Genomic DNA, 144179 nt, shown 5'->3' on the forward strand with positions numbered 1-144179 from the left:
AAAAAAGCCACAGGCCAAGAAATCGGATTTAAATCTGACAAAACCACCCTGTGGAGCTGAGGGAAATAAATCCATAATCTAAATCATATCCACTTATTGACATGAGAGATTTGCTCTATTAAAGAGACTAGTTCATCTAACTAGACTGCCAGACTGYTGTATTTTAAGCTTTTCTGAAATGATTCAGCTCTCCCTCACAGAAGCCTGATTTTGTTTCAAGCTTTCTGTAGAAGTGCCTGAGAAAAACACACTGAAGAAAATCAGCATTTGTAAATCAAATTCAAGAGGCTTCTCATGGCCAGAATCAGCTGGACTATTTGAGCATCTATTGCCAAATCAGCAGGCAACAACATCTTAGCTTGGCTCCTCTGAGTGACTGTAAGAGTTATGTCAAATGCTGTATGTAAAATAAAAGATATAGATAAATGGCACACAGTAGAAAAGCTTTCTAACTACCAATAACCATTTCCCTCACCTTCAAAATAAAAAATAAAAAAAAAAAAAAAAAAGGGAAAGGAAAACTTCTTTAATTTAGGTTTTAATTTACAAGGAAATAGTTTCTTGAAAGGAAGAGATCAAGCCTACACTATTTGAACACTGTGTTTTTTCCGTTTTAAAGAGGCACAATTTTCCTAGAGCTGTGCACAGTGGTATTTTAGAATCCTGCAGCCAAAACTGTTCTTCTTCCTGCTCACAAATGCCACCTTCTCTATTATTATCATTATTATTACATGGAGCATGACAGATATTTGACGAGAGATCTTGATCTCCAGATCATCCCCTAGCCAAAGACCAGAAGAAACAAATCTCACCAGCAGGGATTGATGTGACTCTAGGTTATGCTAAGACTATATGGTCTCTGGCTAAGTAGTATTTTATTAATAAAATTAATTTATATTCAATAGTGTGAAGCCCCATTTCTTTTGAAGTCTTAAGCAGCAAACTCACAGGAATGGGTCTGCTGCTGCCCAGGGAACGTGTAGGACACAGAGAACGCGGCTCTGCATCTCCTTGTAGCCTCAAAGGCAGATTGGCATTGGCAGAAAAATAGCAACGAAAGTTGAAAACCAGGCAGGATACAAATGCTAAAGACCCACATTTTTGCCTAAAGTGGCATAATATCTTCAGCTACTGCCTGAGACTCAGCTTGTCTCCATATGTGAAAAACATATGTCTTCAGCCCAACATCAGGGCTGGATTCTCCGTCTCTTCTTGGATCAAGAATGAACTTTGCACACGTGAGGGATCAGGCAAGAGGTTTGTGCTACTCCSTTCAGCTGTGAGCCTGCAAAATTGCCTTTATTTTGTTTTATCTTTTCTTATTTTATCTTATTTTTTTATGTGAAGCTAGAGACAAGCAGTTTTCTTCCATGCTGGCAAGCAGCATTTTGATCCGGCTTCCTGAGCCAGGGGAAAAGAAAATACTCCCAAATATATCTCTTACCTACAGAGCCTGATCCAAACTGTTGATGAAGATAGATTTCAAGTGCACCAGGAGTTATTTGGAAAAGCAAAGTGAGCCTGTAATTTACCAGCATAAATGCCAATGAGCACAAAAGCTGCTCCGGCTCCCTGAGTGATGGTTGACAAAGAACTGAGAAAGGATAATTGCTAACCACACATTGCCAGCCACACAGCTTTTGAGGAGAGATTATATTAGCATCCCCATTAAYGAAACAGCAAAGCAGCTTCTCCTAATGCTTGCATAATTCCGGAGCTTTGGGAACGATAACCGTTGGGCTCTTTGCGTTAATAGCCCTGCCTGGAGGAAGAGGGTGCTGCACTTGCCGGTCCAGCAGCCYGGGATCGCCGGCTCCCGTGTTTTATCCGGCTGCGGCACCGCCGCCAGGCTCTCAGCATCCACGCCCGCCGAGCAGAACGGTGACAAAAAGCCACGATAACCCCTATCAGAGCACAAGATGCTCCAACATTTCCTCAGCCGCAGCTCAGGCTGCGGATAAAAGCCCTGCCTGGGCAGAGCTYGGGGAAGGACTAACCCCCGTGCAGCAATTCATTGGGATGCAGGTAGCGCCTCGGTCCCGGAGCCCGCAGTGCATCATTAGAGTGCTGGCAAGACAAACACCACTCGTGCTGCATACCAAGTGGCCTTGCATTTAACTGAACCGCTTTATTACGAGCACAGCCAGGTCTGCCCCTGCGAGCCACTCGTGTAAAGGGTGRTGGAAACGGTTCCGCACTAATTACACTTCATGCATAATTCAGATTGAGGGCAATGAAGAGGAATTCTTTAATCCGGTTCATCTGCAGCTGGCAGCCGTATCCAGACTAGCTTTCCTCAGAGATACCCCTGGCACATCTCGCTGCAGAGCAGGTTAGTTCTATTGTAGGCGTTTCAGTGAAGCACAGATAAATGAAGATCCTGTATCTCTTTGTAACGGTGACCCTTAATCAGAAACTCGACCACTTTCAGGTATGAAAGGCTGAAAGGCTCCAGCTAGTTTCTCAGCTCAGCTGAACCGTGGGGGAAGCAGCTGACCCGTATTTCTCTCCAAAAAGTGTCACAAAGCACCACAATCTGCGTACATCCCTAGGAGAACACTCCCTTTCCACAGCAAAGGGCTCTTCCTTTTCATCCCTCATTTAACTTTCTGAAATGTCTCCTAGAGAGGCACACGTTCTTCATGGGGAAAAGGCGGAAAGGTTGCTGGGCTTTTTCCTTCACCTGCTTCAAGACTGAGTTGCAAACAATGATTTTCTTGGGTACTTGCAACCCTTTTACCAGTTTATTGCCCCATTTCCAGTGAGCTGCTTATTAAATGAGATAAAGGGGCATCTATGGAACCTATTTAAAATAGAAGGAATTTCGTACTCCTTGGGGAGACTGCTATGTTTTGGATGCACAGCTAATGCTGTGCCTAGATGCTAAACACCAAGGTGCAAAAATAAAAAAATCTCCATTTTTTTCTTCAAAATTAGTGACTTGCACAACACATGGTCTTCCTTGCTTAGTTTATCCTCACCCTCAACCATTCATTACATTTTTGTTCATTGTATTCTTTGCAGTCTTGTCAATTATCATTTTCTATTATTTATTTTATAACAATATTTGGGGTCCTGTATATTTGAAGAGTTGTATAATCAACTCGTACAAATACACAACATATTCCAGAGGATACATTAGGCGGGCAGCATTTTTGCTCTTTCTTCTTCTTGCAAGAAAAACTTGCACATTTTATTTTTTAGCTTTCACTTTTCTTTCCAAAACATTTCACGTTTGCCTTGTGGAGCTGCATAGAGCTTTGTGACTTACCAGTGTTGTGAGGCAGGGTAGTACGGGCGCTTTATATAGAGCAACTATTACACAAATGCCTGCAATTGCAAGGGAACCGGCTCGATAAACCAGTTAGCCCTTCTGGTCATCAATTCTTAAGACATAGTCCTTGTCTAGACAAGCTTAGGTACTGCGCATTTAAAAGGGGCAGAAAAAGCAAATAGGAGATTTATCCAAGGTCACATAGCAAATAAAAGGAACATTTTGTAACCAGACCTCTGTCTGATCTCAGTACAATGCAATGTCTCAACTAATGAATCCTGCTGATTTGCTTTTTCAGCCTGCGTCTCTCTCATTTGATATATCCGCACAGAAACTTATTAGTTTTATAATGAGGCAAATGAGAAGCACAACTTGGGTCTACGAGTTTCTTGCTCCCGCGCACAGCAAGCCACTGGACTCGCAGAGCCAAGCTGGAACATCACCCGGCAGCCCTCTGCCTTGCTCGGTCTCTAAAGACACAGAAATACTCAACACGAGCTCCGCAGCCAACGAGGCCGGCCAGGAGGCACTACCATAAAARTCTCTTGCGGAATCATACAAAGGCCGACACCAGAGTTAACAACCTAGCGATTTCTAAACCATCATTTGCTTGGTAGGTTGTAAAGGGCTTAAAATCTACAGCTCTAACAGCTACAGGTAATATGAAATTACCCATTCTGCCAGGGAAGAAAAGGGGGCCATTCTTTTTAGCATTCTTGAAAACAAAGCTGCCTATCCCAGTAACTAAATGCAGAAGAAATCCATGTGCAAGCTGCTTTAAACACAGGTCACTGCGCGTTTTCCTCGGGCCCCTTTCTGCAAGAGGCCACCCATGAGGAGCAGAGACTGAGAGAGCTGCCAAAACAGCAGAAGAGCCACCAGAAATTCAAGCTGATGGGCCACGTAGGTCCTGAACCCATCGCATTTCTTTCAAAGGCAGGTTCTCCAGCACTGCCCTAAATTCTTGGTGCCTCCACCCTGGGGCCTGGCAAATCTTCAATACCTGTAAATATACAGAYGGTGGGTTCTGCAGCACAGAGGTGTGATTAGAGCAGCAAAAAGGAAATAAATAAGTAAACCAGTGTGTGAGGATGTGGACAACCAGTGCTAACGCCCACAGTCAGTCCCACGACTGTAAATACCAGCGGAGTCTTGAGCCCTGAACCTTTTCTGCAGCGCAGAGSTCTTCTCCACAGCTGATATCCCCGGAGGTATTTGTGTTCCTGTCTCCTGCTTAGGCTTGATTTGAAGTAAACRACAGGGGCCTTGATCCACTTTTGACAGTCGGTGTTCGTGTATTTAGCGGTTTACATAAGCAGTAAATTCAGCCGAGTGTTACAAACACACAACCTGTCACCAAGTCAAGACGAGCACTTTCTGTCCCCAAGTTTTACCTAGAAGAAAGCAYCAGTGATGCCCCTCATTTCTTTCAGGCCATCGAAGTCATGCTGGTCTAAAAGGTGAACTTTGTTGCGTGAAAGAAAGGCAAACGATGGTGTGCAGAAGACATTAGCTGTGTATTTTTTCCCCTGGCAGAAGCTCGTACGGTTTTACTGACAACAAAGGATTTATTGTGAAGACATAGACCTAGTTTCATCAACTGGGTTTATATTAACGTCAAAAAGTCAGCCTGAACCTGCTCTGTAATACTGCAATTTAGCCAAGTAAGATGTGTTAGCTCTTCTATACTGAAAACCAAACAGTAGTCTTTAATATTAAATACTGCTCTAAATACTACATCCTCTATTTAATTGGAAGATGTTTTCATATCTCTACTTGGGATGCCTAGACTTGTAATGTAGGGAATTTCCCTTTAAGTCCCATCTTCAAATACCTGAAACTTTTTCAAATTTTCTATCAAAGCTGAACGTCCTTAAATGAAGTCRATTTGCCTTTCAAAAATCAGTCATCATTATAACTGATAAGGTTATGCATATTATGCAGGTAATATGCATACAGGTACTAAAAAACGTATATTGGCACCACACATGATCCCAGTCATCAAAATAAATCGTGGCATCTTAGTAAAAAGAATTAACTTACAGGTTTTTAACATACCAATTAAGCTGAGTGAAGGTAGAAATCAAAACCATAAGCTCCATGGGCATTAGTGAAACACAGGTGTACCTGAGACTACTCCTCCTCTCTATACCAGCACTAGTGCAACAACACTGTTTGCACTGGAAAAAGATACATTGAAGAGTTATATTCAATTATTAAAAAATATGTACAAAAATAGACACAGAACCATGCACAAAATTAGAAAAATAAATGTTAAGCCTCAGCTACAAGCTGACCACCAAAGATGCTCCCCAAGTGGCAATGAACTGCATGGTGCTCAAGTAAGTCCCACAGAGCTGGACCTGCCAAGGTCATGGGCTTTCATGCTCTAATTCGAGGCTGCTCACATGCTTAAGTGTATTTCTGGAGAAAAGCCAGAGTTCTTAGCACCTCTTAGTGTGGCTCCATAGGTAACGAGCAGCTGTACTTGATCACGTATTAGATTATATGCATTTAATCCTATGAGCTATTCAGTGGCAATAACTCTCATGGACTTGTGAAAATTATAGGATATCCACTGTTTTGCAAAGAACCAACAAGGGATTCRCTACGGTAGAATAAATCACACTGCCACGTAACATATACAGCTTTCATAGTTAAGAGATCTTTGTGAAAGGAATGAAAGCTGGTTAATGACTGCATTTATTCGATGATCCCTTGTGAACCAGCACTTGTAAATCATCACTCCTGCCGCATAACGGAGCTCCAAGGTGATTTTGCATCATTGACCTCACAATTTTGTCTCCACTTCTAGGCATATTTTTTTCTTTCATCCAGCAGAACAACACTGATATCAAATATTTACAACACACAGTAATTATATCCCTAAAAAAGAGTGATTAAGCTACAGTACAATTACAATGAAATCAAAATGTATAACTACCTGAGAAATTGTTATTTTTCTTCAYGGATAAAGTTCAAATCTGCTTTTAATTTTTGGTGTTCAGTCTGCCTAGAAAGACAAATTAGGAAGTTTAAAAGCATCAAAATGTTGCTCCAAGACTTGAATTCATAGGTTATAAGTGGCATTTCTGAGAAGCTGTGTTTTACAAGTTTGGTAATTTGAGTTTGTTACAAAGACATAACTTCATTTCTGACTAAATTATATCATAAGTCATGCTCCTCAGAGAACGCCTGACTAAAAGGTGATGCTAAAGTAATTTCCCTAACATCAAACTGTGTAACATATTAAAATGTTCAGCYATACAGAGGAAAATCAGGGTAGACTGAGATGGAATAAATTTCTTTATCATAACATTCACACATCAATTATGGACAGGAAAGCCCAAAATACTGCTACGAAAAAAGCAATGCTAAGTCTGATTTTAAAAGCATAGCATTTGGTTTTCAAATGGTTGWCAATGACTTTCGTCTTTGTTAGAAATTGCTTATCAGAAGTGCCCAAATATTCACCAAAACATTCTTCAAGGAGGAGACTCCTAGCTGGCACAAATCACTTCAGCTTCACTGATTTGTGAAGTTCATCACACAGAGATCTGGACCCTAAAGTCATCCTACAATAAGATGAAAAAACAATTTCTCACCCCTAAAAACATTTCTCAATACTAAAGACTTCTTCCTCCTGTTTGAAATAATCAGTCTAACAATTTGCACAAATCTGTGCTCTGTAGCAAACTGTACCAAAACAAGGCTGTATTCTGTACTAACTCCAAGTAAATCAATGTATAAAGCTTCTTATAAATCCTGTCTTTCTAAAGGCACTGTTTTAGCAAACTTCAACTTTTCAAATTTCAAGACTGGTCACCAGCAAGATTTTCTCACTGCATGTCCACAAGCAGCTCTMTCAATTCTTTTCCTTTACATCTCCTCCTGACTGATATTCAGGTTCATACAGCAACACGAGTCATTTTGAGGATCAAAATGTTAAAATTCAGCCTGAGAAAGAAATCCCCTCAGAAGTTCCACTTCAAGGATTTTCTATTAACCAAAACACAAAATGGAATACAACGAAATAAAACTCTAAAATTGAAGATCTTCATTTAGAAATCCTGACTAATTTTCAGCCATTTGAAACTGTACTTTTTTTTGCCTGAACTGAAACTGGACAATAACATGCTAATCAACAAAAAAGTGAAATTCAACCTCATTCAGTGGCCTAAGATACAACAAATGCAGCCTTTACATCACTAAAGTAGGATTTGATAGACTGAACTATTAAACCATGTAAAGAGGGATCTGATTCCAAGATCTTTCCAAGTTTATAGGACCTTTCCTCCTGAGTCTCAGGACCTGCACAGTTTTCCAAGCAAAACTAGCACTTGCCTGACCCTGTTTTTGTGAGGAATGTGATGCGTTAACCTTCTGCAGTGTCGGTGAGGTCCAGAGACCAGCTCCAGCCTGTTGCTTCTTCAGCTTCAGAAGAACAAGGTGGTCATTCAGGAAATTAGAGTAGTAGCAAAAGGAGAAACTCGTACTTGCAAAAGAAAGCTCTTACTAAAGGAAAAAGAGATCAAAAAGTGTTTTGCCAATCTTTCAATGTCAGATAAACACAGCTACCAGGGTAGTTGCACCAAGCACTGCTTGGAGCTTCGATCTTATTAACTGGCAGCAAATCTTCACATTTTAGTATCTTTGCTATGGTTATTTTCTTTAATGAGACAGGAGAGCTCTTTAAATAAAGTAAAAATGAGAAAAGACTTAAGTCCATCCTTGCATAAGCAGGGCATGGGGCAAACAAGGGGGTACCAATATTTGAGTCTCTGAAGGGAGTCAGTGTGACTCGAAGAAAGAAAAAAAAGTGTTCAGCGTGGCACACACATTATAAAAATGAGGAATGCGATGCAGCTGGGCCAAGGATAATTTATCCTGAATATTAGAAAAAGCTCTCCCACAGCGAGACTCAATTCATATTCTGTGCTGCCAAGGAAGAAGACTAAACGACAGGAGAGGTCTCTCCTCCTGTAATTTCCATCATCATATGAGTCCGTGATATATTTCCTTSCTACCTTGGCATTCCATTCAGGTCACACTGAGGTAGGGCAACAGCAGAAACCTCCCAGAAGCTCTGATGCTCCAGGAATACACCAGCCAACTCCTTCAGAAATGCAGCCCCCTCTCACAAAAACTGCACATCGTGTGGCTGCTCCTTGTTGTTTCATAGTTTTTTCTTGCAGTTTTCACTGGACAGCTGTACTAAAACCAGCCGCCTTAATGATTTATTCTGTTATTCTAGTTGCATGCCCAAATCATTCAAGGCAAATCTGTTCTCGTGCCAGTGTTGTCCTTTCATCTGAATAGTTTTTTCCCCACCCTGTTTTTCAGTCCCTCAACACACCTGCATACCATCACAGCTTCTCCTAGGCTCACATGAGGCCAGCGCTTCTCAGGAAAAAGAAAATTATCCCTTATTCCTTCTCCTAATAAAGATTATGAATTTAAGAATAGGGAGCCTGATTTCTCTTTTAACCTACGAGAATGTTTCCACTTTAAAGCTGAATAACTCATTATAGTATTTCCCCCCACAGAACGTAGCTACAACATAATAAAATTAAACTGGTAACTACAATTTTCACTTGAGAATAGGATCTACTCTATGTCTTTAGTCTTCCTTGTGCTATACCTGCCTGCCCAGAGATACCTGCTGGAAGGGCTTCCTTTCTAAGCTCCACATCAGGCTCATCCCKGCTCCCCTCAGTGCAGCCCATACTCAAGAAAGCCCTTGCTAGAATTCAGGTCACAGAAGCAAATCTTTTTGCTTGCARAAGTCACAGCTAGAGAATCACTATGGAGAGAGATTGCCACGCTAAACTACTCAAGGATCCTTAACCTGGGATGGGTTTGTCCACAGCTCTTGCTGCTACCAGTTGGTAGTGGCACATTTGCCAGCTGGAGGCGTTTGCTCTGTAAACTCGTTGGCTGTTTTCTCRGTTGATCCATGTCACTCTGGAGACTCTGAAAGGGGAAGGAAACAACTGCTCTAGGTTTTCTGCTGCCTACAGATATGAAGTTGTTGTATTTACCAAACGCAAAACAAAGACAGTCTTATTCAGACTTATCCATGTCACCAAATCTTAACGATGCTAATGTCTTGCTTGCCATCACATGCAAAAGGACCCATCTTAGTTTAGRTAGCAATGAAACACACTCCAGTAATAGTTGATGTCAGCTTCATTTTTAAACTGGAGAGCTCTCCCAAGCTCAAATAAAGGTGTTTAGACTCAGAAAAGCCCTGATCTCACCATAAATATTGAAAGGCAGTGCCAACATATAATAATTCTGAATTAAGGTCAATCTTAAAAAAGAAAAAAGAGAAAGAGAGCAGTATGTATGGGTATTCAGACTGATGGTCCTGGAGCCAGCCTTGACATTCAGAGACAAACTCAATTCCACTGTAAGGGATGAAACGCATAGCCCTGACTGGCTACAGCCCTACAGCCTTGAGGACAGGAGGGAATTTCACACATTCCTTCTCTGCCTCTCCAGGCCAGGAGGCAATTCCAATACATCACGATTCCCTGAGGAACGCAGCAGTATCTCCTCTTCTGCAGGCCAGGTAACCCCTGGACTGCCAACAGGGTAAATCAGTTCTAATTCTAAGGAGCTGTTCTGAGCTTTGGACACTGGAGACTAAAAACCTTTTTCAGATGACCTATTGAATAGCTGTCAGACGGTAACGATTTCTGGTGGCTGGGCTCAGCCTGATCCAGAAGCCTCTATCTTGCTCCTCATCTCCTAAGAAGCTATTTTACTGCCTACAGTAGAATTCTCTGGTTTCTTCAATTGTCCATTACCAATAAAAAAGGCTATACTTACATGGGGGGGTGCAGAAGGTGGAGAATTAAGTGATGAACATAGTCCCATCTCACTATGACAAATTCCTGTTTGAACTAGTAAATGCTGACACTTTCTGTTTTATGTTAAATAGAAGGGAAAAAAAAGAAATTCAGCTCAATAATTGTGTAGAAAAAGCATGACTAATTTTCATAATTCTATTAGTAGTTTGTTATTGTTAATCCTGTTAGCTATATATTAACATAATGGTTTTCTAGAATGCAAATGATAGCATATTTTAAAAGCAACATTGCTGATTTATAAAATGTAAATACAGCCCAATTTTCTAAGGTGATAACCAATCCACAGCAAGTGCGCTCTGTACAATAAGGATAAGACAAAGTGAGGCTTAAAAATTAAATTTGTAAACATAACATAATTTAAAATGAAACGCTTACATCTTGTGAAAAGAAACATTACAAAAATGTCCTTTGCAAATTGAAAATGCAAGTAGGGTTTTTTTGTTTTTCCTTTTGTGTTTTTTTTTTGTTTGTTTGTTTGTTTTTTAATATTCCTCCGTTTTTATTTTGCTAACATTAGCTAGCAAACTTGATCCACATTTCCAGGCAGTTTCAATCAGTCCAGAGCAACTCTTGTCATTCAAAAGAGTGAACTCTGAGAACGTTCACCTAGCATTACATGGGCTTTGGTACCGTCTCCCACATCCCATCACACGCTCAAGGTCAACAGGAGCCTTCCCAGCAACTTGCAGCCTACAGGACCCCTTCCGTGTGCTCAGGAGAGATACGCCAAGAGAACTGTAGTGGCAGCATTTATTTTGACTCCGACCCACACAAACTGAGGTTACGTTTTCCAGGTGCTCAGCACTCGAAGCCAGCAGGAGCTCCAGCACCACCTCTAGCTGCCTGCAGCCAAACGTGCATCATTAAACCATATCTCTTCGCCTCAAGCGACTCCTCTCTCTACTCATACATTTGGAGGGAATGAATAACAAGATTTACAATATCTCCTCTGACCTTGATTAGGTTTTAAACAAGACCAATTCTTAATCTCTCTTCACAAAACCGATTAATCAATTCCATTAATCTTCTTAAATGTACTTCTCTGGTTCTGTTTCTGTTTCAGGCAATCTTTTTTGAGCCAAGGTAGCCGGAAACACAGACGTGCTTTTCCCAGTCACCTTACCACTGCTCGTTACAACTACGAAACGCTTYCCCGACTCTCCTACAATGCTGGAGATGCTTCACACCTCCTCTGTTTCAAGGATAATCATGGGATCCTTTCTTATGGCTCCATATTCTGACATCCAACATTACTCAAGTATGAAGAATCTTAAAATATTTCTGCTTCTTCAACTAATGAGTCAACAATTTTTGCCTAAACCAGTATAGATTCTCCCTTTGATCAAAGCCGATCATGATTTATCCCACTTTGCTTTGCCTCCCTATCCTTATTTGCTTCCTAATCTTTCTAAAACTTTGCATAATACTAAAGTCAGATTAATAGGTCCTATAGTTCATCAATAAATCCCCTTCCACCCCATCCTTTTTTGCATACAAAGCACTATATTTGCTATTTCAGGCATACAGCATTATGCCACATTTACAGAACTAACTGCAGAATAGGAGCATTATATTCTGCAGCCCTGTCTGGAGAGGAGTGTGTTGCAGGGAATGACATTATTCCCTGCCTTGGTCTGTGCCAYTTCCATGGATGTACTTAGGGAGGACCATGCAGACAAGCTGTCAGATAGGAATGTGGTGCTGCCTTCCACACACATTTGTTGGCTAAAGTCTAAGCCTAAGCAAGACTAAAACTGATGACAGAAATGACTAACAGTTGAAGACGGTTCACTAGAAATTAGGATAAAATCCTTTTGGAAAGGCAGTTTTAGTCACAGTGGTATCAGGGAAAAGAGTGAGTGCCAGTAGCTCCCAAGCAAAGTGATCTGTATTACAATCCCAATCTTTTCATCTATAAAAATCTCTACCGTCACACGTTTACATACTAACACAAGACTAACTTCACATTTCACTGTTGTGCTGCTTTTCATCAATATATTACCACAGAAACTAGATTTACCCCCGAGATATTTTGCACATAAGCAGTCTGGTCTAGACTCACTGCGATATGAGTCTGCCTCTCAGCACGGATTCTCCACACACTTTCTTGTGGTCTACGGAGGGAGAGACTCCTCAGAAACATCTTTCCTGAGTACAAAAAAAATAATTGTTATTTACCACATGCATTCTGCATCAGCAAGGTATTAAGCCTCAATTAGGGAAAAACACCTAAGCAATCTGGCATATTGTAAGCACACATGACATTTAACCAGAAGGATAGTAAGTGCCAAAATATCTTCAGAATTGGGGCTTTCAGCCCAATAGCCTACTACGGTGATTAATGTAAAGCGTGTTCTTCCATCCTTGCTTACACAGCCATCTTTCTTTCCCCTCCGTTTATTCTATTATGCAACTGATTTGACATCAAAATGTAATTTTTAAATGAAAAACAGGAAAATCACGGTCTGCCTCTGTGCCTAGCTTCTGAAGCAAAAGATTAGACACACTGCGCTAGCACAGAGCGGAGAGTGTGCCCAGCCTAGGAACTCAGGCTGCTCCCCTTGTCACTTTACGTACATCAGGGATTATTTAAATGTGAAACTGCAAATTATATTACGTTTGCACAATTTTCTGTGACCTTCTGATCTTGCAGTCRTCTTCACTGAAATCAAGCAGGACTACAGAGACATGGTGGTCTGAAGAGACATGACATAAATCAGCAGTWAAGAGCAAAGTCTGGGAGAGCTAAGTTTATCTACATCACACCAGTGAACTTGGACAAAAAGCACTTTTTTTCCCCCAAACTGTGAATCATACTATTTTCAACTCCAAGCTCTTTMACTCCTAATTCGTCTTGTATATCTGGACTAGGGGAATCATAGCAGGACCCCAATCTCAACTGACAAGCTTCAGTATTACAACGCAGTAAGTGCTCCGTTTCTGCTATAAAATTGAAGTGCAGAAACCACCTAGGAATTTCCTCATTAATATTAAGAGTTCCTACTGCATTCCTAAAATAGAAAAGATGTTCGAGAAATAAGGAAGTGAAAGAAATCTTAAATCAAGACATTTTGTTCAAGAAGCTGTCAAACTTGAGAAAAACAGGAAGCTCGGAATTTCTAAGCACATCTGAAAGGGTTTTTTTATTATTTTTTTTTCTGTTTTAAACCATATAACGACCTCAGGTAGGCCTGCCTTTCCAGCTCCAGTTGCAACTCCTTGGACATGGGAGAGCAAGCACATTATAAAGCAGTTCCCCAAAGCCTGGCATCTACAGAAGGCCAAAGACGACACGCGGGCCGGTGGTACCTTCCAGGTACCATCAAAGCCCACAGAGCAGCAGAGTTGAAGAAGCTCAAGGCAGCTCCACGAGACACCCCTGCAGAAACTACAGTGAAAAATGAGCTATTTAAGATACCTTAGCAGTTTCCTTCTCCAACGGAAAACATATAGTAGGCATTTTAAGGACACAATAAATATTTCTACATTCCCTTCACCTATTTTCTGAAAGTTAGGGCCATTTTCCCTCAGTGTTTTTTTCCTCTGGTTTATTCCAACTACATAATCTGTGCAGTAGAYGAGTTGAGAATAAACACTTAATTATTCACGTCTGTAAGACAATTGGATGATGCYGTAGGTTTTTGAACCTTACCATGCTGTAAGGGATTTGCCTTTCATGACACCAAATATTTCTCATGCTAGAGTCTTTGGGCAGCACTCTGAAATTGTGCCAGCCTCATTGGCTTGCAAAGCCTGCTTTATACTTGGAAAGTTTTATTATTATTATTACAGTACTGTTCATACTCCCTGGCTGAGACCACGGTCCCACTGTGTATATGGTTCAAATAACAAGCAGGGAGTGGAGGCCCAGAGAAGTTTAGCAGGTTGATCGGGGTCACACASAGGTTTTTTAGAAAACTGGAACTGCAGCTACTGTTTAAAGCACGGCAATTCTCATCCTCCATCCATCACTTTTTTTTGCGTGCTGGAGTTACCAGAGGCAAAACTACCCATTCGCCCTCTTGTAAGAAAAACGAAGCACTGATGTTAACGGTACAGCAAAAAAATCAAAGAAGAATTCTAGTACAAAATACAAGTGTGCAACTGCCATGTTCATATGAATGAGAAAAAGGGACCGACATAAACCAGCTGCACACGGTGCCACTGTCCTGTTCTTCCAAGCTCTGTCCTGTCCATGCCATRACATTCCTGGTCATCCTTGTCATCAAGAGGGGCCAGGAACGGGGACTAGACATTCAGCAGGTGACTACATAAAATAATATAAAAATCCTTTAGTATTTCAAGTGCCACACAGATGGCAATTCTGACTTGAGCATGGAATACTGTAGCATAAAAGAGGGATTTTTCCACAGTGGGCAAATTCCTACCATCTAAAAAGCAGTGAGCTCTGAGCAAAGGAACCCGAGTTGTATTTGAACCTGCAACTGATAGTAGGATTGGATTTGCTTTTTCAATTCTGAGTTATTTATGGAAAGCTGTTCTACACATTGTAGAATAATCAATATCTGAAATATGTAACTTGTAGGATAACTTGCAGAATTCCTTTTCTCCATATGAAGGGACATCATTGCAACAAAGTGACCATACTTCATTACCAATCCTAAAAAAACTCCGCAAACACCTGAATTCCCCCATATTAGGCTATACTATAATGGTACAGTAAAAGGAATTAACGGTGGCTTAATCACCTGGTAGGAAGAACTAGGCAACATTAATTGTAGGGAGCACTGCTGTGCATCCCAACCAATAAATATAGAGTGTCCATAACTAAAAAGCTGATCCACTTGCATTGGSATGAATCCACACATCCATGAGCTTTGACGGAAGCTTCCTTAAGTATTTTGTAATTGCAAAGCAAAACAAAGCAAGACTAACTGCGCTTTGGATAATTTTCAGAGCTCAAAACACACAAATGGTAATGCCAAATTCTTCATTCACTTTTACCATATTTTTTCCTCCAAGTACTTTTTGTAAATACAGAATTGATCGGACACTCTGCGTTTGCAGCATTTCAGCAGCAGAGCCTACGGGTTCAGAATCAGCCATTAAGTCAGGAAACCCCCCAAAGCTATGAACTCCTAAAGTTTAATTCCAGGAACTATCTAGATACGAACAATTTATCTGGATATGTACAGAAGGAACAGCTTTCAGCAAGACCATTTCCCTAATAAAATCCCTCTGTCTTAGGCTATTCAGACGATGCACTTTTCTACTTGTTCCTACAGTCAGGCTCAGAGGACAGTGACTAACAGTCTGAAGAAGGCCAGAAATTAGGAGTTTGCAGACGGAACACAAAAGGAAGCTGAAAAAAAAAAAAAAAAAAAGATATTTCCTGGCATGGAGCATTCAAGCTGGGGTAAAGGAAAGCGGCATCAGCCCCGGGCTCRCGCGGGGCCGCATCACGCCCGACATCTCCATAAATGGCCAAAGAGCAGTTTTGATCCCTAATTATTCCAGCAGGTCAGCCTTGCAGTTTAATTTATTCTGATGGACATGATTACAGCAGGGTTTTTTTCTGCACCTCAGCTCTATTTTCCTTACACGCTGCTTTGTTACTGCAAGTAGCTTCCCTATATTGGCAGGGAATTACAGCAGCATTATTGCACGTTCATGAGAAAAACCTCCAGATAGAAACAGGTCGACAGGTTAAAGTTTACTTACGTTGGCATCATTAGGAGATGATGGTATTGCTTGTAGTTCACAATAAAAAGCAGCCCTGTTGTGCCGCAATGAAAAAAACATACTTTGCTTTTGTGTTTTCATGTGGATAATATGTATTTCTTTTCTGAAGAGACAAGTTCAGCTGTCACATTTAGATATTGCTATGATAGAAAACAACTACTTGCAAAAGCCTTGGGAGTTCAAGTTTTGACTTAATTTTTGGTATTTAAAACAATACAAAAATAAAAGGAAGTAAAATTCAGTTTCATTTATACTTTCATTTCTTCCGCAAGCCACATCAACACTTATTTAATAAGACAGCTCCCCATCTCTCCCTACCGTTTGCAGCAACTGAACTAAATTTGAGTAACTTTCATCCAGGTTTCTTAAGTTTAGGCAAAACTTTGGACAAGAAGCCTGCCAAGTAGTTCAGGGCAGAAACTGATCTCCTCTATCACATAGATAATGTGAATAAAYATATTCACACGCTTTTGGCCTCCTGATAGTATTTTGGAGTGACCTGAATTACGAGGCATGAACCGCAGAGCACATCTCCTACTAGGAAAGCTCCACAAACACCCACATTGGTAGCTGTTACCCACCAAAGCAGCGTAACTCCCTCAATATCAGGCACAAGAAGCTTTCTCCTATATCCAAATGTTGTTGCTCAACCTTTCCAGACAGTATGTTTTATCCTCACCGCATTAAACCCTCAATAGGAACATCCGATCTCACACTCCAAACCACTTAAGGAAGTTCTGTTAGTCACTTTCATTAAGCAGATGCAGAAAAGCAAGCAAAATTATTAATACCACACGGCTATGCAAACACCAGTGAAAAATGGTTAGCACATTTTCTTGATAAGCTATGCAAAATTCTCCCAATTAACATTTTAATTAGAAAATTCACTTACCATGAAAGTGTCCTGCATTTTCTTAAATGTTATATTCTGCCTGCTTTCAAGTTCCTTCACAGTGTTTTTACTGTGGCTTCTGAGATTAGATATCCAGCAGCAGGAAGTTTAAGTGAACTTACATTTGATAATTGGTCCTTTATTTTAAGACTTACAGCACTCATACTTGTATTTCACCCATCATTTGTCCTTGAAGATGAATTCACATTTGCAAAAAGAGGAATCACCTACTGTACAAAAATTTAATAATTAAAATTACGAAATAAAATGCATCAGACAAAGGTTTATTTAGATAATAAGTTTTTTAGGGTTAGTGAAATACTCCCAAATGATTATATCCATTTGGTACAATGACCCCTCAAACTGTGATACAGAAAAAAAAGTTTAAACGCTTCTGTTGTGTAGCTGAAGCTTTCTCAGAAATCAGTAATGGTAAATTCATTTTGTTCAGGTTGTCATCAATGAGGTGTTCAGTGCTGTGATTATAACCCCATTTCTTTCCTGAATGCACTCTGTAAGCAATAACATCCCTGCCTCTAGAGACACTTGCAGGAATGCTCAGTTTTTCCTCATTTTCAAAGTAACTCCCTTCTCTGGCTTCCTTTGCTTATTGGTCAAAAGAGAAGTGCATAGCAAAGATTTTTAATAGTTAGAAGCAAAAATTCAATACAAACAGCAATGTCAAAGAGAAGTTTTTTCCAAAAAAAAAAATCCAGTTTGAAATTTATCTTTACATAAAAAGCATTTTCTGGAATGGCAGTTTCAAATTGCAAATTCTCATGCATACAACTGCCAAGTACATCCCTCCTGATCCTAAAACAACTCAAAAATTTTAGGTACTTATATTGCAGCAGTGACCAAGCMCTTCATAGCTGTGCACTCTGGTAGGATCCAGGTGCTGTTGTCACTGTCTTATGACAAATATGATACAGGCACAAAAAAAATGCATGCACCTGAAACAGAGGCAAATTGCACCCCTTGTCCCCACTACAGAGTGTTAAGAGCCATGTCCTTGCACAGATTTTGCACAGACAATTGGGAAGACATGTGGCATATGCTGAATTAAAGAAAATAATCACAAATGAACAAACATGTAAGAATCAATCCTTTTGTAAATCCCTAGCAGGRCGCAGTCTTGCAAATGCAACTATCATTTTGCCTTTGGTTTACATTGAGAGAATGGAAAAGAATTCTTTGCTACATGCCATGTGGCCTTTCTAATTTTACAGCTGTTTCTATGCAAGATAAAAAAGGAATTTATTATAGGAGAAATGTCAGCAAGTTGCATTAGAAAAACAATTATGACTTAGAAAAAAAAAGCAACCGATGGAGCATCTCAAAGACCGAGACCTATCTTATTATCAACAAATCATCCATAGCAAGAGCAGTAATTAAGTCTGCTGATGATAACAGCAGGAAGCATCAGAATATCAAATATCAGAGCATGAGATGATAGAGCACAATACAAGCAGGGTGGAATTTAAAGGAATAAAAATGCAAGATTAATATGAGCTGTTAGAAGATTAATATGAGCTGAAGATTAATATGAGCTGATAGAAGTTCCAGTTTTAAGTTAGGAGAATGGAGAAATAGCAGAGGAAATAGCAGAGGGAGAGAAAATTCAGGTGGTCTGGACCACGCACAGGGCAGCAGAATGGAAAACACAGCAAAGCCTCATGTTCCAAAGTCTGGAACGAGGCTTCGGCATTAGGTGAATGAGAAGGTGCAAAATAAAGAGATAATGGAGAAGACTCTTACGCCCTTTGGCTATAAATCCATCTTAACAGTGTGGCACCTGGGTCAGGACCACTTTACACTGTCGCGCTTTAAATGGTGCCTTGTTAAGATCGCACGAGATCAACCAGGGAGCAGGAAGGATTAAGAAGCAGAGAAGGAGCCTCCCCACCAGGAACATCTCTGAAACAGCCAAGCCCAGCCCTGCTCCTCCACCTGGTAGACAGCAGCTCCTCCGCAGCACAATTCAACTTGGTGCTGCAAACATAGGGATAAAACTGCTTTGCCTCAGCCTTGAAGGAACAGGTTTGGCAACGCCTTTGCTATTTATATACCTTGCTATTTTTAAGAAAGACTAAGAACTTGGGAGTGTTTATCTTTAAAAAGTGAAGCCAAGGACAGGATGCAGTGAAGTTTCCCATAATACCTTTGAAATCTAAACTGAGGGGACATAAAGAGAGTAAATTCTGATAAATTTATATTTTATATTAAGACTTCCATATTTGAAAAGATTCCTTCCTTTCCCTTGATTGTTTTAAAATTACTTCTAAGAAAAGGATTCAGTACAAAAAAAGCTGGTCTTAAAATAAAACTTGACAAATTATGACTGTTGTGTTATATTATTACCATCTGTAACAAAAGCCAGACTTAATCTTGGAGCATTTTTCTTTTTATGCATAAAGGTTGCAGCGACTAAGTGCTTCTGTTCCGAAGAACCTTTCCAACCTGCCTCTTTTGAGAGCAACATCTGCCCAATAGATTGAAAGAGGAAAACATGAGTGCTGAAATAAAATAGGAAGGTTAAATAATGTGCTGTAGCCTTATTCAAAGCCAGAGCAGTTCCTATGCAGTCTGCGTGTAGAAACCCTCTGCAAAACCCTTTTCAGACAGATCAGAAGAGGCCGGCAGGAACAGGAAGCCAGACAGTAATACAGTGTATTGGGCAATTCCAAAAGATTTCTATACAAAGCAATATTCCCAAACAGAATAGTTAGTATCTGCTCCAAACGTAAGTGATCATCCCTGCAGTACCAGCTACGCCTGTTGGCATCACACATTTCCAGAGTTACATTCGTTTCATCTTCCTTTTCTTCTTTTCATAATGAAATAATCAAATACTGATTATGACAAGATCTTCTAGATAACCTTCCTTCCATTCCCCATTCAATTCATAATATTTATTTTATATATATGGCTATAAATGGRTATATTATACATGTGGCATCTTTGTAAAATCCAAGCATGTTTATTCTGCAGTTCTCAAGATACCTTTCTTCTCTGACACAGTTAAAGAACTGAAAAAGAGCAATAAAAAGACAAGATCCAATTCTACACTAACCTAGACAGAAAGTTTAACCTCAACCTTTTACCTTATCGCCATCATCTTCTTGTCTGGGTAAATCACAGTTCAGACACCAAGTCCCAACAAGAAATTTCACACCTGTAACACTCRAGATAAGGCTTATACTGAGCAAGCACCATGAAGATTTTAAGAACTTCATTTTATAAATACTGAAACAGAAGTCTGTTACCCATAACATGGTCAAAGTTGTTCGTTCCTTCTGTGCTGAAAAAGAACCATCAAAACAGATCAAGTAATTACAAGCCATGTTTCTTTACTTCATAAAGATACCAAATACGCAAAGCTTTAATTTTATTAGATTCATTTTTGTCTGTTAACATTGCATCAGTTATAGCCTACATTCACAGCAGAATTTTTATAATAGCAATTAGTAGCAGTTTAGCTGCCATATTAGAAATCTCTTTACACAGAAACTTATCACTAGCCACTCAGATAACTTTAACATAAAGTGCAAAATCACAGTAAAATTCAGACAGATCTACGTCCCAGCTCTCACTCAACAGAAGACAAAGCCTGGAAAACCAGTAGATACGGATTCACTGTACACCACGAGTGTGACCTGAATGTACCAGTTTTCCCATATCAGACAAAAATTATTTTTCCAATTTTTAATGGTAACAAAAATAATTTAAAAAATAAAGTTACAAACATAGAACAAAATGCATTGGTCAGACTACCTGAGGCTTATTGCTATACTAGGTACCTTCACCTGATAAAGATGCTTGGAAGAATTGAGMAACAGTTCATTTCTTGATAGCCTTTGCTCAATTCCAAGTTCAAGGAATCGACTACCAGGGCATAACGTATCGCTCTGCTGGGGACACCAGTTATTAAAAAAAAATATGTAGGCRTGTGTGATTTTATTTATTAACATATATACATACACACACTTGGTTTTGAACAACCTGCAGAGCAGGTGTGTGAACACACCAKCATCATTCAAGTAGTGAGAAAGGTGGCCAGCACTAGCTCTTGTTCCTATTACTACTGCTCCTCTCTTGATTCGAGCAGTGAAAATCCCAAGTTTTGTTAAAACAGGCCCAGCACAACCCAAGCTTCACATGTCACTTGCCCTGAGCACTTGTCTTCAGCAAACACCCTTTCAATGCAAATTAACTATTAAAAATTATGTCTTTCCTTCCATYCACCTGCGTAGTTAGTTTTAGTTAAGCCATTGGTAGTAGGGTTAACTAGTAACTCAGCATCACCCACAAGGAAGACTAGTGAACCGTTTTGCCCTCAGGATTCAAAGATGCAAATGGATTCCTGGGCTAATTGCCTCCTTCCCAATTGCTAGCATCCCGTTCACCGCTTCCCCCAAAACAGCAGTTCAGCAGGTCAAGCTTCAATAGCTACCACACAGTTTTCAGTATAATGAACGTAACCTTTGCAACATGACTAAGCTCAATTTGCAGGCAAATACCACTGCCAAATCCCCCCTGCCACAACAGAAAACAACAGAATAGCAAAGCTTTCAGCACTCTCTCCTGTCCACAGTTTTAGGTAAGCATCAAACTCACAACTTATGTTCCCCCAAAGTCATTCACACCCCAAACCCTCCTTCACATCTTGGTTACATTTCAGCACTGCTGGTACATTTACCAAGGAAATTTTACTACGTACAGAGATACAATAAAAGATCCAGAGTATTTTAGAGGGGTGCAGGTATCATTCTTCCACTTCTGCACTTTTTCCATTTAGGCTATTCAAGCAGATAACCAAAGTTTAAGACCCAGCTGCTGTGCTTCAAGTAAGGGACCTTCCCCAGACGAGCTGGAGTGCACAAGGCCATGGTATGCAAAGAAATTCCGGCCATACCTTTTCACCAGCATTAACACCTAAACAAAGAACAGTCCTGTAGCAAATGGGCTCCTCCAGCCTGAAGGGATCTTCCCACAGACAGCTTCCACAGGGTTATAAACTGCTTCAGATTCTTCCCTAAATTTAACAGTAGCTATTTCAATGCCAAGACTAAGTAAGATCTTTAGAAATCAATTTTACAAATATTCTCGGTATTTCAAAATACACTCAACTTGTGTTTTGAAGGGGCATGCATGACACCGAGTAGAGCATGTGGGAGATTGCCACGCAACCAGAGCAACAAGATTTGAGTCTTTGTCCAGCAGTTCTTCATCATTTGATTAACAATGAAATTTCACAATCCAGGTCTCGCGTAGCTTGAATAAATAAAAACAAGAGGCTCTACGGATGCACAGCAGAAACATCACTGGTTTCATCACCTAGAAGTTCCCCCACCACCTAAAGGGGTGGCAAGATAAAAAACAGTTGTCTTAAAACATTAAGTTTGACCATCTGCTGCACACTCAGATGCATATTTTTAAGAAGTCATTTTGTACTCAAAATCCTGGAATATACTAGAAATAAAGCCTGCTAATCCACCACCAAATAAATAAATAAATATAGTGGGGTTAATTTCTACCAAAAAACATCCCACCTAATTTCTGGTATCCTTTATATTTTTGCCAGTGATATTTTAATAGATATTTTTTTCTGGGATTCTCATCTAATATTGGATGACAGTTAAAAATCTCAGCTTTAAAAGAAAAAGTCCTCACTTTTATACAGATCTAAACGGCCAGTGGCCTTAAAAACCCAAGTATTCTGATTTTTTTCCATTTAATCAATGTTCTGCAATTATGGAAAGATGTTATGCATTTCTGTTCACATACAAAAGGACAATCTAACAGATGTAAACTATTTATTGAATATTTGCCACCGATATTGTTAAATACATAATCTTGCAGCTTTTCGCTTTCAAGTTAAAATGTCAGAAACAGAACACCAAATATTTACAATTCTTATAAGGAATGTTACATAATGACACATTAAGGCGTAAATTCTTTTGGCTTATAATTCTGAAAAGAATGATAATAGCAAAAAGTGATGCAAAGTCTTCATTGTGAGATTATGATTAAGCTACAATGTTTTACAAAAATATGGTGTAAGATGGCAATAATCCCATTCAAAATCCTGCATTAGGTCCCTTCAAGAGGGGCTGATAATTTATACAGTCAAAACTTTAAAATTTACATATAAAGGTACCCTATCCACCATTGAAAAGTACAACTCAACATATACAGTTTTCAGGCCACAGTTTTGAAGGTCTGGAGTATCAAGTTGGTTTGATGAATTAGTCGGTTGGCACTTATGAACACATTTATTGCCCTGTTAGGGAAAAAAAAAAGATATTATTTTAGACAATTCCATAATTGTGTCATCTCATTGAATAAGACATAGCATTAAATCTTGGTAATTAAATGTATTAGCATCTAGGTTTTGCAAGAGAAACATCTGGGTATGTTTCATGATATTCTCATCTACCTTAAGTTTACAGCCGCAAAAGCATTTCTAGACCTACCTATCGTCATCATTTATTGGCAGGAACTTCTTTAAGTTTTGACTCTCAATCATTTAGTTTTGAGATTCTAAGTAAAAAGCATTGAACAGATGGTCATTAAATGTCTTTTTTTTTTTTTTTTTTTGTCCCTGGAGCTGAACACAGCACTCTGATCACTTCAAGCAGCTCTTTCCTTAAATACTGAACAAGCACACATGCAGAATCAATATTCCATTTTGTTTCCTCAGATAAAGATAAGAACGGTGAGGTCACTACATCTTTAACTAAGTAATTGTATCTCTAAGTATGACTGTATCTTGTTAAGTGTTACCACCTTTTGGTGGGGCCACACCAACTTACAGGGCATGCAGCTCTTAAACGGTTAAATTATTTCTTATTCCCAAAGAATAAGGAATTCAAGTCTTATTACATATCTTGCAAGGAATCCCACCTATGAAAGGCATTTAAAAGCTCAGGCCCAACACATGGCACAGCACTGACTTCCCACAAGGCTTAAAGCTGGTCTCTAACTATGCTTGGGGTATGTGCCCCTACATGTGTCCTTTGAGGGGCAAGGTGGTATTCAYAGCTGGGTTCCCAGGACTCCTTTCCTTTAGGAACACACTATCACCTGGATGTTTTACGCCTTTGCTGAGTTCAGCAAGACCAGCAATGCAAGTCAGTTCTCATCTGTAAAACGGCATCATGTAGAACACACTTTGGTACTGTAAAAACCCGAGAGGTATAAGCTCAGCATCCCAAACCCCTGCTACAATGAAATACAAGAAAAACAACTTCAAAACCCAAGGCCTGGAAAAAAAKCCTTGCTTAATTGACTAAACCACTAGTGAGAATAAGAAAAAAAAAAAAAGAAAAAAAACAATGCGCCGAGTCATTTCATGTGTTACAACATACCAAGCTATGAAGAAAGGAAGATAAAAATTTAAGTCACCTTAAAATGCTGCATAAGGTGTTTTGCAAATGATATTTGGAAATAAGGAAGTTTTGCTTGTATATACATACACAAAACACCACAGAAGATGACAGAACTTAACCACATGTGTAAATTCAAAGCTAATGCTGTATGTRGGTGTTGTACAGTCTTACCAGTCCCTTCCCACAACTCAGAGGAGGAAAAAGGAATACTATTTTAAACTATTTTAAAGCAGCCACAATAGTCTGAACCTAGGTGGGAAAAAACAACATTACACCAGCCCTGGGGAAGGTGTTTGCGACCAAAATCTTATCTGACTTTTCTTATCATGCCAGTAAGTGAAATACAAGATTTTTTTCTTCCTCATTAACCACAGTTTGTGATAAGCATACTCACTTTCCATCTTTAAAATAGGTTTTCAGGGTATCACTGAAACTTTTGGAGTATTTTACAAACTCTTTCTTTTGGTGCTCAAGTGCCTAAGAAAACGAACAAACAAAACAATATCAGAAGTAGAATCTTCAAGCAACCATATGCCACAGTGAGAGCATATTTAGTTAAAAATAGAAAGAGGAAAATAGGTTAAAATATGCACATTCAGGAATTTAAATAATTTAGAAGACATACAGAGAAATTATCCTGTTCCCACTAAACTGAAACTTTTAATAATACAATTTTCTTGCTAAAGCAATATGTTTAAGTGAAGTTTTCCTGGGCTACACATTCTCATTTTATCATCCATTAGTTAAGCTCTCCTATTCATCCTTTGACCATCAGGATATGCTTCTTATATTATTAAAAGAGCCATATAAAGAAATTATTTCACATACCCTCCGGTTCTGGTATTGATATTTCTTGAAGACATTATTTACTGTGTCAAGAAGCTCCTTTATTGCACTTGCGATGTCCCTATTTGGCAATAAAAAGATAGTTGTGATATCCTTAAATAAATAWCCATAAAATATCCATACATTTTCTTAATTAAAGGCTGGAATGTAATGCCCTTACAGCAGACAAACTGCTCTACAAGCAGAGAAACTCTATTTCTTAAAACAGTCTCTACTTTACAGAATGAATGTCAGAAAGGATGTGAGAGACTTTAAGCAAAGAGCCTGTCAAGTTGCAAGTAATCCACTGGGTATCAACAAGTTCATTTCTGTCTAGGAGCACAGGGCTCTTTTCAAAAACTCTCTACCCTTTTTACTTTTTTACGCATGGATCTGGCTACATGCAAACAGGAGCAGAGTTGCTAGTATTTTCTACAACTGTTTAAGCATTCAGACCTAAACACAGTGTTGATTCTTCTTTTTTCCACATTAAGAGTCATTCTCTATGGTGAAGTGTTTTGTGATTAGCATCACAGAAGCAACAGAACAAAAAATGTCTTTGTGGAGACAGTGACAGTAAAGAGATCTCYTGTCCCTCCTCGAAGAGTGGAGATTGTATCCTGTGCAATTCAAACTGATCAGAAGGGCCCACCCTTAATAAGATATAGCATTCCCTGCTGCTGTGTTGAGTAGTAGTTACCAATACTTTGGATTAAAATTCTTCATTCCTTGGCCTAATACCATAAGGAGGTGTCAATAACATCAGGAGAGTCAGAATTGTAGCTTTGTGGGGGTATGATGCATTACCTTTGATAAATGTATTATTTTGATAACTTTTTGTATTTCAGAGAACTCAAGATAATTTACTACTCACTAGGCAGAGTGTACAGAGATGCAAAGTATTTTTCTACTACAGTTACCAAGTAATTTTTTTCTTCTGAGATCAATGACATTTTAAAAATACATCAATACCGTACAGTGAATGTGAAATTAATTGTGGGTTTTCCAATAAACCAAGACTCCACATGAATACAACTTTGTTTCATATTTAATATTTGTCATTCTCCAAGTGTTCTCTGCAATCTTAAGATACAAAAAATCTCTACTGACTTTATTATCTTAAGAAGGAWAATTAAATACTTCCAACTCCTTGCTGAAGCCACCAACTCCAAAGACAGAATGCCCTTTGGATTACAAAAGAACTTGCAAGCAAGGGTTGTGAGGGTAGACAAAAGATTMAAATGGGACAGGAGCAAAAATGGGTCAGTTTAACTAACTGGTTTGCCAAGTACTTTCACTAAATGAATGAGTCTGTCCTCAAGAACTCTCTGCAGGAGGCAGAACCCCTCCCACACTCTGCTGTCAGACTCGTTGCACAATCTGTTCATCTGATCCACAGCAAAAGGAATCTGTGTGTGTGCAAGTGACAACAGAATAAAGCCCATTCGGAGAGGAACTCAACTGCTGACAAGGTTTCCCAGTGTCAACGACACTCCACATCCTATTATCTTCCTTGCTCTTTGCCTGTACTCCAAGGAAAAAGGACTCCCTAGTCTCAAATGCTAGGAGGGGCACTATGTTTTTGGGGGAAGGATGGGAGAAGAGGGAAAGTGACTTCAAGGAAGCTCTTTATTGGATATGGATAAGAGGCAAAATTATMAAAGTCTTACATTATATAAAAATGTTGCATAATACTGCCTAACTCTCTTCTTGAAGAAGTCCTTTTGAGTCCTGCCACCCTAACAGTACATAAGCAGCTCTATGTGCACATCCATGTTACAATATGAAAGACAGCAAATGAATATAAACATGAAAGTAAAGGAAATTATATACTCGATATCCATTAAACAAATGCCGTTACATTCTCCTAGAGTAGCTCTATAGCTTCATGTTCATGTGGTTGTCATATCTTTAAAATAAGTTGCAGAAGTTTAATAGAATTTCAGTATTGCAATTAAGTTGCTGTCACTTTAAAGGTTCCATCTTTAATCCACAGATTTTTTCCTAAGACATCAACAAAATTGTTCCTACGCATATTTACTATTTTATATTTCAGAGTCATGAACTAGAGAATTGCACCCAGGGGTAGAGTGATATTCTAGGACTTCAAGGAAGGTATCACACTAGTAACATTGTAAGCTTAGGCAGCCATTTTAATTAATTCTTTAGCAGTGAAAGTGGCATAGTATAATTGGATTCAGAATCTTACGTGCTATGCAACTCTATATGAAGATCACCGCAAACTATTTCTTACATGAGCAAAAAATGAATTTAATTCAGCTTTTCATGATTGCTGGAACGGAAGTGTCATCTGGCAACAGAAGTTAAGCCCAAGAAAAATTAATGAAAAAAATCTAAATTTTTTCCTAATAATCCTGACTTGGCCTAGCCATACTCCCCAGGAAGCAATTACCTTAGCAAGTACCAGCACAAAATTGGTTTTTGTCATGTTGAAGGACAAAGTGTTTGGAATCTGATCTGCAAATAAATACATTATGTAGCACTTACTTGATTGTCTGAAGAAACCTCACTCTGTCATTTATCTCATCAGGAATCTTACTAAGAATCTGTTTAAGTGCTCGTGCCTTTTCATTCAGGTCTTGGAATTCTGGTTCTGGTCTTTCAATCATATATTCTAACAAGAACAACATTCAAATATTCCATTAGTTTCTCATGACAGCTAAAATTGCTACTTCACACAATGCAGCAGTATCCCCACGTCACATTTCAAGGTGGAAACAGCCCATAATAGTCACACTCACAAAATGGTAATGCATACACTTTGCATCGACAGAAATATAGCATAAATACCCTTCCAAATGGAAATATGACAGGAAAGAAGCCCATTTTGTTTTATCAGTGTGAGACGCTGAAAATATTACACTAAGTGTGGTCTAAAAATACTTCACAGCTCCTTTTTGCCCATATAGCTACTGTTAATAATTTGAAGCATGGAAACGAAAGACAAGTTTTATTCTCTTCCTCCATATTTGCTTTTTCCCTAGTTGTCTAAATTGCAAAGGCAAAAAATGCAATTCCCCAAATAAGCATAAACTCTACACACTCATTCTCTCCCTCTTTCTCTTATTAGCCCAGTATTCAGACAGCACTACTGCTCTACTATGCTGAATGAAAGGAAATCTACTACGAAAAACAACTTTTGTAAACAGGTACAGAGAAATGCAGATTCCTTGGTAACAACATAATTAATGATACTAATATTCAACGTAAGGGATGAGATTTTACCTTCTACATCATCAGCTGCCATACGCAGAAGAGACTCTGTGAAGTTCACATCCACACTCTTCTTCTCCAGAATTTTCATAATGATGTCCTGTGTGAGACCTGGATTTTCTTTTTCAGCCTGCATTGCAAAGGTTTTTATTTAGACATGCAAGACATGAACACTGCAAGCATAAAGGTTGACTTTCATGCAACACCCTTCACACACAGCAGGGGTTTGCTAGAAACTTTAAGAGTCTAATGGGCTTAAGCAAGCAGATTACATTGCACATCATTCCTCTGCTACAATATCCATTTTTCTTAGATAATATCAGGGGTTTTCCATAAGGAACTTTCCTAATACGCTCTTCTATTCATTTCAACTGGAATAAGAAATATTCCATATTAAAACACTATACATTCTGTTTTACTCCTATAAACAAATTCAGAGTGAATTGACATCGGAAGTATTTACACTGTGTTGCTATCAAAAAGACTGTACTGTATTGAACAAGAGAAGTTTAGAACTACCATTTTTCAGCATCACAGTTTTTTCACTACTGGCATTTCGCTTAGCAGTTTAGCGCCAGTTTTTAAAACATTTTTTTTTTTTTTTTAACATCTAAAAGCTCTAGTTGAGAATCAGGACTGTCTACACACTGTCAAATTTAAATGCAGAGACAGGGAAGTATTATTTACACTGCTCACAAACTAACAAGGTATATTACAATTATTCTTTGTCTAAAGAAAAAAAGAAAACACCATTACCGTTAAGAAAAGCACCAGGAAAAAAAACTATTTGTAAAGATTTAAAATACGCAAAATAAAAATTCTAAAAGGAAAAATCCTTTTTTTCTCTTCAATTTAGAGCTAGGAGCAAATACACAAAGCACTGAACCTCCTCTCAGCCAAATAACAAAATTCCATATACATTCATTTTTAAAAATAATTTTTAAAGTTTGCTACATTCCTATTTCCCCATAAACACCTACTCTAAGTATCCTGGTCATGGTATAGACCACAATTGTTACCTTTACCTCTTTTTAGCCATGGCTTTCAGATTCCTATTCATGACATGCACCGCCGCACTTCCCTAACTTACTGGTGGATATTACCAATCACTTATTTTTATAGAGACACACATATGTATTTAAGATTATGGATTAAGAATAAGGCTATCTTAAAACAAACAAGAAAAAAAAGGACAAAGCAATGAAAGAGCTGAGAGTTATTTCAAGCTTTATTACAGAGAGTTTACACTCCAGATAATCATTCCTCAATACAAGTTGCTGCTCACCTTAATAAAAGCTGCTCTCAGTGTCTGAGCTGCAGACAGATTTACTCTTTCTAGCTGCAATGAAAGCAGAATGATTAGCAATTCCAATGTTATAAGAACAAAGCAAGTAGTCAGGTCTTACCTTAGAGAGCAGAATGGAAAGGGAACAGACAAAAATCTGAATGAATGGTCTGATTTGAAGGACAGTTAAGTAGATGACTCCCAAAAGGAGAGGAAAAAAAAAGCATAAAAAAGGCCAAACACATCACTGGACATGTTTTTATTTTGTCCAGCCTGCAGCTGCAGTTCCAAAGAAGTCTTGAAAACATCCTGACTATCCCTAGAGTTTATGGACAGAGAATCTTACGAAATTAAAGCCACTAGCAACAAGGATACTATGCTGTCCACAGGTAACTGTAGGTTACTGGTCATTAAATGCAGAAATTACCAAAATTAGAGTATATCATCCACTATTAGAGTTGAAATATATGCAGAAAATGCCCAAAAACTTACAATAAAAAAAGGAAACACTAAAATAATGATCTGTAAAGGAAGGGCACATTCTGAAATACGTATAATTTTACCAGGATAGTTGGTAAACTTTAACTTCTATGTTGTGCATAGCACTGTCTATCAAATTTTTTGGTGAAAATCACATCTAGTGCAAAACTTACRGAAGAAAGATCACGGCCAAGATAACTAACAACCTTTTAGTGTTGCCTTAATGGAAAGGATTAAAAAAAGTCCATAGAAAGAAGATAGTGTTAGAGGCATGGCAGACAGCTTGCCATATCAAGATGAGCAACCCACTTTTGTGATCAAATTTCGCAATTAAATGGGTTTATTGCATTCTAAAGCAAAACCACACAGCTTACCTCATTGAAGACAGGGTACATAACTGCATAAAGTGGCATGGAAACCATAGAAGTGGTCTCTGCTTCATTCTTCATCTCTTCCATTGTCATCCTCATTCAAAGCCCCACTTTTCAGGAAAAATGCTATAGAAGCATAAAACTCCTCATTCACTGACGCGTTTCTTCTTTTTCTTCGTCGTGCAAGAATAAAGAACCTAAAAAGTATCCCGTCCTTAGGATGCGCAAGGGGAGGGGAGAAAAAAATAATAAAGAAAGAATGCTTATGACTGAAGTTTTCTAGAAAATAAAACAACCAAAACAACTTTAAGTTTACGACTGCCCAGAAAGTAGGAATTATTTTACAGATGGAGTTTAAGGGAATATGTTTCTACTTAATTAAATTTCAAAATCCTAGTTCAAAATTATTAAGTCATCACGTATCTTCGGAAGGTACAAAGCCGAAAAGCTTTGACTTAAGTTTTTGCATAACTCATTTGCCCCAAAAGTAGTGATTTTATTTAATATGAAATACATAAATCTTGCCACGACAAGTAAGTAACCATGTAAGATATCTGTCAACTCTCATACATGAAAAGCTTTTTTTAATAGCATTAAACGATGCAAACCCAAAATATCAGTACGTGTGTTAAGACAGAGTTGGCACTAAAACTAGATATCTATTCCAAAATATAGAGTATTTGTAGCAAGCTATAATTCTGCTGTAAAGCACACTAACAAATATTACCAAACATACCTCTCAGTATGCCTGCTTCCTATGTGTTTGAGTTCTGAATACTACATCTTTGTTTTCATACTAGCAGAAGTCTTGTTTCCATTGAGGGTGTGTCAATAGACATTAATGCAATAAAAACTGCTCCAGTAACTGAATCTAATTTTTGGAAGTTCTCCATCCAGTCCAGCTCATCCWTTCTAACATGGAATGATCACTGGTCAGACTCAGAAGCAATCTGGAAAAAAGGTCACCCTGTCGCTCATAAGAAGTCTCTATAAAAGTATGCTGTCTTGTCTCAACATTTTAGTGTAAAGCCAACTCAAAGGGAATTTAACAAATATCACAAGCTATAACTGTAATCAGTATCACTTCTCAGGAGTTTGAATAGTTAAGCCCAAACRTTTCTTCTTGCTATATTCTTCCTTATGCTCTGCAGCGGCTAAGAGTTTTCTGCATAAAACCATTTACATTGAAAAAGAAGTTCCTTTGGCCCAGGACAGTTACAAGTCCATATTCATATCATCACACTTTGCGGTGTATGTACCAAAATTCTTCCTAAGTTATAAAATCATGCAAACTCTCATACACTAGAAGGTAAATTCTAGTCTAAACAAGTTTTCATTCACAACTGCTGGTACAGCAAGCACTAGTCRTCCTATTTATTACAGGTGCATATTCCCTGTACTAAGTAACTCGGACACATCAGGGGTAGGGGGAGGCACAGAACTGTTTGTTTTACTGGTTAATTCTGTGTTTCTGCAAGTTCAAAGAAATAATCAAGGGATGTGCAACACAAAGGTAGACCTCTTAAAAGGGCATTTCCAGATTAATTTACTGCATTTTACCTAAATTATTATCATGAATAGATTTTTTCCTTAGTTCAAAACACCATATCAAATAATTGAACAATACTTTTGATTTTGGGAGGACAAAATCAAACATTAGATAAAATTAAACTGTTAACCAGTTAGCAGTATTCACATGAAAAAAATGCTAACTGAAAAGATGTGTTTTATGATAGTGAAAAATATTATACCATGGACTATAACGAACCCACATACTCCTGAGGAGCCATAAAGGATTATTAATCTATAGTACAGTTTAATCTGCCATATAGAAACAAATACACACAATCTATCACCTTTTTACCAGAAATCAAGACACACACACCAANGCAGAATTGGGATTTGTATTAATATAGAAGATATACACGTTGTGACCAAAGAGGTAGTTTTAAAGACACGCACATAAAAATCTAAGTGAGAAACATCAACCCTTTTGTTGCCAGCCTATGAAGACAAATATAGTCAAGGTATCATTAGCCCTTGTTCCCTGTTATTCTATAAACCCTTCCATTTTCCAGAAGATAAGCRCATGACACACAACTACCTAGTGTATTTGTCTGTTAATATTGCCACACTATACATCTTACATGCACGTGCAATGAGTTCTTTACATCTTACACATACATTTTAGGCGTGTCTTTAATAATAAAAAATAGCAGAAACAGTAGCTTTTCAAAAACAAAACCAACAAACAAAACATGCATTTGYTTGTGTTACAGAAAGATAGTTTCTCACAGCTCTACTAAAATATAACCCTGATTATGGACTGAATTGATATGGACAGCAAAATCACCTCTATTGCTTAAATAAACATTAGAAATTCAATGTGCCTTTGGGGAGGGGGGGCTGTCTACAGCCAAAATTTAAATGAAAATTATCATGCCCCCCCCCCCCTTTTTTTTTGTCTGTGATCAAGACTTGTCACATATCAAAACCTAGGGCATCACTGTCTTCTGAAAGCTTGACTCCAGTTCATTGGAAACTCAAAACCTTCTTTTAATTGAGATAAGTTTATACAAGTTTCACTAGCTACTTAACTGAAGTTTCACGTTCTCAAGAAGAGGGAACGAAACTGTGAAAACGTGATGTTAGAACAGCACAGTGCAGCTCTGTGCTAATTTAGCTCAGACAAATCCTGGCAAATTACTATCAAAAGACACACAAAGTTGTTTCTCACCTGGCATAAAACTTGTTAAATGGGGTATGAGAAGACAAGAAAACAGTGAGACTGAACAAACACAGACTGCCAGATACACACTGCATGTAAGCCTGACTGATTACAGTGATCCCACAGATTCCAGCACAGCCCGTTAGCCAGGAATTATAACTAAGTCAAGCTTCTTTACACGGCATCAGGTGAAATCAGACAGAGACAACGAACAGGAAGGATTCAAGGGAATTCAGGGATAATTTAGAGATTCTACTCTGATAGCAATGCTGAGGTACCTGGCTACAATCCTGTCTGCTTGGTCTCAAATCAAAACCATCAAACTCTATGAAGAAAGATGTGTTAGCATGGACTATATTTTCACTGTCAATACAACTCCACCCTTTAAAGTATGAGCACTTAAGTATTACTATTCCAGTTATTCACAGTAAGCACTGGGAGAATCTGAATTTTGTTCACTTGCTTTATGAATTTTACTACTGCCACTACTGTTAATAGTGACCAAGGTGAAAGTCTGCTTTCCCTAATCTACACCACTGACAGATTTTTGGTAAAGCACTAAATCCAGCAGCAGAAATACAGAGCTCTTAGTGCAAATATCAGTATGGTCTCCTGTAATCTTCCCCAAACTTGCATTTGCTTCTTGGCCAGCATGAACGCCAGTACAATATCTATAAWCATAAAAAAGGTGTTTGTTTAATCATAGCTTGTCAAATTGTGTGTATACAGAACGCAGCATCTCAGTTTCTCTGTTAGAATTCTAGAGAATTTTTTTTTTTTTAATAACAGAAACCTTACGTATCAACTGGCATAACCCAGGATTCAAATTCTACCACCAGTAGACCTACCCATGTTAGAACACTGCTGTCTCTACCCAAGTCTCCAGGCTATATACATCTTATGTAGGGGATCAGAATATACTATTTAAACTGCACACACACTGCCAGGCAGCTTGGTTGCTTTGTCATGTTTCCCTTAATAAGAGCCATTTAAAAACAGATTAAAGGAGACAGGAGGAAAAAAAAAAAAAAAAAAGCTTCTTCCTTTCCAGACACTAGCTTACCTGCTAACACTACACTTCCTTAGAGACTGTAATCTTATACCATTCTATAACTTAAAATATATGAGTATATAACTCATATAAGACATGAGTAAACGACATGGGTTATTTAAAGTATAAAGTATATAAAGTCATTTAAGCCTTTTCTTCCTTTAAAAATTGATGAGGCTTCGCGATGCATTTGCAAAAAGACTGCCAGAAAACGCTAAAGTAGCTGATCTTTCAGGCCCAGACCAGCAAGGCTTTGGCTAATTAAGAATACTAAGAAGGTAAGGCTGGCTTGAGACATTTGGAAGCTAATTCCTTGTCATACCCTTTCAGCAGGCTGCCTGCTCGAGTTTTCCGAAGGACAAGGACTGAAGAACCAAGCCTAATCAATATATATCTCCTCCAGTGTACCCCCTGAAAATGGTTAGTAACACATTTCAGGAAAACACATAAAAAAATCCTCAACAAAACAGTAGATACATTAGCTTTATTTTAAAAAACTCAGAAGAGACTTCAAAATTCAAGTTTTAACAGCTGCTTTCAGAGCATTCATGGGAACCAGTGCATAGCCCAGCTATGACAACTTCCGTTTCAATAAACAGTAAAGACAACCAGAAACAGTTAAAAAGGCCCTTTAACTAGTTCTACCTTCCTATTTGTACATCCAACAGCGTCACTGAAAAGACTGCAAAAAGAATATTCTTAGAAGACAGCATTGAAGTTTTAAAAGGATTTTAAAATATTGTGGCTAAAGAGATAAGCAGCTCCCAAACACCCATCCATGGGCGCTATAGCCACTCACACTTGGGTTCATCCTGACMAAGCCTGACTGCTCATGCATTATTTTACTGTGAGAGTGATTCCTGTGAGTAATTCAGCAGTCACACAAACCCAAGCAGTCCCCTTCGAGAATCAGGTCAAGCCCACAAAAATATACAACCTCGTTCTAAAATCACTCATAATTAATTCACACTCTCTTGTYATACTGAACTTGAAAATGAGGATAATTTAGTCCTTCCTAGTAACAATAATAATCTACATTTTGTGCTTGCTACATGCAGAACAAGAGCCTCCTTGACTGCACCTCAATTTCACCAGTTACCAAAATGAAAGTTATTTTAACCGAAACAGGTCGCTATTTTTAGCACACATAATGGCAACAACATATGCCAGCTTCTCTTCCAAGACGTTCCCAGCCCCTCCTTGGGGGATTTGGAAATAAAGCAAATATTCCTGCCTCCATTCGTCTATCAAGCACCCTGGGAAATGGGGCACTAACAAAACAATTTTCARGCAGCCAAACAGAGGCCTCCTCCCCACCGGGCTGAGGAGGCTCCTCGCAAACATGAGGACGAGCTAAAAATACACACTGGGCCTGGGCGGGCCGGGCCTGGCCGGGCACCCGCCTCTCTCTCCCGGCCCAGGCTGCGGCCCAAAGCCCTGAAGGGCCCCGAGCAGGGGGCGAGGAGGGGGGTAACGGGCGGCGGGAAGGACGAGGCCGCGCCACGCCTCGCTCCAAGGGGAACCCTGGGGCCCKGCCAGGCCGCCGAGGCGCCGGGGGGAAGGGGTGGACGAGGAGAGCGGCGGGAGCCCGTCGCTCCCCGCTGCCCTCGCCTCAGGGCGGCGTAGCCAGCGGCTCCCGCCCGAGCCCTCGGGCAGGCGCCGGTGCTCGAAGGCCGTTTAGGCTCTTAGCTCAGCGCAGCCCCGGGGGGAGAGCGAGGCCCGACGCAAAGGCACTAGCGAGCCCGGCGCCTCTCCTGCGCTCCCTGCCGCCAGGGCGGGCGCTCCCCGGGCACACGGAGCCTCTTACCGTGCGCCGCGGCCCGCCGAGCSCCCCGCTCCCCCGTGGGCTTCGCCGCCGCGCCGGAAGTGCCGGGAGAAGGAAGCGGCCGCCGCCGTTACCGCACAGCAGGCGTTGTCCGGAACTAGCCGGCGGCAGCGACGGCCGCGCGAGGGCTCCTGGGAAATGTAGTCCGGGAGCCGCACCGCCACACTCCCCACAATGCAACGCGGCGTAGAGGAGGGAGACCCTGGGGAGGAGCGGGCTGGAGAGAGCGCGGGGCGGGGCCAGGCGCGGGGCGGCCCGGGGGGCGGGGCCAGACGCGGGGCGGGGCCAGGCGCGGGGCGGAGCAGGCGCGGGGCGGGGCCGGGGATATGAAGGCGGCGGCAGCGGCACCGCCACCACTCCCCGTGGCGGTGGAGTGGGGAGTAGAGCGAGCTSTGTAGYGTYTGTATCGGCGGCTGGCGCTCGTGGACGGTGAGTGCGGTCGTGCTCTCCGTGCTGGAACTCACGGGGAAGGTTTCCCGGTRGGGTCCGGCTCCCTCGGTTCCGGGGAGCTCGTCCGTGCCGTTGTCGTAACGGTCGCGCGCAGCCGTTGGCCGCGCGCGAGCCCGACCGTTAGCGCTGAGGGGAGGCGGTGGTGGCCTGGGGCGGGGGGAGGTGTCTCCGCTACGAGCCCTTGGAGGGAGAGGGCGTTAGAAAACAACCGCCCCGGCTGGACCGGCGCTGTGCGCGGGGGCTCGTCCCGGCGAGGGAGCCCGTCCCGGCGAGGGAGCCGCGGGAGCGCCGTTCCCGAGAAAGCCGCGGCGAGGGCGGTCAGTGCTCGGAAAGCCCCGGCGCGGAGCGGCGCTCCGCAAGTGCCCTCCTCGGGGCTTTCCCCGCTGGAGCGGGGAGGAGGGCGCGTTTCTTCTGGGCGGGAGTGATAACCAGGAAGACTGAAAGATGTTTTAAAGAATTATCTGTCCCTTCCCTGGTGCCAGGGCATGGCCATTTATGCATCAAACTGTTGTGTGCAGTCCTGTATATAGATACAGCTCCCTCTGTATCCCATGGGTGGCCCATGCTGCCCGCTTGACCCACGGCTCTTGGCAAGTTTGTGACTATGAGTAATCCCCGGGTGTCCAAAAGGAGAAGTTCCACCTCTAAACTTGCAGTATCCTTCCTTTTACTGCTGTTAATGTTATAAACCATATCAGGGCTCAGAAAACGGTAGAAATACATGATTTTTCTTTTCTTGTCTCTTAGGAAATTTAAATGAACTAGCATGTTATTTGCTAGAGAGAGATTTGAGATTTCGGTAACTGTGTTACTGAAATGGTTTAGATTAAAAGCCTTGTCTGTGAGAAATGAAACACAGATCAAGTGTGACTCAGTTCTGGGTTTCTATCTGTGTTTGTGTATAGCGATATGAAAACTTTTTTAGTATTATTATGGTCTAATATTAAGACATTCTGATGCCAACAGATGAATGGATGTGGGACTGAAGGGGTTTGTGAAGCATTGGCTGTACCCTGTTCTTCGAGCAGCTTATTTCAATCAGATCAATATATGATCAATATAGCACACACTTCATATATCTGAGCTTTAAGTGGATAGTCAAAGCTTGCATAATGTGTGAATTGTTTCAAATCATCTATTAGCTTTGATTCCTTCAATCTCATCTTACTGCCTTGGATATAATCAGTATTTTTACTGTGCCTGCTTAGATGAGACTACCAACATGTAATCTTATAGACTGCAATGCACGTATATGGTATTTTATTCTTCTGGTGAACCCAGTGTTTCAAAATAAAACTGCMAAAATTCACACAGTTGAAGTGGTACTAGTTTTTAAACTAGAATATTCTGCACTATATATATCCCTCTAACAGATGTGTACTGCTGTGGTCTTGGTTACAGCTTTGTTATATGTTAGAAAAATCTGACTGGTTTACTTAAGGCACAGCTTTCCTCATTCTGCTCTATGAAAATGGAAAAACTGTGGTGCTAAATGGTTCTTGAAAATAAAGCCAACTTCAGTATCAGCTGTGTAATTAAACTTCAGAAAGGCATGTAGCTAACAAATATTTGCACAACACAAGATGGAAGTTAAAAATACCAAGTTGTTTTCTTCTCAAAAAAGGGAGTATGGAATTAGCAAAGTATAAAAGATGAATTGCGTGTTTTGAGGGCAAGCTGAAAGCAGGACTTGMCAGACTCAACAGGGAGAGAGCAAGCAAGGCTGGAACTTCTAAAAGGGTTGCTGCTTTTTCTGCCTCTCCTTGGTTTTGTTTCAATTTTATTAGATGGTGAGTGGGGGGGAAAAAGGGATTTGGAGTTATCAAAAAAAAAAAAGCAAGGAGCCTTCAAATTTTTAACTACTTAATAAGATATGTATAAGATATGTGAATGTTTGAGATCAACATCTCCACATCTCCTGTACCGGAGGGGGTACTTGTACTACCACCTGTATGGTGGAAAGATGCAGAGATGCAGTTCATTTTTTGAATCACTTTTTCTCTAAAATTTCCCAAATCTTTCCTTTGTTTAATTACTTTTGGTAAGCAAATCAGGATAGTAAATAAATGGACATCTAAAGTGATGAGTAGTTAGTTAGGTATTGCAGAATTAGAAAGTAAAAAGGCAACCCAGGCTTTCCTTTTGAGAGGAAAAATAGGAAGCCTTAAGGGTTATCTTACCTTTGCCGTAACATAAATTCTGTCCATGAATGGAAAGCTCTTCAGCACTATTTATGTGAGAGATTACCAAGAGTAAAATAGAATTTATGTTCTTGATTTTTTTCTACTGGCTTAATATCTGCAGAGGAGAAGGCCTACTTATGTAACTGGAGCAAAATAATCCAGTTCTGTTGAATTGGAGCAATCTCATATGGAAAGTGTATGTGCACACGTGGGCAAAGCTCTTCTGTGGCTCGCTTGGCTATAAAACAGCTTTGCCTCTCACTGCTTTTACCTTAAGACAGATGTAGTGCTTGGCTACAGAATTGCACAGTGTCTGAGAACAAGATGAGTGTTTGTGGCATTTGTTCCCATTCTCCTGCAGAATAGAGTCTATATTCATTTTCAGTTCTGGTAATATCTATTAGTGCAATTGAAAATGAAGAATATAGATTGTTCTATTTTGCTCTTGGTTATCATTCACACAGTGTAATTTAATAGTTCTAAATGGATTTCTATTCATGAATAGAACTTTGTTTGCCTAACAAATAATGTGCAGTCATGTGCAGGAGATGATGAGACCAGTAACTTCAAGACAGGAAAAAAATCCYATGGCTATGTAATAAGGCTTAGGATTTGGTCTTTTTTTTTTTTGTTTACACTTGGTATGTAACATTCAAACCAATGCAATAGGCAGATGTGTAAACAAACTATCAATCACATGAGGAATATCTTATTTCTTTTATTCCTTAGATAATTTAATATGGATATTGGATGCAAATGTTCACCATCTCCATCCAGTGAGAGCACAAATTGCTGCCTCTAAATGAGAGGTCTGAAATTTTTGGTCCTCACTGAAAGACTGATGGGATCTTTCTTTACTTTCCCTCCCCCAAATTCTGTTTTCAAGTTGATTGCATATTGTATGCATGTAGATACGAAGATATCTGGTGCATTTTTGCTAAAACTCAAGCTAACTAGATTGCCTTATTCTCTGTATTAGACCCTCGGACACATACAGGCACATTCATGCTTTTCCTCCACCCAAATAGAGCTTTTGACTTCACTGGTTCTTCAAGAAAAGACCTGTTGTCTTTTCCTGTATAACAATGTTCTCTTTTTGTCTGTTCTGAAGTTGAAAACTTCTAATATCTAATTTGGTGGCCTTAAAATATGTGATAATGTAAGTTCAGATCCTGTTTCATTTAATATGCTTCAAAGCTATTGATGGTGAAAACTGTGTACTGTGGCTAGTGTGATGAAAACTGAGTTGTCCACTTAGATTTTGGTATTTTAACATTATTTTAAAGCAACTGTAGCTGTGGAACAGGAAAAGAAAAACTGTAYTGATAAAAGCTAATGAGTTAGATGTGGCTGGCTTTTAGGTTAATAAGAGTTGACCTTTTGTGTTAAAGGATTTATGTCTTAGCCAAGTGCTTAAAAATTACAGTAACCCCTAAGAAACATTTTTCAGGTCTTAAGACTTTTTTCCATAAAGAAATWATGACAAATAATATTACTGTAAGAAGGAGAAAGCTAAATGCTGGTTGCATTTCGTTTTAGCTAAATAGCTGAGTTATTGGTCAGGAGGTGTCTTTGCCTTTGTGTATTTCAGCTGTGCAGTTGCTACAGTATCACCATTGCATCTAAACAAGGAGTTGTTTATTAGTGCAAAATGTTTCTAATCTGTTGCRTATGTCTGAGAAATCTCAAGTCACTGTGACCTTGATTGCACTAACGGATGATTAGCTGCTCCTAGAAAGATCCTGATGTCTGTCAGGACTGAAACCACAAGTCCAGGGGAATTTTTTTAAATAAACATAAGTACTTGACTAGGAAWGGTCTTTCCGAGACCTGGAACAATGTCTGTTATTTTACGTCTCTTTTTCAGTCCTTGTAGAGGGTTTGGGGAATTTCTATCTTTGAGTTCTCAGTTTCTTCCTACGTTCAACATCTTCAAGACTTGTTTTCTCTGATGAGGTTTGCTTAGTAGAGGAAAGTAAACACAAATTGCCTTTCCACTAATATAATTTGCCCAAACTTGCTCCCTAACTCCATTTTGGACCTCCTCCTTTGCAGAAATGATTCAGTTCCATCTCCTGCTTCTCCTGCGGATTTTGTGGAGTAAATCATAGGACTTGGCCTTACACTTTTGACGCTTTTTTAACTGACCTTGATATGTCAAGGTAATGCCAGGAGCAGTGGAGACAGCCTGTCTGGTTGCCTCACTGTCACTTATCTGCCGGAGACTACCTCCTGCCTTTGCAGTGTAGCAAAATCACATTTTTCCAGTAACTCGTGTTTCCAAGTCTAAGGCCATATTCTCTGGCCCAGCTCTTCCAGTTTACATCAGTTATATAAGTAGTAGTTAGAATAGGTTTAAAGATTTACGGTGCATCTCTTCACAAAGACAGTTTTAATGTACCAATTAGAATACTTATACGCATAAGCTAAAGCAGTTATTGGGGCATTTCATGGCTGTGTACTTCACATAACAATTTGAGATCACTGAAGCAACTCAAGCAACTCTTTTTATTAGATATCTTTTTTCATATAATATTTGCACTAGTTTCTAAACAATTTAAAAACCATCAAAAGTTAAGGCCATCTGAGCAACTGACTAATATCACATCTTCAACTATACATCCTGTTGTTGCAAATGATACCTAGGTCTCAACCTGAAGAAAAAGGAGGTAAAGAGTGTAGATCCATGATATCCTTTTCATCTGGCAAAGTAGGAGGAAGATGAGAAGGAAGCCAAGTTATTTTTACTGTAAATATGTCAATTTACTGAGTTGTTAATTTCAGATTATTCAAAAAGCAGGAGGAGGCAACACTGCTGTCTGCCAAAACCAAAGTAATTAGTGGGAGTCAAAAGATGTCTAGTGATTCCTACTAGAGTAATAAAGAGAAATAAACTACTCTTATTGAGCTCAATGTGTTAAAATGGTTACAGTTCTATTTTATTTCTAAAAGCATGTGTGCTTACATATGGTGAGCAAAAAACTCCTTAAAGTAGATTTCCTTATCCACAATAATTTCCAGACAGCAGGTGTTTGAAAAGAGAAAAACAAATGTCTTCATGTTTCTAAAATAAAGATTCTGTTACCACTTGTCAAAGCTGATATCTGAGCTCTCTGCCTTCTCTTTCCTAGGCTAAACAGGCCCAGCTCTCTCAGCCTGTCCTCATAAAGAGATGCTGTAATCCCTGGACCCTCTCCAGTAGCTCCACATCCTTTTTGTACTGGGAAGCTCAGAATTGAACACAGTCTTCTAGATGTGGCCTTGCTAGGTCTGAGTAGAGGAATGGAATCCTCTCTCTTGACTTGCTGGCAACTTTCCTTCTAATGTAGCCCAAGAGCCCATTGACTTTTGGGGCTACCAGGGCATGTGGCTGGCTCRTGGGTGACTTTTTTTTCTGTCAGGACTCCTGGGTCCTTCCATGCAGAGCTGTTCTCCAGAAGGTGATCCTCAGCCTTTACTAGTGCTGGGGTTATTCCTACCCTGGTGCAAGACCCTACAACATTTTGTGAACCTTGTGAGGTTCCTACCTGCCCATCCCTCCAGCCTGTCCAGGTCCCTCTGGTGTATCAGCTGCTCCTTCCAGTTTTGTATTGCCAGCTACCTCATTGATGCTGAGCTCTGTCCCTTCATCCAGGTCACTGATGAATAGCTCGAGCAGGATTGGGCCCACTTCTGTCTCCTGGGGGACACCACTAGATCCAGATCTCTGTGCAGCTCTTTAAGCTCTACCACCTGGCAAGTTTTCAATTCACCTTACAGCCCACACATCTAACMCACCATCCCTGGGGATGCTGTGGGAGATGGTGTTAAAGCTTTGCTGAGGTCAAGGCAGACAATATTGACTTCTCTTTCCTCATCTACAGAATCAGTCCTATCACAGAAGGCTGTCAGATTGGTTCAGCATTTCCCCTCTGTGAATCCATGCCAGCTACTCCTGGTCATCTTGTCCTTTATGTACACTGGGATTTACATCCAGGATGAGCTGTTCCTCACTTTTCTGGGGATAGAAGTGCCTGCCTGGCCTGCAGCACTCTTGGGTGCATCCTGTCAGGGCCTATGGAYTTATGGATGTCGGGTTCACGTATGTGATCTCTAACCTGAGCCAAGGGCAAATCTTCCTTTCTCTAGATTTCTTCTCTTGCCTCCACAGTCTGGGCTTCCAGAGGGTTGGCCTTAGTAAAGAATGAAGCAAAGAAAACCTTCAGTGACCTTGTTAAGGGAGGGTTACAAAAATGAGAGGCAGCTCAAATCCTTTTAATGTGGTATTAAGGTTCAGGTTTTGGTTAGGTTGCTTTTCTGTCCTGCAGTGATGTCGTGAAGGATGTGTGTATATATAGGTATCATAGGAACGAGAACATCTRCTGTCAATAGGTAGTTGACGTATGTCAAGGATGTTTTGACTCTGTKCTATGTCATTCCTGTGTTGGTTTGGCCCACCTTCTACAGGGGTTTGGGGGTGTTTTTGAGTTACTTTTTGAAATAAGCATGAGTGACTTTACTGTCTTCCCCCCACTACCTTCCTAATGCTGAATTAGACTACTTAGTGGTTACATTACTTAAGGAAAAAATAGCTGCCTTATAAGCCAGAGAGAAGTGCATGCTAATGAATGGCTTTTCTTCTCCTGCCCCTTATTTAACACTCCAGCTCAGCTGCATGAAGAGCTCTATATACATTTCTATTGGGGATTAAGGAAGGAATGTTCTTTAGATGAACAATATCTGACAGACCTAAACAGTCTGGAACAGTGTTTGTGGTGGCTCATAGCTGTAGGTGCTGCTGTTCTTCCATGTCAGGACAGGTTCCCAAGGCATGTCCCATGCTTGTCTGAGCACAGCTTCTGAATTCCCTATCATCTGTGTAGTCACTTCATACCCTACCCATGCTTGTTGCTTCCCCTAGGGAAGCATCTGAGGCACWGCAAATATCATGGTAGCACAAACATGAGGATTTGAGAGCTTTTTGGAGTCTCTACTTGCACAGAAGCTACGCCTTAGCATTATCTGTAGCTGCAAGTTTCCATCTGCTCTTCCCGCAATGCATACGTTGAAATAATAGGGGAAACCAAATACAGGACCTATGAGGTGATATTAAGAAAAAGAAGGGAGCGGGAATGTCTTAAGAGATATATGGAATAGCTGAGCTGATAGCAAATTTGCATGCAAGTGGAAAAAAGAAATTATTAAGTTAAAAATTAACTAGTAAGTAGATGTATTTTGTGAGGATGGATTCTATGAAGGGGGGGAAAAAAAGGCCATCAGCTAAGCTTTTATATAAGAGTAAGGAAAACCTACTTAACGTATCAAAATGTAGACAGCTTGTTAGCTTGAAATAACTGATGTCAGGTCTTCATCTACCAAGTGAAAGCAAAATACCAATTAGTTTCAAGAGGCAGAGCTTTCATTTACAGTGCAAATGAGTTTTGGGGGATCTGGAAACACATTTCTCCATGAGAACTCTGGCATGGCTGGTGTTAGTTGGAAGAAGGAGCCAGCAACACAGGGCCAAATCTGCATGTAGGAATTCTTACAAAGAGCTAGGTCAATCTGATGGTAGACAATATTGAAGAGGTATGTCTACAATAGCAAGTGTTACCACTACTTTTCATTTAGGGATTGGCAAAGGCTACTTGAACTGATATTTAACATCTCTTCCTAAATATTTTTCTAATTTATTTAAGATGGCTTGGAATAAATTTTATGTCACTCTCCAGTCTTTGAGTTTTTACTTAATTCCTTAAGAGCTATAGGGCTTGAACTCCTCAAAAATGTAACTGAGGTACTAAAAGAAGAACAAAATAGCTTTTTACATTCATGGATTATATTGGCATCTAGAAAAGGATTAGATTGGCCTATTTTTCTGGAAAATAATAATAAAAAAAGTAGCCCTAATGGRAAACTTCTTTTTAGAAAGGAAAAAAGCTCCCCCTCTATCTTTTGGGGGCAGGTTATTTAATCTCCTTAACTTGCATTTCTCCAGCATAAAAGGAAAATGATGGTGATTGTGAGGCATCTGGTTTGTTAAAAGGAAAAAGTCAATTTGAATCTCATAATACTTTTAACAGCTTTAATGTGTTGCATATAGTAACTGTGTGGCATAATATTCTTCAGGCATGATGATTTTTACTGTCCCAGAGCTGCTTGGTATAGATTTCTTAGAGATATCAGATCATTCATACTAGGTACTTTAAGGATAAATGGTACTAAAGATCTTGGAGGGAGGGTGCTCTGTAAATCTTTCTGTGCAATGGATGAGTAACACTTTGTCTGAATGACACAGCTGTAAATGCTGGATAGTGTGCGAGTTGCAGAGATGTTTTATACTGCCCTATGAAAGGGGTGCACTGTGTCATGTGTGTGTCTGATTTGCTACATACATCCAAAACACTACAGGAGATCATTAGATTTCTATATGCTCCGGTGGGGGGGAAATCAGCGTTAAGCGGGATTTCAGTCAAGACTGTGAAAATACTTGATACCCCTTTTGAAATGAGGGATTTTTTCCATCATTGAAGTCTTACAAATGTGTGGACGTAGGAGAAGGCAGCATGCTAACATGAAATTTGTTTTTTATGCTAATATGGAGTAGATCAGCATTGAAATCATTTTTTCAAAAAAAMCCCAAAACCTATTCCTTAAACAGTAATAGAACTACTTTAGATTACTTGAGGCAACATGCTTTTTCTATATAAGGCTAGTTTACCTCAAATCTGGATGAAGATCTTTTATCCTGAAATTGCTGCTAAACTCACATTCTCATATTTTACCTGGTTGACTACACTAATGTATTTTTGACTGTTTTAAGCTTGTACACAACATAGTTAATTAAGATATGCTGTACTTTTCCCTAGAGTCAAAGTATAATGTTCAGCTGACCAATTTGCATGAATAATCCATTGCAGTGAGTCATTAATTTAGAAGACAAGCTACGGTAATTGATGTCTCTATGCAAGCTATGGAAGTGCTCATGGAAATTCCTTATTTTTCCTGTYTGTACACTTTAAATGTATTTCAGAAGGTTTCATGCCATGAGTGGTGTTAGGCTGTAGTCTCCGAAATGGATCGTTCTGAGAGGATCCTGCTGTTTCTATGGGAGTAAGAGTTTGAAGTGGAGAATGTCAAATAAATGTTACTTGGAAAAGCTGAAAATCATGAGACTTGGTTCATCTAATGTACTGGCTGAACCACTGTATTAGTTTTTGAAGTTTCTAGTAACAGTGTGTCACTGCTGTAAAAGAACAGTTGCTTTATATAATGTCTTTCAAAAATCTTGGTGATATTGTATCTGACAATACAAATTGGTACTATAAATGCTAATACCTAGTATAAGAGTATATATTTAGATGTCCCTGTGTTCTAATATTATGCAAGTGATTAATGGATGAGCTGATAGCATGTTTCTGTTTCAAAGCTTGCATGTCAAACGCTGAATGCATTTTGTTGCTACTTGCACTTGAGAAGATAATTTGTCACGCAATTCATAAAACCCTTTAAAATTAATTTATACTGTAGCTATGATGTCTATATGGCAGGAAAAGTATTTTGCTTCCTTGGTAGGATTTTTTTCCCTTTTCACTCATAACTGAAATGCTAGTTGTCTAGTCTATACTTAATGCATGACAGTTTGTTCCCTTTATCTTGCCTTCCAACCAAGAAGGAATCGGCTAGGTCAGTGTTTGGAGGGAAGTCTACAGCTTGGTGGTATTTCAGTAGCACTTTACAAGTGAAACAGTAATCCAAAATAAAGGCATCAGATTGCTGAGTATTAAAGATCAAGTTGGTTTTGGTTGGGGGGAGTGTTTTTTTACTTCCTGTATTTTAAAAAACATACATTCTGTATCTGAATTCCTCTTTTAAGGAACCCAAGATGGTAGTCATTGCTTTTACTCTTTCAGCTTTTTACAGCGTTTTGCAGAATGATTATGTACCTTGAAATCTATTTTTGTAATAAAAATATAAAGTAGAATTTTATGTTTATGAAAGGTTTTTCATCCTTTTTTTATGCTTATGTATGTGAAGTATAGTGGAATTCAAGTCTTTCAATTGACTACAATGGATATGGTAAAATACAGTACTGAAATACAGTACTGAAATGGTTTTATTCTGTAAAGGAATTTTCTTATGTACTTATGTTTTTAATGAATGAGATGCACAGTTGCTTATCGGCATAGAGCCTTGGCATTAGTGTTTCTACATGTATTAAAGTTGCAAAGCCTACTTCACGTGGCAGTTATCAGCACTGGAGTTCTGCAGTAACAGGCACTTCAGAAACAGATCTTACAATAGACAAGAAATTAAATATGTAAATATGGATTTCATCTAGTCTAGTCCAACTCAGTTACACTGTGTTGTGTAACTGTGCTTGTGTGGTATGTCTGGTGTGCTTTTTTTAGCAGTACTAGAGACCTTTATCCTTTTCTGTTTCTCTAGAAAAGTCAATAAAATCTTGCTCTCCAAATAGAGGTAAATATTCAAGAATGTCAGAAAATAGCAAGTAAAATGTAAAGTGATGACTTAAAATGGCTGGTACGGGCATTAGTTTACATGGCTTAGGGACTCTTTGTCCATCATCTTGGTGGACAAGTTGTTGGTGCTTTCTTAGTCTTCTGTGCCTACTGCTAATGTAGTTACACAGATCATACAGGGACTTAACAATGTGACTTGCTCTGAAGAGCAAACTTGAGTGAGGCAGGGAATGTTTCAGACTGCTGTTCTCCATGTTCAGACTTTACCCTTCCAAATAGCCTTTGCTGTTGTGGATCTGAATTCAGTATTTTTATCTCTGTTTGAACTCTTGTGAGTTGATGGAAGACCTTTCAGAGCAAGGTGMTGTGTGGTGTACCTAGTGGTTAAAAAAAAAAAAAAAAATTAAACAAAAAAGGTATTTTCTACAGCATTTTGTCACAATACTTCTAGAAATAAACAGAAGTTAATTTTCACTGAGGTGGATGAAATCAATTCTTTTGTCCGATTCCTTTTTAAAGACTTCGGTGTATTTTTGACAACTTGTGTGAGCTGTTTAGTCCATCAACCATTATTTCAAAATCATCTTAGAAAATTGACTGGTCTAAAGTTCATCACATACTGTAACTGGCCAATGTCATTTGGTTATTTACTTATTTAAATCCCTTTATTTGTTCTTCTTCTTTGCTAGTAGCTATATGATATTCTTTTAAGTCTAATAGCATGTACTTTTTTCATCTGCTGAAGGTTTACCACACTTTTTCATTATAACGTAACTATTAAGAATGAGGCTTTTGAAGTATGGAATTGACCTAGTGGTTAAAACCTTTTGCTGGTCAGTGATTTTTTACAGATTTGAGAGGAAAAGGCAGGGGGGGAAAGGAGAAACAGATGTCTGAAGACATTAATGATAACTCTTGAGAGATTGTTACTGTTTTCACAGTATTAAAAAAAAAAAAATCCCAAAGACTTTTCCCATTTTTTTTCTTAAGATGTTGGTTGACTATAKCAAAGGGAAATACTTTTTTTGGCCTATCCTTGTTCATATGTGTAAGTTTCTTAAAGTCACTAATATTAACGTTATTTAGTGTACTTCATTGGCTAATTCAGTTATTCTAGAGTTCAGCTCTAACTGGCAAACAGTTTCCATCTACATGTGACACAGGTTTGTCTGGACAGGAGTTCTATAGAAATATGAAAAATACCTCAATCTGAATAGAAGTTATGGTAATTATGGTAAACTTTCAGTTTCTCCAGTTGGGCCTTTGCTCTTGGTTAATTAGGGACTGTGCCTTTGTATATAGAGTACTGAATTGAGCCCTTATTAAATCTATTGAAGAATAAACTAAATTTTTCAGCTGAAATATATTTCAAGTAAACAGTGACAACTTAATATAGCTCTGTCAGCTGATACCAAGTGAAAATCACTTGTATTATTAGAAACAGGGGTGTCAAAGGCTGCTTCTACAGAGCTGCTTAAAGGCTGATTAGCAAGAGTGTTTTCTGGAATATTCCATTTCACCTGGAATCTTCAGCCAGMGACTTGCTTTCTCATGTGCTTGCCTCTTCCCTCTTGTTCTCGGGTGAGCTGTGGGGTGCTTTGCCCTTGGAAATCTCACCCTGAATGCCCATGTTGCACATGGGAATAGAAAGAGGACATGGCCACAATGWACTGGTATTTGGCTTGCATTCAAATGGGCTTTACCCTTGTGTTTCAGTTTTGTGAAGTATGAGAAGTAATGTGTTGCTGACAACGTATAAATCTTGTTTGCTTCAGTTACCGGAAAATGGCTAGTGCTCTTTTCTTTAGATAAAGATAAAATGTTTATTGTTGTGCCTGCTTTGGCCATAGAGTGATTTGGTTCTGCGAAGTTAAATACACRGTTGGGTTATGCAGTCTACTCTTCCCTGTGGATTGGAAACCTAAGCAAAAAAATCAGCCAAATTATTAAATATTTTTGAGTTAGTTCAAACATTAAGGCAAACTTATTCTTTCAGGCTTTWTACTTAAAAGCAAAGATTCATCGTAAACAGAACTCAGTTCTATCAGGAGGTGTTATGTGCCATCCATAAAATTCTTAATGCAGTGACTGCTTCAGTGTTTTTATTCCTCACTTGGATTTCAACCTTACTTGCCTGTATTGCCAGCAGAATCCTGGAGGCACAGAACAAAGGTGTGCTGAGACCTTTTGATTTTTTCTGTACAATTTTTTAATTATGTGGAGAGCATAGGTCAGGAGCAGATTTAGGTAACCTTTCTCTTGCCATCCCTCTTATTCCCYTTTCATGTGATGTTATTACTAACTAGGCAGTAAAAGCCTATTCAGCCCTATTTTAAAATATTTAATTCAGGGATATACTTCAATGATCTTGAAACTGGTTCTATAGCATACATATAAGAACATGTATGAACAGAGAATGTATATGGGTGAGCATGTGCTTATACACATGTGTGTGCATATTTGTGTGTGTATACATAAAAGAATCATGCAGCATAGAGGGTATGGCAATATTTGTGCTCTAAAAGAGGTATTTGCTACTCATCTAGTTTGTCCACTTGGCCAATACACAGTCAACCTTACCTTGACTTGTGACACGTTGGTCTGATTCTTAAAGACCTTAGTGGTTTAGACTGCTCCAGGGAATCTATTTTGAGTTTGAATGTCTTTGTTAGTAAACTGCCACCACTAAAATCTAGCCTGCTGCTTTGGTACTTTAAGTCCTTTTTTTTTTTTTTTTTTTTTTGGCGTTTCCCTCCCCTATGGATATGAATAACAACCATAATGGCTTCAAACTGGTAAAATTGAGCTTTTTGAACCCACATCACTTTAATACTTGGTCACTTCAGTGGGCATCATTGTTAATGACATTACAGAAGTAAGCACCTGTGTTAAGAATTCTAGTTGGACTGGAATGGCTATCAAGCTTTAGAGAAAATCACCCTACTCTTGGCTGTTTGGAAGGCATTACTTGCCTTTCACATTCAGCTTTCATTCATCTTGCATTTCATAATAACCACCTGGATCTCATTTTTGACAATTCATCAGTAACACCATTGAACTAATTACCTGCAATGTTCACAGTTTGGTCTGAATATTAAAGGGGAAATAAATTCTTATTTCCTGGATAGTCTAAGTCCAACAATTTTTAGAGGGACTTGAGTGCTACGTGTTCAATAGTATGTGAAATGGTGGTAGTTCCCTTCCTCAAACACTTCAGCCAAAGATGATTTTGAAACTAAGGACTATGTGAACAACTGGAGGAATTTGAGGTGGTTAATGTGCTAACTTTGTCACATAATGGTCACCCTCTGTTACAGATTAGACTAGTACTTTTTTTAAAAAAGTACATGAAAATGTTTGTTTAATAAGGTCACAAGAACTGTTTCTTTTCTAATGCAGACGTGGTGAGTGGGAATGTGAGCAGTGCTTGAGGTTAGGGATCAGCTGTGACCATTCAGCCTTGTAATTGCAGCTGTGTAAGTGTTTTCAAGGTTTGCTGTACTCAGTTTTTCTTAATCTTTTKTTCTTACTAGGCTTTTGTTGCCCCTCCTAATATATAGTAGCAATTCCTGAAACGTGGTAAATGTCAGAAAAACAAATGCTAGGCTATTAATTTTTGTATTTATGGAGAGATATGCATTTAAATCTTAGCTCGGCAAAGCAAGTKCATGTTTGTCTGAATTCATATTGCGTTTAGTAACTACAGTAAATGCATGCAAATTTTATGACCTTTTCTGTGCAGTGAGATTTGTACTGTTTTAGGTCTAGCTTTTTTAATTAGCATCAGGGAAAAACATTTATTGACCTTTTAGCCCATTATTACTAATGGGAGAGGTTACTGAGGACTCAGGGGGCTAGAAAAGATGTCCCACTTATGGCTGGATGTTTGCTGGGATTGGCTGTTTTCACTTCACTATTTTTATAAAGACAAGCACCAAGCTGATGTCTCAGCTTATTACTGTTTGCTCTTTAAGCCATGCAGAAATCCATGCTACTGAATGTCAAACAGGATTAGGCACTTGATACAGATAAGTTGCTTCCACCTGTACACAGGCAGTTTTTTCCTTGAGCAGTGTTCTGCACTTGGTGTTTTTATATCCCCTGTTGAATCTTCTTGAGCAGAGAAGAAATAAATGGAGAGCTTAAATTAAGCAGATAATTCTGTATCACCCATAAGTAATGTTTCTCGATTTAAATCCACCATGACTGTTTTTGTCCCTCAGAGCTACCTGCAATTTTAATCCCAGTGTACAGTGTATCAGAGTGATAAAGGTTTCCTAATGGTGAGAGTGGGAGGTGGCTTTATGTTCCCCCTGGGAATTGCCACCAGGTTAGCTGCCCTCTGCCTGCCTTCCTTAACCTTAAACAGATGCTGTATAACCAGAGCTGAGGTCTTGTTGGGCTCTAAGTGGAACTGTGAAAATAACTGAAGTGAGTTACTCAAAAGTGCCAGAGTGCCTTTTTGGCACTCTGCTTCAGCAACTCTAGGAGGTCTGTAAAATGCAGGACACTCTGTCTACTGAGTCTGCTGCAGAGAAAATGATTTAAAATGTTTTCTGATGTGGCTGTAGGAATGGAACTGGCCAAYGCAGATGGGGTTAAAATTCCAGTTTTACAGGTTTGCTTGTTCTGAGGCTCTGCTGCCCACCTCACTTAAACTCCTCGATTTAGCATTAAAACTCAGATAACCCATGTAGAATTTGTATTCAAGTTAATCTATTTATTTTTCAAAGCCAAGCTCATTAAGATATTAGCCTAATGTTTTTAACAAAGGATATTTGTTAATTTGTTAAAGTTAAATACTGCATGCAGGTGAATCATAGCATATAATACCAAAAAAAAATGAAGTTAGTAGAGTAGTTCCTTAAAGGCTAGAGTTACTGGTGGCTTATTGCAGGAAGCTGTAGATGAAACATCAGAGTCTTGTTGGAAAAGCCTAGTGCTTTGGAAGTATGAGTGTGGCAGGGACAGCGAGGCTTCAGCATTTGTTTCTTGGTGTGTATTAGATATGGGTTGATTTTCTATAAGGTACTGGAGCTCTCAAAATATATTATTTTTCATAAAAATAAAGAATTCTCAGTGAAACAGTGAATGCATCCACAGAGTCATGGGGAGATGTGTAGATATGAGCCAGGGAAGAACAGCGGGGGATTATTGGTTCTTTCTGGGTGCTTCATGTTTGCTTGTGGCTGGCACTGCTTGAGTGCTTCCAGCCAGAGCTTGTGTGATGCAAACTTCTCTGTGTGGGAGAAGGAGATTAAAATGCTTTCGGCTCCATACACGTTGTTTAAAAGGCTTATCATAGAATGCTTGGAAAAATACCAATTTTTCTAAGCACAAATCCATGAGGCTTGAGCAGTGACTCACAGAAGTGCATTTGAAGGCCAGATTCTACCTTCTGGGCACAGTCCAGTTATAATAGTGGACTCTGCATTGAACTAGTGTGGCCACGGCTGGCCAAGAGGGAATTATGAACAGCCATAGGTCTCAGACCAGGACAATCAGAACAGCAATGTGAATATCTATTTCAGTCTGGATGTGTTTTTTAAAAGAAAAGCCTCCTTTTTATCTTTGCTTCTGAGGAAGTTGTTGTCTTCAGTTGTTGCGTCCTTTCTTGTAGGCGAGATAGTGGCAGAGCTGGGATTTTCATTTTCTTTCCTCTCCTGCTTTCCTGTTTTCCCATTTATCCCTTGAAGCTGCTGCTCTCCAAACCCAGGAAGGGGAAGAAGGGAGTTTTTAGAGGCAGTTCTGTCTACTTTGGTGTGAAATAGGTTTTTTCTTTTTTTCTTTGCATCCAGATATGTGGGTTGAATTTTGGCCTTTTTCTAGTGTCTGTAATCATGGCCTGTGTACTGCTGCATGGGTTGTTTCTCATTTTTCTATATTTGCAGAGTTGCTCCCAAGTGTAAGGCACATAAATTTGGAGTTGTGAAGTTGAAGAAATCTGAGATGAGAAAGGTAAATGAAAATATTTGAAGCTACTAGCAGAGAAGAAAGCTATGATGAGCCTAAGAGACAAGAATTAGAATTGACTTTAGGGCAGGAGAAAGAGGTTTAATTTCCTTCTGTGCGTACTGTCAGTGCTCCGCACTCCGCAGGGAAGATCAGCGATCAGCATCCTTCACATCAAAAGTTAAGTCTTTATGCCCTGTTTAGAATTTTCCACTTTGAAGTAGAGAAAATCCTGCCACTAGCTGAATTTTGCAGCCAGCTTATGTAGTTTTCAAGGGGGAGGAAGGAAAAAATCTTATTCTGTTTTAGAGAAATATTTGAAGGGGTGAAGCTTACAGATTAGTGTTACACTTTTATCTCAAAGGTACAGATTTTGATTAAATACATGTTGATTGACTTCCTTTTGCTAGTTAAGAAATAAATATTTCTCTTTCTCTTTGCACGACCACCTTTAGGGTTGCTCTGTTCTGACTTTTGCAGCCCACTTGCCAGAAGGGCTCTTGGAGCCGCCTTCTAGAGCGCCCTTCATGGGTCCCAYGTAGCTTCACATGCTCTGCCAGCACAGCTCTGTTGATGGAAATGGCTTGAGCACCTCTGCCAGTGCAGGAGCTGCTGTGACCCAATGTTCCTRCTGCTCTCTCAGTTGGCTAGTGACGGGGCTGTCATGACAGCCTGTCTGATGTGTGCGCTCGCACCTAGGAGCGGTTGTAGCTGGTCATCCATCCCATGTATAGAGGAGGACTAGAAAGCTCAAGCGGTGGACAAATAAGGACTGTCAGTTATAAATAGCAGTCTTTGTAATGATGACTTGCTGTTTGCTATTAATCTGAGTGTAGCATTTGCTTACTAATTCCCATCTTAAATAGTATTATTTTAAAGCAATGTGGGCATCTTATTTCTGTACTGCAATAACGCAATTCAGACCCAAGCAGTGGTAACATAATTGAGTAATAGGTCTCTTACCTGAATGTAAATGGGGTCCATTACTGACCTCAGACTTGTAATCAACACTGCTTTAGAGGAAAGCAGGCTGTTTTCTGCATCACACTTGCATTCACTTTATGTGGTTGTAGACTGTTTTTCTAAAATCTTGATATGCTTTAATATTTTTGACATGTATCTGTAGCTTTGTCGTTTTCTTCTGAAGTTCTGGTAAAGGCAACAAAACATATTAACCAATTATCTGCTTTGAACTTTGGAATCGTGCTGTTTCACAACCTTGTTCTCTGGAGTGATTAAAAGACCATCATTCTTCACTGAGTTTTATTGAAGACCTTTTAAAGACTCTGAGTCAGCTGGTAGGCTGTTGGAATTGAATTGGACAAAAATYGCACTCGAAGAGAAACAATTTTCAAGTAATTTCCATGCAGTATTCCCTAGTCCTGTAAGCCACTGAATAGTGAATGGCTCCCTGTTCTGTTTGTCTCCCTTTCAGTCCTATAATTAGTTGTCCTTCATTCTAGCAACATCTTAAGGTTTAAAATTCTGTGAGATCTTATATAATGCCTGACTAAATATGTCGTATAATGTGACACAAGTCACTTAGGCATAAATAGAGGTGTAAGGCACTTGAAATGTATTCCAACAGGCTATAAATGCCATCAGAAACTGTATTAATATTTTTAGGTTCTGCTGAAGCTATACTTTCATAATGCATTATAACAATGTCTGTGACATAAATGACAGCTTTCATCACTTGTAAAACTCTGCTCCAGTACTTGCAGTTATGTTGCCTTTAGACTTAAACTGTGATGATTGCATCTGGCAGCTGCATATGGTGAAACTTAGCGACTGCCCTCTTAATTAAATTACATTTGGGAGTGAGCTGCTGGGAGCTTGCTGGTCCAACCCATCCATAAGTAAATCTGAGGCAGCAGAAACTACTGCTACTGTCTCAGTTGGAGTTTGTGCCCTARGAAGTGGTTTTATTGCAGTTGGAGTAATTATTTCTATTTCTTCTTTGAGAAGAGAAATAGCTGGGAAGTCTAACTTGTCAGAATTGGTTTGTGAGAGTCTCTGATGAAGGGTTAAGGTCTCTGATGAAGGGTTAGTAAAATCAGTCTGAAGAGCAGGTTCCAGCAGCTGACCACTGTCTCAGCTCTCTGCTTCTGTACTGAAGCTGCTGAGCAGCTGCTGTGGCCTGAGCCTCAATCGGCTTTCGGGGCTCTTCTCACATTGAACTTGTCTGGCACACAGCCTATGTTATCACAAACATACCCAAGTAGTGCAGAGACCACATTGTTGGCGGAGTGGAGGTAGTAATGTAAACCTTTTAAGGGGAGGTGATTTTAAGACACTTATATGAACTTGTTCTTATTCTTTCTTTAAAAAGACTGGACTGCAAGTTAAATTCTTCTGAGTAATCTAGTTGTTTTATTTCTGAATAGGAGAAAACATTTGATATTAAACTGCTTACCAAATAAAAAAATGGAGATGACTTTTTCTGGTTTTCTCTTCTGATAGGTTTTATTTTGTTGTGCAAAATGCATATGTATAATACCAGTATAAGCCTAACTGCTCCTGCAATGACATGCAGTCATTCTCTTGGCCACTTTTATTCTTGTCGATACTGAGTTGCGGTCAGCATCTTTACCACAAGTCCAACACTCAAGCAAGTGATCTCATTCCTTGAGGTACACATGTATGTCCTGGGGCACCTGCTTWCGTTGCTGTGAAGTGCTTTATGGGTAGACCTATCTGACCTGCTGAAAATAGGTCCACAACAGGGTATCAGTTTGTAGCCTTCAAGCTCTCTCTCCACCCACAGCTGATGGTCGACTCTGAACCTTTGAGTCACCAAGTTCTCTAGTACCTAGGATGTTTCTTCATCCCAGAGTGTTTTTTTTTAATTTACAACTCCTTTGTAGAGGACATGGAAGTTGTCACAGATAAAAACACTTTGCCAAAGAATTGCTAAAGTTTTTCCTTCTTCTAGCCAGTAGAAACAAATATAGAATCAGTATATGAATAAGCATAATCTCAGTTCTGAAAGGCCACCTTTCCTTGGTTGTCTAGACTTGTGTTTAGATGCTTGCTTTAGGCTATTCAAATTTAAGTATTTTTGGATGTTGCTTCTCAGCATCTCTATTTTTTAATTGGAGCTAAGGGATTATGCTGGAGAAAACGCAATTAAGATATCTTGGCTTACATAATTGCATCAGTAGGTTAGTGACTCAGTGCCAAGTTCTCAGCAAGTTTAAAAACATTTGGAGTTTGATGTTAGAAATTGTCTATGTGCAAGTTTTCAGTACTGTTTTCCTTCCAGGTTTTCTAGAAGCTGCCCATGTTAGGAGGCCATAACATAACCTGAGAAGCATGACTTGCTATTTGTGTTTAGGTCCATGTTTCTAGTACATTCTGAATACTTCTTACTGAGTGATCCTTCATCTTGGATATTACAGATTAATCCTTAAATGCTCCTGCGCTTGGTGCTACACTGCTTTCTGGAACTGTCCTCCAAGTTTCCTGCTCCAGAAGGCACTGACTCCCTAACTGACAGATGGTGATAAAATCCAATAACTTTATTACTAATCTTCATGCAGATTGAAGTGTATGAATGTAATTGCATTTCTCTGAAATAAACAAAATCAAACAAGCTTGATGATGGAACATATGTCTGTGGAACCTCCATCTGACAAGGTCAGAGCTCACATAGGCACATTAAGCTGCCTTTGCTTATTTAGTATACACATTCTTGCAACACAGCAAACAAATATGCCCCAATATGAAGCAGTGGGTTTGCAGACAGAATGTAACGTACATGTCAGCATTTCAGCCTGATACTGAGACATGTTGAACTTCACATGGTTGTCTGTACTGCTCTAAAACTACTTCAAGTATCTTCAAGTACTACTTGAATTATCCATAAACTTGGATAGCTACTTGGGATATTCAAGTAAGGATTCACTCATGCTGCAGCACAAACTGGATTTGTAAAAACCTTGTGCTTTGCGATAGCAGCCCCAAAGCCCCGTTAGCACCAGGCACCGGCTGGAGGGCACCGGCTGGAGAGCACCAACAAGCAGCTCCGCTTGTTGCTGTGCACCTTGTACCTGTGCACAGCCTGTACAGTTGTCATGACAGCAAGTGCCTGGTCCTCAGTGAACAGCTAATGATGTCACCAAGTGCACAGTGCAGCTCCCTTGCTCAACTATTGTCTGCTTGTTGCTTTCTGTAGGGAGGGTCTGAATTTTGAAGKAAATGATGGTTCTTTTTATGTAGCCCTCCCTCTTGATGCAAATGCCAACAAGACAGCATCTGGAATAAGGGAATCTGCAGCAATTGTCATCTTTGCTAACTAGCAAAGAAATAGTTGTTGGCGCTTTCATCAAACGTGTCTATCTCTTCCTCATAAAAATCTACTGCAAACAATACATTTTTGATTGGATACTGGGGAAGTGAGGAGCACCCAACTCGCAAGATTTTTGGTATACTAATCTAGTTAGGTTTGTGTGATGTAGCCTTTCTTTTTCCCCTCTGACCAGGTGGACTTGTTCCCTAAGTTTAGTTTTCTTGAGAGGTGTTTTGCATCCTGCTTTGTTCCTTCAGGTCTCCCCGAGCCTTTTCTTCCACAGACAGGAGCAGCAGTTTTTCTCCTTTGCTTCCCATACCCTTGGTGTTTAGCTTGCCTGTAGCCAAGAGTGATATTTAGGGCCACTAATCTTAGTTTAGTTGCTGTGTGCAGAGGAACCAAAGGCAATGCATCACTGTTTTATTTTGCAAAGTCACTGGGTCTGAAAAGCCAGAAGGAGAGTTTCTTTCTAAAACTCACAGTCTGTGTAGGTGTAAAAGACAAGGAAACTGTAGTCTTTTTGTTTTTTAATGTCTGGCATGTACTTAGTGCTAGAATACGATCCTCAATTTTTCTAGCACCTTCCTACTTCAAGTCCAGTTTTTATTCCTTCAGAATTGATGGAATTTTATTTCTGTGAACCCAGTGTGAGTTTGAGGCCATAGAGCATCTCAAAATATCTTGCTGTGTAGAGGCTGCTTGGCCCTTTTGCGTTTTTCTCAAAGCATATGTGAGGAACCGACTAGTTCAGGGCTGTGGGTGTGAGGGGGCGATGTTGTTCTGCTTCCTTTCTTAGTCATTCCAGCCTTCTGCTTGGGGAGAGGCAAGAGCTTCATTTCCAGTCAGTCTTGTGTTCTAGCCCATGGACCTTCCTCTTTAAACATAATTTGTTTTTTTTCCTCTGTCATCATATATAGAGCTACTACTGGATCAGTGCTGAGAAAGAGCAGAAGGTTGTCTTTTCCCTGAGCTGATTGGGGTCYGCTGTGAAGTTGGGGGAGATGAAATATTTTCAAAATCTCAGAAAGCTTCTGTAAGAAATCTTCCCAGGAATTGCACTTGTAATGACTTCAGCAAACTATTGGCTAAAGCATTGTTGGAATCTCTCAGGATTACCTTAAGTAGTAAACAAGGGAAGTGATAAATGGCGCACAGATTAAATTTCAAGGTGAAAAATCGATCGGAAGAAAGGAGTTGTTCCAAATGGTCATGCTGTGTGTAGAAACAAATTAAAATGGGAAGCGGAGGGGAGAGCCTTTAGTTTAAGATTATTCCAAGAAATTCTTTACAGAACTGTGTCCAAAAGGCATAAAAACCCATGGCCCTAACAGGCATATCCCAATACCCTGAGGAAAGTGCCAAGAGAGCTATAAAACAGTGTCAAACTGAGGAGTTGTTCAAGGAGAGCAATATACGTATGTTAGAGAAACAGGTTTAAATTGAAGTTATGGCAAAATTAGTCAATTAACATGATGCATGTGGGTATCACTGAATTGCTGCAGCATTTGGTGCTCTGGTGCTGCCTTTTTGAGAAGATGGATTGCAGGCAAGAACAAAACCAATGCTCTGACAAAGCACTGTAGCAAAGGATCATTTATTGCACACTTTGGTTTTCTCAAGAAGAGGCTACGATGAGGAGAGTATGTATTTGCACTGATTCTTCCTGCCCCTGCTAGGAGAGTGTTTTTGATTTAAGATGAAATATAGTAGAGCTTGGTTTCTGTCACTGACCTTCAGGCAGGAAATTCACATGTGTGTGTTTTGGGTGTAAGCAATTAAAGCAGTTCCATTGATGTCTTTAATGTTTGTAGCAGCAAGTAAATGCAGAAGGCAATACAGGAACCGATTCTTGTTCAAAATCGTTAAATATGAACCACAACCCCCTGTTCAGCAATGCAGTATTTAACTAGATTTCACTGATGCAGAACAGCTAAGAGTCTGTATTGCTGATGACTGAAGAATGTTATCTAAAAAGTGATATTCATGGGAATTGTTTAATTTCCCAGGCATACACTACATAGGGTTCAACTTCATTTCTTTCATTTGAAGTGTATTTGTGAATAGGATATAGTGAGCTTTACAAAAATGGTCTCTGATTCCATACTGTTGCAATCCTGCAAAATGAGCAACATGGGTGAATCTTAATGAAGAAAAAGTTGCAAACCTGCTGCACTCTAAGTGTTCGTCTGCTTGTTGGATCAGGACTTGTGTGAAGAGACAGGAGAGAGCATAAAAACAGAAGGTAATAGAGCCTTAAGTAAGGTGGAATTAGGAAAGCTCTAATGACTAGAATACTAAYTTAGAACTAGATTTCCAATTGTCATTAGAAAAGTGTGTGCTTTTTCCACAGCACAAAATGAATAGAATTGAATTTACCCCTAACCTCTCAGCTTGCATGGATAAGAATAGAATGTAAAACCAAATTAGAAATATTTTAATTCAGTTACTTCACATGAGTTTTTCAGGAGCCTAATCAGGAAGATCTTCAGTCTGTATGATATGGGCTCCTTTAGCATGATCGGAGGCCAAATACTAACATTGAAATAACTGACTTGGGGAGCACCTCACTAAGATGAATTCCCTTTTGATCATTTGTTTAGATATGTAGCAATAGGGGGATGTGATGGTGTGCTGAGTGCCTTTGGAGCATCTTCCTCTTTTGAAATGGGAGTTTGGTGTCTGACCTTTTCCCACTTTAGGCAAGCTGGAGCAATTTTGTTCTGTGGCCTTGACACTGGGAAATTAATTGCTGTTTTTATAATTACATCCATGTTCATCAGCACAGGTTATTTGCTCACATTAAAATGTAAATTTTATGAATTTTTAGGGCAGTTGAAATGCTTGTAAGAAGAATAARCTTGGGCTCGTTTTGGAGTTCTGTTTATGGCACTGCCATAGACTTCCTGCAGAACTCTCTATATATTAGTCTGTTCATCATGTGTTAAATATATCTTATGAAGCTTCTTTCCTCAATTTTGAGTTCTCTTGGCTGGAGCTATAAGATCTTTATAAGCATTGTTCCATTTTGTGCAGCTGCAAGACGAATGCCTGGGCTCTGTGTGTCACAGCAATGGGCTGCAATGCCGTCTCATGTTTGTACTATTGGGGAAGATGCTTGATCCATTCCTTTTTAGTAAGGAAATCTCAACTTTCTAGACCTTGCAGAGGAAACGGGGAGATCAGTATTTATCATCACAGAAATCTTAGTGTCCTTAAGCCTGTCATTAAGTTGACAGGTTAAAAAACAATTAACCTTAATAGACATTAAGCAATGTGATGCACATGAGCTATTTTGAAGCATTAAAAGTTAACAGTCTGGGTCTCTATGAAATAAACAGTGATGAGATTGTGCCGTGYGGAACTGTGTGCCATGGGCAGACCGCTAGTTTTCTAACTGCGCTGAAGTATATAGCTGTTAAGTAAAAATCAAAATTCTCCTGGTGCGCTAGCTGTAGGTGATTTATTCTGTGTCACTCTTAAGGTGATAAGCAGAACAGGGGTTTCAGTGGAGACTTTGGCAATCTTGCTAAGGCTTATTTGCCAGTAGCCCAGGGAGATGATGTGATGGCACCGCAGGGGGCCCTTACCGGACCTGAGGAGCAGAGTGCATGTCCCACAACCAGACCCACAGGAGCCCTTACTGAGAGGAGAGGGGTGAAGACAGGCCCTGGCCAGCACCGCAACAAGGACCTGTCTTGTTCTTTGGAAGCTTCTGTGGTTCCTGCCTCCATTCATCTATTCTCACAGAAACAAGAACAGAAAGGTGATCTGTGGTTGAGAGACATCAAGAATCTTAATTGCGGACTCATTGAGGTTACTGCCAAAACACATAACATGCACCCTGTTGTTTTTAAAATTTCCTCAGCTATAAAATGTAATAATGCATAAATTATGTATCCTTCAGTGTTGTGCGAGTTCATTAGATAATGCTACGTAGTGCTTTGAAGATGAATGTTTTATAAAGCTCGCCAAGGGTCTCCATGTCAGGTATATAGGAATCTGGTATCTCTAGAAACAGGGAAGCTGAGGTACATAAGATTAGAGGCACTTGGGCTGGCTCAGGCTGATTGACAGCACAGGCACATGCACACAAATAAAGTCCATGTGCACAGCAATATGTAAATGTGTCTTCTGGACCAGAACTGTTTAATCACACATTCACTAGCCTGCAAATTCAGGAATCTTTGCTGCTTTTGTGTTAGAGATGCCCTAAGCCTCTGAGAGGAGGGATTGAAGTGAAAACTGTGACTTGGTACTGCTGACCCCCAAATACTTGGAAGTAATATGTGGGGTGCCAAGGCAAAGTGAGGTTTCAAGGAGAAATATGGGGATGGAGATAAATGCTTATTGCTCCAGGAACTGGAGTTTTTAATAGCATCAGCTATGTGGRTTAGGCAAGCAGGTAGCATGGGATCTGTTGTTTACTGAAACATTTTAGYCAAGCTGGGAGGTGGGTTAGTGAAAAGCATTAGTACTAACCCTCTGCTTCTCTATTTAGTCCACTCTGTTTTCTCTCTTGTGAAACTTTCTCCCTGGTATTATCTGTCCTCTAAAGATCTCACAGTAGGTGTTATCCCTTAGTTAAGTAACTGGCCAGCTGTTCACTGCTACTGACAGAAGCCTTTTCATTTGGTAAATGAGGTGTGTTTGACACTGACTTATTTTTCTTTCAGAGACTTTTTTTGAATGTTCGCCATGTTTTATGACTGAGCAACATCTTGRTTGGTAGAAGAGCTTGTTGGCACTCGGGACAGTATTTAATAGTCTTACCTGTTGGGAATTTTTGGTGACTTGGATGAATAAGCTGCATCCTACAGGAAGGTCAGATGAAAGAAATGTGTGTCTTTAAGCTCCYTTGGTGAAGAACTGCAGAAGCCAATACCAATTCCAGAAAAGTGTTGTTACCAAAAGAGACATTATTCCCTTTAAGACCTTTTCTGTCTAACTTGCATTTAGCTAAGGGATAAAGTCACACAATGAAATAGGCTGCTGCTTTGAAAACAGATCATTGCTTCGGTTTGATGGTACATTTTTCAGTGTCTCTTCCACATAAAGGAACTGAACTCCATAATTGAATTTTTGTCCACATATGGCTAAACACTTTGCTATTGTTTCTTTTTCCTTGAAGTGATTCTTATTTCTTAAACAAGCCTGACTTATTTTCTCTAAATTGTATCTTGCAGATCTTAAAATCCCAAGACATGTATTTCCTTGGACTGTTGTCTTTGCTTGTTTTGCAAAGCAAGGCCTTCAGCACCAACTTTCCTGATGAAACCATTGCAGAGCTTTCTGTGAATGTTTACAACCAGCTGCGAGCTACAAGAGAAGATGAGAATATTCTCTTCTCTCCTTTGGGTATTGTAATAGCCATGGGGATGGTAGAGCTTGGAGCCCATGGAACCACCTTGAAAGAAATTCGACATTCATTGGGTTTTGACAGCTTAAAAAATGGTAAGACCTTTTAATCATGTTTTACGGTGTATGCTTTTAATCTTACAGCAACTGATAACAGGGCCTGAACAATCTGGAAGTGACTCAGTGTTGTGTATGGGTTATTAATCATTAGGCTCCTTGGCATCCTGCTTGACCTGAGCATGCTGCAGCATGTCTCATGGATGCTACATAATCTGAAGTGCTGACATACAACCCTGGCTTGGGCACCAGAACTTTCACAATTAATATCAACTGTTAACTAATTAACAGTCAGTTTTGGCTTCCAAGTGTAAAATAAGCATGTCACTTGCCCCAAAGTCAATAGATTCCTTTTGGTAGTACTATTTATTGGGACTTATTAAGAAGCTTGAAAATGAAAGCAATGGTATTGAGCAGTGTTGCGTATTATACCATACATGTTATACACTATAACATTTCCAATTAAATTACTAAGATGGTATCTCTGACAATGTTTTTCTAAGATACTTCACATAATTTTGTCATTCCTTGTTAGAACTGACTGAAGTTTGAAGAGAGAAAATGAAAACTCAGGTGATAGATAAATGTTGAGTTTGATTAGTCTTTAATGTTTAAAAACTGTAGAAGATGGGTATATAATTCTTGTTGTGATAACCATTGTTAGGCAAAATATGAAAGTGAGATGTAAGAACAAGTATTCTTATGTCATCTTTTGCCTCTTGTTTTAATACTAAATACATTTTTTGTATTTCCAAAAAAAGATACCAAGTCAAATGTAAAATAATCATTTACAAGATGGACATCTGCCCTTCTCCCGTACTCTATGTGGCTTGGTAAATTTCTGGAGGAGAATATATTTTCTGAAATGTCTTCCTGAATCTCTTTTCCCTTTTCACAGGTGAGGAGTTGGCCTTCTTGAAGGACCTCTCTGATATGGCAACTACTGAAGAAAGTCATTATGTTCTGAATATTGCCAACTCCCTCTATGTGCAGAATGGATTTCATGTCAGTGACAAGTTTTTGCAACTGGTRAAAAAATACTTCAAAGCTGAAGTAGAGAACATAGATTTCAGTCAAAGTGTGGCTGTAGCCACCCACATCAATAAGTGGGTGGAGAATCATACAAACAGTAAGTCTACATGATTCTTTTGTGTATTTGGAAACAAAGCGAACACTTACTGCACAAAGTTGGATAATTTGGTAGAATTGCTGCATTGTCTGTTCATGTTGAGACTAATGTCTCTTCCCATAAAAAAGAATTCTAATATCAGTTCTTTGTGGAACTGTTTTTCCTGTACAGCAGAGATCTGACTTTAGATGGTATTTACTGTTACTAAACCCCGAGTGTCTGYCAAAATGTATCTTCCTCTGTGTTGCTATTGTGAAGTAGCTGTAACGTTTATTGAAGTTGAATGATGTTTCAACAGTATTCTAATACTGATCTAGATTTTATTAGAAATCAATAGATAAGTGTTGCTAACTGCAGAAAAACATTGTGAAGAGATTATGGGCCTGTGTTCTAGGTAGGTGGTGAATTCTAGGAWCTTTTTCTGATACTCATGAGTACAAGGTACTAAGAAATGGAGTACTAAGGAATAAAAATTGATGAGCACAAAAATCATATCCTGTAAGTCAATCTCTTCCAGCATGAGGAAACAACTCAAATGAGGTGGATAGCATGTAGGGAGAATATGAGATTTCAGGAAGATTAACAGCAGCAAGCACAAAACTACTTATGTAAAGGCCTTTACTCAGACCTGCATGGCTTGCTTCATGTGCATGTGGTGTTCTTTGACATGTAGAGCCCAGATATGGGAGTGAAGCCACTGTCCTGTGTGGGGATTAAATCATAACCTTATTCATCACCTGGCACCCTTGGTGGAGGTTGGTATTTTAAGTGTAATTCAAGAACAGAAGACCAGTTTCAGCATAACTTGTGCCACTGTTAATCTAAAGGTGAGATCAGATTCCCCTTTAAGGAACTGACACATCAGCATGTTGTCTGAACATTTAAGAAGCCCTAATGCTTTATAGAAATTTCCAGCACTGCAATAAAAAGCAGCTCATGTAGTGCTTTTATTCCATTTTTAAAATCATCTTGTTTTTGCAAGGAAATGAGAACTATTATCACCATAATAAATTTTGCCCTTTATCTCAGGCTACAGAAATGGAGAGAATGCAAGTCATGCAGCAAATTGCACAGTGTTTTCACATGAGAAATACAGTGTGTGTCTGAGGGAAACTTAAAATAATGTTTCTTCTTAAAAAGAATGAGTTTGGTTTTCCAGCTTGATACCTGTGGCATGTGCTGACCCACCTCCTTACCACCAYGTTGGCAAGGACTGTAGAGCCAGCAGAGGTAACTGTGATAGGAACTACCCCACAGCTTAGTTTCGTAGCACTGAAAGTGATTTTATCCTGTCTGCCAGCTTTCTTCTTTGGGAAAGGGATACAAGACCGACAGGCAACTATTTTCAGTGTGTTAATCATGATGGAAGACTCAAAGTTGCAAACATCACTGYCCAAGGTCTTTCTAGCCAGAAAAATTCTTCTTGTATCTTTATTAACAAGAAATGGTTGAGAAAAGTAAGAGGATGTCCTACTTTAAAAGGGAAAAGTGGAAGTGTATCYTTCCTTGGTTTCTTCCTTTTTATTGTCTTCCCCAAAAGGAAGCACGTATGCCAGCATGAGTGCCATTGAATTGTCAAGTGCAGTCATGCCCAAAACAAATACTACCCCATGATGCAAACTTTGCACATGACACCTTCCAGCTGGTGCTGCCTCAAGAAGCAGAATTAATTTGTTATTTAAACCATGGATTAAGTAATAATTAGAGTGAGGAATTGATTTATTTTGGCACCTTGCAGTGTCAGTTAAAAATAGAAATGAGCAAAAAAGCCAGCCACCTGAAGTAGGCTGTAATTCTTCAAGAATAGTGGCAAATCTGGGCAGAGGATTGAATTTAATAAACTCAAAATTAGTTTGTTGAAAAGCAAGCTGTTTAAGGTGAGCTGAAGCAGGTAATGTAGATTATGTTCTGATATATATTATTTACTTGGGAGTAGGAGCGAAGCAGCTGCTGTGATCTGCTGACAAAACTCATGTGAACAGAGGAACTGCCAGGGGAACAACTGCTGAGAACTTGCATTGTTCACAATTACTCCTTTCTTTGGAGAAACACACAATTTGGTTAAATTTACATTTCCAAATGGCCCAGGTGCTGTTTAAGTTCCAAAGGATTTCCTTACACACTTAAAACACCCAAAGTGCTGCTTCGATTTGGAACCAAAATTTGTTGGAGTTTTGACCTCTAGGGGATAAAGCTGGAGCACACTTAAGATTTCATCGTGGTGCATATTCAAGCAGTGATCAAGAAACAGTTGATTGACATATGCTTGATGGAAAGATTTACATGCCTACGCTGTGATTTGGGTTTGCAAAACACTGACAGTTTAATCTGGGATTTAAMGGAACATTTGAATTGGAAATTATATGTTAGTACGGCTTTTTATTTTCTTCCATTTTTTAAGCTCTCTTGGGTTTTGATTTAATGTTTAGTTTGATGTGCTGACTGACAGTATTTTTTTTTCTTCCTCCCCCCCAGATATGATCAAAGATTTTGTGTCGTCAAGCGATTTTGGAGCTCTAACCCATTTGGCTCTAATCAATGCAATCTACTTTAAGGGTAACTGGAAATCACAGTTCAGACCTGAAAACACAAGAACTTTTTCTTTCACTAAAGATGATGAAAGTGAAGTGCAGATTCCCATGATGTACCAGCAAGGAGAGTTTTACTATGGTGAGTAGGAGCAGTTTAAAGGTAGTAATACTTTCCTTTATAGCATTGTGGCAATAATACTCATTTGTGATGTTGATTATTCCACCTGCAATTAAGTGTGGTTGTCGACTGACCAATGAATGGATTCTGATATATTTTTTGTAATGTGTTTGTAAAATTGAGTAGTGACTCTTTTATGATTCATAATGACATCTTATTATTTAGATTTGTTTGCCACATGATGAATTTAGGATGTTTGACCATTGTTTTCAACATCTGCGTTTCTAGATGGCTCTCACTGGCATATTTTGTTGTGCTTTGCTGTATATTGAGTAGTGTTGCTAATGTCCCTGTCCTTGTTTTTTTTATAAAAACTTGAGGAGTAAAAGCGGTTCTAGGAAAAGCCAGCCAAGATGGTTGTTGTCTTTAAGTTGTGGTAGAAATATAAAATATGGGGCCTACAGTGTCTACCATTGACAGCATTTACATCAGTCTTATTGATAACCTGTCTATCCCTTGAATGAAAAAATTCTGATCATTTCCATGAAACTCTTGGGATTTTTATTATCTTTGAGGCTTGTCTAACGATGGAAATTAGCTAACAGMCTTGGAGGTATGGTAGCCTCCAGTCTGTGATTTCCTATAGCAGGCAAGCTAAAGTAAACAGAGGTTAAGGCTCAGCTCCTATGGGAAGAAAACAATATTGATTGATACTGAGGAGAGCAAAGAGGGTCACTTTTAGCTCCAGTATCCAAACTTCTTTTGGCTTGGCTACAGATAGAAGAAAATAGTTGTGATAGCTTTTTTTCCTCTTTTGTAGGAGAGTTCAGTGATGGCTCCAATGAAGCTGGTGGTATCTACCAGGTTCTGGAAATACCCTATGAAGGAGAYGAGATGGGTATGATGATCATTCTTTCCAGACAAGAAGTTCCCCTGGCCACACTGGAGCCACTGGTCAAAGCCTCGTTGATTGATGAATGGGCTAACTCTGTGAAAAAACAAAAAGTGGAAGTATATTTGCCAAGGTGAGTTCATCTTTCCCAATCAAAAGATGAGGAAAGATTGCATTTCAAATGATGGGAGTAGATCAAACTTGACCAGCTTGAGTAGATTTGTGGCTGTGTAGCAACCAAATGGAAGCTGCTTGGAGCARAAAGCCTGGGAGCGCCGTGATTCTGCAGTTACCGAGCAAGGGATGGATGTTGTATTTATCTTTCAGCTGCAAACCTCACAAAAGGAAAGTATTCACTCTGAAAGATGCCTGTGTCACTTTGCAGAGCTCATCAGGAGTAAATTCTGTTTAGGAAGGAGCCATTAAAATATTACAAGTCTGAGAATTAACAAAAGCTAAAATGCTTCATTTAAGTGCTAATTCAATTTTTATTTGTTGCTAATTTAAAAGTCCTAATGTTCTGCATCTATGTAAATACAAATGTTGAAATGTAGATCCAGTTTGCCTCTTTCTTCCTCAGAGCAATAGAATAACAGGATATGATTATCAGAAGGGATTAGGACTTCTGTCCATTCATTTGTGGATGTATAAACTGMATGTGTTCAAATATATCATTTATGTTTCATCATTTGTGTTTCATTCCAACTGAAGCCTGAATCCTGTTTCTCTTAGTTGTAATTTTTGGAGTCATAGCAATAAGGAAGGAAATAGAAATGTTTTGGCATCCCTATTTTTCTCTGCCCCATATAGTTGACAGTAAGGAGTATCAATTCAAGTAACTTCCTTTGGAGAAGCACTAAAAGCAAATAACTATGCCGCACCTTCTATAGAAACTACCTACTCGCTGTGTTTTTCCTTTTTTAAAAAAATGTTGTTTTTCTGTGGAGTTTTTAGGYGGAAGGAGTTGTGATGTTAACATTCCGCTAAAATGCAAGAGGTGTTCCTCCTCCTGAGGGTAATGTCTCCTCATATGTGCAGACAGGCTAGCTTCTAAATTTAGGAAACTTAGGTATATGAAGTTAAATACATGAATGCTGTTGTAAAYATATTATTGATACTGAGCTTGAGTTTTTTACAGGTAGGATTGGGTTCTGTTTTCTTTTTTAATCAAAATCAGGACTCGAGGATTGCTTCAAGACACCAGTTTGGACATGAGTTTAGAGGACCTAATTTTAATTTCTTTTGTGCCTGATACCTCCTGCCTCAGACTAGTCTTGTCTGCAGCTCTCATGTAAAAACCCCCAAGGACTTGGTAGGTGCTGGTGAACTAAAGCTGTAAGAAAAAGAGGTAGAACTTATCTACTGTATTTTCAGCTTATAAATGAAGAGCTAGTATGAGCTTGAAATTCCGTAAAGCTACTAACTTCCTTATGAAATTCCAGGGATTAATTGCATGTTTCCAAGGTGCTGGTTTTCCATTAGAATTCAGAGGTGGTCTGTGGGATATTATCAATGCTCTAAATAAATACTTCATAAATATTTTATGCTCTAGACATGTTATAAAATGTGGCCTGCAGGCACTGTCCACTGAGAAATTAAAAGCAGCGTTGGAATAAAATTAAATTTTTATACCCGGAAAGATGCTATCCAATTATAAAGTGAATGTTTTTTTTTAGACTTCTACATTTGTAATAGGGCATGAATGACTAGCCAAAGCAGAGTTAATCACAACTTTCCAATTTCTGTCTGTGCTATCTGTGTGCAAATGAAATTGTGCATTACTTCTCTAAATAGCTAAGGAGAGATTTGTACTGAATTGTTAAATTATACTTACTCATTTTCATTTTTCAAATCATTGTTTCCAGTTTATCCCAGCCTAAAATGATCAACATTTTAAACCACTTCTATGTAAAAAGGGAAACAGACCATGAATCTAATTTACAAAGCTGTCTCCCAAACATCATTTATTTCAAGAGMACAGAAGGAAAAGCTACCTAATAACTGTGCTAGTTTTCACAGTTCCTTTCAAGGATTGTTCCAGTGTGTCTGGATTTCTAAAATGAAACATCTTAATGTCTCAGACTGTACTAAAAAAAGATAAGTTGTTTTTGTTAGAAACTTTCTCTTCTCTCCAGAAGAGAGCAAACTTTAACACGCTGTTCTGAGTCTCCCTCTTATGAGGAACATTTTGATTGTTATTGAGTTATATGGATACATGTTATCGAACTGTGGAACAGGAAAAAATCTGGTTTTGCTAAAGTGTTCATTTAACAGCCAGCTACAGCAGCCTGTAATTAACCCTGAAGAGAAGGAACTTGCTGTAGAAAGAATGCTGAAAGACCAAATGGCCTTGGTCTTTAAAAGCAGCTGCCTGTCTCTGTCAGGCCATTAGATTCTGCACGTTAGTTGGTCTTAGCACTTCAGGAAAACCTGGTTAAAATTCCAGATAAAATGTTGGAGCCTTAAAATCCTCACAGAGATMCTGAGAAGGTGTCCTTCAAGCAGGAGTCTGGCCATATGGTTCTAAGAAGGATGGCTGTTGGTTGCTTGCTTTTTTGGAAGCATTTTTATAGAAATGTTAATGTGCTGCTTTGCTGCTGCTTTGTTATTTATCCCAGTATTTCACTTGTCATCATTATCTAGACATTTTAATCTTCTAATAATAGAAAACTGCTAAAAGCCAAGAACAGAAACGGTATTTACTATTATGTTCTCCAGGTTCACGGTGGAACAAGAAATTGATCTGAAAGATGTCATGAAGGGTCTTGGAATTACGGAATTATTCAGCAGCAATGCTGACCTTACTGCAATGTCTGGTAAGAGTCTTTTGAGCATTTTAGAATTGGAGCTTATTAGAAGTGTAGAGGAAATTAATATTAAGCAAGAGGCAAGTCCATATTGCAAAACACGTGACCCGAGTGTCTTGACAGCAAGTGGGATTTGCACCACAAATGGGTTGTCACCCATAAGATGGGTCTGTCTTATGTCTCCAGAGGCTGTTTGTTGACAGCATTAATGCAATAAGTTACAATTAGTTATCTCCCCAAATACCTTCTGTATAGATGMACCATGTGAATGAAATTCTGTGATAAAGGCCAATTGAATACATATGCTCTGTGTCTGTTTACATTTTTTGCTATTGCATTGTGGTCAGAGGTGAAAATATCCACATCTAGAAATGCAGGTAGGAGTAATAGATATTTATGCTGTTAATACTCTTGAAGGAGATCAAACTAAAATGTGATTGAGCCAACTTCGCTTGAGAACTTACTCTTTCCTTTTGAGTAAGAAGCTGCACAAGCTGTGGATTTAGTGCAGCCTGTTTAGATGATTCTGAAGAAAAATATTTCCTATTTCTCTATCTCCAGGAGAATAAGTTTTATAGTAACATTAGGTATATATTGTTGAAAAATATTTAAATGAGAAAAGTGTCCAAACCAACCAAAAACATACGTGGTGGGAATGAACCACAAAGGGAATGTTTGTTTCTTCATTCTGCATAAAACAGAGACCCAAACATCAGTGAGCAACTCTGAAATTAAGAGGTTCCATGAATCCATAAAGATTGGGACTAGTTTCAATCCGTGTGATTAATGATTTGTTTAAAGCTTGTTTTTATAGTTCTCACAGAAAATRAAAATACCATGTTATATAGCGAATTAACTCCTCTGCTATTAAAAGATTAATTTGTTTACAGAATAATGTAGAGCAGTGTGCAGAGAATTAATGTATTTCATTGTCATGTTCTCACCTTTGATTTAAAGAGCATGCGCCAGCAGTGATGAAAAGGTCATTCGTATAGAAAAGGTTGCTCATAATTTCTTCAGAACAGGAACATATTTTTGAAGGGATATATCTAATGAAAATCTGAGTGGTCATGCTATAGAGACAAGCTTTTAATTAAAATACAAAAGACTGCGTGCCATTTTAAAATTTTCACAATGTAAAATGGAGAGGGATAGAGAAGCAAAACTGAAGGCAAATGGTGAAAGCTGTCTTAGGAAATATATGCATGGAATGTCAGGTAATGGGGGAATTAAGCCAGAGTTTTGTGTTTCATTGCCAAATTTTTCAGAGGAGGTAATCCATGAAATGATTTTTTAAAAWATCAGATGAAAACACTTTTTCAAATATTGACATTTAATTTAAGAAGAGGCTAATTACAAAAGAAAATATAGGGAAATTTTTGAGGATTCTGTTTGAATTTTGAGAATATTTTAAAATATTTTCTTCCGCCTTTCCTGTGTTGCTGCCTTTGGACTATTGTCAAAGAAAACCTTCTGCAATTTCAACAGGTCCTGGCATGGATTGTTGACTTCAGTGAAACTCTATGGGGGTTTAGTGGGCATAAATCAAATTGCAGGAGTACAGATTTCTTCAGTATTCCAGTTTTTAGACTTTTGTTGGAAATGGAAGACTTAACTTCATCATCTGAAATATCTGGATTGAGAGCAATCAAAGAGAAAATACTAATGCAGCTACTATGTGGAAATAAAGTAGTCAGTTAATGTCGATGAGTAGGGAAGCTGGGAGGACACCTCTTAGCCTGGAGTGTTCTTTCTGGCAGGCTTGATTTGGGTAGCTCCAAGGTGTTCAAAATAATCAAACTTGAAACTTGAGGAGAAATGAATCTTGAAACAGCTTTTGGTATTTGGGATTTTAGAGTTCACATAGTGTGTAAACCTGTTGCTGAGTATTTTGATACTACTTGCAATTTGTCCTTGAGCAAGTTAGTCTACTAAAACTTCCCTTTTCTGACAAATAATTATAGTCTTGCCTACTGCTGTGTAATGCTTTAAATGGCAACTGTTTTTAATCTCAAGGTGACCTGCATTTCAGTGAGTAATTAAGTAATAATGACTGACTTTCACAATACAAAGTAATTGGAAGAGGACCATTCTAGTAAATAGTTCTTAGTCTTGAGTGAGGTAGGTATAATTTTTCTGGGACAACTCAAGCCAAAAAAGCCAATAAACCCGCAGTTTTCTTAAATGACTTGCCAAGCAACCAGTTGGCAGCTCAGAGTGGGAGTTTGCTAACATATGGAGTGTAGTGACAAATGAAACGTGATGCTAACAAAGTCATGTACATTAAAAGTAAACCTTAGATTACTCCTACACATTAATGGATGTCTAGGCTAGGGTCTTACAGAAGGCTAAAATCCTGTTGACAAATCTCTGTGGGGCTTTTCTGGGATGATAGGTATCATGCTTTTGGCTCCCATGAAAATTTAAACTTATAGAGGCAAATTGAGAAAAAAATGACATGATAGCAGATGCTTAGGTAAGCCTCACCTTATCCTCAGTAAAAGGCATAAAGAAAAGACATCATAATGACAAGTTTGCACATAAATATGAAATATTGCCATCACTCCTGACTTGACAATCACAAAATAGAACAAAAGAAGGATGCCTGAACACCAGGTAACAACATTAACTTTGCATATGAAAAGAGATTTTGCTTCAGGGAGAGATGATGAAGGATACGATAGTGGCAGTATAACGTGAATAGTCTAGAGAAAACAAACTGGATGTAGGTTGTTTGTTTCACTATCCAAGGACCAAGATGTCATGTGAAGCTGAAAGGGAACGGATTGAAACCAAATAGAAAATACCTCTTGGAGAAAAATCACCCACAGAACTATTTGATTGAAAAAAATAGGATAGGATTAAAAAAAAAAAAACCAAAACAGCTTTGATATTTCAGAGCAATGAAAACTGCATTGAATAAAACTCTTCTGTGTATTCTGTGAATTACACCTCATGCCCTGAAGCAAGTTTGTATTCTGGGCGAGAGGATTTTCTGTTTATCGGTAGGTTTTTGTGCTAGTTGTCACCCATAAAGCTGCTTTTGCCTTGTTCTGAAGTGGCAATAACTACTGCCAAAGCAGTGTGCTTGGCTAGTTTGACATAGTGGCCACTTATATTCCTGTTGACTTATTTCTCCTGCCACTTATAGTCCTGTTGACTTAATATATTGGTTTTTACACTCAGATTCTGAATACATTTACAACTAGCCATATTATTAGATCATTAGAGCTGATGGTAAATGTTAGTAATGTTTGTATTAGCAAAATTAAACCATCCTTCTGTGTCTGTCAGATGGAGATCAGTCTTTGGGTTTGATCAAAAATGCAGTGTGCTCTGCAGAAATTTTCGGGATAATGTGGGTTAGTGCTGTAAATAGCAGGTCCCAGAAGAAGGCTTAAATAAAAAATGTGGTTGGCATGAATGGTTAGGGTGAGGGTGCATCATTTTGTCTGCTACTATACAAATATATTGGGATTTTAGGATAAAATACCTCTTTGGAGCTCCCTAAATGCTGCAAAATTCTTGTTTTCTTTGGCTTGTGCGAGTTTGCCTGCTTAGTTACATTTTCTTTATTTTTGCTTAAGAACATTTCCAAGTTCAGTTACCTAGAGCAAGAAGCTTGCAGAACTGTCTAGTGAGCTCAGTAGCAGTTAGCATGTTAGCTGACATGTTTTAAAAGGCAACACAAAAATTACATGAGACAGGGGGAATTATTTAGTGGGATTATGCAAGTGGACGTGGATCTGTCACACTTTTTTGCCTTAGATATCTGTCCATTATCATTTCTGTAAATCTTCTTACACATCAGGTTTGTAAACAAAAGCACCTTCAGAATATTCAGGTTTTACTTATATTCATAAGAATGTAACTGTTAGAAGATAATTTTATTTAGCACTTGCTAGTAGTGTTTTTTTTAATGTGGGTTGTTTTTTAACACGTAATGGCCAAGGTTTAAAAGTGCTTTTAGTATTTGAATGTAACCACATTATGTTTTCAGGTGGTCTTTCTCTATTAGCAACACATAAGGATACAAAAGCTGTTGGAACTGTACATAATCTACAAGATAAGCATATGCTGCATGGCCCGTATTTTACATTAATACTGCTGAAGACTTAATCCAAGYTTCCAAGATAAGCTCCCTGAAAAGTTACAGCTCAAGCCTAAGACGTTTATGATGTTTAGCAATCTAGGAGGTCTTACAGCACACAGCCCCTAGGGAATGACCTGGGGCTTTTCTTGCAGAAATGTAAGTGACTGAGCTGTGAGGTTTAGTTGAGTTTTAAAAYGTGTGGCCATAGTGAGACCTGGAGAGGCACGTTCTACATTATAATCTGCTGTCTCTTGTTTCTGTGTTCACGTTAAAACTGCTGGCTGTAGTTGTAAGAGACAAAATAAGTGGCTAACAGTATTCCTAAGCTTTCTGTTCTCGCCTGGCCTTCAGCTGGAGTCTCCAAGCTGAGCAGAGTTTCACGAGGGTCAGAAATGTAAAATTGCACAATTGTCTTCCTGGGATGGTTGGACCGGGTTTTCACGGCTCTGTAACTCCCTGTTCAGGAGGCTTTAATTTCTTTCCTAACTACCAATTGTTCTCTGTCATTACTGTAGATGTCAGTGGTGCAATATCTATAGAGTATCTAATTCTTACAATGTCATACAGTGACATCTAGTCTGATTAAATGAAGCTGTTGCTTCTGCAAGGGGCTGAGCATTCTGAGTATTCAGGCAGAGAAAAGCACTGAGACATCCAGAGACTTCAGCAGGAATAGACTTGAACCTGAGTCTAAGTCCTGGAAAGGTAAGATAACACTGAGAAAAATCAGTCCCACATTGGCTTTTGTTGCATTAAATATCTTTCATTTTCCTTATACAAAATGCTGAGAGTAAAGGAATTTTTTCCCCATGTCAAGTCAACATTGCAGTTAATACAAAAGTACATAAAAATCTTCCTGTTCGTAAGCATTTCTTCTGTAGTGTCATAATTCTTTTTTCCCCTAAACTGTTGATTTTTAAGTTTTTTGGTGCAAGAATTGTCACTTACTTATGCTGGATCTGGTATGTTGGCACTGCAGGTCCTGCAATGCTATTACAACACTAAATAGCATAGGAGTTCACTACAAATACAGACCAGGTAAATGGTGCTCCTCTCCTTCATGCAGGGGAGATTTTCATGCAAATCTTGTGCACAAAGCTTTTTATTCTGCCTCTATTTGGTACGGAAGGTGGATGATAATCTTGGGGTTCCGTGTCGGTGCATCTTTAAATACTTCMTTTTTACTTCTGAGCCACTTGAAATGTTTCCTTCTCCTCTCCAGATAACAAGGAGCTTTTYCTCGGAAAGGCTTTTCATAAAGCATTCCTAGAAGTTAACGAGGAAGGATCAGAAGCTGCTGTTGCCTCAGGTACCTGACTGAAAAGCAGAACTAAATCAAATGTCTGGTTAATTAATATTTTAAAGCTGACTTAGTGCAGAGCCAGGGAAGCGGAGTAGCATGAAGACAAAGCACAGCTAGTGGGCTGCTTTTTGGAAGAGAATTCTGGAAAGTCAAAATGTTGACGTTTTCATAACACGGTATGTTTTGCAAAGCATTTTGAGCATCCTATGGAAAAGCTTCTGTTATATTTCTAAGTGTCAGGTAAACACAAACTGCAATTTACACTTTCTGAATTCTAATCTGAATTTCAATTCTTGGTAATTGGAGGGTGGATCTGCTAATTGAGATGCAGTGATTGAGCCTTTGCTCCAGAATGGCCAGGAAGTTGTTGCCATTGCATTAATAAGCTCATGGATGGGGAGGTAAGGTGGGATGGAGTAAATAGAAAGTTGGTTTGCCAGTATTCATGCTGCAAAGCCAGATGGTTGATTACTTGGTTGTCACATTTTCTTCCTGAAAATAAGCTTTATTAATTGCYAAATGGGATTATTAGGTGATTAATTGTACCAGTACTCGTCCTAGTCTTTCAGGGAAAAACAGTTTTCATCATGAATACCAGTAACTGTTAGAATACAGTGTTTATATGGACAGAGATTACTGACATACATGAATTTTTGGTTGGCAGTGCAGTTAAAAATGTAAAAGAAAATGACACATTGGGAATAACTGCCTGGAGAAATTCATGCATCTCCAAATAAAAATAATGAAGAACCAAATTCTGCTTGACTGCTGGTTAGTTTTACCCTCAACCCCTTTTTTATTTAAAGACTCAAGTGACTCAAAGCTGCAAGATCAGCCTGTTTAGCTACTGCTTACTCCAGTTACTAGAGATCACTTGTTACTATCAAATGCAACTTTGGAACAGGTCAGCAGCACTGTTTAACTTAATGCACTTTCTTTCTAAAGTGAGCAGGCTTTTTGCATCTGCTAATTTGTAAACTGCTCAGTGCTGGAAGTAAATAGTGCTGCGCTGTTCATCATTCTGAAAGCATAAACAAGCCTGCAATTACTTGGGCCCTTCCTCTTGTTTTCAGTGTCTTTGAGCTGCAGGTATTTCCCCCATGAAGAGTGGGAGAATGTGAAAAGGATGCAGTGATGTTTAACAAGTTGCCTGTGTTCTTTTTCCTTTAGGAATGATCGCTATTAGTAGAATGGCAGTGCTGTATCCCCAGGTGATAGTTGATCATCCTTTTTTCTTTTTGGTCAGAAACAGACGAACAGGTGAGATTGTGTAAAACGTCTCTTTTCTCTGTCCATCAGTATTGTGCAAGAGAAAACTGTACATTTTGATCAATTGATTGGTCTTGTAGGAATTTTCCTTCATCTATCTTGTGATGCCTGGTATTAAGACCTACCTTTTCCAACAAATCTGTGTCCTCTTAACACTTCACTAAGACAGACACCCAAACCTCCCATTTTCCTGCAAAGTATTCGTAATTCTTTTTGATGGAAAAATGATTTATATTATGGGCAGAAATTACAGCTGTGAATAATTCTGTGCTGTTGAAGTGTTCTGTGAGAGACAAGGGGTGAGAACAGCAAAATGGGCACTAAGTAATTCTCTGGTTTCATCTTTGTAATTTCTCTCTCCTAATGATGTGAATGTGCCCGGGTGACAAATAGGATGTTACTTCACAGCCACTTAGGAGACTACCTGATGGATCAGTGTGTTGTAGCATTTTATCTGTTCTGTAAGCAAGCATCAGTAGTCCTGGTTTGCACGGGGGTTTGTTGCATTTGAGTTGCCCATCATAAGCATCAGTGTTTATTAAACCAATTAGACCTCAGTGATGTTTATGCTCTAACGAGGCTGGGTGCCTTGTGTGCAAGATGTCATACAAGTGCTTACAGTTTGTCAYGACTGTCCCTAAGGACCAAAAGTTGAGAAGCTTTGCTCTTGTACAGATGGAGTTAGGCAAAAATGCAGGTGGAGTCAGGCCTTTGCCCTGCTGGATTCTCCTGTCTCAAAAAAAAAAAGTTTAAATAGGAAGAGAGTAGATGCTCATAGCCTTGGGGCGGTTCTTAATGTTTCCCAGGCATTGTTGCATTTATAGTAACTATAGCATTTATACCTATAGCTATAGTAAAGCCAACAAGCACGTGCTAGTTTAGAAACCTAAGGTTAGAAACCTTTGGAAAAGAAAAACCTTTTTTTTCCTTGTGAAAGTAGTCTCAGTGCACATGATAATTGAGGTTAGCTTTAAATGGTGATTAAATGACTCAGGAGAGCAGTATGTCTTGCTGTAGAGTGCATGTTGCAATGGGGAGCACATCTGAACACGTATGTACCGAATAATGCTTGTGTGGTGCTTCTGTGGCGCTCTCATAACATGAGAAACGTTGTCCAGCAGCTCAGGAAGATTATTCTGAGTAGGCTTGCCCAGCTTTGGAAGTCTCCAGCCTCAAGGCTGGCACTACCTTCACAGCAGTGGCAGTATTTGCATGGGCTTTTACCAGAGCTACAGAAATGAAAGAAAATTTTGTTTGGATTTCTAATGGGTTTGAATCAAGCCCTTAAATTAAGCTGGGGCACTTGCATGTTGAAGACTTTGCAGTTCTTGCCTGCTTTGTACCTGTGCCCACTCTCCTATGCATGCATAGCCCCCCCACACACACACCCTGTATTCCTATAAAAAATATTCATCATACTTTCCAGGCTTTAATATTGGTTTTATCACCTTATACCCTCCACCTTTTCTTTTGGTTTTGACTTCTCCCTTTCCCCCCCACCCTTCTCTCTTGCCACAGGTACTGTCTTGTTCATGGGAAGGGTAATGCACCCTGAAGCAATGAATGCAAGTGGCCATGACTTTGAAGAGCTTTAGCTACCACCAGCTGCCAAAAAAAAAAAAAAGGAAATAAGCACATAAAGTTTGAAGTTAATATATTTAAGGTTTGCTGTGTTTTTTCCCCCAAAATACTGTTTAAAAGTCTTTCAGGTTTAACTGTGGCTTAAATTGCAAGTTGTTTCTGGAGGAAAGTTTGCAGTATTAAAATAATGTTCTGTTTCTGTAATTGTGATTGCTGTGTCCTTAAAATAAAGTTGTATACATGTCAACAGCTGCTGCTTGTTCTAGTGAATTGTAAAGCAAAAAAAAAAATTTGCAACTCCATAAACCCTAAATTTTTTACAGTCCAAAGGCTGACTTGATCAATGAGACAGGAGCAGAATGTGTGCAGCTCTGAATAATGCAAATGGCAAACCTTAAGGACTTAGAGCTGGATGAGGAATTATATCTGGAAAATGTAATTTTGTCCTGTTCTTGTAGTAAACAGACTGCAATGTGGTGTTCCATCAAAGTTAATGGAATAAATTAAGCCTAGTGGATTTTTATTCCATAAATTAGCTGCAGTAGACTTTTTTGTGTGAATCTCCCACATGTCATCCTAAAAAGTTGTTTTTATGAATGCTTCTGCATGTGCCCCTGCAATTTACTTTCCATAAGTGTTGATGCCAATAAAATTTGATAGCATGAATATTTAGACTAGTCAGTGGAGAATAGCTATATATATATGGCTGAAATAAATTAATTGAAAGGGTCACATCATTCACGCGGATGTATTTTCTCCCCCAGAATAGTTGTTGTTCTTGGCAAACTCAAACTTTGTACCATCTTACATCAATGATCTAGAATGACCTTTCTTTTAAAATAAAAATCTTAATTTCAAGAGTTGAAATATATTCGGTTCATAAATATCTAATGGAACATAATCCTTTTTGTTCTCAGTTTATTGAGAATAAACAGATAGAGGAGAGGGACACACAGCATAAGTAAATATTAGCAAGGGGTTTAGTTGTCATTCCCGTTAGTGGGAGGGAAGAGAGGTACCAGTTATCACCAGAAAGGCAGATAATTATTTCTTTCCTGTTTGTATAAAATATAAAATGAACAGGAGTTACTCAAAGTTAAAAGAGAATAGGGAAGTATTGTCTTTGGGGAATAAAGGGGAATGCTTTTAAGAAGGAGCAGAGGTGAACTTTACTAATACCTAAAACTAGCCTCAGTGTAACAGGAAAGAGCTTCTATGAAATGGAGTTAGGTGATGGCTGGTTCTTCATATTTAAATAATTCTTTTAATATCCTCTGTTTGTAAAAGTGTCTGAGATGCTAAGGATTTCTTGTTTTAAACTTTATGGGAGGCCTGAAAAATAGGTGGGTGTTCTTAAGCTAAATTTACATTTCAGGCAAGTTTGAGGCAATTACTGAGTTTGAAAGAAAGGACAAAGCAGATGACAGCTCAGTGATGTTTGTTCTCAGTGAAGTTCTTCCTGACCAATTTTTATTTCCTTGGATCAATCTGTTGCAGTGTAGAAGCTTCTTGTTAAGGGGAGGACTTTGAAGATAGACTTGAACTAAAGCTRTGGAGTTATGGAGTGACGACTGCCAGTCAACGATATTGATAGAGGATGTCAGGCAAGTGCATAGACTTCCCTACCAGTTAGACTGAGCATAGGTACTAAGTGGTAAGATGCAGAACCTCATAGTTTAAAGACTCATTTTGAGAATTGCTTCAGTGAGCATTTAAGAAAAACAATAGAAACAAGAGCAAAAAGTAGTTACCTTGTTAGATACTCATGAAATATCCAGTTTATCTACCTTAACTTCAGAATTATATAGTTTTCTGCAACCCTATGAATTATTACCAAATTATATGAAGATGTTTGCTCTCAACCACAGTGAGAGCAGCCCTTGAGCAGTCCTTATTAATAGCGATAACCCTGAGTATTGTTGTCAATTTTATATATGAAAATATAGATATATGTGTGGGTAGACACACATGAGTATTGTTTCACAGTGCATTTTAATCTGCATTTGTATAATGGTCATCTTTGGGAAAAAGTAGCCAAGTTTTTTTTGTAATGGAAACTTGTCAGTTGAGTTTCACMTGTTAGTTTAGATATCTATTTTTAAAAAGAAACAAACAAATGTTTGTATTTGGGGCAGAGTGTGAGGCATGTCAAAAAAAAAAATAAAATACTGCAACTTCGATAGTTGTGCTGTCTAAGTGACCCGTGATGGRACAGGGGATACTAGAATCTGTCTGGTGTGCATGGAGTTGAGCATGGGTTGCAATCTTCTGTCCTTCCTGCGGGCACYACCAGGATCTTGCTACAAATTCTGAACAGGGCTGCAGTTGGAGAACACTGTCCCTTTAGTGGTGGCCTGGTAAGTTCTGCCTGATGGCTTCAGGCTGGCTGGTCCCTTGTACCAGCACTGAGCTCATCATACATGAAAGCATCTATTGTGAGTGAAAGTATCTCTAGAAAACAGCTGCTAAATTTCTACAGAGTGCACAGATCCCTGAAGTAAAAATAATCAGTTGGGAGATACTTAACTTTCCCTTTATCCCCATTCACTCAAAGCTTGTGACTCTCAAAATTTAAGAACTGCAATTATTTGTAATGATGATTCATTGATAAGGTAATACTCAAGATAGTGCCTGTAACTTCAGAATATAATTTGTCTGCAGACTAAYTATATTTCCAGTGAGAAAGCTGTTTCAAATCTCAATACCAATCGTGGGGGGAGCATCATCGTTCTGCCCGTGTCCTGAAAAATGAACAGCCATTTAAGCTGCTGACTAGCAGTTGATACCTCACTCGCGTCAACCTGGCTGACAAAATTGGGGGAGGAAACGGTATCCTTTTACTTGCTTTTTTGTCTTTTATTTCAGTGTAAATGATACAGAACTTGTTTGAGATCACTATAGCTACTCTGGGTTTTCAGACATAAAAAGGAASCAGAATTCAGCATGCAAAGTAAGTGTGAGCCAAAAAGTTTATAGAATAGTTTTACTAACAGGGAATCTGATTATGGTAGCAACAGATTGAAGCTGCTGTAGCAGAATATCCTTAACATACTAGTACAGAGGAAGAACTAAGAGTAGGATTAACARGAGGAAATGTATCCATTTTTGTTCAGCCTCACAAACAGTATTTTTCCACTCCCTAAAAAGCTGTCCAAAGTCTGCAAACTGAGCATTTTTTCCTGAATTTATCAGTAGGCTTTTTGTTCTTTTATTTCCTCCTAAGAGCTGGCCGTGGCCCACAGGCTGTTGGAGATATGCACCAGTCTCCTGCTAACTTTGAAGAACAAGGAGAGATGCTCTCCGAAGAAAACAGAACAATCTCATTCCTTGTGAACGCTCAGCAGGAGTCAGGGTGAGCACGGCCACTTTTACCTAGCAGACACGTAGCCCTTCTCTATTGCTGCAGCAGGAAACAGGTTTGACCAGGAGTTCTCTGTGCGCTTTATGTGCTGGGAGCAGCTCACAAAAAATGAGCTCCTTTCAGTCCAATAATGCCAGTGCTCAGAAGAACATGTTGGAACATATGCAGGTGTTAATAGCACACAAACAGAGCCTGGCACTTACCTAATAAAAGGAGACAGACAATCTGTTCTTTTCCTAAGATTTCACTGTGATTCCTTTAGCTGGGTTTGGTTTGTGATTTCTTTGAAACACAGAGAGTTGCCTTGGGTTTGTATTGAAAAGCTCTGTTAGAGCTTTCCTGAAATACTGCATTTCAAATGAAAAACTACTTTTGCCTTTAAGTGAGGTGAACTGTGGCTGGCCTAGCCATGACCTGAAGTCAGCAGCTTCTTGGAAGGGCAGAAGGCTCCTGAGAAAAATCTCCCCAACAGTAGCCGACCTCTCTAAGACTAAACACAACCTGTAGAGGGCAACAGAGCTGTAGTAGTAAATCTGACCATGCTTCTTAATATTTAATTACTATTCCCGTATGTGTTGTTTCATTGTTCATGCAAAATGTATTAGGCTATCCAAGAGTACCCTAATTGGCAGTGCATTGGACATGATCTAGTYCATGTGCTTCATGCTACTGTTTTTGTGGTTTTTTTCTCCGAGAAGTACATATTAAGCATGCCTACTGAGCTGTATAAGAGCTCTGAGTGAACAGAAYCTATTTCAGTGCATTACTATTATTAGTAGAAAGCAGTCAGTGATCTGCTGTTGCAGAGGGTRAAAAGCAAGGGCATAAACTCTATCCAATTCAAAGAACAGGTGCCAGGTTTATATGAGCTTTAGTAGTACTTACATTTTTGTAGTATGCTCTGCACTCAAAAATTCTAGTGTTATATACATTAAACTTGTCCACTTATTACTATTYCAAGCGTTAATTTTGGCTATCATACCAAAAATCCTAATGGGAATATATGCTTAAATGGATGCAAGAAAACCTTCTCTGGTCCACAGAAGAGACTGAARGCACCACATTGGAAAGGGTAAGATGTCCCTATCATTTTCTCTGAGATGATAACAAAGGAACTGCATTCCTGGCAAGAGTTGCCTATTAGATGCTAAGCTCCTTTCCTTTGCTCTCCAAATTTGCAGGAAATGACAGTAAGGACCATGGATTATATTTTGAACCTGGTTTGCCCCCATTGTAATGTTACAGAAAATGCATAAGTATAAAATTGGACTATGGCGCTGAATCAAGTTCATGGTATTACTGAAATGAGATCTTAGTGTTCTACCAGAAAGGGAAGAAAAGCATTTTGTGGCTATTTTTTATTTTTCAGGGGTGGACAAAAGTAGAGACCACAAGATGTCACTCTCTCCTAAGCAGCTCGGAAGTGCTTTACCTTAGCAWTCCTTTGGGAATGTTGGAAAGCCAAATACCCACAATGGATTTTCCTCTCTAATAAGTGTATGTAACTTTTGGTGAAATCAAAGGGTTGTTTGTGAGTCTAAAATCCAGGTGCCTGGAATTAGCAACTGGCAAATGTCACCCATCTCTGCTCTGTGGCCCAAGCCTCTCTTTGATTCTTTACCACTTAGCAATGCTAAGTGCATTTAAGGTATATGGTGAATTCATAGATCCAGCTCACAGCCTGCATGGCTGTGCTGGGTGCTAGGTGAGCTGAAGTAAAAGACAAAATTTACGTTTCTACCCATCCGAGTAAATAGCACTAGTGTTGATACTATGATTACTTCAGAGTCCCAGGGCTGAAGCAAGAGATGCTCTCTCTCTGTTGATAGTAATGGAGAAATAACTCAGGTTGGAGTTACTGCTATGCTGGCTTTACTCTGTTGTTATTTTCTGATTTACCTCTATTTTTTCTCGTCTCCCTTGCTGCTGAGCCCACAGCCACTAGAATTTCTGCAGGAGCCAATTCCCAGCATGTTCTCCCTTTAAGCAATGCAATTATCCTAATGTGCTGGGTATTTCACTCTCTCTGGGGAGAAATTAATTTTTTTTCTTATCAGAAAAGATTTTTATTCTTTTTTAGAAGACTACGCRTATTCCCAAAGCTGTGCTAGCAGGTTAGGGCAGGGGTAGCATTTCCATCCCTTTTAAGGGGTATCTTTGCTGTTYTCCTTACATGGGAAATGAAAATATTTGGGTTAGAAATGTATGATTACAAAAGCACGGTGCCAGGGAAGAGGGAAAAAGGTACCTTAAGTCAGGTACTACCAGTAAAGTGTGAATTTCCTTCCCTCATGAGCTACTCTGGATCTATGGACATGTTCAAAGAGAACTTGCTGTTTAACTTTCCATGTAAAACAGGCTGCAGTCCCCAGGGATTGGGGATCAGGCTGCAGTAGTTACAGACTCTGCCTGCTTACTGGGGGCTTCTGTCAGCTGGTTCAGTAGCTTGTCTGCAGCCTCCAGCTGCTATTGCTTAAGGGCTATAAAACACAGTTACACATAACAAACAGTTCACCATACAAAAAGGAATATATCTGCTTCATGAGCTGGTAGAGCTTATGAACAGCACGGTGTATCTGTTTCCCCATCTACTGGGGGATAGCAAATATCAAATAACATTCTCTTTATACAGGACTGCTTTTGTAACAACATCTACATTTGGGTTGTTTTTTTGTAGCAGTAATTAGGAGCCATAGTGATGAATGAATTGCTCTAGGCCTTAGCTAAACTGGCGGATAAGATTGTCCGYCATGCAATAATGTGTAGTTGAAAATGCAGTTTAGAGACAATAGTGCCTGCAAGGCTGGTAGAAGGATATCAGACTTATTTGCACTCACTCTGGTGCATAAATGGAAAGGCAGTGAAAATAAAAGCACTATTTTTGTCTACAGATAAATGTATTTATGAATAAGTGACTTTTGGCTCCTCTTACTATTTTAGAAATTGTTCAGACTTTTCAAAACACTATACAAAAAAAAATCTGGTAAGGGCTATGCCTGGAATCCAAGCAGCTAATCATTTTTAAGTAAGTGGAAGCTCAAATCAAGCRTGGCAAAGCTCAAAACGTTAGCAGCTGTTTCTGAAAGCGTGATGTTCAAAAGCCTCCACAGGATGCTCCACCTTCCACTGTGATCAATAGTCTGATTTTTTTCCCCTTAATGATGTGTTTGCAACACTATGTTCTGAAAAGTAATTTGCCAGATAGTTCTAGCAAAATTCTGAGTCTTCTACTAAGAGCTGGCTGAGGAAAAAGATTAAATTCATTCCTGCAGCTGGGGAATTAAACCCAGGTTACCTGACTTTCTATCTTTGCAGTCACACTGAATCATAACTTGAATGACTATTCAGGTATGACCTATGCTTTACAGTTGACAGGTTGTTTCAGCATCCACCTCTCAAACATATGTCTTCTGTTCCCTATGGAAAAAAAATGTCTTTTGGAAAAAAAGGAAAGAAGAATCCCTACAGGAAAGAAAGGAGTCTGTATTTGTCTAGCCATGTGTTAAGCAAAGAAAAAAGGAAAATCTGATGCATAGTTAATRGATTTTATCTAAACTGAGTATTTAATGTTCCCATTAAGGGATTAGAATTGGCTTTGGAAAAAAWAATCCTGTTGTTTTTCCAGAAAGTTCCTTTTTGCATGTGTTCAGATGGGGTGCAGCACAACTGCTACACAGAAGAGCTTTGAGCATTCTATCAGGTATTATAAGACTTAGGAGTTTAGGCTAAATCAGAGTTTAAAATTTTTGCTGTGCAKTGACACGTATTTCTTAAGATCCATGTTTTAAAACCAAGCAACTTAAAGTGATAGAATATAGAATATATACAAGCAATAACTGTGTAGCAACACCTTTATAGAATGAAACAAATATGCCATGAACATGCCAAGAAATACAAGAAATCAGGAAGTCCTTCATGCCCTGTGACCTGTGTGAGTCATGGTCTAAAGGGTCACGGTTTGGACAATGCCAAAGCTCACCAGTGGCCAAAAATCTGATACACAAACTGTTTTATTTAAGACTTTTGCAATTGTCAGTAAAAGGCATATTTGAAGTGGTAGTACGCAGAAAGCTGAAATGATTTTAATAATTTTCAGTAAATTCACAATAGAATTTTTCAGATTCATTACAAAAGAAATTCATGCKTTTGGGAAACATTCTCTTTGGGTCAGGCTGCTGACTAGGAATTGCCAGTGTAGAGACATTCCGTCATTTTCCAGCGGGAGAAACACACAAAGCTCTCCTGCCAGCTCTGAACCAAGGAGAGTTCTTTGTAAGCTGTATCAGCTGAACTGCTCTTAAAATCTTCAGCRAAATCCATGAAGAGGCCAAGGAGGACATTTTTTAATTCACTCCCAGCTGTTCCATATTAATGTACCTCCAATGATTTTTCCTCCATAGAATTTTTGCCTTGGTCTAAACCAAAGGAGAACCACACAGTGGCCTATACTTTTCATAAAGTAATTTCAGGGTTGTTTGTTTGTTTGTTTGTTTTGTGTTTTTCCCTCCAAAAAATTGTGAATCGTCACAATATTTCAATGTTTGTTTTCCTGATACAGTTTCAAAGGATGCAAGTGGACCCAGCTAACCTTGACTCTTTAGTTCATTTATTTTTCATCTCTCTTTCCATTTTCATCTGTTTAACATTTAGGTAATGTATTGATTGCTGATGTTTTGTGTCGTGATATATGCAAGATGAAGCACTTGAAGCCACGAGCAAAATAGATTAGCTTGTATCAGCATTTATAAAAGCTGAGAATATTATTAGTGCTTCCTCTTCACCATGATGATTACAAGGTATGCATACATCATCCTAAAGGAAAAAGTGTTTACACCAAACAATCACATAGGATCCAAAATTACCCACACCAAACATTTTCATCATGAGAACTTATTAGTCAGAGGCTTTATAAAAATCTTTTGTAGTCTGTAAAGAAGATTGCTATTCATTTCAATCAGTTTAGGACCGTATGAAAATTTCCTTCAGGTTGTGTCCAGAAGCATAATAGAGAACCACTTGAGACTGGCATACTTGTAATTTTTGTTAATTAGTAAGAAATATGTTTTTGCTCAGTAGTGACAAAAATTACTTCAGATCCTTTCCCTGAAAATATGAACTGACCTCTGAAATTAAAGTGTTCCTACAAAAAAAAAGTCAACTTGAATGTAGATGTATTACGAGAATCAGAAATCCTGCTACTATTATACAGTTATGTTACAAGTAAGCAAATTCTAACCCAAGTAAAATTATATTTGCATAAAACCATTATGTAATATAGTACAAAATAACAAAGCCAGTCTCTGCCTCTTGATTTGAAGACTGGAGGACTATTCCTTGGGGCAGGAGACCTTTCATAGTGTAGAGCGCAGTTTGTTTCACTCTCTGCCTTTCTCCTTACCTGTTTAGGGAGCCTAAATTGTCCAGATCTGTGTCTTTGAGTCTCTAAAGTTAAATGGGATATTTGCAGGTATTCAGACCATCCTTGGAAACATATTCCTCTTCCCACAGGCACTGCACAGAGAATTCACAAGTCAAATGTAAGATGAGAAGCAATAGATGGATGAAGGCAGAGAATCCTAGGGGAATAGAGGGCTATCACTGCGTAACACGATGGGCTGTGGCAGAGCTCACTAGCTCCTTGTCAGCACCGAGGGCTCTCAAGAGGGGTCCTGACCCCCATTTGAGGAGCTGGCAGAATTCATTCCCGCATGTGCTGCCTGTGTATTACTTGGCATGCGTTTGGCTCGCAATGGCTTATTATTTGATTTACTGCCAGTGTGCTGAAAAGTAACTTTAGGACAAGTTAATTTGGCCTCTCTTACCCTTGATAGCACCTGCTTAAAATATGCTGCCTTCTGTGAATGACAAGTGTGTAGAGATCATATTATGATAGTTCCAAGGTAAGTGTCTTCTGAAAAGCAACGTATAAGGCTATTTTTCAAAAGGGCCATTAACCATCTGGCAGCGCATTTTCCATCTTCCTTTGTTGTAGACCCTATAATCAGAATAGCACTCAAGAAAACACAGATCAGCCTTTGCTATTTTCATTAGAAATACATGCTGACAACCCTATAAACAAAGGTCTTTAAATGGAAAATGACCAGAAACTTGTTTTACCTTTGTATCTTTTTGGAAGTCATAAAGCCCTCCTTAATTTTTAGATTTTAAGCACACAGTTCTTTTTTTTTGACTGAAATTCTGRTATTACTCATTTTGTAGGTTTGCTCACATTCAGCACTATGGAAGACAGAATATCCTAATAAACCCAGGAGGATTTTGTGTATGTGATGCCATTGTAAGTATGGCAATTATGCTGCTGATGAATTACACTTCTGTGACACTCGAATCCTGCTCAGTCACAGCAGTTAGCACTGGGTTTTTCCTAATACAGTTGGTAAATGAGTCTCACATTCTATGCTCCTGTCTCAGAGCTCACTGACTGCAAGCTTTCAGATTAAACTGTTGCTTTGCATAGTGGAAGGCTACTGTGAAACTCTTGTCCCCATTTGTCAGGTTAAAAAAGAAAATGGTAACAGGGAGAGACTATAAATTCCAAGCCATAAAAYGACATGAAGTCTGAGGATTAGCTATGTCCCAAGCCAGTGTCCACATGAGTGAATCATCTTGTTGGGCCAAAGCGCTAATGAATTTATATAGCAGCAGGAAACAGTCTAAACGTCTAAAAGCAAGACAACAGATATGTGAGGCGTTTAGGAGCAACAGCTGATGGCCCCTCAAAGATGTAACATACGATTTGCACATTCATAAAGAAATACTTAATTTTATTTACTTATACTAGTCTATGTTTTGCTGTAATCCTTATTTATCTTGTGTCACCAATAGCAAACTACATGTCATACACTGGATGACATGTGAGACAGTGCTATGAACATTCTGGGTATGTTGCCTGCCTGGAGAGAGAAGCGCTTCTTGCCTTCCTAGCCATAGGGTGTACGCACTCCTACTGCTTTCTTTTGTATTCAACAACTCCACAAAACAGCCAAGGCAAAATGAAAAATGAGGAATACTTCTGGAGTTCAGCTGCTGATCTTTCACAGTTCAGCTGCAAAAATTCAGAGATCTGAAATAAGACCTAAAAGTACAAGTATTACTAAAAAGTTAAACTGCCTTAACAAAATCACAGCTAGTCAATATATATTTTTTTAAATTTCTATATTGTTTGCTTGAAGAGGCAAGGCTGCCATGTAATGTTTGCTGCTAAAGATGGAGCCTCYTCCTCCCCCATTGCATATCAGAGAGAGAAATGAAATTTTGCATTTCCCAGCTGCTGGAATTCTGCATTGAGCTGGCAGAGCACAAGAAAGTGGAGCAGCCAAAAAGTGGCTTTCGTTGAGGTTTGAGACCAGAGCAGCGGCCAGGCAGGCCTGTAACTGGGGCACACAGAGACATAAAGCAGCATACCAGAGCCTTCATATGCCTCCTGCATGCCAGCAGATGACTTAGCTTCTCCAAAGGTAAAAGATTTGGGTGGATTCAAATGTTACCCTCTACTCTCACACACACTCTCTCTCTCTCTCTCTCTCTCTCTCTCTCTTTTTTTTTTTTTCTCCTTTGGCTTTTCTTTTCTTGAAACAACTTCAAGATGCTTCTTCTATCACTTCATTTCTGTTACAGCCCTATTAAAAGAGGAAAAAAAATGAACCTAAGTCAGAAGATAGCTTTGTCTTTGCAGGGGATTTTGAATGGAAATAGCTGAAAGAGAGGGACTGAATTTATTTAGTGTCATGTCAGTAGATTGCCTTTACTGCACCCTGATCAATATTAATCAGTTGGCCTGACAGACTAATTCATATTGATGATGTACTCCCTTATCAGTGATTACAAACACATGCTCCGGGTTAGTCCTGCAAACACATTTGGTGCCCTTGGGTATCAGCACTCGGGTGGAAAGAGTGTGGAGTAAGGAGAAGGTGCACTGTCCAGATGAAGATACCTTAAGGTCTTCTTGTCTCTTAAATATACACGAATTAAGAATGCCTCCTCTTTGGAAGTCAGTTAACCTCATTTAAAATAGCTATTTATATCTTTGCCCTGTGAATGCAAAACAGTTTTTTTTTTTGCTCAGAATTCTCTATGTGGTCATTACACCTACTGAGGAGCAGGTACAATTGAGAATCAGATCAAAAGATGCTTAAAATCTTCCCGATCTGTGATATGGCAAATGCATTTCCCTGACTTTAACCAGATGCGCATTTTCATTACATTTAATGTTTCTTCTATTTTTTTTTGGCAGGATTGCTGTTTCTAGCTCTTAAGTGTAGAAAACCTGGAGAGCTATAACGTGTGTTCCTCCTTCCCAGAAGAGAAATTTTTTCACACAGAATCATATTTATTAACCTTGAAAACAGTGAACAACAAAGTACTCATTTGAACTACACTTTCTTTGGCAGTAAAAATGAGAAAAGGGTAGGGATGAAAAGTCATAGATGCCAGGGAGCATTCACAGATCCCAGTTCTGTGTTGGTTGCAAGGGAGGCAGATGGCCCTGAATTTTGAACGACACAATAGTATGTTTGTCATTCARCTGTGTTGCTCTTGCTTTCCCCTTCTTTCAGTTCATTCTTAGCTAACATAGAAATTGGTTTTCCCTTCTCAGCATGTCAGCGAAGTAACATCAATGAGAAATGCAGTGTAGTAAAGCAAACTATCACAGAAACAAAGGGAAGGAGCTCTTTGAAAGACAATAGGTAGATTTTAATACACATTTCTATTAAAATATATTGGTCTTCTATGAAATGTTCATGGTGGGAAGACATATATTCTGTTCCCCTCCCTGCCTTACACATTATATATGTGCAGCTGTGTGTATGTAAAACATGCATACATCTACATATTTTACAAATACAAGTCTCTGTAAATATGGGTATAAAACTGGAGATGGCTGTGCAGGTAGAATTATGTATATTGTGTGTGCTAGCACACAGCAAAACATATTCCAGTGTCTGTATGAAATAGATGGACCTGTGAGGCAGGAGGGTACTGGGGAGAAAGGGAGGGAAAGGGGCAAAGTATCACGGGCAGGGGGAAAGGCTGCCCAGAATAAATGGCTATGGGCACTGCTGGTCATGCCAGACTGAATGAATCAAATGAGTAGTTTTCCACTCCATATTTAGAGAGATTATATCTATTTCCCCTAAATATCTAACATATGACAACCCTGCAAAGCCAGATTACTAAAGGAGTGTTCTAGCAACTTCTAAGTATTCCCATATTTGCAAGATGTGAATTTCAGGCAGGCAAGGTTTTGACGGGTGAAGTGAAATAATTTTAAAAATATATCAAGTAATTAATTCTTCACAAAGAAAGGAAACATGGCTCTTCAGCAAGTAGCAACAGTTGCATAAATAAATGCAACAATTTATGGAAATTTGCTGGCATCTGCCATGATGAAGGTTAGACAGGAAAATAACTGGATATATTACTTCAAATTACCTCGTGTAAAAGGAAGCTTACAAGACCGCAATAGGAAATTGTTTATGAAATGAAATTTGGGATGATTTTCATATGATTAAAATTGCCTGATGAAACTTGTGTTCAGTAAATTAGGAACCACTTAATGAATGCTGTGTTCCATCTGGAATTATTAACAATTAATATACAATAAGAATAAATGTGTGACTCATAATAAAGATGAGGATGCAGGCAAAAAAGACTGACATGCTCACATTAGATTTTTCGTCTCTGGATGGCTTTGTCAACTGTATGATCTTATTTGTTTTGGCAGCTTTGGATAAGATGTTTCAATTCCGGAGAATTAGATAGAAATGGCATGTGGACAAGTCAGGAGTGGCAGAAAACTCATTAAAACAGATGGCAGTTTGCCTATCAATTTCAGTGAGCTCTAGAGCGTGTCTTCCATAAAAAAAAATACTTGGTTCAATCTCATGCGAAAAATCTGGCAGATCTCTGGCATGTGTCTTTTGTGTTCTCGTGCATGCACATACGGTTTGTTTCTGCTCCAAGGTCACCGCATTATTCCTAAAGCATAAAACATTAAACAAAAGCTTATGTGCATCTGTGGATTAGAGCTCCAGTAATTTGGTTCAAAGCTAAAAAGCTACGTTTTAAAGTGAAAGGGGAAAAAAATCTCATGTCTTTGAGATGTATAATGGGAGAAATCATTATTCTTCRGCCACTGGGAGTGCTGCAAGCCATGGACTTTGCTCAGGGTACAATTTCCTTTCCTTTTTCATACATTCATATATAAATTGCCAAATGCAAGGGAAGCTAAACTGTTTTCCTTGTCCCTTTCATTTTGGGAAAAATGACATTGTTTGTCAAAAAGAGGAACTTATAAGAAAAAAAAAAATCTTTCAGCGTTACTTCCACATAACCCTTCTTTGATTTCAGAAGCTACTTCATCCAGAAATTGCTGACCCTCATTTTATTAGTAAAGTCAAATTTGATAGTGAACTAAACCCAATAAAAATGCCATTCTTCATTCCACAAACATTTCTCTTTATGGCTTGATCCAAAGACCATAAAACCRGTGGAGAGACTCAATCTTCAGTGCCAGGTATTGTTGTTATGAGTTGCAGGTCAATTGCTTTTCCAGAAGAGAGGACCAGGTTCCACTGTCGTTGCTTGGTTACAGTCCCACCAACCTTGCCAGAATTTGTTGCTTTATAACAGTGTAGAAAGCCAAATCTATATAGTTTTAGCTTCCAGTATTCATGTGGTTAGTTATTGATTCCTTTCTGTCTGGTGACCCTGATGAACCATTTCACTTGCTCTGCCCTTCTGCTGTCCAGGGCTTTATTCTGCCGTGTTTGATATTTCCCTGGGAATACTCTCCCAGTSCTGCTGCTGGGAATCAAATGGCTCCCTGCAATCCTGAATGTGCTGRAGAAAAGGAAAAAATAATAACAATAAATAAAAGTTTTCTGGCTAACCAGGCAAAATAATTAGCTTGTGTGCTGCAGCCAGTATACAGATGAGCATATGTGCATTTAAYGGGGTGCTTTTCCAGAGCTTCCTGAGTATCCTTACACTCATGGAAAATTCAAAGAAATTCCCCCTCTCCAACTGATTCATCYAACATAAATGCCATGAATTCCTGCACACAGTTCAACCGTCTAAGACAAATATAAATTAACTATGCGCTGTAGATACAATGCCTTTAAGTTTTTAGATCTGATTTTAGTGGTGTCATCAATCAAATGACTGGATATCACTGGTAGGAATCAAGTGAACACTAAGATAGATAAGCAGTTCACATAAAGAACAGGAAATAACATCAACAAACTGATTTTTAAAAGGCTGCTGTATTCCCAAATAAGAAAAATGGAGAAGTTGAAGATGTTGATTGTTGGATTGTTGAATTGTTGGATTTGTTGAAGATTAATAACATGACAGATAAGAAAACCTCAGCAATTTAGTTTAAATACGTAGATTTTAAAGCCAGATTGTTAACAAAGCCAGTCTGTGTGAATCCTGCATGAGTGCTGACCCTATTCACATTAACAGAATTTTTGCTATTGACCACTACAGTGCCAGGATTTCATGGTCTGAGCATTTCAGTTATTCCTCTATAAAAGAGGGAGGGATAATATCATTTCCTTTCTYCTGCTCTTTGTCTGTCTGCTCTGTTCAATTAGTCTCTAAACTCTCTGGAGCAAATGCTGTTTTAGTGGCTTTCTGTAGTGCCCAAAACAACAGTCTCATGTGGCCTGCGCCAGTCATAATAATTTGAATTGTTTCTATCATTAATCAGAGCTCCGGATGAGGCGTATTCTGCACAGTTCATACATATTTCAGTAGTGCACCAGCAGATTCTGTCGGACATGCGGGGAAGCCTCGGATAACTGGGATGTAGATGGGTGAGACRCGTGCCCGAGCCTCCTGCACAGCCTCTATTTGCCCTGCTCGGATATTCCAAAACAAAATTGCTGATCAAAATTGGATGAAATGGGAAACACTGTTTCTTTCTTGTATGGATGTGATTTGTTGATGAATTTCTGGGCAGGAGCGTATTTTTTGTGGGCAGATTGTATAGATCTGAAAAAGTATTTATAATGGAAGTGCAGACAACATGTTAAATGTAACATAGATAATTTCTCTTATGTTTCATGAGTAATGCATTTGCCATAAAAAGATTTGAAGCCCATTAAGCTGCAACGCGGACTAATACCTTTCATTTTATATTTAGAGGAAAAGCATTAAGTAAAAAGGGCCCAAATTACTTATTTAATTTAGATTTTTTTTTTTCTGGACAAGTAGAGAAAAGAAGTACCAAGTGTCCTGATGAAATTCTTCATAGCCARTCTTCTGCCCACCCTCTAGTAAGCTCAGTTTGTACAACCTGAGGTTGTGGTGAGACCTGCATGGAATTAGTTTCAGACAATGATCTGGTAACTGCCATTTCAAACTTCACTGTTTGGAGTCACAAATATTTTGTAAAGGAGCTGAAGTTTTCTGATAAGCCTTGATGTCTTGTGCTTCACTGGCAAAATAAAGCTTGCCAGGAAATTTTCCAAGGGGATATTTTAGAGACTTTGGTTATTCCTCATGGAAATCGAAGCCTTTTTATGCCCGTATACGCAAACAGCTGTTTTGATCCAGCTTCAGCYTTTTTAGTGACCAAGAACAGAAAAGTGAATTCTGGAAAAGAAAAAGGAAAATAGTTTCTCTGTGAAGAAACTGAAAGGCAGGAGGGCCAAACTGCAGAAGTTTGTGGTTGTGCRATATTTCCAGTTGAATATCCCTAGGCAGAGGAGTTTACTGTCTGCTTTTCTTCACATGAGTCTTAATATATTTAGCCCCCCTCTTTCTGTGTGAAACCTAGGAGTGCAAGTGAAGAAGGAGCTGTGTCCATGCCGTGGGAGGAAGATGCACTTACAGATCAGCAGGGCAGGATCAACTGCTCTGTCACAGCCTAACACAACCCACCGCTGAAACGTGGGCTCCCACAGCTGCTATTCAAGATTAAAAGGCATCTGTAAACTTCAGCAGGGACTCATCAGTGCCCATAACAACACAGAGCTGTTCCAGTTTCAGCAGTGGCACGCTGCCAGTGTCTCCACTTTGTCTGGGTGAACCAAGCGAACGTTGTATCGAATGCATTTTAAAGTGAATAGCTTCGCTAGGCTTATCCGCAGAACCTTATAATCACACTTGAGTAGCCCCACAGCTTTAAAGCTTTAAGAATAATCATATACAAAAACAGACACAAAACTGACCTGTCAATTCCCTTGTGTCCCTTGTTTTTGCACTCCCAAGCAAAAGCAGATAGGCTGGAAGTGTGTGCAAAATGGCTGAACATTTCACAGAGGGCAAAAATATTCAATAGCAAGAACTTTAGTGAATGTTGCACAAAATGTGAGGCAGTCTACATGTCTCATTTGTTTTCATCTTATGCTCTTGTATTAATTCAGAAACCATTCAACAGTCATTAATGAGGCAGGAGATATTTTAAGCTTAAGACAAGCTAAAATTCACATGGGCAAAATAAGAGCAGGGTTCAGGAAAGTGAAGTCAGTGAAAGGAGCGCACAAGAGATTCGTCTGAATGATCACGTATCTTGCTACAGGTATCACCCGTCTATCTTTAACCACCTCCTGGAAAGACAGTTCATTGATACCGGCCAGTTCAGCACAGGAATTTGTTTGATGTGCTTAAGAGATTGGTAACAATAGCTCCTAACATGACTGCGTTGCAAGGCGAGCGCGTGTTTCCTTGGAGACAGTGGATCCACACGGCTCCAGCCAGGATCCCAGCGGGTTTCCTCTCTTCAAAGGATGTAGAACTACCACTCTCTACAGGGGAGAAGATGGGAAGATAAGCGCAGACTGTAGACAAATAGCCTCATGCAAGATGTGAGGATTTTATGCAACAGCAAGACATGTCTGAAAGGTAGGAGGGTGAAAGAAGATAAGTAACTGTAGTCATTGCACAGCTGGCTTGACACACTTTGACAACAAAGATAGTGTTACAGGATTGAGTATCTTTTTAAAATGTACCAAACTGTGTTGCTGATGGGGAACGCTGTGCAATGAAAACAGAAAAACAAAAGTTTGGCRTTTTTTTCTTGGTGTGAGTGGCTAAAAACTGAAAGATGAAAGATGTCTCCACAAAAATATATTATTTATTATAAACTGGTGCAAAAGGCACATTGAGAAGTGGAATTTGTGTACTTGCAAGGTGTATCTGAAGAGCTGCATGGGGTTTTAGTAATAAATAGTGATAAATATACCAGAAATTGATAGATATATGTGATTATACTGATTATGTTAATAACATCTCTTTTGGGGCAGTTTTATGACACATAAAGCAAGATAACTGATGATAGATTTGACAGCGAGGGTACACTGTAGCCATAACTTTACAGGTGTGTTTGTCGTTAAAATATGCTCAAAAGGACTGCTTCAAAATATTACATAATGTCTCATAAAACTCCTATAAAAATAATCAAAAGGTAGTAGAGCATGAAAACACTAAATCCTCTCCTGTTCTAAAACCCCCTGCTATGTAGCAGTGAATTGTGCGCCGCAAGAAGAAAGCTCTGCCCAAATTCTGGATTTCCTGGCTTTTACACTATGTGTACAAATTGGATTTGTGCCTTAACCCTGTGATGCATTTCTCCTCATTAGCTTTGGCACAGCCAGTTGGCTGAGACAGCATAAATAGCTGGGTCTTTGTGTCTTGTAAGCAAACAACTGTTTGTGGAGGTGGTTTGGACAGATTCGTACCAGCTCTCTTGGAGCCTGTGCAAAAGCAGCAGCTCGTACTTGGGTGTAATAACTCTTCATTTTGGAGTTTTTATCTTGCCTTATGTAGTTTACCTATTTTTTTTCAAAGGTGATCATGAAATTCTGCAGATTTGATACCTTTGGAAGGATTCCCATTTTTCGCTTCCATACTTTTAGGACTCAAAGAACTTGGRGCGCTTTGCTGCGAAATACCAAGTTGACCATATTCCCACTGAGGTCAACTGTCGAAGGGCTTTTCCATCCCCTGTGCCTTTTCTTTCAGAGGAGTTTGAAGCTGTTTTGGGTGCCAGAGGAATTCTCACCCTGGATCTCCCCAGGAGGTAGTGCAAGTATTACTCATTCTGAAGACTGGTGCTCCCAGAATTGTCAGGGACATTTCAGATGCTCAGGGCAAGTAGCTGTGGCTCAGTGAGCTAAGGCTGCTTGGGCTGTGGAGTCATGAAAATAGCTACTRGAAGTTAGGCCAGACTGCTCAAAACTGGGGCAAAAACCTTTCAAATTCCAGTTGCAAGAGTTTAAGCAGTTGTTTCTGTCTCTAGCTCTCTTCTGGTGAGATTGCATTTGCTCTTTGCCATAAGGCAAAGCTCGGCATCTGCAGTAAGCTTGAACATGTTTCTATATTGAAGCTGCCGGTCATATCAGGAGAAGGAAGGCTTAACTGATAATCTTTTCTTAAAGGACAAATATCTTAAAAATGCATGCAGGAGAAGCATTTGTCACTCAGAATATCTTTGGCTGATACAGCTTCAGAAGCAGCAGCASCACAGGAGCTTTTCAAAGTATTTCACTGGCTTTTAATATATTCTGCTGTTCAAGTCAGCRGGACTCAAGTGTACTTGCACTGCAGTTTGAAAATTTTCAGCATTTTGTTGCCTGTGAAAGTCAAGATGTTGATATATTTCGCTGATACACAACTGACACTGACATCTTGAYATGTGTAATTTTTATTAGTGAAGTTTGTAGGAGTGCATAACTTTAAGACATGGCTGTGTATCTCATAAATCATATTTTGAAAAATGCAATAGCTCTTATATTCTCATATCTGCCAGTTTACAAAGTATTTCAGCCACTTAATTCTCCACTCTAACTTCCACTGAGGAAAAATTACAAAATATATTGGGTTAGTCATGATTACTGTCACTTACCCCAGTTATCTGTACTGGCTCCACTCAAGCCATATGCATCACTCTGTATTTCAAGGTGCTAGCAAAGATCAGCTTTGTGTAATGTATTTTATTTTCTGGTTTGCTTTCAACAGCGAATGACTCCTTTGAGTTTTTTGAAGTGGTAGGAAATCCTGCTGTTTCAGAGCACCCTTTAGGTACTGAAGGTGGGATCCTCCTCACCAAATTTCAGATGCCTAAAAGTGGTGTCTGTTCCCAGGGGAGCCAGGGACTCCTTCTGCAGACAGTGCAGGGTGATGTCCTCAGCCTGTGCTTCACTCGAGCTGCAAGTGAGGGATGTCGAGGCTGGCCAGGGTACATGGGTACCTGGATATGCTCTAATAGAGAGGGACAAGACAACTTGCCAAGCCTGGATATGCAAACTTGTCAACTCCAGCTAGGTGAGAAAAGTCCTTTCAATGTCTATTGTTGATTTGATAATTCTCAATTTTTGTATGTGGATTAGCAGTGACAAAGCTGTGCTCAGTGCCAGCTAGACTGAGCGCCGGCTTCGGAAGTGAAAGCCAGTCACGTGCAAGACTTTTCCCCCGCTTATGATTTTAAGTTAAAAGACATCATAGATTCCTCCCTGAGAAGGGAGAGAGTGGAGAAAGGCTATTGTCACAGTGGGTTTCCATTACTGAAATTAATTCTTCTCTCATAAGAATTTAGATCTATGATTTATGATAGCCACCAATTTCTCACTGYAGGCAAAGTGAGAGGAAATGACTCAGCCTGGACAGACCTCATGAATCTATTTTTTTTCCCTAATGGCTGACATAATCTAGCTTGCTGCTCCCAGAAGTGTCATTGGAGATTCATATCCTGCCAAAGGGCCTCACAATCGAGGTGGAAAATTTTGTTACTTTCATGTATTGTGTGATCCGTAATTGTTTGAAATTGTATCCTGCCTCATTCATTGCAGTTTCTTTTACATCAATTCTACAGCAAAATAGTGAAGGAAACAAAGCAAGAGAGTGAAAAGCAGTCTTGCACTTACTCCTTGAGAAAAATCTTTCCTGACATAAGGTTGGGGTCCAGCTGGTGCTTTTTAAACTCAGATAGATAGTTCTGAGATGAAACATCCTTCCTTCTGTCTCCCCTTCCGACAGAAATCTCACACCCCACCTGGCTTCACAAGTTCTGTCTTTCACAGGCTGTTTCGGAATCTCATATTCCAGTTTCCAGCACTGATGCAGAATTTTGCAAGTTGGCTTCGCGAAAGGCCAGTCGAAATCATGTTAAATGGTTGAACAGAAATATTTTAGCCCTCATTTCAAGGAGATAGGCGATTGTATGCATGTCACAGTAGAGGAGGCTGGTAGGAAGTTAAGTTTTGATGTGTTTTACTACAAACAGTAGTTTGAATGCATTCTAATAAATTGCTTCCAAAGGATAATGGATCTTCTTATGAAATATATAAGAATTCCTGTGTATTTCTGATGTAGCCCTCTGATGTGACCGCATACAACATACAAGAATGCAGAAGCCAAACAAATTTCAAGACAGTACAAGTCAGGACTCTCAGTATGCACTGAGCAAACACAACCCCTCTTTTCCCAGGGTTGCTGCATGACTGCCCACTGATTCTGGCAGCATGCACGCATGGAAATGGGCTATTTGCCTCAAAATGACCTCTAAAAATGTCTAACTCAATAACTGTGTATTCAGGTACATGATGAGCAGGCTCAGCTTCCTTTCAATCACCTGCGGCTTGTTGTGGCTGTTCTGACCCCATAAGAAAAACATAAAGGAGGAAGGGAGGAGTAGTCCCATATGTCAGAACTGGTCTGTGCAGTCGATTTGCACTTCCAGGTGAAAGCCAGTCAAGATGTATTATGTGGTTTTGATAATACTGAAGAAAAGCAAAACAAAATCATAGGATGTCCATTTGTTATTGTTTTCTACTAACTCCTCAATCTTGAGCTCTATAGTATGTTCCATTAATCTTGGCTTTTATATTCAACATGAAACTTTCATCACTCCCTTCACTACAGATTTTTTAAAAAACACTTTTTTATTCTCCTTTTCTACTCCTGAATGTAGTTGTTTTAATCATACATTSTGACAAGCCCTCATGAGCTTGTACAGTAAAAGGCAAATTATCTCACTGGATGCATACTCTTACTAATATTTTTTTTTCTTTTTCTTTTTTTTTTCGTAAAGAAGTCCAGGTAAATTTCCAATTTGTAGCTGCCAGCTTGTGAGTTATTCAATATSTCTCAAACACAATTGCAGAAATTGCAGCATGTGAAGTATATATGATAGACAATTGCAAGTGCTCTAAGGTACTGAACTGCCAGAGCACACAGCACGTGCTTTGCAGGTTCCATCCAGAGAGGTTTAGCTCTTCTTTGGAAGAAGAGCTATTCCACCAAAACTTACTAAAAGGATTGACATAAATGTATCTATAAGGCAGTGATTGAAGTGTGTTTTGTTACAAACTGGATCCAGAAAAGCAGGGCCATACAGTATAGAGGGGAGCATATCGTGCCACCAAAAAAATTCAATTCTTCATCACCTCTAAAACAGAAATCTTCTAAAAAATTGGCAGTGAGTTCCCATTTCCAATGTTTGGACATATCTGTCAAATCCTATGCATAAATAAATGGTATTTTGATGAATGGTCCCACAAAGGGACTGCTGGAGGGGATTGCTGTATCGATGGTGCGACCTCAGAATCCTGTGGCTCTTTCCCAGTACTGTGTCCTGCCCCCTTGATACTCCTTGTTTCCTGCTCTTAAAAATAGTTTGCATTTCTTGAAGCAGAATGAGAATCTATTAGTGGTTTAACTCCTTTCTAGTTCCTCAGGTCTGACTACAAGCAGTGAAAGATTCTGCGAGTCCTGTTTGTGCTCCTGCTGCATCCTCCGGGATCCGCACAGCGTGTTGCCCGCTTCCTCACCCCMCAGAGCACTCATCACACAGAACCGGGACCCAGGGCTGTCTCACCCAGTAAGTGTTTCTCCTACCAGTCTGATCCCAAAGGTACAGAACAGAAATGCAGAGTATCGAAGGTGAAATGACTTTCTCAACTTTAAAAATGGGGTTTTGCTTCCCTTTATCTCCAAAGCTCGACCAGATTATGAGCATGGTTATATGATGTCAGTAGTGGCAAGGGCCTTGATTCAGTGGCCTCAGGAGGCCTGAGCACCCACAGAAGGGCAGCTCTTCTGGGTGTGAAACAAGTGTCACCTTTCCCACATATTGCAGGGAGAACTGGAGCTTCCTGCTCCTCTCCATGAGAGGAGCCCCGAAATAAACCGGGAGACCGATGCCCCGAAAATAAAGAACAGATTTTAGTGGGAAGGCACAGTGGGCAGAAACATTATGTTCTTGCCTGACGTGGCAGGTTTGCTGTGTTTAGATTTCATGCCTGAATTTCATTCAGGATGTTGTCTGAAGTTTGGCCYGAAGTTTGGGTTTACATGCATATGCATACACAAATGTGTGCCATTATTTCTATACATCATTTTGCTGTTTACCAGATGGTATTAAGGCAGAAAACATTGTGCAAGCATGTATGACTATTATTTGTATTGGGGTATGGCCAAAAATATGAAAAAAAAAATGTTTTGCCAAAAAAWTTTTTTTTCTTGTCTTTCATTTTTGCTTCTTTAAGCTCCCTTCAGATTCCTTCAGGTATCTCAACTGGTGTGACCTAGAGGGTCATGATGTTCGAGGAAATCAGCTCCTTTGTCCCCGAGTAAGAAAAGGTAAAGATGAAAAAGACTGTTCATGTTAAACCTTTCTCTATTTGTCTATGTTGTTAAATGTTAGAGATGAAATCTGAGTCTGCTGTTGTTTTGAAAGGCACAGAGTTTCATCCCATATTGCACATATTTACTTTTTTCAATTGCTATTCAAATATCCTTAAGCAAAAACTGTCATTTTAAAATTTTTGCAGTTTATGTGGTGTTTATTATCTCTCCCAAAATTTCATTAACATTTAAATAGTGTTCAGAACRTTATACATAAATGTCAAATAAGAAACTGAGAGTGAAATCCAGTCCTGTAAACATTTTAAACCTGAATTTTATTTTATTTTAAACCTGAATTGGCCCAAGAGTAGCCTATAGGAGTCCTCAAGATTGTGGAATGAAAGATTGTTCAAAATAGAGTATTTGCATGTGTGAGATTAAATGGAAAAAGAGTCTTACATCGTCCTTCCTTTAGCTGGGAACATAAATATGTGTATAGCTCTAAGCATTTCAATAGATCCATCGACTTTAAGTCCTCAGCGTTTAAGTCCTTTGTTTTGAATATTCTGAGTTCTGGAGGAAATATCACTTTCTAAACATGTGCCAAATCGTTATGAGTAATCTGAGATTATTTGCTGCATTATGGGCTCAGGACAGGTAGAAAATCTTCACATTAGTTTACCTCATAGAAGCCTGGACATATATGCAATATATGCAGCTAAAATATTTTTTATATATATATATATATATATACACATACACACACACATTTTTATATATATATAAATATATATATATACATACACACACACACACACACACACACACATATATATATATATTTCTTTATTTCAGATATCTTCCCAGCCATATATATAATATTTCAGCAAGTAATGAAGTGCCAGTTCCGGACTGCCTCCATTATTATAATTCTTTTTTTCTGAGCAGGACCGTCAGAAGAAGAGCTATTCTTCAGGGGAGAAGAACATACTTTGAAAAAAAGAAAACAAGTAACTGAAACAGAAAAATGGCAAAAGAAACTGCAAGAGAACTGGGAAAACTGTGCTGTAAAACTTTCGTTATCTCTTTCCATTTACTCTTTACTTTGTAAATAAGCCAAGTATATAGTGCAGGTGGCTGGAGACTGTTTTCAGTTTTCAAGCTGAAGTTAGCACCATGACTTATGTTATAAAACAAAATGTTTTTACAAGCCTTAAACAAAGAGTAAACTGCTGTCTTGTGACATGGATTCATTTGTGCTTGGGCATGTAAGAACTAGTCAAGTGTCCTGCCTTCTTAGTGATTTCCATGAATAAATTGGTAGTAAGTGGGTGGTTTGGGAACAGCTTAGATTCATGTTAGCTCTTCCAGTCTCTCCTCATACCAGCCTGAGCAGCCTTGTTAGTTTTGGCTGGAGGAGCAACATTACTCCTGGTTCTGGTCACCAATAAATTATGACCTCCCTAAGATCAAGGGAGGTTTGGAGTGCTGGATTTCAGTGGTAGCTGGATCTGTCTCTGCCTTTGCATAAATACCCAGCACAGAGTGGAGGAACCCTGATGCCTGCTCCAGGACCGAGAGGCCAAATCAAAAAGCCTCAGCCACTTAGTGCCTCCTTCTCCAGCCAGAGCACACAGAGCACAGTCAAAGAGTAAGGCTGGCTTGGSAGCAAGGTTCACAGGCTTAAGGAATGACTTAGAAAAGCTTTAAAAGACCATGTGGCAAAAAAAATGCATAAGTCATGAGAGGAAAGACTTTGCTGAAGAACAGAGGGAAAAAAAAAGGAAAGAAAACTAGAATGACATTTCCAGATAGAGCCTCACACAAATAACTGTCATTTGAATAGGAAAATACTAGGTTTTTCTACTGTGGCTCTTCAGAGTAACCTCATTTTCATAGAAATAGGCAGTGCATTGCTAGAGTTGTAAAGTGAATTTGACATGACTGCTTTTAAATGGATTTAAGAGGAGCATAATAAGATAGATTCATCTTTCAACTTGTTCTGACATAGAAAAGATTTAATAATATAGTTACCAGAATCCAATAAAAAGAWATGATTTCTTTTACATTTCCCTCCCCAGGAACTGAACCTCTCCTATCAGGACCTGGGGGACATTTACCAAGTGGAAAACCTCAATAGGATTCTCCGAAGATTAATTCGTGTGGAAAAGCTTTGGTTGGTAGACAATTCTTTGACAGATCTCAGTGCCATAAGGCTGCCAAGGTAAACAAAAGAAAAACGCCAATTCTTACCAATGTCATAGAAATAAAAGTTGTTGCTTAGGTAGTGTCTGGAGCAGACCCTTGGGAACAGCCAAATATGATATTGCCAAATACAACTATGCTGTTATACTGCTGTTATACTGCTATTCTGAGTTCATGTCGTCCCCAAGTTGAAAAATATTCAGTAAGGTAGACAGATCATGTCCCTTGTCCTCTTGGTGTTTCATGCATCTCATCAAACTAGGGGTTTGGGGTTGGACTAGATGGGGTTGGACTAGATGACCTCTGAGGTCCCTTCCAACCTTAAGCATTCTATGATTCTATGAAACTCTGTGATATTCTCTGAACCACTGAACTCAGCTRAAGGACTGTGTATGCAGAGATGGTGGAATATGGGAATGGGAGTAATTAAATATTCATTGTATAATATAAAGAAAACTAAGGGTATAAATTATAGGGGTCTTTAGCAAAATAAGCTAAGTGTGAAACTAATGGGAAAACAGGTGTGCTGTGTTCCCATCCTTTTGTTGATTTAGAGGGGTACACTGTTGTAGATGTGGTCAGTGATGTCATTTGCTTTATACTTTACAGATGCAAAGAACTGAATGTCAATAAAAATCACTTTACATCCTTCAAACAGTTGCCAAAGATACCTCAGATCCAACACTTGTCACTGTCTGAAAATAACATTATGTCGCTAAGTGGAATATCAGCCTTGAGACATACTCCTCTTGAATCCCTTACACTCAAGAGGAATCCCTGTGAGTTTCAAGAAAACTACAGGCAACTGTAAGTTTTACCATCTCATGCTCAACAAAACTATACAAAAAGAAATGTTTGTGGGGAAGAAGATGGAATAGGATCTCAATTACACCAACCTCTCCCAGGCAGCCTTTTTGTTTTCCCACTGTACCAACCATCATAAAGGCTTTAGAAAAAAAATGATCTTTCAAGCTGATGTGTGAGAACAGGCACAGAATCCTCAGAAACTGCCTAGGAGTCTCTGTAATGACATGAATGTCTGTTCGGGAACTCAGCCAAGCTAGAGACATTGAGTAGGATAGATAAATTAGATCCCCTTTTATTAATAGAAGTTACCTTTTACTGAAACTCCCATCAGCCTCATTACATCACTCATGGATTCTGAGAGGAGTCTAAATTACATTAGGTGTCAGAGACAGAATCAGAAGGAAGTGTTGAAAGATGGGAGAGAAGCAAGAGAAATCTATTACCTTAATTTGCTTTTCTGATACTCAACAAGAAAAATGTATTTTGGCTACGTTTGAACCTGCTGCTTGTTTTTTTGGGTTTCTTTTTTTTTTCAATGTTTATTTTGATCCCAGCATTGGGAATAAACTTCTGATTTTTTTTTTTTTTTATTTTTATTTTGTCTCTCTTTAAGTGTGTTCTCCAGTTTGCCAAACCTGAAAACACTGGATGGTGTCCCACAACTGCCAGAGGACTGTTCACCTCCCCAAATGAATTTCCTTTCCAAACTATGTATTATACTGTAGCACTGTATTTTTGGATCATCGCAGATATGCTGCAATCACCTTATCTAAAAGCATCAGTACACTCTGTGTACACAGATTACCTTTTTTTGTGATCAAAAAAGTATGGAATCAGAAATATTCTAATTCTTTTGCATATGCTTGCTGATACTACAGAATTCGAGTAAGTATGAGTAAGTGACATTTAAATAAGGCATGATATGTATGCTGAGTGTTATCAGTTACTGACTCCCATTGAATCCACCTAAAATGTGTCCAACCTCAGACCACATGTCCAGGTCAGGAAATGATTCAGGGATAAAACCAAACCAAAATAACAACTACTGAAGAACAAGCTGTTCAGTTCCCTTCTTTTTGTCCCACAAACATCCTAATGCTCTTTTGTGGTTTTGTAGATAGGAAAATCAGAGCCACTCATTATTTTGACCTTTAGAAAATAAAGAAATAGTGGAGAAAGTTCTCATTTGGGAGTTTTGCTCATTGCATTTGGGATGTCTGGAGAGCACGGGGGACAGGTAAATCATGAAGATGAAAGACATCTTTCAGGGAGTTGCTAGCATTGTTTAGGAGGGCCTTAATGCTACTTAAATAGTCCTCAAACAAAGGCAACAAGGAAGAAAAAGAGCTGTGGAAGCGGAAAAAGCTCCCCAGGAGACCTGAATGCAATTATCTTTGAGCACTATCCGTCCCTTTTTGATTCATTTSCTGTTCAGTTTTAGCCTTTTTGCAGGCAGCTCTTGCTGGCACACAAATAGCTATGTYGCTGATGGTTTAGGAGAAGAATGACAGTGTCTTGGAAAATGAAGACGATTAACAACCTTGCCTAATTCCAGAGACAATCAATAACTTCTCTGATGTGTATGGGCTGCTGGAGCAGTTTGGTTCAGTTAAACAAGGAGGGCGAAGGAACGCTCAGCACTGCAGAACTCCACGGTACAGTGATTTCCCTGCAGAAAGGCTGTAGAAGCTCAGTATAATGTGATGTGCTGCACTGGGAAAAGAGAAATCATCAGCTTGAAAAGCTTCCAGGGACCCTGTACTGAGTGTCCTTTCCTATCCCAAAGGTTAGCAGTCATAGTACTTAGCAAAATACTGCATGAACTACATCAGATGATCTTGAATTTATAAAGTATGTAGCTCAAAATGTATTCTACAGCTGTGGAAGGAGAGAGACTGTGAACTGCTGCAAATTGGGGTCAGGTTTAGGGCTCACACCCAGGAAACAGTCTTGAATGATCCATCAACTCAGACTGTTCCTTACCCAGACACAGATGTTCACGTGCTCACAGGATTCAGTAACTACATCTAGGCAGTATTGCCAGTTCCAAAAAATGGGAAGAAACCAAGCTGTGACCACCCTCTCCATAAATGCACTACAGAATTGAAATAATACTGTTCAACTTCAATCTGCATTCAGCTTTCAGTCAGAGAAAAATATAGGTCATGCAGACACGACAAGGCAACCAGAGGCTTGAAACAGAAAAAGTGGAACACTATGTGCTCTGCTGTGTGGCAAACTGGCCCAAAAGAACAATCTTATGAGGGAAATTGGGAGCAGAAAAGCTGGAAGCTTTCTGAGGGAAATGGCCTGTATTCTACCTCTGAGAAAGAAATTAATACAGAAATAATATATGAGTAATCAAAAAATGTAGCTATTGTATTTGGGAATGGGAAGGGTAGAAACAAGGGTGAAATGTATGCTTCTTGATCGAGGGAGTATGTGAGGAAACACCATCTCAGATGTAAGGCTGGGAACAAAAATAGGATGTAAACAAGATTTTAAAATTTTGATGGATACAACAAGTAGCTGAACACTGACTGTTGTGGGGCTGCTCCATCTAGAAGCTTTAAAAGGAAAGTCTTTTCAGAATTTATAGACAGTAAAGAGCATTCAAATCAGCACTGTTCAAATTACCAGCAAAAACAATTGGGGTCTAGGCTGAATTTTTCTACTCTCATTCCAGGATTTGGCAAAATGATCCCAGGAGGCATCAGAACCAATGCCAGGGATTTGAGATGAAGTGCACTGAATTTCTTCACCTTGGCCATCTCATTGGGATGCTTTTTAGGGTGTTAATTGCATTCTGCATACAACACAGACCACCAGTTGTGCTTTCTGCTTCCCATTCCTACAGAGACAACATACTCAACATTCATAAATCACATTTTTAGCAGTGTCTGGGAGCAGGAAAGGGAGTTCTGCAGTCCCCCTGCAGCATGATGGAGACGCTGATCGCACCTTTCCTCAAAAATATTTTCCACACCGAGAGATCAGAAAGTGTGACCGAGCTGGGAAATTCCCTTATCCTCTGAGCAGATATTTCAGTTGCAAACTCCTAGTGAAGCTCCCACCCACTCCTCAGTGTAGTCTGTAATTAGCAACTGGTTCATTCTCTCCTGAGCTCACTCTCCAAGGCTTTGCTCGCATAGACCTGATTGCTGGATAAGTATTAAGGAAGGGGGATAGACTTTGATTTATTCTTTCCTGACAGAAAGTTGATTCTACTCATAATTTTTCCTTTCATTGTCTTAACTCTGTGACTTTGGAATTCCAGCAAAATATCAGGCAATATCTGGGGAGCCTTGCTTTTATTTAAAGTGCATCCAAGAGCAAGACCGTGCTGGCAGTGTTTTAGCCACTTTGCTGCAAAGAGGTTTAAATGAGATGTTCACTCTCAGCAGCGTCACACGGGACACTGGCAAGAAAGAGCAATTAAGTTCCAGCTGTTTGGCTGGACCAGAGCCATAAGCCCGAGGAAGCCGCCTGGATACATTTCAACGTTCCCACTCAGCTAGAAACRCCAGCAGTAGGAATCTGCTGAAATGGGCCTGCAGTTCATGTGAAACCAGGGACAAATTAATGAACTTTGGGGTTTCAAAATTAGACTATACGTATCTAACTTTCTTTTCCTGCCAAAATTGCTTTCAGCTTCACTTAAGACATTTGTTTTGAGGGAAACTCCCTGCTTTTGTCATTTCAACCTTTGTTGCATCCCTGAGAATGCAGTGCACCCACTTTGTTAGGGCACAGGCAGGAAGAAGGAATCACCAGCTTTGCTATGGAGTTAAGAGGTTATTTTGCTGTTCTCATCTCTGAAAGATGGGTTTGGGACCAAGGCAGYATTACAGTCAGGAGAAACAGCTGTCCCAAAGCAAGAAAGGAAGGAGATGAGGCAAATTACTCATGAGTTCTACTTCCTTGCAATTGCAATTATGTTATAGAGCAGTCTAATCTAAGCCTAATTTATGACTTGAGGAAAATCTGGAAGAAATGGAACAAAAGTAAAGCCTTGCTTTTGCTGTTGAGATTCGCTGATTGTGTTTATGCTCTAAAATACAAAACAGTAACCACTACTAGTCACAAATGCAAGGAGCACGTTATGATAAAGGGCACTTCGGGCCTGTTTACCTTTCCTGACTGCTTAAAATCAAACACTTGCTGCTCTGTGTAAAGCAGCTTTCAATCCCTGCCACTTAGTRTTTGCCATTTGCTAAACAACCTTCCACGTTTGTGATGATTTCCCTGCTATCAGCACGAGAGGAAAAAATGAATGTAGTGAATGCACTGATTGATGTTTTCATCTATTTGAATACATGTATGAGACACACAGAGGCACACTGGCCGGAAGCTTGGGTGGAAATAAGCTATTAAGATGTCTCAGAGCATTCATTTTTCATTTGTAATCTATCATGCAGGATATATTTGCTTTGGAATTGCTAGGTTCCGAGCAGCACTGAAAGCATCGGAAGATAAGGGAAGAAGGCCAYAGAAAACATATGCTTTGGATAAAGGCAGCTATAAAAATAAATGCACTGATCGTAACAGGGACGTGTCAAGCAGTGACAGTGACAAATTGGGAATGACCAGAAAGTTCATGAATAGTCAAATGACATGAAACTGCACAGTCAGCCTGGGGGACTGGAATACAAGCCAAGTTTTTCTTTTCCACACCAGTCATTTTATTTTTATTACATGTTAATATATTAACAGTACAGCACAGTTGCTGCTCTGTGTAGTCCATTTTCTTTATAATAGATCATTAAAATTTACTCTTTTTGACCCGAACACTGAGTTGGTCTATGGATGCTCCTATGAAGAGCCACAGATGATGAAGTCAGATTTTGCTTTGACACCATATTAATTTTCTGCATAAAATGTACAAAGTYCCATTTTCTGAACACAAGGGAAATCAAACAGGAGACTGCTCGGTGCTCAGGGATCCAAGCCCTTATTTTTCCAGCCGGTGCTTAGCTCTCACCTTTTCTCAGGATTATGCTGCTCTGAGCTTCACTCTCTGGGGCTTTTCCTGCCTTTTCTGCCTCAGTTCGGCTGCTCGTGGCCGCTCCTGCTTCTGGTGCTGGGCTGGTGCTCCCAGGAGTGGGAATCTGCAGCCCGGGACGTCTCTGGTCGCTCTCCCGGCTCTGGTCGCTCTCCTTGCCCGCCCCGTCCAGCCGCTCTCCTCCTTCATGTCCCTGCTGCTGCCATCGCTTCTGCCCCTGCTCCAGGGTCACATTCCCRCTCGCTCTACGTGATAGTCTGCAAGCAGTGCAAAAATTGCTGATGGAGCAAGGAATGCAGTGGATTTGGATAAAGTGGTCAAATGCCATCCATTCTGCTTGAACACTCCTTCTTTAATCTTTAAAAAGAAGAAAACCGATGCCCAAATCAGGATATAAAATTGTAGAAAAATGATGGAGAGTTTGTTTGTTCAGCATAGAATACATTTGAAATCAATAATGTCTAAATGACAAAGAATGAGGAGCTTAGGACCACTGAGCTTAATACCTCTGATGCTAACAAGAAGCTTTGGCAATCTTTTCTTTCTTTGCTGTATTCTGTTTTGTTTTGCTTTGCCTTCTTGCTTTAAACTGTACAAGATACAACAAGAAGCACAGCTCAAGCTCCAAAGTGTAGATGGATGCATCCAGAGAAAATGCTCAGCATTTTACTGCAGAGAGAAGTGTCCAAAGTGCTCATTATATTCTGTGCTACAAAAGCCAGGTAAAACTTTCCRATGCTTTTTCCTGTGATGGTATCACACTCAAGCACACAAGCAAAAAAACCCAACCACACAGTAGCAGTGAACCTAATTATTATATTCACTCGCTAATATTTCATCAACCTGAATATGCAAAAATAATTACAGGACAAATCTTTCTCCAGGTATAATTACATTTATTTCAGTAGTGTTTATTTATACTATGGCTGCCTCTAAGCTATTAAATAGTCCATAATTAAGTCTGCCCCGAATGTGCCTCTAAATCTGTGATTTTCACATCCCAGGTCAGTGTGCTGCCAGGATGCCTGAAGCAATTCCCGTGCTGKTTGCAGTGTAATTGTGCTGGGGCCTGTAAATTAAAAATACGTTGYCTTGCAGGGCTGGAGCCATCACCACGTGCACGGCAGCCCTTCCACCCCTTCAGCAGGTGAAGGATTTTTCTCACGCTCTCTAGGAAGCTGAGGACAGACATTAAAAAAGCCAGATAGGAAGCACAGCCAGTGGCGCAGGTGGTCTGCGAACCAGCATCTCCCTGTCACCTCCTTGGCAAGGTAAGGCTTGGTGAAAAGAATTTGAAGCCTCAACAGAAAGAGCAGGGGAAGGGTTGTAATGTGCATGGAGTGGCAGGGAAGGGGGATTACTAGCTTTGGGCTAATGTTCATCCTCAAGACGTAGAGTATTTTGCTGCTGCAGCCTAGGCAGGTTGCAGGAAGGAGCCCTGATACCTCCTTCTAGTCTGAGGACAAGGAGCCACCCTGCAAGCAGGAAAAAGGCAAAGACAACYGCATCCTAAGCAAGGTAAGCTGCAGGGGGAAATCTTCCAGGAGCACACTGACCTTTCTGCCACCTTTTCTGTTCCTCAGCACGAGCTGACTTTGGAGTGAGTGATTCCTGTGTCTCCTGGGGAAACTGTGGCAAGGAGGTGATTGTGTGAGGCCAGAGGAAAGTCCTGCCCCTGGGAATAACTAATGGAATTTTTTGTGCTGATAACACACCGTAACTGAATGCTTTTCTTTAAAGCTCTGGTAGGACTGGAGTTCCCTTAGGACCGGTCTGAATTAATTCTTCCTTCTCCAGCCTTCTTGTGTAGTTTTAATTAAGTTGCAATTCATCTCTTGCTTTAAAATAAATTGTTTTTCTAATTTACTTAGAGATACATCCTTTAATTTGAGATAGGACTATCTAGATGGTTTACTACTAGCAGTAGAACCAAGTACAACTTTCCAAGAAAATGAATAGGGTTTCTCCAATRAACTCGACTCTTGTCTTCCTCTGGAGATAGGCGAAGGGCAAGGCTGCATATCAAGAGCTGCTGCATGGTTCATTCCTGGAGCATGGGGCCTTGTGACTCCTTTAATACTAATTTTAGTTACTCATTATACTCCTTTTATTCATTTCTATGTATAATGKTTTTTTTTAACAAAGCACATCGATTGGGAGAAAAGCTACTGAAGACAGAATTAGTGGCTTATCTGTTAGATAGATATCTATATGAGCACTGGAAACTGCACAGTATTTTACATTTTCTTGTGCAAAATAATTTGAATGGAACCATCCAGCAATGAGGGCTAGAGAGAGCAGAGCAGCCACCAAACCCTGGCCAATAAACTACACTGCACCTGTCAAAAATCAACATGAATTAGAAAAAATAAACAGATTCTTTTCTGTGGAATTGCATACAGCTGAAAGGAACATGGATTTCACAAAGAAACACTGGAATTCTGGACAATAATATTCAGCTGCAATTTGCTGCTCCTTTTTCTTCCCTAACCCTGGGTCTCTTTGCTGCTGACTTTTTGCTACCAGTGTAGTCCCCTATCCTACTTGAGATAGTTGGCTTTAGGCCTGAGGCTTAGAGTGCTTTTTCTCTTCTTTGTGGCTATTTTTCCCAATTATAGTTTCTTGCAGACCTCAAATAAGCTGTTTCACAGGATTCCCAGAAGAGTGAAATCCCTTTATTAAGGCGGTTCCTAAAATTAACTTTGTGTTCAGTCTCTCTCTTTAGACTCACAAGGTGCCATTTGTGTCCAGACATTGCTGTAGAATTGAGAATATTCAGCTCCTCAAAGCAGCCCAGTGTGTATCAGGAACTGTTTCCCTCTTTTTTTTTTAAGGAAAATGAACAAGGTGTTCTCCACTGATTTCCACCTCACCCAAAGTCATAGCTACATTTTCATTTAGGTGTGTTGTTAGTGAGCAGCCCCAGTTGCTCCATGCCATTTTTTTGGTCATGATGTAAATGGTCATCTCTTTTTTTTGCTAGAGTTTGTATATATGTATTGATAATAAACTGTCCGGCTCTGATATGAGATCAGTAGTTAAATGGTGCACTCTGGTTTGCTTGAAAATCAGTTGCCAACCAGTAAAGCAGCTTTAGACAACACACATTTACCCAGAACCTTTTCTAGATGTAATAATGTCCTGTATAGGACATTTCATCCACTTAGCTGCCAGTTATATACAGTGAAAAATTGTTTTCCTGGTCTGCTTCTGTGGGCTCTTGTAACTACAGCCTTTTTCTGTACAGGAGAAAGTTCAGGTTGCTTTAACATTTTACAATATCTTAGTGAATTCTTATCTCCATTTTTCCCCGTCCTTCCACAGTAAAGCAAATACTTTTTTCTTTCCCTAATGAGAGATATCAGGAATAATACTTAAATAAACAAAGCAAAACGAAACCAAAAAACTTCTAGAATTAAATCAAATACAGTAGCACTGAGAAGGCTCTTTAAAGACAGAGAAGCCTCTACCAAAAGGCGACTGCGGGCAGCAACCACTGTCTGCAAGAACAGCTTTAAAGTATTTCCAYGTTTTCCCTGCTCTTTTATTTGACCTTCCATCGAAGGCCATCTGCGCTGAGYGATGGACTTTTCTTGGTCCCTTGAGGGGCTGCTGCAGATAGGCCTCAGTATCCATAATGAGGAACAAAATCCATGGAAGAGCATGTTTTCAGACTTCCCCCTTCCTGATAAACCCTGGTAAAACTCATTTAGCCCTGGGAGGAACAGGCCTGTTAGCCCTTTGATAGCTAGTTTAATTCCTGRTAATTGATTGTGTTGTATAGTTGGGAAAAAAACAGGTTCAGATGGCTTTTGGAGGGCAACAAGGAACAGCTATTAGGGAAAAAACACTGGAAGAGMAAAATAGGTAAAAGATTAGGCAGAGATTGATGGAAGTCCCTGCCTGCCTGTGGGCTGTGCAGAGAGGTTGGCAGCTTGAAAGGAAGGAGCTGACGGCAGGTTGGGTACCCGGGGAGAGGATAAGGACAAGGACTAGGCTTATGGGGAAGCGGGTTCAGGTTTAAGGCTGATTTGTTGCCGTGAGGTTTCAGAAGTTCATGTTTTTCACTGTCAAATAGCAAGGCCGGTTTTAATTTCCTTATGTAAGAGAGTAGGTGGCAATGTTTAAGTAGGAGCCTGTTTTTTTCCTGAACCTGATATATTTTTTAAAAACTTATTTATTTCTTTTCTGTAGTTCCCTAGACCTTTATGTGGCCCTTCCTTGTGTAACTCGGCTGCTGGCTGCAACCACTGTCGCATCTGCAGCACGGCACCCTGCTCCCTGAGTGAGCAGTCAGCAGCAAAACGAGTTATTTGTATGGTAATCCACAAAGAGAGAATTTACTGGCCCGCTCGCTGGTTCTGGCACACAAGTGCAGGTAAATGCTCTGCCAGGAAGCCAGGGAAGCAGCAAAGCCCCTGATGTCTGCTCAGACGCAGCCGTGCTAACAGGGCAGCGGGCGCAGCACTCACCACGTCTCTGAAATAGCCAGCTTTGCCTCGCGCTGTGTGTTTTGTGGCACTGCACTTGCTGCCGATCTTATCTGATGATTGCCGTGTGTTAACCATTTTCCTAAAATTAAAGCTGCTCGCTAACACCTCTGCTTTGCTTGGGCCCTGGGTGGGATGCAGATTTTAAGGCATGTGGGAGCCCTGGATGCGTGTCAGTTCGGAGCTATGGCACAGATTCTCTGTTTATGCAGCTTTATCTCTGTGCTCCTCTCTGCYGTGAAGTGGAGTGATAACTTTTTTAGTCTCATTTGTGTAAAGGATAGAGAGCAGAAAGCATCAAAATACACCCTCCAATCTGGAGAAGCTTTTGCCTAGCTGGCCTCGCTACTGCCGTGGTCCGTGCAGTTCGCTGCCATGCAGTCCCACTCGTTGCTTCTGCAGGAATTGCCCCGGGTTTCACAGCAGAAGGTAATGCTGGTTTTTTTCTTGGTTGTTTCTGGTTTGTCTATTGAATGGATCAGTGAAAAGCCTAATGACCTTTTAAAATACTTAAATGGCAGACATTAGTATAGTGTGGCTCTATAATGTACTTATAGATGAGTATTTTAAATATTTATGAAGTCCATATGCAAGAAGATGGTGCTTTCCTCCCCATCTATAGAGACAAAAAAAAATGAAACACAGAGAATAAAGCCATTACGAATGTCACAGTTAGCAGCAAAGACTCAAAACCAGGTGTTCTTCTCTCCAAACCTGGTGTCCTGCCCTCTGCATCATCCCTTTTCCTTGGGAGAGGTTTTTCTGCCAAGGTTCATAGGCGTTTGAGTTGCCTGCAGGCAGAGGCAGGGTGAGTGGCCCTGTGCCCTTGGTGCTGCCTCTGCCCTGCTGGGTTTGGTCGGTTTGATGAYGTTTGCCCAGTCCTCTTCTGCGCCCAGGCTGGATTCACTGCTAGAAGGGCAGAGCCGCAAGGGAGCTGATCGGGCGCTCGGGCCTAAAGAGCCTTACGGGTAGTTATAAATTTATGAGGGTAAATTGTTGGTAAGATTATGTGAGCATGTGGAAACAGCCCCGGAGGTCATTAAAAAGCAAAACCAGATTTATTGACTTATCAGATGTCAATAGGCTTTCCTTACAAGCGTGGATATTGTATCCTGTGAGAGAGTGAGCATGGGCAGGGAAGGTAGCTGCTATTACTAATACAATATTAAATAGAAATCCTCTCTACTTAATCCTCTTATTAGGTATTGGATGACCCGGCTGTTCCTGTGTTTGTTGCCTGTTTGCAGAAGCCCCGCYGCAGGGCAGGAGGCAGCGGAGCTCAGGCCGCTGCAGACTGCGGTCCCTGTCAATGTGCATTTGGCCATAGAAAATTTAAATCACAGAAAGAACAAGTGATTTATGAAACTAAGTTCTACTGAGACCAAAATACCGGGGCTGTAGCCCTGCACTGCTGCCTCAGTGACAGGAACACGAGGGCTTTATTTCCCGTGCTTAAAATACAGTCAGGCCACCACACTAGATCTTTAAGTACCTGTGCTGCTGTACATGGTTTCAAAATAACCCACAGCTGTAACATAGCAGAAAGAATCATGAAAGATTCTTTCATGAAAAAGAATCTCTTTTCGAGAAAGTCAGGGCTCTTTGAAACAATTTCGAATCCTTAGCAGTTACAAATCCGTAGTGGTTTCCTGAAGCAAAGAGGAATTTTGCATAGTCTCTCATTTTTCTTTTCCTACAGTATAAACTTCAATAAAATGGGAGATGTGAAAACCGAAAACACCCCCTTCTTTCCTTCTCTCCTTACAATGCTGATGATAATTTCTGTATTGTGAATTAGGTATCTGCAACCCAAATTTGGGGGTTAGATCCATCTATTGGTGACATTATCTGCAAAGGATTTAAATTATCTGCAAAGCTCAAGGAAATAGTTCAGTGTGTGAGAGATAGACCTGAAGTAACATTGATTTGCATGAAGAAGGGAAAAACCAACCCTCTAAAAACATGTTAAAGATGTGAACATTAAAACAGTCTAAATACAAAGAGGGAGAGGAAGGATAGAAGCTAGTGCTCTCGTGTCGCAGGTAAATAGTGGTAGATGAACAGCTTTTTGCCTTAACTGAGGGAGCAGGACATGGACATTTGTCTGCGTGGGGAACTTTCAGCACGGAGGAAGCTCAGGTGTGAATTGACAGGGTAGGAGCTACTGCTCGTTAAGCAGCTTTGCTGGGAGAGAGGCCCCAAGGAGGAGAGCGCCCGACCGTGGGATCGCCGAGCAGCACAACCTGGTGCGCTGCTCATCATGGGACAGTCCAAATCCGTGCAGGAAATCGAAGCAAGGCCACGAGAGAGGACACGTTCCCTCCTCAGCCTCTCGCTGTGCCACCTGGGCTTGTAACAGAACCACTAAATAATCCAGTCTTAGTGTGGGGGGTTCGGCATGGAACGAGAGAYGTTACTGTTCAGGAGCTGTTACCGTTCAGGAACCTTTATACATACAAACACCAGCGTCAAATCACTTTCCGATTAACTTTTCTAGTATTTTCAGCTTGCAGAATGCTGTCAGGTTGTCCAATATTACGATGTTAAACCTCCTTCTGAATACATCTCATGGTATTTTCAGGAATAACTAGGTTTGTGGCTTCTCACTTTTACCGCTGTGAGTCATAACACTTTTACAAAGACAGGCTTCAATTACAGYGTTATTTTCAACAAGTTTTATTTAAAACCTTCAAAATATTGATCGTGAGATAAGCAACTTTTCAACATATTTAGTTTATTGCAGCACATTGCCTGATTTTACAGGCAAATCAATCTGATAACGTGGCTATCCAACATGCCATAAAACAAGACGTGGAGCCCCATCCAGATCTTGTGGAGCGCTGGAAGTCTACACGGTGTGAAGCAGTGTGATCATCCCTTCTGTGAGGGAGAAAATAGCAAACTCCTCCTTTAATCTTTTAAAACAAAAACCATATTGTTTCTTTACTATCAGTTTTCTGGCACAGGCCCTAATTAGCTGTGACAATGACTGCAGTTTTCATTAGCCCAACATTTGCTTTTAATAGGTCATGCTGGATGTGAGATGAGGTGCCTCTGGATATAGTTCAGCTCCCATTTGTGCTCTGCACTGGCTTTTAAATGAATTCTCTGCCTACCTGTATGTCTTCCCAGATATTGGTTTTATTCATTGAGATTACGGTATAAAGCTATACATAAAGTTAGAGCCTGTAGGATTGGGGTCTGAGAGTACTGCCTGGTGTTAGAAACTTTCTCAGCATAATGTGTAGGGACCTGCACATTTCTGGCCTGTCACAATAAATGACCTGAAAACGGGCTCCTTGTAGTGAGCAGGATCTGCGAGATGAGGGTTTCTGTGCCAGGGAGCCCCTCGTGCAGCCTGTGTTTCCTACAGATCAGGGAGAAATTGCCCAACTCGCCATTGGCATYGGCACAGATACAATAATGTATCCCAGGTAGTGTGGGAACTAGCTCCATAACCCTTATTTTATACAACTTTGGCTGTTTTGTTCTGATGCACTGTGGGCATCACCCGCTGCTGGTGTCAGCAAGGACTGACAGAAAGCTGATCTTCAGTCAAGTACCTCTTTTCTGGTGTGAATAGGTCCCGTATGAAGCACAGGATGGACTTTCATTACAGCTCCCTTGGCCCGCTCACATTAGGTGTGAGCTCGTTATGCTGCTGAAGTAAAKGCTGCATCAGCTGGGAATGCTGGCTCCTGCCAGTGATAACTGGAGCCCCTGTTCTGCTCCTGCTGATGCTGGGCAGTTTCAGGCCTCTCTGGAGCTTTGGAAGTGACTTTTCCTGCTCGGAATTACACGTCAGCAGCTCTAGAAGTGCAGCAGAAGACACTGTGTGCCCTGTGGCTCCATCCGTGATGGGGCTGCCCTCGCTGATGGCAGTGTGCGAGTGGTAGAGCTGCTGTCGTGAGCGTAAACCCTTGAAATACACCCGCCGTGTTCCCAGGTGCGGGCTGCTGGTGTGAGAGGCCAGCGAGGCCTTTGTGTTCGTTCAGCAGCTGCCGCCCGCAGGCCCGGCCCCCCGCAGGGCAACAAGAGGAGGAAAGGCCCCTCGGAGGAGTCTGCCCCTCGGTCGGGCACCGCGGGGAAGGGGCAGAGGCCTCCTGCCCCCCAGGGAGGGCACAGAGGCCTCCTGCCCCCCGGGGAAGGGCAGGGCAGAGATCACGTAGGCTGGGCCTCGCTCCCTCATCTCTGCTACGTGCTGCAGAGGGCAAGGTCGGCCCCTGGCACCCAAGGAGAAGATGCTTTATTGCTGCAGGTGCAGAAGGACACCCGTTGCTGGAATGATTTAGAGGCCACACACCTGCAAAGTGCTAAAGCAGCCAGCCTGGGAAGTACGGGCCCTCATCTGCTCCACTCAACATCCCACCCCAGGGAACAGTTCCTGGGTTTTCTCCCCCAGCCTCTGCTGCACAAGCACCTGCAAATACAGGATGAATGCAGTAGTGGAAGTGTAATAAACATCACGTTCCTGAAGGACAGTAACTATCTTCTAGTTTATTGATTGCAGTCAAATTTTAATATGCCTCAAATAATTAAATACCACACCAGTGACATTAAAAATACAGGCTGATTTACCAAAATAACTGTATTCTGAAGATTATGTACATATTATACATTTTACAGTATCATGTAAACTTTTTTTATACATAAGGTAAATCTGATTTATGGTAATTTGAAAGCCCAAAATACTTGCTGACAAAAATATTCCTATGAAACATAAGCGCTGYTTGGGACACTTAGAAAAACTGCAGAGAATGAAAACCAACTATAAAACATAATATAACTGAGTTAGTAAAAAAAATTAAATTACATTCATATAAAAAGTTAAACTAAAAGTATGGTTATGCACCATTATTAAAAGAGGGAAAAAAAATCCCCAAACCCTCCCCTTTTATATATTAACAAATACTTCCATGGGGAGCTACTGTGCGCCTCATTTCCAGCAATGCGGCATAGCCTAGGAACTCCAGATTCCCAATCTCCTTTTAATATTAAATAGCTAGGGTCTGTACCAATACATCCATATTATATATTCATGAGCCGTGATTATGCTTATAAAAGCCTACCAAAGACCTGTTTTTTCATGGTGGGTTTTTGCCCCTTTACATACAGGCATACAGGCAACGTGGGGAGGATTTGTCTCTAGTCTCATTTTCAGACTAGAAAAAAAAATTWAAAAAATTCTTTTTAAATCAAGGAAATAGAAATCCTGCCAGATTATCTTCTGCTATTTATTTACAAGATGTCCTGCACCAATCACGTCAACTCAGTTAAAACTCCTTAACTTTCTCTACAGTCTCCAGAAAGCATGTCACTAAAGTGATAAAATTACTGATCTGAGTAAAAATATTTTATCTTTTAACTAGGATGACCACATTGTTCGTCCTGTGAGTCTTCCCTCGTGCGACAGCTGTAGTGTTTAGATTTGGCATACTGGAACTTCAAGTCTAAATCGCATTTTAGCTCACATCACCTCAGCACACCATCATTTTCATTATCTGCTATGCAGTGCATGTAATTGAAGTACCTAGGTACGCTCATTAAAATAAATGCATAATTTAACTGTATATAAACAGCTGCTGAAATTAGCAGCTGTTAAGATGGCTGTATCTTGAAAGCTTGTAAAACTTGCATATTTTATAACTGGTCTCCAACTATAAAATGAAGGCCTGGTCCTGGAAATACCTGGGCATGTGCTTATTTCATGAGATTATAACTACTGAAACTACCTGTGGGCCTAAGGCTAAGCTTATAAGCACTGCAGATTGTGCCTTGCACAGGTAGTGTTGCCAGCCCTTAGTCATCCAAGAGTGCCAAGGAAGACAGGGAGTTCAAGTGACTAATGTTGGCTGGGTTTAGGCACTAGATACCTTCTGTCAGATGCTAAATGTACCTGTAATTAGACCAGAAATTAAATGTACCCGAAATTAGACCAAAGCCAAAAATGGCTTTGTCGGACTGACAAAGTAAAAGCCTTTTCCAAAGTAGCCTTTTAAAACATTCTCAGAATTATGAAACACGAGACCTATATGATGTCTGTTCATGTAGAGTTTTAATATAAAAGAAATGCTAATCTAGAGTATCAAAATACTGTATTCATATAAATGTATGAGAGCATCTAATAGAAAAGTAAAAAGTGTAAAAGGCAAACGTTTTTGGAAGTAGATTGGGAATGTCTGTCTGCTACATTTGACCCACAAAAGACAAGAAAACTACATCTCCCCTCGTCTCCGAGTTTTTGCTGCAAGAGCTCCACCTTCCTCCTCTTCCTCCTCTTCTTCCTCATAATTGTCTTCACGAACTTCCTTGTGGTTGTTCTCTTCTTGCAATTCTTGCTCTTGATCTGCCCCATTATTCTTTTCATCAACCTGTTTTAAAAAAAGTGAGATTCAGTGCAAATTACAGTCTTCTTATTTTTGTGGTTATGAGCTATGGTAATAGACAAGCCAATGGAGAGGGAAAAAAAAAAACCTTTCCAGATGTTTAAGGCTGAAAGGTCTCCAGGAAGCCTGAATCCATGCGGGGGCAGAGAGATGAACAAGAGGGAACTGGGACAGCTTGAAGTTTTGGGATCCACGACGAAAAGCAAGCTACAACAACTGCTATGTAGTGTCACTGCAATATGATCACAGCTGTGCTGAGTCTTTCAAGTGTTGTCATGTCATTGTGCTGGTGGCTTTACACAGTACTTACATTTTCGTCATTTTCGCCATATGGCTCCTCAGCATTTCGTTCCAGTTCTCGCTTCTTCTCTTCAGTCAAGTCTTCCTGGATCTACAAAGGAGAGAGATGTTCTGTACATTTTAATTTTTCTTTTAAAAGCAGCCTGTGGCAAAAGCAAGCACATTTTCACAGCTTATATTTTCACAGAATGAAGATTCAGGTCAATAGATGGAGAGGGCATGGAGAACTTAAAGGTGAAGAAGCAGGGAGGATGCAAAAAAAAACCCCCAAGATATTCCCTTGCCGGAAGCTGATTTTATTTTTAATTACAATTTTCACAAACTCTTTCATCAGCAGTTAACTCATATTTAGATTTCTATTTCATTTTTTAACTTTAGACACAACAAGGCCATTTTCTCCTTGTCCTTTTTAATGATATTGTCGTAACAGCCAAGTCACTGCTGACGCTTCCACCCACTCTGGGCTTTCAGGATTATRGTTCAGTTCTGCTATGTGATATGGGTATTTATTGATAATTTCCTCCATATTTTCCCCAACAGTTGATTGATCCTGCCAATTGCTCCTGGAAAAATCACAAAAGAGCAAGTGGGTACAGAGAGTGAAGAGTAATCTCTTCCAACCTTCTCCTTGATGAAAGCAATCCACATTGCTCTATTTTCCAGATGTTTTGGCTTTGACCTATCATTTTTCTTTCCTAACAGCCCTTTCATTCACTTCAATRGCCCTTTCCTTTTAGCTGCAAAGTAGGATGAGTCATGTTTTGTAGAAGTAAACTTGATGTCCTGATGGAGAGTGGTGGGCACAGAGTCTAAATGCTGTTCTGCAGGTTGGGTAAGGTGCTTCTGTGAAGCCTTCTGCTCATCCCCATGGAAAAGAGACATTTCATGTGGTCAGGAAGCATTTGCTCCTCGCTGCTGCCACCCACGCCTGCCACAGCGTGACAGATGGTGAGGATGTGACTGCTACTTCTGACAGGAAACCCTCCCTGCACCAGCTGCTATCACCAGCTCAACAGCAGCAGCAAGAGCTGACTTCTCTCTTTCTCTATTAATCTCCATCAGTAGCAGGAAAGCTTTTCCCAATAGGAAGGGAAGCTGCTTGAGGGAGGCATTAGGCTCTGTATTGCTGCTGCAGAACAGCAACTAACAGCAACTACCAAACCTGCATCGCTTGGAGGTGTATCTAGAAAGATTTGAACAATAGCAACATATAGTATTGTGGCCTGCTGAATAAACTAATTTGTATCATTATAATTATAGCAAACTAACTCCCTTTGCTCATTCAATTCACTGCCCATTCTTAATATTTCTGCTTGGGGTTGTAGTCCTTTATGAAATGCACACAGAATTATTTCCTGTAAGTCAAAGAGAAATTGCCAAAGGCAAGCTAGGCAAACTATCCCTGATCTCTAACAACCTGAATTGATTTAACTGTATTTTGAACTGGGGAATTTCGGTACACCAGCTAATCTTGAGGCAGCGGTCTTCAGAACTCAGTGAGGAACAGCCATTTCTATGGCTTTTTGCTAGTCCTTATGTATGAAGTTGCTTAGGTTTGTACTGAAGAACTGCAGGAAGCATATGCTAGTGCCTGTCCTTTCTCCTTCAGGTCAGAGCAGTATGCCAACATCTTCCCAAGTATTTGATTCCATGAATAATACGGGTTTAAATACCTTGAGTTGCTTAGAAGGAGCACAGATGAATCAAAGTCAGAGCTAAAGAGTAAATAATGGACCGAGAAAGCAGCTTGCCCAGAACAGCAGCGCGTGACTAGAAATGCAAAGTTAATGAGGTTTCCAGTGACTTTTGGAGGGGTTGAGGTTTTCAGAAATGTTTTCTCAAGTTGTGAGTGGCTTAATCTTTTCAATTAGTGCACAATTAATAGTCAGTTGTATAGAAGATTAATGGATTGCAGAATACAAGCATGAGTAGCACTAGAAAATGTAATTAACTTTATATTAATGGACAGCATAGTAATGACAAAGACTTCCTAGGTTTCAAAGAGTCAGAAATTACCACTCAAAGTAATTTGAGTTCTTTTACATTCTTTCATTCATTATAAAAGAAACCAAAATTGAAAATGAATGGAGATCTGCTATGTTACCAGCATTCACAGGTACCTTTTGGCCATGTTCTTTCTTACCTCTTCTTCTCCCTCTTCCTGGTACTGCTCATCCACATTATCTTCTTGCTGGTCAGGATTTCCTGCCATCTGCAGAGAGATGATGTGAGCGTTCAGTTCTGTATGCTTGCCTATTGATTTTACAGCTCTGTCAGTTAAAGCTGTGTGTTCTGGAACTAAAAACTATACAAAGTAATAATAAGAGCATAAGAAATTATGGTGTGTTCATTAACATTTATGTTATCCTGGCTATACAATTTAGAACTGCATTAAATTAAAAAAGATAGAGGCAGAATGATAATAATAATAAAATCATTTCACAGAATAAAGCAAGATTGTCCTACTAAGCAGGAAGACMATGAAATATTCACACCACTAGAGACCAATGCTATAAAAATACAGATTATCTCTACTTAGAGGAGGTAACAGTTTAAAATGCAACTCAAGTGTGCAGAATTTGCTGGAATGTCATTAGTAGGAAAGTGACACCAGTGTCTGCAGTTGATTGAGTGTTAACAGTGTGGACGCAGCATGGAGGGGATCTGAGACGGGAGGGGTGCAGTGAACACGTCTGCTCGTAGGGGCGGCGTGAGGGCAAACGGGCACCCCAAAGCGTGCGACTACTGAACTCCGCTGAGTGGAGTKGATGGTGAATTCACCGCAGTGCATCGCCAGGAGCAGGTCTGTACTCTGAGCTGCTCATGTCAGGTATGATTTTACAAAAGGCCTTTAAAATAAGAGTTTGGTGTTCGCACATCAAGATCTCTAAAGAGCACCTACGGGTGCTTCCTTCCCTCTACTGACCACGAGGTGCTCCTCCATTCCCGGATGTCCCTGCTTCTCACTGTTTTCTTTGTGCTTTTCATTTTCATCAGGTAGATTTTCCTCTCTCTCTTGCTCAGCTTCCTCAAATTCATCTTCTCCTTGATTGTTGGGATCATCAGCAGGGTTCACGTCTTCCATTGCTGCCTTCTGCAATTTTCAAAAGTGAGTGTTAAAGGCACATTTTTAATCTCACAGTTCAACTCTGTTTCACTGGAAAGCCACCCTAGCACCAACTCTKTTATGGACAATAGCCCAAAAGGGCTCACCAGATCTTTCAGTGCCAGTTCATCCTCCAGAACTGATGAYCTCTGAATGTACAACAGCGTGCAGGAAAAACAGCCCCATAAAAACAATCACCATAATTTAAAGAGTGAAAAAGGAAATTCGCTCCCCCAAGGAACCTGACCACACCTGCCTTAAAAGGCATTTTTCATGCTCCATGACACCAAATTAGGTGAGGAAAGTGAGGAAAAACTCAATATCCAGATCTCTGAGCAATCCACATCACAACCTCGGTTATGTTCAGTTATGAAGAATTATTTCTTTAAAGAACTATCATTTCTTCTAAACTGACTATATTTAGATCTAGTGACCACTGATGCCTGTGGAAAACTTCCAGACTGCTTCAGTGGGCATGTCTGGTATTGAGTTGGATCTTAGCCACTTTACTAATGATACCATTAAAACCACTGTCACCACTACTTTTGACTGACCACTAATTAATTATGTGTGCTATTCCTATGAATCCAAGTTTCTCTCTTCTAAGTCAAAAATTTTATGCCACATGAAGAACAGATCCAAGGGACATRGCAATGCAATTTGCTTCTAATAACAAAGCTTCTTCTGTTTTCTTCCTAAACCAGTAAGGACAACAATATCCTAGATGTCAAGCTTGCCTTCCTTGCAGACCTGCGATTTATCTTATTTTTATAGCATGTAATTAGGGTAGGTGARAATTGCGGGTTTTAGCCTCAGTAGCCACTGCAGTTCATAGCATCTTAATGCACTCACCGATTCATCTCCCTGATGATTTTCTGCTYGATGTTCTGGTTCTTGCTGCTCATTTGCATTATTTTGATCATCCTCTTCACCTTCATCTTGGTGCTGGTTGTCATGTTCATAAGCTGACAAAATTTTATTATTACAATTTGTGTTACAGCACTTTCTAATTAGTCCTTTCAAGAAACTGTCTTGTATGTGCTAGCTTCTGTTCATGCTTTTAGCAGTAAGCAGCTCTTCCCAGAGTAAACAGCTTGTTTAGAAAGACAGTGCCAACAGAATTATTATGCCAGTAGGAAACCAATATAGGAAGATTATATATTGAAGAGAAGATCAAACAAAATCACAGGCAGAGCCAGGAATGTAATAGAGATCCAGAGTCCAATACCAGCTTATTCAGTTGGACAGTTTTGAGAACATGGGTAAAATCATCACCAGTATCTGTATTTTAGTGCAACAACTCAGCCAGTACAATCTGAACTTCTGGTAGTAAAACCTGAGTTTGTTATTTCACCTGAACCCAAACTGGACACAAAATGAACATTAATTTCTTGCATGAAAGGCAACAGAGGGACCTGCGAACACAGTAGGGACGTAACAAGTTCCATCTTACCTTCTTCTTCTTCCTGAACACCTGCTTCTTCTTCCCCTTGTACAATATCATGGTCCATGTTACCATAATGAYCTTGCTGGCTGAAAAAATTAAATGCAAATATGTCATTTCACTTTCAGAAATAATATTTTCTGTCAAGAAACAAACCACCCTAATGCATCTGCCCAAACACCAGCCAAAAGGTGTTTCAAAACAGCTTTCTACTTATTCCCTAATAAGTTTCCATGTTTTTCCATTCCCTAATAAGTTTCCATGACTTTAGTTTCCTTGTAGCCACCAGCTGTATGATGGAACCAGGAGACGCAGTGCACAGACCCCAACAGACTGATTTGAAAGAAGTTAACCTGAGTTGTTTCTTGTAGAGTTTTTCTCCTTGTTCTGCCCGTTTCTGCAGCTCAAGCTCTTTCTCCTGAAGCTGCTGCTGCCGTAGTAGCTGTCCCCGCAGTCTCTGCTGGTGCAGCAGCTCCTGATGCTCTCGGAGCTGACTGGCTTCTTCTGCTCGTCGGGCTGCAAGCTGTTGCTGCTCCAGCTGCTCTTCATAGGCAGGCTTGTGTCTTTGTGTGACAGCTTTTGTTAACGCTGCCTGTCACAGAAATGTGTTTAATCATAAATTAATCAAAATTAATTTAAGCTGCAACAACCAGAAACAGGAATGCACAAGACAGTTTTACCAGAATTAGAGGGAAAATTATGTGAGTGCTAGATGCAATGGAGAAAACTTACAGGTAAAGCAAGAAGAAACGTAGGTGAGTTTTCTGAGCACAGCCTTTTGAAGCTTTGATGTTTGCACAGACACCCATTGTGCTTCCGTTGACCCAAATGGCCATTTCGGGACGGGCTGCTTTGAGCCCCATGCCAGGCACCGCGTGTTCTTCACGCCAGCACCACTTACCCACAGCTCCTGTATGGCAGCTGGGCCCGGGCCTGTTTAACAATGCACTACTGCTGTACTACCTCAACATTGGCTTCTCATCATACCAGAACTGTATGGTTATTCTGGTAAGAAAATAAGTTGTTCAAAAGACCTAAAGTGAGGCCAATAAAAGATATTTTCCAGTGGCAATCCAATATAGAATGCGAACCCAGGACTCTGGTTGTGTTTACAGCAGCATAAAACAAGACTTGCCTTTGCTGATTTTCCCCAGCTCTTCTAGAGATGCCTGGCTTTCAATTAGAATTACCTGTCAAATGACAGTGAACGCTTGGATGGAAAGATGTTAGGGAAGGTAGATGTATTTGAATGGGAAGCATTCAACGGTTTGTGGGGTTACCACATAACGACATAGGAGAGCTCCCCATGAAAACGCTGAGCGCAGGTCCCATTCTCACCAGCCATCTTCTTCCCATCARCTACACAGAAAACAAACTTCAGGCAGGGGGTGGGATTCAGGCTGGCTGCTCTTTTTTTCCATCTGTTGCTTTTTATCGTGGAATTAATGTTTCTTAAATAGCTGCATTTGGCAAGCACTGCAGTGAGCATGTGCGTAGCCTGGGTCCTATGCACCTACGAGCTGTGCTTGAATCCCAAACTTCCTGTAAACGTGACACTGACTTTATGTGAAAATAGGTGACAGCAAGACAGCGCCAGCCGTGGCTGATTTAAACAACAAATGCAATCAATTAATAGGAAAGAAAATGGCTCTGTACCTCTGAATGGTAACGTTCACCCAACATGTTGGTTTCTTCCTCTTTCTGTTCCTGTTTTTTCCACTCGTGTTCTTCTGCTACTTGATCTTGTTCCTCCTCTAAGTGCTCAGGCTGACCTGCCTGCTCCATTTCTTCTTCCTCAAGTTCTTTTTTACGTTCCTCTTCAACTTGATCAACAYGTTGTTCTTCATCCTCTCCTGCTTCTTGTTGCTCCTGAATATTTAGTTCCTTGGCACGCTGGCCCTCATGAGTCCCTTTCCTCAGATGAAAACCCTCAGCATCATCTTTTGTCTCCTGGGTATTTATTTCTTCTCTCTCTCTTGGCTTCTCACTCTGCAAAACACGTTCAAGAGCAAAAGATATTATAGATTCTATGTTTTCAAGACACCTGAGGACCAGATACAGATACCTTTATTCTTTCCGAGTACAATTTTACCACCGCAAGGAAAGCCAAATGGCTGCTTTGGAACAAGATATCCTTCTTGCCAAGAGATATCAATATCTGGCTCTTGGCCCTGTGCAACTAAGCAACATGTTGCACAACAGAATGATAAAATAACCCAAGCCTCTCTTTATCTGAACTGGAACTATTACAAGTCCATCCATAAAGAATGCTTTACATTTTTATTTACTGTGGCTTTTACTGGATAAGAATTCTTGTAAAAGAAAAGCACAACTGACAYTGTCACCTCTAGCCTTTCTACATAGCATTTTTTCCTTTTTGTGCATCAGATAAAGTTAACATATCTAAAATCTGCCACTGAAACTTTATAAAGCAAACAAAGAGAGAGTTTGTTTAGGTCTTATTTAAGTTTTCCTGTATAGGTAGGATACCTAAAATTTTAAAGACTGTATATCATTCCAAAGTTTAAGGTTTCTGTAAGCTCTTCTCTAAGAAATCCCTAAAAATCAGTCTGAAAGGAATTTACAGCCATCATTGACATGTTTTTATATTATGAAACAATAAACTGTTCCTCACTACTTATAAGCTGATAAATGCATACAATTACGCACATGCTTCTAATGGAAATTAAGGGTGTAATAATTAATTGTGCTGAATAAGAACACGCTTCTTAGGGCTTCAGCAGCCAGTCACTACTTATACCTCCTTATGCTCTTCAGCCACAGCTTCGTGGTGTGTTGGGAGGTCACTGCGGGCAGAAGGTGCTGCCTCCTCCGGAGCTGCTTGACCGCGTGGTCTTTCCAACTGCTCAGACTGCCGGAAACTTGGCATTCTGTGGAGCGTATCCTTCAGCTGCTTGTATTCCTCCACCTGGGACTAAAGTCAACATGCATTAATTATATTGTATCCAAATAATCTGCCTAGTTAAACGTAGTCACCACAGAGTGAAGTTGCTGCCAAAACAGATACCAGAGATGCTGGAAACTCAGAGCAAACACCAAGGTGGAGAAGAAGTGCGAGGTTTTAAGACTGGCTGTTTCCATGCACTAGAGAGCACTGATTCACCACAATCTTTTCAGCCAAAGTGCACATGCATACAAGTATACTGGGGAAAAAAGAGACAAAGATGAAGATTTGTTATTTTCATGTCAGCAGAATGACTGTCAAAAGGGGATTACACTTTTCTCTCTGTAGACTTTAAAAAGTTAGGGAAACTGAGCAACACGGCTCTCCTTTATCAGGTAGGGGGAAGAAAAATAAGGAAAAAAGCAGTGTTTTTTAGAAACAGCAGTCAAGTTTTAAAGTAAATAAATATATATAACATGTCATGAAAATGCCAAATCCTCAACATTTAGACAGATGTTACAGAAGACATAGTCAAGATACGGAACTGAGGGAAAGGAAGTCATAGAACACCTTCAGTGAAGAGCAGGAACAAAGAGGAAAGCTGAATTTCTTTGGTTTTCCTAAAACACAACAACAGGATGTTGTAAATTGTGTAAATTGATCTGCTGTTCCACCCTGTACGAGATCAGGACCCTTTCAACAAGGTTTCATGACTAGTGTGAGAAGCAAGGCTGGTTACTGTGCATTTGCAAGTCACTGTCTACGGACAAGTCATTTGCTGTGACTGTCTACAGAGACAAAGAACAACTCTTGAAAAAGACAGGATTTATAGAAAAGCTGCTCTACTGACACATACGAAATGTGGTGCCCCTGGGCTGCTACCCTAGTAGGGGCAGGGGAGAAAAGAAAAACTAACTCATATTCATATAGCAGGGAAAAGTAATGATTTATCATCCATTTTGAAGTTGAGAGGCATTTCATATTCATATATATATTTTTAAATATATAAATGTGTGGGCACACATGCATACATATATGTATTTTTTAATTCTGGTTACAAATTGGCCAAGGTTCAGACCCAGTGACTGCGTAGGTCATTTWGTGTCTGTTACGTGGTATCATAGCAATCAATAGTACAGCAGACAGGCATGGTGCATTGATGTCCAATGCAAAATACTCATACAAAACAATATCCACAGTGCTACAGATTGACATGATGCAATGCATGAGAGCAGCTCCGAAGCTAGACGCACCTCGAAGCCTCTTCAAAAGACTATGGCATCCATTACAACAGACAGGCCTAAAAGCAAAGCAGAATGCAAAATAGTTACACTCGTCTTTCCAGAGGGAAAGACAACAAGCAGAACTTGAGGGAAAGATCCAGTCCTTTAAAAGCCACTCGTGGACCTTGGGAACACTTAAATGGAAAAAGGAGTCAGGAATCAAAYAGCCTGACACTGCCTTGTTGCTTTTCCTCTGTCCATTTGCTGAGTCTTTCTCTGCTCCAACATGACTCTTGATTTTGGGTTCCCTGTGGCCTGCACAGCGTGTGCTGGTACAGCTGGCCAAATCTACAAGAGCTTCACAAGGTTTGAGCTTAATATTGAGTTCTTTGAAAACATCATTTAAGAAAGGCAGTGCTGCTGCTCCTTTTTAGCTAATTTGAGTTTTACTTCGTGTTTACTTTCCTCTGTTTATACTCTTGCTTCTGTTGCACTGATGTCTATAGCTATATAGCTTCTGGTCATAYACAGAATGAGACTGCCTTTTATATATATCATAGTTCATGTCTATGTGATCCATCTGAGTACAGAAGTTCTAGCAGAGAAGACAGAAAGAGAGAGGTACTCAGCATCTCTCATGGAGGGAGAGATACTGCCCATATCAGTAACACATGCACACTTTGGCCTATATTAGAGTTTGTATTTTCKGAATCCCTGGAATTTGCTGCTGCTKCTGTTAAAGAGCAACCCTCTAACTCATGCATTTTTCTGGAGTGTGCAGCATGGTGCTCCCTGCAATTTCCCATGCGAAGGCTACATGCACAACGTTATAGTCAGCTGAACTTGGAGAAAGGAGTTTTAGGAAGGTTAGAGGCAGTGCAAGCTGCTTTCCCTTCTGACCTGCGCTGCAGCTAGAGCACTCTTGTGGTCTTCCAATGTCACTACAAGCCGGTTGTGTTGAGAGAGTAAGTTCTTATGCTGTTGCTATACAAAAAGAAGAACATTAAATGTTTCACAGTAAGTCCATTCTAGAAGCAAATCCAGCAGCCTGTGGGGTTTTTGAACTTTCAAGATATATTTCCATTTATTTCAAAAAAGAATTCTGGGTAGAGTTACAGCTCTTAGATATTCAACATGAAACATATTAAATCCAAATGAAAGTGAGCACTGCAAGCAAACGTAAGTTAAATTGCCAGAATTTGTACGTCTAAAAGATGCTGGAGTACCTGGTGATGAATGTTTAAAATGACAGAAACGGAAACCATTCATTCTGATAAACTTTGTTTTAACCTTTTATTACAAAGTCCTTTTCCCAATCCATCTAGTAAATGTTTCTCCTGCAATTTAGGCTTTTTTTGTCTTGTGGATTGAAGGAGATGGGGAAAAGGAAGGAGAATTAACTGCAAGTGGCAGAAGACAGGAAATCCAGTTAAGCCATTTTCCTTTCTCTTTTGCCACAATAGAGAAAAATGCAAGTTCTTGTTATAGTCCATTTCCAGCTTGTTAAAACTTGAACTTTAAGACCATGCRGGGAAAAAGAAAATCCCTCCTTCTTCGAAGCAAAGCTTACCTTGACATCTTGCAGCTGAGTGTGGACGTCTTGGTGAGCTTTCCTCAGCTGCCTGTTCTCTTCTCGTAAATTATAGAGCGATTCTGTTTGAAAGAAAGAACAGAGAAGCTGAACCTCAGACTGCTAACACTGGGTAAAGCACCAAAATTAAGATTACAGTATCAACTGCATGATATACTGCACAATTGCTATAGTAAAAACAGATCATATCAGAGTYTGTTTACACTGCATCTCTCTACCCACTTTGGAAAAAGCTTTACCATTCCAAAGGGAAGAGTCTGAAATTCCGTTAAATCTTAGCTTGGTGCATCCAGCGTGCAACTGGAATAGTTCACACTGGGCACCACAGGTGGCAAAATTCATTATGACAATCTGAAACTTTAAAACGAAGAAAGGAAGCTACCCTTTTCTCTTCCCCCTTGCCCCACACTGCATCTGGTCAGTGAGATTCCTGCTCATTCAGTAATTCTCACAGAGGTGGTACCCGGATGGCCAGCCCACCTAAACAGCTCCACGTCTGGGGCTGGAGAGAGGGGCATCTTTCCCCAGCTCTTAGTCAAGTGCAGCATTGCAAGGAGGYACGAGGAAACTGCGCCCATGATCCAGGTGCTGCAACACGCACTGCTACAAACCTGCAGAGCTCCAAAATCACCAATGCCATGTGAAGTCTCAGCCTTTTGTTCTTTGCAATTGTACAACTAGGATTTATAAGTCCTGTATACTGTAAAGAATTTCTTTAACAGGAAATTAGATGCTAAAAGGAAAAATCATATTATACTTCATCCTCCAAATACACTGATGTAATGTGTTTCAGAGAAACCAAAAAGTAGAGCAAAAACAAGATATGAAACATGCAAAGTCACATCTTAAAGAGGCACAATTAAAATTAAATCTGTAATAGATTTAATAGAAGCAGCAAACATCCTTTTTCCTTTCTCTCTCCTCTCCCTCTCAAATGAAAGGCATGTGGAAAACCTATTTTTTTCATATTTGAAACTAGTCTTAGAGCTAAAAATGAAAGGCAGAATCAACCACACTAAGATTTAACAGCCTTTTAAGTGGTATGTTTCTTACCACTTCTCTAATCTATGCAGAAATACAAACCACATACTTGAAAGTAAAATGAAGAGATTTCAGAAGAAAAGACAAAATCATCAAGAAAAACACATCAGCATAYGCTCTGTGTGAATGTCCTGCTGCTGAGAACAGACAAAATGCTCTTCTGTCTCATATCACACATCTCCTGATATTGGTCATTTTTAAATGCAGTATCAGATGTACATTTTAATATGGGCAGCCAAATACAGGTTGCATATACCCTTCAGCTTGGAAATTTCCTGCTCTTTTTCTTGCTGCAGTTGTAAATATCGCTCCTTGTGATCGCTGAAGGTTCTGCTAAACTCTTCTCCTTGTTTTCGGTGATCTTCCTCAAGGTCAGCATGCTGCTTCTTTAGCTCTTCATGTTGACTCTGCAAGAACCAAAGTTGCACATTGGAAAAACATTCTGCATCTGCATATCTGGCCAATACTGTCTTTGGCAATTTGTTAAATACATCCAGATGAATAGCAAGCATTCATAGCAAGCAGTTTATTATTCAAAGCATGCACATTACAGATCCTATCCTGCACAAAATGATCTCTGTGACGGGCAGTCTCCTCTTCTGAGGCTACGTCATCTCACCTGGCAGTTGTGCTCTTCCCCTGGGAATAGCTGAACACGTCCGGGAAATTCCTGACATGCCAAACTATATAGAGCCTGGTAAGCAAGTGTTCCATACAAGTAACTCTATTTGAAAGGATTAAACAACCCACTGGAAAACATGGCTTGTAAAAACTGCTGTAAACATGTCCTCCTCTTGTAAAAGAAAAGTCCCATCTTCTGCCATGCTGGAGGAAACTAGCAGAAGCCAGYGAGACCCCATCCCCTTGGGAGAGCAGCCCACCCGTGCCCAGCTACCTACCTTCAGCATCTGGTGCTGTACACTCAGCGCACTGTAGCGGCTGTTGGAGTCTTGCTGCAAGATGAAAACACTGGTGTTACTGGAATGATCCTGTCACACCCCTGACTTCTGTACCTGGACTTCTGTCGGAACCACAAAGTGGTTATAACTCTCCTTTGTTATAGGTCATCCCTCCCACTAGCTCAGCAACTGGTAAATTAAAGTTTGAGCATACAACTTTATATATAACAACATACATAGCAAACAAAAGTATGTTTTCCAAATTAATTTTCTGTTAAGAAATCTTACTATTGCTTATTACAGTACAAAGCATTAGGATATACCTTCTCAGAGCACTTGAACATGCAGAGTGGAAATGCAGTAAGAGCTCCTTCAATTAGCATTTTGTGAAGTCACTCCCTTTAAACAGTTTTAATTTCAAAGCAATCATTTTTTCTTACAGTTCAAACAACATCCAATATTAAAATGTTAAAAAAGACACCAAGAATGACAACTTACCCTTCCTTTATTTAGGGTTTCCTGTGCTTCAAGCTTATAAACAAGAAAATCTACAACATAAAAGGGGAAGCCAGGAAAGTYAGAATCTGTACAGAAATAACACATGGCATAAGTATTGCACATGCAAATTCCCTTAAGAGCTGAACACTTCTGTAGTTACAACTTCTCCCCCAAAAAGCTTTAATGATTAAGATGAATTTAACCTAATACTCAAAACTTTTGACAAGCTATTTTAATATAAAACTAGGCTAAAGTCATTAGGAATATATTCTAAATCTTACTGTGAGATATAGACAAAAAGGCTCAGGATAACATGGGGTAATTAAATCTATTCCAAAAAAAAACCTGACTTTTGTGCAACTACAGACAACTGTCACTAGATGGCACCAGAAAGCTACCTTAGAACTACAGAGGGGTTTTTTTTTTTTATATATATATATATATATATATATATATATATATATATATATACACACACACACACACACACACATACACACACACACACACACTTGCTAGATTAGTTGCTTTAATTCAAACACCGAGTCATCAACTTTAGGAATAATAAAGAATTTACTCTGAAAGTTGCRAAGAACTGAGAATAAAAAAGCTGGGAAAACTCAGAGCATTTTACTGTATAAAAAATTCATCTATGGAATGTATGAAAAGAGCCTGTTATTAACTTTAATTTTTTTTTTAACATGATGCCAGAACACACTTTGCACATACCCATACTCCATATCCATGGTGAGGTGTATGTATAGCTACCTATGCAGCGTCTCTGCTATCCTACGTGTGCTGTAGGGGTCTGTAAACACCAGCAGTATGGATCCCACAGGGGTCCTGTTACTGTGTCAGGCACTGCTAACTCATTTCACATCGAACAAGACAGCACAAATATTTTAAAATATTCAACTTGTTAAAACAAAAAGCATGAGTTACCTTCCTTTGCTTTCTTATGTTCCAGCCGTTCCTTTTGTAAAGACTTCTCTAATCTTGACCTGTGCTCATATACAACTRAAAAGAGAAAATTTTGTACACAATTAATTTAAAAAAGAACTATATAGTTAAAAAAAATCCCCCTAAATCCCTCTCCCCAGCAAACTTGAAGGCCAAAGGCCCAGAGCAGCCCAGGAATCAGGTCTCACAATGTAGGCCCCTCTGCACCATTTGGTATAAGGAGTGGCCTTTCCCACTCCTTATATCCATCCCAGCCTGGGGTTATCCACATTCCTGAGCATGGAATGCAATAAACATGAATGCACCTCAGCCCTTTATGGAGACGGGTGGCTATGAGCATCTACACAAAGTCCACCAAGTCACCTTCCCACCTTCCCTTAGCACACCCATGTTTTCTTGTGTTTTCATTCTCTTTTGCCTTATTTCAAAGGGGAAAAAAAGACGGGAACAATCTCCCATTGGGAACGCTTTGGAGTGAATTCCTGCCAGGAACCACTGCTCACGAGGAGGTGAGGGACACAAGGCAACTCAATTAGAGGCTCGTTTCTCTTCCGTGGAGCCAGGGCAATGGTCTCCTTTACCAGTGTTGCTGAAGACCAACACRCTGCTGAATGGACAGTGTCTGAAAGCCCGCAGGTAACCCAGTGCCATGGGAATCAGATGATAAAAGAGGTTCCTGCGAGTCCTTGGTCATCGCATAGCGAGACACAGCGGCCGGATTGCCTCAGGAGCTGTATCGGAGCGGGGAAAGGAGATCTCCACTGTGGAAAACTCCATTTTCAGCTTCATGAATGAAAACTTAAAGAAAAAAAAAGTCCAACCAACCCTCTATACTCTCAAAACAACCTTTTTCTAGGTTTGCACCTTACAACAAACATTGCATTTTGAATATCTGCTCTCTTGGAAGAGATGGAGAACATCCCTCCTTTACCCTCTCCTCCCCGCTCACACAATGAAGGATCATTCTCTGAATTTCCCTATTAAATGTGCAAAGGAGAGAGACCAATTTAAATTCCAAAGACTGTCTAATTACATTAGCTTAAGCTCAGCTGAACATAAACACCTCTCCCTGTCCAAATTTCAGTTTCCCAGCACACTCTGAAGAGCGGCTAATACAAGTTAATGGAACATACAAGTTTTCCATTAAAAGTAGGAAACCCATCTTCAGAAGAATAAAACATTGATGAAGAAAAGCTTTTAAAGGGAAGATACAAATCATTCTTTGATGCTTGGCAGCCACAGCAAATTTCCTTTAGCAGTTCAAAACCTGTTCTCCATTGCACTCAGATGTACTGTGCAGCTTCTGTAGCTACTGACTTGCCTGGAGGCTGAAATGCTGATCAGTCCTTGTCATCTCCCTGGACTTTTTATTTATTGTCTAAAAGTCAAGGGCAGCAGTCCAAATGAGCTATATATCCAACATATGCATATATGTATGTTACATATATAACCCTAACCCTGCAACCTGTGAGGAATGTGCACAGGGGCAGCAGCTTCCAGAGAAGGGAGCAGGGCAGCACCACAGCAAGGGTTTCATCTTGACACCAAATTGCATTGCAAAAGGAAGGGAGGTTGTAGCATAGCAACTCGGAGGGAAATGAAAATCCATAATGGTTTTCTCCTCCCCTGCAATCAGGATTGGAAATAGGCTTCTTGGCAATCAGGCCAGACCACACAGGGATCCCGAGGTGCTATTTTTCATTTCGCTGCTTGTAATTGCTGCTCCACCTTGCGCAGCTCCTCCTCCGCTTTTAACAACCCAGGGGGAACCTCACACCAAAACCACMGTGACAAGAGCAGGAAGAAAGGGAAAAAATAATGTAATACTTGGATTTCAGGGACCACAGCCCTCCACAGCCCTGTCAGTAATTTCAACAGCAGCTGAACTTTACCAGCTCCATCTYGCACTTTGGAGCGATGGCTCCAAGCTCCTCCCAGGCAGCCCATCCCTGCTTCCACTTCTGCTCCACTTATGTTTGGAGTAACTGGATTTGGAGTGGCTTAAAATAGTCCTTCAGATGACTAAAATAAGCAATCCAAGAAAGGGCTGTGAAACAAGAAACAAGCTTCCTACTACCCCTCTCCTCTCCTAGGTCATTTGCTGCTTAGCTCAATGCCACTTATTCCCCAAGTCCTCCCTGTGCAAGTTTATTAACTATCTGATTAAGACTGAATTTAAGAAAACAAAGCCTCCGTATTTCCCCTTCCTTATGTCCTTCTTGGGAATAAGGTCAGATATTGTAAGGACATACTGCTGTTTCTCTCCTATTCATGTGATTGACTCCCACCCATCAGAACTCCCTGAACTATAAAGGTCTTGGTTATTACGGCCATYGATTCCTCGTCCACAGCCAGCCTGGATAGTGCAGCCTCAGACATCCCCATCTGAGCAAGATGGGCAGAAAAATATATACAAGGAAAAAGGCTTCCCAGAGGATTGCACCACTACGGCCACCACTGAACGTTAATTACAACACAGGAATCAAACGGTCTGGGGAAAAAAAACAACTTACTTATCATTCATGGTTAGTGCACTCACCTCGGCTTGGCACCTCTGAACAGTTAAACCATCATTAACAAAAACAAGCCACTGCTGTACACTTAAAAGAATCTGAAGCATGATTCAAGAGAGTCTGAAACACCCCAAAGCTCATAGTGACATATAATGAAAACCTGAGATGACCCTGGGATTTACACATGCAAGAACTGCTGTTAGTTGCAAGGCTACTGGTTGCTCGTGCAATTCGGCAGCCTTTCTCGGCGCTTACAGTAGTATCTTTGGTTTGAAAACAGTAGGGTTTTTTTGGTTTGAAAGCAGCAGGTTTCAATTGTCTGGGCAATATTCGGTGGCAGCCTGTGGCCAAGCAGCAGCGCGTGGGAGCCACCGCTGGCGCTTCCCTGCTAACCCTACCGAGGGCTGTGGGACAGAGGCTCGTTACAAAAACACCATTCAATTCTCCATTATTTTCCCTGCAAACAGAACCACTCGAGATGTGAACTAATGAAAATATCTTTTCTGTCGAGAGCGAAGGTCCCTACGAGGCTGGTAAGAATCGCTTCAACAYGTATGCAGCATAGCTTTTTCAGTCCAACAATAATAATTAAGAGTTTGATCAAAAAGGAGATTTTTTTTACTCAACTGATATTAACATCTTGTGCTTGGAGGATATTTTATGAATATTGCAAGAGCTGCTCCCCTGGGTTCAAACCCATCAACTCGGTGAATCTGACATTAAGCAGCAAGACCCGCTATTTACCACTGACAGTTTCAGAACCCCCACGTGCTCACGTTACTCCAGGAGTCCCACACACAGCACAGCCCGTGCTGCTCACAGCACACACCAGCTTATTTGATTTTATTAAAGCTAATTAAGAATTTCTCAATTTCACTGAAATGCCTACTTATTGTAAGCTTTTAATAAGCAATTAAGCTATGGAAGTATATCCTCTAATAAAAAAARAAAGGTACATTTTTCCTAGTCTTGAAGTATAGTGCAAGAAACAATTTTACAGAAACCTTACAGTAACAGTATATTGAACAAACATGGAAGCTGTTTCATATAATATATCTTTTAAGTTTTTTGAATTTCTTTAAGAAAAACAGAAATAGCTGAGGTATCTGAAATTGATTGTGAGAGAGAAACAGGTATTTTTACAGCTTAATTATGGAACAATTTTGCATACAGACAGGATGGATTAGTCTCATTTTGTTCACAAAAAAAAAAAAAAAAAAAATCCACAACAAGCACTGCCTGCAGCACTGTGGTTATATCTGCTTTAAACCAAACTCCTGCACTTTTCCATTTACTTGCATGAAAACCAATCAGGTAATTGCTTTGTCAAATTACAACCAGTTCCTACAAGAGAAGAACGCAGAGCTTTGCCCAGAAAACTCCAGCCGTTTATTGACAGTCATACTTAAAAATAACCAGTGCTTTAAATCCCTGATCWTTTATGTTGGTCATAACATTAATGTCTTTAAGAGAGAAGATGGCCTTTAATATCCAGAGCCTTCTGATCAGCAGGCCAGTTGCTGCAGTTTGCGGGCCAGTGACTGAGCAGGTACCTGCTGTGGAAGCCACTGACATCAGGGAGCTTCGCACGTCCTGACACCGCCGRGCTCGGTAACAGACTGTATCAGGAACAAGAAAACCTCAAGAAGCCTTGGAATGGGCGTACAGSTCAGACAAACATATAAGAAAATTCATACCCTTATCAAACCTTCAGCTTTGCAAACAGAGAAGAGAAAAGCAGAGCGTGCAGGAAGTGTCACTGGGGTGCGCTTCTGGAAACGGGAGAATTTGGGCAAACACAAACACAGGCTTGTGCTGCTGACAAACAGGCCGGGCTTCTACTCAGTATCAWGAGGACCCGAAAATTAATTTCTGAACTGAAAACATTTACATTTACTATCGAGTTTTTACTTTACTTTTTCTTTCTTTGAAGTCAGTAACATCTCCAGGAAATATAATTTGCTTTTAAAAAAAGCTACTAACTAAAACATTCTAATGATGAAGTGAGAGAGGGGAAGGTATTTATCACATTAAGCAGTAAACTGTAACAGCTGCTGCTAAATGCAAGAGCTTGGAAAAGGATATTAAATATGCTTAAATATTTAATGCATAACCATTAAGTTTCAGACATGACTTATATTGAGAAAAATCATATTTTCTATTCCAGAAAAGATTCCTTCAAGTCTTCAATGTCATTCACCATGGCTGGGGTACACGAGATTAGATTAGAAAATGCCATGTATAAGGTGAGATGCGGTTTGCCCAAAGATGTTAAAGGGTTTTTTTTAAGTGATGCTAAATACAAATAGCTTGGACAAAGTGTGTTTAGTCATTTTAGAGGTAAGTTCTTAACCTCTTTTGCTTTTATGATTGTGTTTATAATGACAGGTCATTTTATTTTTCTGCCAGATACATTTACACAATTGCTGAATTCCTCTCCTGCTGAGTTGCTTAAATATTACTCATGTTATCCTTTACACTACACAGCGTGGTTGGCAGATTTACTTCTCAAAAGCTTCTATTCCTTTAAATTTTCCACTTTTTTTTTTTTTCTTCTCTCTCTCCTCCTTTTCTTCCTTACTCTGCTGTTTTTGTCTGGAAACACCAAGTCCTTTTTTAGCAGGGACACAATGGCACAGGAGAGCTCCTTCTCTCAGATCATCTGGGTCTGCCCATCTCCCAGCTCTAGGAAACACAGCTGTGTTCTGTCAGAAACCATTCTGGGCTTTTCTGATTTTACAGATTTTGGATTTCGATTTGATTTTTGATTTTACGAAATCAGCAGTTTCTATAAAAAATTGTGAGATGTCAATATTTTTAAAAAGTTTTTCAAAGACTAGCACAAAATCAAGATTTAAGAAATAGACTGTATATATTTTAATGGTCTCTTCTGCTCAAAGCATACATTTTTATTTTTATCATAATGATATATCACAAGAAAAATGATGCAATAGTTACRGTTATCACCTTACAAAACTGCTAAACCACTTCCTTAAATTAATTCATGACAGTTCTAACGGAGGGACTGTGTCAGCTCCAGCCGTGTCCTTCAGAAAGGCAACACAGAAATCAATAGCTTGAGCTACTGGTTCATAGCCTTTCCTGGAGCAACAGATCACGGCCAAACATTAAAATGTGAGTCCAAGCTAGAGAAAACAACTGAAACACTGTGTGAACTCCAAGGCAGCGGCATCGACGGGAGCAAGTTACCTTGTTCAAGGCCACAAGCAGGCCCTGTTCCCCCAGGATCTGGGCACGAGTGCCACACTCAGGGACCCGAGCCACCCTGACAAAATACAGCACTGCACTACGTTGGGATGCCTTAGGGAAAAAACAGGATACCTAGATGTAGAACAGCAATCTCTTAAATAATAATACTTTGTAGAAAAGCCTGAGGATGTTTGATTTATGCTAGATTTCTAGRAAAAGAACAGAACTGCATCCAGCTGGTAAGACCCTCATTTAAAAACAAGAGTGCCCAAACAGGCTGAATACCCARTGTGCTCACATCACATTCCAACGTGACTAGAAATCTACAATCCGAACCCTAAAACTACAAGCATAATAAACCAACAAGATGTTCTTCCTTAATTAATGATTCCATATACTCCGCGTTTTCAATGATCTGAATCATTTAACATTCACTAACATTAACTCTCGGATAGCACTCACCTTTTGGCAGGGCAGATTTACCTTTCCTAAGCAAGGCTCCTATTCCAAAGCAAGCAAGGTGAACTGCCATATTAACCACAAACTGCGGGTAGTATCCTCACCACTAAATAAGGATGTTTTAATGCAAACTCCAAGCTCTGGGAATGGCTGGAGATTCCAGATAACTGGGTGTCCCTCACCCAGTTATGCAGGGTGACCAGGCTGCATCCTGCCCAACAAGAACATGCAGCCCAGCGAGATGATGCCTTTTGAACACTGTATTTAAGACACAAGAATTCAATCAGCTTTGCTCACAGAGGAAATAAGTCCGGTCGGCTTTCCTTTTACAGGAGAAGCAGCCATCTCACCGGAACGGCTCTAAGTACCCAACACTCAGACGTTAACTGTAAAAATTTTGTAAACACCATTGCAAAGTCACCCTGCCCACATGGTGCACTTCGCAGGACCAGCCATCACTTCAACTGTGCTGCTGCCCGCAGGACTTCTRGTGCCCTCGACATTGTCGGAATGCGGCTGTTGCATCCTCTGCTTCTCCTTCAGTCTCCCCCAACAGAGCTTGTAATATTTTAAGTGACACAGAAGCTTCTCTCAAGCCATGCTCTGCCAGGGGAGACAGATGTCATTTATCAGACCAACTGGATTTTGGAACATTTGCCTGGATGTCAAAGACACCAGGACTTTCCAAAGCAGCCACCCATCTACCTCCTCTTTCTCTTTCCTGCCTCATGTCACCACCTCTCTCTAGGTTCAAGGCAATTCATTGTCTTATAAACATTAAGGGAACATACAGGAGAGCAGATGCGTCACTTGCCTTTGCTCACTTTTAGAATTAGATTGCCCAGCAGAAAGCTCTTCTGGAGCACAGAAGAAATCCATAGCTATAATGAAACTCACAYGGGAAGTTTTTGCCTATAGCTTTTTAAAGTTTCCCATCTTCCCTTATCTACCTGGATGAGGYTTAACTACCTGCAAGCCATGTCTGGATGTCGTGGCTGAGATGCAAGAGTTTCAAGCAGAGTTTCAAAATAGCTGCTTTCTAGGTTGTAACAACATCTTTTCATRATCCTGTGAAAACGGGATGAGAAACTAATATCAGGGTGCAGCAGTGAATTCAGCGTGGCCCCAGCTGCGCCCCTGCCCTGCACATCCCACGTGCCCGGGGAAGCAACGGCTGCTGCAGCGGCACAACCGGYCCTTGGGAGCCCGGGCAGCGGCAGCACCCGGGCCCAGCGGAGCTGCTGCCCGCGGGAGCCGGCCCCGTGCACGGGGCGGACGACGCAGTCCTGACCACGCTCTCCAGCCCAGAGCTTCTCTGGGCACAAGGGCAGCCTTGGCACACAGCAAGTCTCTAGGTGCATTACAACTTCCTCTACAAACATGTTTTCCCCCTCCAGCCCCATATTGAATTATCTTCTGAAATTGAGAGCATCATTCTGTAGAATTGCCTGCAATCTGAATTTAATAGGAATCACAGGAATTCAGGCTGTTGTTGCTGTGGACAACAGTCAAACTACATAGGGCTACATAGTTGCAGCTCTTCCTGTGTGACACGTGCAGAATAAGGACACGTGCAGAATAAGATGTCACAAGAGCTGTCAGTCTGATAACATGCCACAGTAGTCGTTACCTGCTATTGCAAAGCATTATGCAAGTCTCCACATATACAACTGCTGTAGATCTGATCAGCTCCTAGGAGGTCACCTCCGAGGAAGCTGCTCAGTTTGGGACAAATGGGGACAACGGCTTCCTCAGCAGGCACAAAACTTTCTTTTCTGCTTGCTTCTGAGATGGTGCTTTCGAGCACTGGGCAGCTTTGGGGAAAGCCACAGGTTGTCTCTAATACAGTAAACTTTGAAATCGCAAGTCCAGAGCGCCTGCTGGTTTCCTCCCAAGATTAGCTCAGTCTCAGACTGCAGAGAGGTTGCCTGAAGTCCTCAGATAATTAAGGCTCTAATAGAAGGAGCAAGAAAGTTAAGATRGCACAAGGTACTAAGTCTAGGCTGTTATTAGGATTAGGGATTAAAGCAGATTTACAGTATACAAGGAGTTAGATAATACCTAGCGGCTAAGAAGACAGAAATTGTAAGGCTAAAGAGTATTTGAAGATACATTTAGACCTGAAGCAGTCAAAGATAGGATCAGCTTTGTCTATAGCTGTCAGTGCACATCAGTTCTAGTAACTGCAGTCTGCTCCTCTATAGTTTAAGACTTAGCCTGATGCATCTTTGTAGGAGACAAACAGTGTCAAGTTTTATTTTGTCAATTTAAGGCAGATGCAATAAGATTATCTTCAGATTTTGAACATATAATACTCAGAGAATTAAATAATCAGCCTGCTGAGAAGAATCAGCTTCTCTATTAAAGACCTTATAGATAATGGTGACTTTGCGTTTTCTTAGCAGCTTTGCACCGTCTCTCTATTACGCCCCCGGTATTCCCTGTGGGAGCTACAAAAGAAGCCTTACTTTTTCCATGTCCAACAGAACTTTGTTAAGAAATAAAAATACCAAAGTCTGATACTCTTTTGTACGATGGCTCGGAAGCCTAGTTTTCACATACAAAACCTTCTACAGTGTAAACTGCCTGAAGACCCCGACCTTACCAAAACAACTGTTCTTATCCTATTTCCCAAGCCTGCCCTTCTTCTAATCGCACCCTCATTGTATTTCAGAACACACAGATTCTCAGCTGAGTACCGAAGTTTTGAACACCGGACAAAGCCCTGGTCCCTACAGCGGCAGTTGCAGGTTGAATGAGCAGGCTAGATGACCGAGCCCCCTTTCTGCKCCACTTTTCAGTGCTCTGTGCTCCTGGAAGTGCTGTTTTTTTCCCCCAAGTATACAGGAGATCCAGTCCTGCTCCACGTGTTATATCCCTGAAGAGCAAGACCATCAAAGATAAAACATCTAAGACTAACTTTTCCACTGAAGAGGAAAAGCACAGCTCATCTGGGCACAAAGAACTGGCCAGCACCAAAAAGAAGGTTCTTATCACCTGGCACAGCTACAAAAACTTGAAAAATTATGAAGACAGACAATATAGAGAATGCTGGAAGGTGACTGGAGACCTCACTCGGAGCTACCCCACAGGATCCTGTAGAGTCTCCTTCTCTGGAGATCTTCAAAACCCACCTGGATGCGACTCTGTGCCTTGTGTTCTAGGTGTCCCTGCTTGAGCAGAAGGTTGGCCTAGATGATCTCCAGAGGTCCCTTCCAACCTTAACCATTCTGTGATCCTTCCAAAAATCTTGGCAAGCCAAAGGCGTTCAGGTCTAAAACCCTGACCTGACACAAGCTAGGAAGTCACCTTCATTCCTCCAGCGTTTCACCAGCTCACGTTTAGCTGGGTGCCCTACAGCTTCTTCTCCAGGTACACCTGGGAGAGCTACTCTATATGCCTGAACAGTCACAACTTACCCAGCCCGAACCAAGCAGTGCTTCAGAGTCACCCAAGYGCTTCACGCCAGTTGACATTCCAGGAAAATAAGCCCTTCTCAACCAGCCAGGAGAGCTGTAAGCACTTAGGAATCTAGAGTGGTGGGCACRGATGCTATTTTCTTCCTGACAGTCATTTTAACAGTGAAAAGATTTCAGTGCACTCCCTACATAATTCTGCTCCCCAGACTGTCTCTGCAGAAGTATTCTTATTTTAGGACAAAAGCTGGTYATGTCACAGGGAAAAGATAAGTCACACTGCTTAGCAACAACATGTTTTGTTGCTATTTCATGAGTGATTGTTCTCTGAATTAATTCTTCATGTYGTTAATGACAGAAGAA

General features: G+C 39.9%; 4 protein-coding genes across 5 annotated transcripts in view; 2 read left to right on the forward strand and 2 right to left on the reverse strand.

The window, feature by feature from the left end:
- Positions 1–20716: 20716 nt before the first annotated feature.
- Positions 20717–31310, reverse strand: PDCD10 (programmed cell death 10). Its single transcript, XM_026045270.1, has 8 exons — positions 31067–31310; positions 30334–30544; positions 29480–29533; positions 28207–28324; positions 27469–27595; positions 24964–25042; positions 24530–24612; positions 20717–23027 (listed from the first exon to the last, which is right to left on the reverse strand). Exons 2-8 carry the CDS (start codon positions 30427–30429, stop codon positions 22946–22948), a joined length of 639 nt encoding a protein of 212 aa, XP_025901055.1. The 5' UTR covers positions 30430–30544; positions 31067–31310; the 3' UTR covers positions 20717–22945.
- Positions 31311–36278: 4968 nt separating this feature from the next.
- SERPINI1 (serpin family I member 1) lies at positions 36279–80195 on the forward strand. The gene is made up of 9 exons (XM_026045124.1): positions 36279–36363; positions 62456–62723; positions 63583–63813; positions 66289–66483; positions 67283–67487; positions 70073–70170; positions 75477–75563; positions 76728–76817; positions 78345–80195. Exons 2-9 carry the CDS (start codon positions 62474–62476, stop codon positions 78419–78421), a joined length of 1233 nt encoding a protein of 410 aa, XP_025900909.1. The 5' UTR covers positions 36279–36363; positions 62456–62473; the 3' UTR covers positions 78422–80195.
- A 20129-nt stretch (positions 80196–100324) lies between these two features.
- On the forward strand, positions 100325–105258 carry LOC112952378 (leucine-rich repeat-containing protein 46-like). The gene is made up of 7 exons (XM_026045226.1): positions 100325–100359; positions 100465–100615; positions 101283–101376; positions 102310–102428; positions 103443–103585; positions 104176–104373; positions 104987–105258. The coding sequence occupies exons 1-7, from the start codon at positions 100325–100327 to the stop codon at positions 105096–105098; spliced, it is 852 nt and encodes a 283-aa protein (XP_025901011.1). The 3' UTR covers positions 105099–105258.
- A 13552-nt stretch (positions 105259–118810) lies between these two features.
- Positions 118811–144179, reverse strand: part of GOLIM4 (golgi integral membrane protein 4) — a 27175-nt gene continuing 1806 nt past the window's right edge. The window contains exons 2-16 of one of the 2 annotated variants that reach the window (XM_026045315.1): positions 134201–134275; positions 133259–133308; positions 132761–132814; positions 132118–132268; positions 130800–130882; positions 130130–130213; positions 127863–128036; positions 126758–127090; positions 125455–125693; positions 125111–125190; positions 124510–124622; positions 123478–123645; positions 122695–122763; positions 120562–120642; positions 118811–120236 (exon numbers count right to left, since the gene is read on the reverse strand). In XM_026045315.1, the coding sequence (XP_025901100.1) occupies positions 120081–120236; positions 120562–120642; positions 122695–122763; positions 123478–123645; positions 124510–124622; positions 125111–125190; positions 125455–125693; positions 126758–127090; positions 127863–128036; positions 130130–130213; positions 130800–130882; positions 132118–132268; positions 132761–132814; positions 133259–133308; positions 134201–134275 (1910 nt within the window). In that variant the 3' untranslated portion in view covers positions 118811–120080. The remainder of the gene's footprint in view (positions 120237–120561; positions 120643–122694; positions 122764–123477; positions 123646–124509; positions 124623–125110; positions 125191–125454; positions 125694–126757; positions 127091–127862; positions 128037–130129; positions 130214–130799; positions 130883–132117; positions 132269–132760; positions 132815–133258; positions 133309–134200; positions 134276–144179) is intronic. The other variant, XM_026045316.1, reaches the window with a different exon arrangement.

Source organism: Nothoprocta perdicaria, unplaced genomic scaffold (genome assembly GCF_003342845.1).
Source record: "Nothoprocta perdicaria isolate Ctin4 unplaced genomic scaffold, notPer1 scaffold_4, whole genome shotgun sequence".
Lineage (NCBI taxonomy): Eukaryota > Metazoa > Chordata > Aves > Tinamiformes > Tinamidae > Nothoprocta > Nothoprocta perdicaria.

Excerpts from the sequence above, each read along its gene's own strand:
- PDCD10 (XM_026045270.1), bottom strand. The coding sequence starts at position 30,429 with ATGAGGATGACAATGGAAGAGATGAAGAATGAAGCAGAGACCACTTCT. Across the intron at positions 29,534-30,333 it reads TGTACCCTGTCTTCAATGAG|CTAGAAAGAGTAAATCTGTC; the intron begins GTAAGCTGTGTG and ends CTTTCATTGCAG. Across the intron at positions 25,043-27,468 it reads AGGTTTCTTCAGACAATCAA|GGACATCGCAAGTGCAATAA; the intron begins GTAAGTGCTACA and ends ATTGCCAAATAG.